General features: G+C 40.6%; 4 protein-coding genes across 5 annotated transcripts; 3 read left to right on the forward strand and 1 right to left on the reverse strand.

The window, feature by feature from the left end:
- Positions 1-18,538: 18,538 nt before the first annotated feature.
- Positions 18,539-80,325, reverse strand: PI4KA (phosphatidylinositol 4-kinase alpha; the record flags this gene model as incomplete). The annotated part of the gene is made up of 55 exons (XM_082007645.1): positions 18,539-18,590; positions 20,500-20,583; positions 21,234-21,323; positions 22,555-22,714; positions 23,383-23,503; positions 23,823-23,948; positions 24,410-24,514; positions 25,126-25,235; positions 25,833-25,903; positions 26,022-26,094; positions 26,929-26,999; positions 29,225-29,354; positions 29,658-29,778; positions 31,017-31,070; positions 31,631-31,798; positions 31,991-32,081; positions 32,865-33,058; positions 33,197-33,276; positions 33,919-34,038; positions 34,119-34,246; positions 34,953-35,060; positions 35,582-35,733; positions 35,998-36,156; positions 37,371-37,498; positions 37,774-37,930; positions 38,250-38,342; positions 39,967-40,086; positions 41,314-41,403; positions 41,768-41,851; positions 42,492-42,573; positions 43,039-43,163; positions 43,281-43,351; positions 43,625-43,707; positions 44,727-44,860; positions 45,789-45,925; positions 46,447-46,555; positions 59,185-59,235; positions 62,918-63,086; positions 64,060-64,163; positions 64,912-65,095; positions 65,840-65,935; positions 66,599-66,731; positions 67,799-67,928; positions 68,692-68,792; positions 69,549-69,740; positions 70,123-70,219; positions 70,659-70,724; positions 71,323-71,471; positions 73,448-73,514; positions 74,204-74,463; positions 74,792-74,864; positions 75,355-75,443; positions 76,040-76,133; positions 77,373-77,489; positions 80,113-80,325. 55 exons carry the CDS (start codon positions 80,323-80,325, stop codon positions 18,539-18,541), a joined length of 6,366 nt encoding a protein of 2,121 aa, XP_081863771.1.
- On the forward strand, positions 48,828-55,982 carry SERPIND1 (serpin family D member 1). The gene is made up of 4 exons (XM_082007923.1): positions 48,828-50,138; positions 53,883-54,156; positions 55,140-55,284; positions 55,705-55,982. Exons 1-4 carry the CDS (start codon positions 49,283-49,285, stop codon positions 55,894-55,896), a joined length of 1,467 nt encoding a protein of 488 aa, XP_081864049.1. The 5' UTR covers positions 48,828-49,282; the 3' UTR covers positions 55,897-55,982.
- A 497-nt stretch (positions 80,326-80,822) lies between the features above and the next one.
- SNAP29 (synaptosome associated protein 29) lies at positions 80,823-86,377 on the forward strand (the record flags this gene model as incomplete). 2 transcript variants are annotated; one of them, XM_082007946.1, is made up of 5 exons in its annotated part: positions 80,823-81,082; positions 82,618-82,814; positions 83,338-83,423; positions 84,389-84,496; positions 86,220-86,377. In XM_082007946.1, the coding sequence occupies exons 1-5, from the start codon at positions 80,864-80,866 to the stop codon at positions 86,375-86,377; spliced, it is 768 nt and encodes a 255-aa protein (XP_081864072.1). In that variant the 5' UTR covers positions 80,823-80,863. The 2 variants fall into 2 exon arrangements, with proteins under 2 accessions (XP_081864072.1, XP_081864071.1); XM_082007945.1 differs by having other exon boundaries at positions 84,392-84,496.
- A 17,790-nt stretch (positions 86,378-104,167) lies between these two features.
- On the forward strand, positions 104,168-140,460 carry CLTCL1 (clathrin heavy chain like 1; the record flags this gene model as incomplete). Its single annotated transcript, XM_082007781.1, has 32 exons — positions 104,168-104,209; positions 112,409-112,616; positions 116,809-117,077; positions 117,350-117,511; positions 118,301-118,414; positions 119,688-119,861; positions 120,127-120,324; positions 120,708-120,908; positions 121,031-121,183; positions 121,822-121,944; positions 122,702-122,839; positions 123,043-123,207; positions 123,603-123,783; positions 124,152-124,315; positions 125,071-125,196; positions 125,509-125,651; positions 126,258-126,492; positions 128,370-128,492; positions 128,911-129,056; positions 129,437-129,620; positions 130,182-130,374; positions 130,869-131,026; positions 131,115-131,279; positions 131,692-131,799; positions 132,153-132,320; positions 132,412-132,561; positions 133,366-133,497; positions 134,497-134,607; positions 135,200-135,370; positions 136,063-136,284; positions 139,262-139,337; positions 140,345-140,460. The coding sequence occupies 32 exons, from the start codon at positions 104,168-104,170 to the stop codon at positions 140,458-140,460; spliced, it is 5,019 nt and encodes a 1,672-aa protein (XP_081863907.1).
- Between the last annotated feature and the right edge of the window lie 3,719 nt (positions 140,461-144,179).

Consider the following 144,179-nt stretch of genomic DNA (forward strand, 5'->3'; position numbering starts at 1 on the left):
GCTAAGCAAATTTTCCTTCTCTGATAGTCTGCTCACAGGGTGCTGCTTTGTGGCAAAGCAGCAGAATAGAAGCTTCTTACTTTCCACTATGGGTTTAGGGGTCTTCCTCTCCCAGCACCTCAGTCAAAATCATCAGGAAAGAGCACATATAGCAGAACGTGAGGAATATTCTTTTGATAAGTGAACTCTAACAATAAGATTTTTTTCTAGACACAGGAGAAAGGAAATGAGGGGAAACTGAAGTATTACTGCAATGCCACCCTGCAATGCCACCCATCCCCTCCAAGAAAAGGTACTGCGTCTCTCAAAAATACTGAATTTTCAGCAGATTTCAGCAAATGCACGTTTTCCAAAAGAACTGGTCAGTAATAGCCTGCTTTCATGACAACTTGCAAAGTAGGGAGCAGAAGGGGTGATTTGTGCCTAGTACAAAAACAAACCACAAAGACATCCCATGTAGCGGATGCACACAAAAGCTGGGCTCTGCACATCAGAATGTTCCCCAGAGGAGGAGTCAAAGAATCAAAGCAAAGGAGCAGTGATACAAATAGCCTGACTTTTCAAACACATCAAAGGCCAGAAAACAAGTCCTTCTCAACCCCAAGGACCAAGACAGAACAGATCTAATAAAGAATTCAAATGCCATAATCACATAATCCAATAAGCTACAGTTAAACCAAAACACCTCTTTAGCAAACACCCATGAGTGGGAGAGGAAACAGCTCCAAAGTGCTAGGCATGGATGGCTCCCTTCACTTCTCCTGTTAACACATCACCTCCTGTCGGTGGGAGGGATCCAAAGGTTTGTTCTTGATATCGAATTCCCACATGGGAAAATGGAAAAGGGAGAAGAGCATCTCAACAAAAAGAAACAGCACAGATCGACCAGTTGCTGAGAGTTGAGCAGTGCAGAACACATGCTGGACTGCCTTGCCATGGGGGAAGCAGATTAAGGTATCTATGCGGGAAAAGGGAGAAAGGGTAGAGGTTGGGAAAGAAAAACAGAAGAGAAGAAAAACATCCTCTTCAGACTGCTGCCAAGGTAAGTCCCCATCCCCTCCCACAGTACTCCACCCCTTATTTTCATTTTATTCTGGATACCTTCCTTCCTCTCTTCCAGTCCCATATGATCTCTTCTCCCTTGTCATCTGAATCTCTCCCTCTTGTACTATCTGGGACTCCCTCAGTCATTCTGCCCAAGTATCTGCTCCCCCAGGTGTATCTCTTCCATCATCTCCCTTCTGCCAAGTCTGCCAAGCAGGGAAATGACCTTTACTTTGCCATTGTACAGCAGTGGCAGCAGCACCAAGTATTACGAGACTGAGGCAGGATGACCCCAATGCTCACGTACAGCTATCTGCTTGGTTATACGTGCCATAGACAGTAGACCTCCCTTTGACATTGGTATTGGTATCAGCCAGGAATGTTGTCTCCTTTGACATGCTAGGTAGGGCTATCCCCTCCTCCTTCCAAGCTCAGACATGTGAACAGGAGCAAACTTAGGGGGAAATTCAGACCTCACCCAAGAAAGACAGATCCAGACTTACAATCCTTCCTTTGAGAGAAAGCCCATCCCTGGCCTAACTTGAGTAATCAGGGAGAACAAGTTTTGCTGATATATGCATCCTTTAGGTATTTGCTTTTATACCAGCTCCGAGTACAGTCGGTGAGCAGAGAGCAGTAAATCTCTCTGAAACACAGCAGGGGATGGTAGCAGCAGAACGGGTCATTTCCTCTTGCAGAGACTAGAGCAGGGAACTACCATTCAATGGATACAAAGGCAAAGGAAGAGGGGCCCTCAGCTCGTCTGATACATTTGAATATACAGATGCTTCTTCAGAATCCTAACATTGTCCAGCAAATCTGTACATAAGTAGTAGAATTAACATTCATAACTACATCAGCCTTGTGCTGGCAGAATTCCACCCTTACAGCTTTCCTTCCTGTGCAGTCTCCCATCGCTAGCTCCTCTTCTACTGAACTATGTGCTAATATCTACTTTCTCTGAGAGTATAATATTCCCACCAGATACCTCATAAAGTGCTTTGCTGCAATCTAGCTATATGGCACCTGCTGATGATCCAAGATAGTTAAGTTTTCTTATTAAAGAAATATATTAAATTAGTTGTAGACATGGGGACAGTACAGAACTGTCTCTGACTCAAATGTTGCTGCAGAGCCTTAGAATGTGACACGTATGCTCATGCCAGCAGCAGTTTCGGACCTGATGCCTCAGTTTTCATGGCAAGCACCAAGTGTAGGCACCTGCACAAAGTGCTGGCAAGGCATGAGGAGGAATGCTGGAGTCCAGTGAAAAGGCACTTTTTCTTTCGTAAGTAATCATTATGGAGGGGAGCACAGCTCAATGCAGCCATTACAATTCTAAGAGTGGGAATTAACTTATTGGAAAAGGTTGGGCAGTAACCCAGACACATGACCCCCATCTGGAATAAAGCCAGAAAGGGTCATCAACTCTTTTAAACTCCTTGCTTTATGCAATATGAAATCACTTAGTGTTGATGCAAAACATGACAGTACTTGCATAGGTTATTCAAGAAAAATCCATTACCTTGATGTGCCACATACACATCTCTGCAAGAGAGCAGTGTGTGTGAGCACATTCACACTGATTGTGCATGAATTTCAGAAAGAGGGATATAGCAGAAATGAGAAGGAAATGGTGAATTGTTGATATGATCTTTTACACTGTGAGTTATCAGTTGATTTACGTAGCAAGAGTCCCACAGAGTTTGTTCATGATAAATTCATGAGGCATGAACTTTTGATCACACAGTACTCTTCTCACGTCTTGCCATTTCCAGCTCCTCTTTATCCACCTACCGGAGACAGTATTCTACCTCACATGGTAAATTGACAGACAATAAGGACTAGTCTGCATCGGTTGCCTCTTCTGACATGCCACATTCTGGACAGGAAGAGATGCCTTAACAAGTCAGAAGTCTGGGAGATAGCAGTGCAAACAGGCTGACTGGAGGGGTTAAGTCTCTCCTAATACACTTGAGCATGTGTAAGCACGTGTATCCATATGTGGAAGAAAGGGCTGACAGGGACCAGTTCTCAATCAGTTGGCCTAATACAAAGATGTTCTGTACTGTACGTGCGCAACTAAAGCACTCCCAGGTTCACAAGTCACTTAGTGGACGGGTGGCTTTTTCTGGTAAACCGGGTGAGATGAAAATTCTTTTGGGGAAAAGACAACAGGAGAGAAACAGTCTATAGATTAAAAAGTGCATCGATTCCTGGTTTAGGCCTCAGATGTCATAAATCCTGCAGTCTGAACTAATCCCCAGTTTTTAGCTATACTGCATGAGCATGGCTACACTTAAGGAGTAACTGGAGATATTGCAACCAGCATGGAGCTCAGCACCCAACCAGCCTTCTGGAAAGGTTGTGCAGCCCACCACACACTGGTGCTATGTTGCTTTGAATAGGCACCTTTCAGATCAGCATTAAGGAGGACTTGGAGCACACTGTGGCATTCCCCAGTTCCCAGGCTCAGTTCTGCTCTCACTGAAGCCAGCAGTAATCTTGGTGAGCATTGCATGGGAGCCCATGGAAGCAGGGAAGATAACCTTTCTCAACCCCCATACTGCTTTATAGTTTGCAACTTGCTCAGTACCCAGAAACAATGTTCCAAAGCTAGTTTTAGGGCACAAAAGCATCCCTGGGTTATCTTTACCGGGAGACCTACATAGTAGGAAGAGCCAGGATGGCATTACTACAGGGGCATGACAATAACAATCACATGACAAAGTGATGCAACCCAGACAGCAGTCCAAACTGGCATATCTACAAATCAGAATCGGTTTCTGCTCCTTGCACGTGCAAATAGTGACCTCTGGAAAGATTGCTGCTTTTCAGCACAGGCAGAGCATGACAGGAAGGAGAACAGAGTCTTTGGAAGATCTTTGGCATAGATTCTATGATTCAACTAACTGCTACACTGAAGAACTGTGATGAGGGCATGTTCCAGAGTCACAAGGCTGTGCCCACCACAGGGTAGGGAACACTGGCTTGGAGAAAGCAAGCATATTGGAGCACACGTGCTTTAAGGAGAGTGTAACCAGACCAGATATATCACAGAATGATCTAGGTCTCATTTTCCCCATCTGTAAGACTTTATAGCCAAGAGATGCACAGACAAGAGAGGACCTGCATGAGCTAAGGACTAACTGCTAAGCTTGGACATTCTTGCTCACAGGGATATGCCAACAAGGAGACACTTCCTTACATGAAACACCCAGAGCACCACCATTTGGTAAAGAGAGGTCCTTTGGTGTCCAGATACTCAGCTCTGACGTAGTGTGTGGTAAAAGAACTCCTGTCCTTTTAAACATCCTCAGTAACTGTGGCACTTTGGGAGACGCAATAATTAGCATAATTATCAATTCAGCCTCTAATAATTTACAATGCACTCATTAACCCAATTAACCCCACACAGCACAACAACCACCACAAACAATGCAACTGATGTGGTGGAGGGGAACGGCCGCTTGACAGCCCTACCACATCCCAGCGTGCTGACATGACACTTGCAAGGGCTGAAGGCAACTCCCAGCGGCAGGACCCCCATTCAGCTTGGAGATGGGGCACGCTGTCACCTGAGCTGGTGTGCTAGACATGTGCTCAGCTTTCTTCAGACCTGTCTCAAGGCAGCAGAGGAGTTTCTCCTTCCACAAGGTTTTGCCTGGAACGGGCTGGTACATTTAATTAAGCATTATGTATCAACACCCCCATACACACACCCCACTTCTCCACCCCCCTCTCCCTGGAAAAGTCTCAGGTGGGATTCACTCGCCTGCTTTTGCTGCTGCTTAATTCAGTCAGGCTGGTAAATAATTCAGCAGGCACTCAGCCAACAAACAAACAGGCAGGCAGCACAAATGGCCAGACAGGGAGATGGAAGAATGAGACACAGAAAGAAAAAACAAATGGGAGAGCGATAGCCTTTGCTGGAGCTCCTCTTCTACAGGCAGGACTTCAAGCAAGAAGCTGTGCCTACTTCTTCACTCCCTGAAGTTACACTCTCATCCCCTAAAGAAGCAGGGAGTCTCTCTTCTGACACTGCCATGACCTACTGACAACTCACTGGTTGGGGCCCCACTGAATGCCCCCACCCTGGCTTTTGCTTCACTTTTAGGGAGAGCTTCAGCACCTTCCTTAAGCTCTTCAGCTTTGAAATCCCTCCGTGATGGGCAGCAGCAGCTCTTGGGCTAAAGCTGGGCACACAGGAGTCTGCATCACTGACTCAAGTCTGTTCAGGCCTCTCATTTCCCAGCTGCAAAAGAGAAATGAAAATCCTTCCCCGCCAGGGTCTCAGCAGGCCCAACAAACAGGAGGAACGCTAGGAGCCCAACAGTTCTTCTGATGAAATGCCAAGCCTTGGCAATTCCAGTCCAGGCGTCAGAGAGCAATTTCAACACAAGGCTCTTCACATCACCCTGTGTTACAGGCAGGCAAACAGACCCAGGGCATTTTGCTGACCTTCCCAACATAATGCAACCCACCAAGTGACACAGCTGAGAAGAACTCCTCATTTTGGCAGCTCTGTGCACCACTCGCACCATTTACGTTATCTGCATGAGCAACCTGTGGGACTCTCACATCCATGCAGGAAGCTAACTTTGCACAAGCTGGTTGGAAAGTGGATATAGTATGGTGTTAGAACAGCACCACTGAAATTTGGCTAGCAAAGAAGACACTAACTCCTGATTTTAGGCAGAGGATCCAGCACAAGACCAAGCTGTTACCAACTTTGTTATCCTGTGTGTAGATGCGGGAACAAACGATCAGGCACAGGCAGCAGAATAGTGGGAAGACCATGTTGATTCTCACAAGTGTCTCCCCTGTTCTCCAAACTACAACAGTTCTCTGACCCTCCAGCAGCTCCCCAGGTTGCTTCTCTATCACATCAGCATGCAGAAAGTGAGCAGGCAGCAAGCACTACCTTGTAGAGTATCAGTTCTCAGGCAAGAGATTCCCTAACCCCAGCCAAACAAAAGCTACAAGTATTATAGGAATCTGCACCAAAGAGGCTTTCTGCAGTGACATTTCATCCTGCTACCGTCCCATTTGGCCTCCCAGGCATTTCTCAGGAAAAATTGGCTTTTCAGAAGGTGTCCAGGCCCATAAGTAAAAGTCAGAATAAATCAGAAATCCACATCTACAAGCACTGATGATGCTTCAGTAACATTGCTGTTTTCTGCAAGGTGTGAGGTTCTTCACAGTTCAAGGTGTACAGTGCTCCCAGCCAGAAGTTTGGAGTTTCCTCAGTCCAATGTCTGTGCTGAAAGCTGTCAATCCACCACTGGGGAAATCTACCGTGAACACTGTAACCGTGGCAGATGAGGGGCAGGGAACAGGCTAAGAGATACAGGAATTATTCTCTTCCCCATCCATACTCTGCACATGGCAGTGGACAAAGAAAGGTTAAGGGTTAGAAGGAACACCTACTGAATGGTCTCAACTTTCACAGAGATCATGGCCCATAAATTCTGGAGCAGACAGAGTGGCGCAGAGCCCTGGATGGTGCTTGTGGCCGCTCCACTCAGCTCCCTCACACATCTGCTCCAGGGATCCTTTGCAGGCAAAAGAGAGAAGTTGTGCCTGTAGTATATTGGCCCTTTGGAACAAGAGATGCTCACACAGGACTTCAGGAAAACATTAAGAGTAGCATAAGTTTAGACAACATAGTGCTCAGTGCTGGATATAGCTGTATCTTACGTCTTTGGCCACAGTAAGAAATCTCTGCAGTATGACACACTGCTTGGAAAGTAGTAGAAAGCAATAAAGGCTTTCAATGCAAAAAAAAAAATTGCAATGAATTTTGGAAAGCATATCAGGGATGAAAGTTACCTGACACTCTGCCAGAAGTATCACATGAGACTGACTGAGCTCCTACTTTCTTCCCCTTGTGATAATTCAGTGAACACACCTGAATACCGCTCCTGCTGTTCCAGATTTGGACAGGAACAACCTGATATAAGACAACACATCTGTACTACAATTGTCATTCTAGGCCAAGAGTACCCATTTGTTTTACTTCTATTACCTACCCACATCTGTTGCCGCCTCTGATTTGTCCTGGTATCAGTTTTACACAACAGTTGTGGCAGAGAATGTTGGGCTGAACTGTCACAGTGTAAAAAGGAAAGAGTTTGCCTCTTATTTCTCCTGCCTAAAGTCCTTCCCCTCCCGCCAAACAATGGCTAAGGATATGAAGGGTCATAAGGATGAAGTGTCTAAACTGTGAAAAAAAATATGCAATCTCTCCTTAAAATCAGCTACAGTGTTGCAGCCTTGCAAGGTAACAAGTGTACCTGTATTTCAAAAAGGCCCTCAGGGTTTTCTGTAGAGCTAGAGATTCAAACGCTATAAATTGGTAAATTCATTTAGATGTTAATTAAACATAGGAGTAGTGATACTGTTGTTCCACGATGGGCTATGAACATAGTTTTTGTAAAAACAATCCTTTAGAATTCTCTGACTGCATCAGAGCAAAAGACATAGTATCATTAAGCACTAGAAATATAAATTCCAGCCTTACATAAAAGCTGACTTCCACAAAAAACATATTCCAACCAGAGCAAAACTTTGGGATGATTCACTGTAAACACTCCACTGTTCTGTCTACAAAATTAAACAATAAACCAAAATATTTGTAGTGGGGTTTTCTCTGATGTTTAACCTTTCAGTAGTAATGAAGCTTTTATGAATGTTATTTTGAAAGAATTTTCTACACACATAAGAAATCAGCATAAGATAAGCATATTAATACAGCTAGTTTGTTTTAGCTGGCCATCTGAGCAGCCTTTGAAAATAGCAATGTGTGATGTTAATAACCTGGGAAACTCCCATGCACGACAAGTTTGCCAAAATAAAATTCAAATCTCCAGGCACTCTTGGGAGTCACAGTGTTACCAAAGAGACCTGTCTCACACTGCTGGGTTCCCTCTAGGCCACGGCTAGCGTAGGACACAAGGACAACAGACATTTGGGGCTAGCTTGCACTCAATGTGCTCACGCTCTGGCTCTGTGCTGACTCCTCGCTACAAGGTATTTCACCAGTTTGCATGTGAGGATTGTCGCTGAGGTGGTAGTGGGAAGACATGAACTTCAAAGGAGATGACAGAGCGTTGTACAAACATTTCTTACATTATCAATTCCCTGAATCTGTCCTTGGAGCCACATAATTACATGATAGTCGCCAAACTTCAGGAGGCAGAAATACCCTTTGCAAGAGTAGAAGACATGCAGGTTCGTTTATTAACATGCTTCATGTGAACATCCTCTGAGTCTCATTGAAAGGGACGAAAAAAGCAATGGAAGGGTGACTTGAGTAGGTGTACATACACAGTAATTACAGGAGAAAGAAGCTTTTTCAGGCTAGGGAATAACTAAGCATTTCCTCTGCCAAAAAAAGAGAAAGTAGTAGCAAGCAACAGCTACTGCTCAATGAACAGTTGCAGAGTTGCACCTGCTAGACCCCGTGCAATTCAAAGAGGGAGAACCCAGAAAGACGCTCCAGGAGAAAGAGATTCCTTTTGCTGGTGGGTAACGAGTCAGTCAGTTGATCAGGAAGCAAAGTGCTCTTGAAGACAAGGCTGCTCCTGTAGCGGCTGAGCCACCATTACACTATGGTGAGCTGTTAAGCTACGTGTGGCAGCAGCGTGGCAAGGTGCGCTCGCTGGCTTCCCTGTCAAGTGTTTAGTTACCTACCACACACAGTGACAAAGGGTTAAAAGGGAAGCAGGGCTACCACTGACCACGTCTGGATACTGCTTTTGGGTTTGTGCCTGGACCCACCTCAGGTGAGCAATGAAGTCACATGAAACCTTCTTACAACAGTTCACAGCAGGGTCGTGCAAACCCCTTCTGGTTTTGGCTCATATTCCCTGAACCTCGGTCTGAGATTTTTTGTTTCAAATACATGCAGGCCCTCCAAGCATAACCACAGCCAAGATCAGCCTGGTTGCAAATCAAACGTTCAGATGGTTTCCACCCCAAATCATAAATCCCACCCTGTCACCTGGAACTGAGCCCATTCTGCTCAAACCTCAGCCTGCATTTGGGGGAAACTTGACCCTGGTTCACCGAAAGGTTTGCAAATCCAGCCCGTGTTCTGGGTTGGTAACAAACCCTCCAAAACAGGCAAAATGCCCTTGGTTTAAGGGCTCATCTGGACCTTGTTGCCAGAGTCATGGTGTCATCTAGTGGTGACAGCTTGTATGGGCATGCACACAGTACCCACCTCCACTGCCCAAACATCCCCTCGGCGTGCAGTGCAATTGCAGGTCCAGCAAATAACTATCTCCCGAACTACATCAACGTTTTGAGTGGCAGAACAGCTCTACCGTTTCAGCAAAAGCCTGCACCTCGAGGAGAGCTTTTTGCAAAGGGTCACAAATAAAGTGAAGGGCAAGCTTTGCTTTTCCTATCACTTCTACACAGTTAGTAGACACAGTCTCCTGGGAAAAGGGAAAACCACAGTAACTTTGAAGGATAGCAATCAGCAGCTGGCTCAGTTGTAAACAAGTTTTAAACGCAAGAGTCATTCTCAGCATAAACGTTGCATGTGCTGAAATGTCACTATTGCCAGCATACTGTTATCAGTAACGCTCAAAAATCTTAGTAATAGATATTAGAGGGAAAAGGACTCCAATTTCAATTTGTACTTTGAAAGCTCCCTTGCATAGGCATACAGATGTGCTCAGTTCTTAAGAAACAGCAGCTGACTTTTTGATTCCCATTTTACATTCTATAGGGTTCAAGTTCCCTAAGCATTAAGCAGCCAAGGCAGCTCGCAAATTCAGAGCACATCTTTTGCAAGAAATCATCTCCCTACATCTCACTTCAAGCATTTCTAAAGGGATTTGGTCCCCCATATATCCTATGTGACAGGGTTATAGCAACATGAATTCCTGCTCCTCAGTGAAGCTGGGAACTAGTGTACCTGCTCTTAAGCATGCTCTGGTTTTAAGGTACCTTCAGTGAGATTAAGTTTAGGAGTTTTACCTTTCAGCTGAGACAAAGCAGGAACACAAACATGACTGGTTTTCTAGGCTCAGCTGATGGGTAAGAACTCAGGTACCATCAGCCCTGTTCCCATAGCCTCAGGCACTGCACTGAGTCACTTGTCCCACAAGCTGATAACAGCTACATGTCAAAGGAAAGAAAACTCTTCAAATTGGAGGAAGGAACACAGTGTCAGCAGAGAGGCAGGGGAAAACCTAATTTCAGCATTGTCCTGGAAACCAACAGGGTTTTCAAGTTCCTGAGGTCTTTCTGAGGTTTCATCACAGGTCCAGCTCAGGTGTTTCCTTGGCAGGTTTGTCTTCTTACCTAGAGCTTAATCCCTCCCTCTGATCTAGTCATCCTGTCTACAAGTTAATGAGCTTGAAATTACTGTACATTTGTTTTCCCCTCCATTAGAGCTCTGATCTGTGACACAACCACAGCTGTAGCTGGACTTGCTCCTTTCTTCATGGTTTGGGGTTGCAGACTAAAGACCATGCTTGATGCTGAAAACGTTGACATTCAAATCCCAGTTTACATGTGGGATAAGAGGGAGAAAGCACTTCTCGGAGCCCACGTTTCTGTTGGGATCCATCCCTAGACAGTACTTTTTAAGCCTGGTAACAGCACAGACCAGGGCTATCTTCATGGCAAAGGATTCCAAACAGACAGCATGGGGAAGACTATTACATACTACTCACCTGGACTCAAAGTGACCATGGAATTATTCATAATCAATGAGCTCTTTATAGCTGTACCAATTTAAAGTATTTTCTTCTCTTGGACCTGTTTTCTTTCCCCGTTCTACCACCTGTGTTCTGCTTATTCTGTGAGGCTTAAAGACTTCACAGTGCCACCTACCCACTATGTCTACTGCGAAGGCAAAGCCCGCGTCAAATTGCTCAAAGGTAAGACACAATGTTAAACTACTGTTATGTGGGGAGGTTATTATTTTTTAGTAATTACTCATGAACCTTAAAATAATGGACAACTTGCATCAGAGCCTGCATATAGAGCACCTTACACCCCAAAGCAGCTTTCCAAAAATGTACATGCACAGAACCACAGGCATGTAGCTACCTCTGGAGCTGAATACAGCTGCTACTCATCCAACACAGTGCAATAATAACAAGGAGAACTACTGCACTGTCCACAGGAAACCTCTGGTTTTTTGCACTGTGGATTTCTGCACACTTGCTATACCAGAGGAGACCCATATATTTAAAGGCTTCACCTGAGACAACAATGCAGAGTCAGCAAAACACATTTCCTTTATGTCCCTTGGAAGGTCAAAACCTCCCCAGCAGAATATGCTGGAACACAAACTGCCAGGCTCTTGAGCAATTTCATATCTGATATTCAGGTACTCGCTAGCTCTACCACTCAGTGCCTGCCGTGACAGATATGTCCCAACTAAAGGTCACGGTAAGGTTTTCCCCGCCAGACTTGCTCGCCTTGCAGGAAAGGCAGATTAGTTTCCCCTCAATGGCTCGTCCGTGTGTCCCAGGCACTACCGCTTGTTTCGGAGTGCCCTCTGCCGCCCAGCCCCCAGAGCTGCGAGGCTGCAGTTAATGAGGCCGAGAAAATTAGCGGGATCTCGGCTCAGGACAGGCAGCGGTCAGCACCATGCAGCCCCACAGGCAGCTCGGAGGCGCCGTGCTACAGCCGAGACCTGAGCTCAGGTCTGGCTCCAGTTACCAGCTCTAAAGGCAGCAGGTTTGGAAAGCGCTGCCACCTACCAGGGCTGCACAAATTGATTTTTGGGTCTGTTTCCTGGGGCAACGGTACCTCAGCTCACCTCCCACACCTCACAAAGCTCTTGCCCAGTTCTTCTCATCTGGGATCCGGGGCAGAAAAGGCAGCAGATGCCCTTTCCACTGGCACTGCTGGGATCCTTCCTTTGCAGCCATGGGAGGCAGCCTTACCCTTCACTTCCACCCGGCCCAAGTCATCTGAGTGAAGAGTAACTCTTGTCTCCAAAGGAAAACAGGAAAGCCAGCTTTCATCATGCCCTAGCCCAAGACATGGCGTCAAGAATCCCTTTGGGGTTCAGGGAGCCTCTGAAAACTGCACAGACACAGTTTCTATCTAGGTGATAAGTGATCAGATATTCTAGAAGGTTCTGCTAACTTCCAATATCTGCCAAAACTGTTTCCTCAGTCAGTTATCCTTGACGGCTCCAAGAATCCTTACCCTACCCTTACCAATATTCTTTCTGTTCAAGCTGGTGCAGGCAACCAGGCCTGACACCAAGATTCAAGTTTCTGACTCTCTGTGACAGAACATAATGTGTTCCTGCAATTTGTTACTTACCATGGTTAATAAAGTTCTTTTAAGCACAACATCCATAAGTAGCTTTATTAGATCACTGCACAAGAAACAGCTTTGCAATACATACAGGATTTTCTGTGCAATGAGGTCGGGTACTGCAAAGCTGCTAGGTCTGCGCTCCAAAGAGTAACATGAAGTTCTCAGCAAGGAAATGGTTGCATGTGCGCATGCGAAGATGCACATGTACTATCTTCATCTGTATGCTAACAGCAAGCATCTTAAAAAAAGCTTAGATGTGGCAGTCAAAATCTAACTCACCAAGTCTTGCACTGGGGAAGATAACTACATGATAGTAATATGATTTTCTCTCTTATCTTTTTGTTATCCAGAGGCATATTCCTCTCTGTGAGGTATCACTCCTATACCTTTAAAAGGATGGAACTCCATGACTCACCCCTTCTTACATCAGGATCAAAGTTACCACCCCACATGTTCACTCCTAATGAATATGTGCAACCGGGACTGTCTCCTAGATTTGCTGCTATTCAGACATTTTTTCCCTCCCACAGCACAGCACAATTTGTTTTGCCAGGCTTGTCACGGCAAAGCTGAGACAACTTGCTTAAGAACAGACCAAGACACATTCCTAGCTCTGTATCTGTCGCCAGCGAGGGGTTTTTAATTGACAAAGGTGGGGGGGAGGTGTCAGGGTGTGTAACATAGTCTTTTTGTGGGCACTTACACCCACACTCCCAACAGTCACTCCCAACTCCATTCCCATTTTGGCTGCCAGGCTTCCCTTGGGAAGAGATACCTGAATGCAGTCAGGAAGGTAACTTCTCCCTTCAGTGCCAGCCATTGTTGTCCACCTGCGTGATTACTGGAATTGCTTATCTATGTCACTGTGTCATCCTCCCTGTTCTGCTCTCCCCAGGCAGGCAGCAGAGCCATGCATAACATTCATAAACCTTAACACAAGTCACAAGCATGTTTGCAGTTTGTTACTGCTACAGTAAGCGCTGAGGCTAACCATGGCAGGGCTGACCCTGGAGAGGGACATGTTAGAGTAACAAGACTCGCAGAAGCCCTACCACTGCTGTTAGGCAACTGATACTGTACCAGAAATAAAGACAAAGGCTTCGCCTAAAACTACAAAGCTGCAGTGACAGGGCTGCTACAGTTGCAAAGGCCCATCAGAACAACAGTCCTTTTGGGGAGGTTGTGCTATTTAATAAGCCAGCTGATGCCAGGACTGCGCATTATCAGAGCTCATCTGCTTTTGCTAGCTAAGTAGCTTATCTAATAAATACACTATGTCACCTTACAAATCTTGCTTCTTCAGGATTATAACTCCTGTGACCTCCCAAATGCAGAATTCTTACAAAAGCAGATAGGGCACAAAGAACCTCAAACAAGCCAACCCACCACTGACATACTGCAGGTAACAACCTGGGGTAGGCCTCCACACCAGGCCTGGAAACTGCAGCAGCACCTCCAAACATTATTTCAAGATGCTTCAGTAATAAGGTTCTGTCAGAAAGCCTTTACCTAGAAATAATCCCTGTGTGTGCCGTCTTTGAGCATGCCACGTGCTGCCCAGCAGATTTTAGTCCTTGGTACATGGAATAAGCAAAAATGCTATGTCTTAACACCAAACAGCACAAACACAATATTTTTCATAAGGTCAAACAATTATTAATCACACTTTTAAGCTGTATCTACATTTGGGATGAATCCTTTTGTCTGCTGCTCTTTTTTGACAGTGTTCATATGAAAGCAAGGGGAACGGATGGGCATATTTACAGTGAAAAGAAAAACCATTCTGTTAGCAACAAACCCTTCCTCCCCTACCCAGCATTTTCCAAAGAGGACTCTAGCTCCTCTTCCCAGGTTTGCTCATGTCATCAGCTCCTCGGCCGAGTTCCCATTCTCTGCCTGTATCAACCCCGATGCTATGCAGCATGTGCTGGGTGTCCACAGGGGGTACCGCAACCCTGCGCACCAGCCAGAACATCACAGTGGCCCATTCGCTAATGGAGGTGGATTGCTGCGCTTCAAGTCTCTCACACACATAATGAGATTAGCATTTGAATAGTGCTGATCAAGTTACCAGTAGGCTGAACCCTGGGTCCATCAGATGCAAATGAATCACTATAAATTTTGCTCCTTTCTTAAGGGGTCTTTATTTTCACGGCCAACACAGAAAGAACTGCAGTGGGTATAGCCAGGGAAGTCTCTCTCTCACATGACCTGGGATTTCTGAGAATGGAGAAACCATGGGACCATCTTTGCTTAGATAAAACTCTTTTTTTTAAAAGAGCATTTTTTCTCCTCTTTTTGATACCTCTTCTCCTAGGGCTGATGCTCCTAGGCATCAAGACACATTCTGGTATAACACTCAGGGACAACAACCTTCAGAAACCCCTTCATGTAGGTCTTAATTCTATCTCTTCTTAATTACCTGAATGACTTCTGAAAGTCCTGCCAACCTCCTTGCATAAAGGGCATATTCTTCCCTGGTGGGAGGATGAAGGTGAAATAAGTCTATGCTGTCTTCAACGGCATTGATTCAGTATCTCCAAAGGGCTTGCAATATTCTGGAGCATCTTAAGTGTTCTCACCTCCTCAGTCTCCCTGGAGGAAGATACAGAACACATCTCATTTAGGAAGAATCAGCTTTAGGGTACTGCCTTGCATGATTAAATGTAAACTACCTAATCCCCTCTGTATGTCAATGGATGCTCAATTATAGAGGAGTTTTCTCCCACCTCTGTGCTGCAAGCCAGAACCCTGAGGGGAGGGGAAGGAGACACAGTCAACTTGTGAAAATGAAATCTGCAGATATCAGCAGGTGAGCTTTGGCACACACCGTCACCAGAAACCACAGCAAGTAGTCACAAGGGCTCGTCTTTCCTACCAACATGGAGTTTTACACATTCACAACATTTCCACAAGCTTCACAGCAGAAGAAATGATTCAACCAGAAATCAAATGCAGTCATCTTACAGTTTTTAAGTGTGTACTGCAAACGAGCTGCTTCTTGTGATAACTCCAGGTGACCTCTCCATGCAATTGGCTCCAGCTGCTTTCATTTCTCTGGACAAACTTGACAGAAGAAACTAAGACCGCATCAGTTCTCCAGACAGCCTGAGTGAAGCACGTAAAATAAGCGAGTGGGGTGAAGAACACTCAAGCTCATTCACTTTCTGATACAAAACCCTGGACAGCTTTAATTACACTCCAGCTAATCCCATGCATCCCATGCTAGAACACACAGAAATTGGTATGTGGGTTGAGATTTACAACTGGGAGTGACTTTCTGAAGCCCAGCATTAGCAGAGCTCCATTAACTATTCCTAATATTATTATTCATCAGCTGATAGTCACTTCTCGCCCCCGATATTTCTAAAATACTACTACAAGATTTTGTTAGGAAGTTTACACCTATTAGCATTCACTTATCCTGTACTCATTCAAGAGAGCAACTTCTCATGCCACCTCCATTTATGCTGGCTCTTAATTGATCTTCTCATTGTAAGGCTGCTTTAGACACTCATTTGGGTTTTCATTTTACACAGTGCATTTATTTTGTGGTGCCAGAAAGGCAAATACCTGCACACAAGCATTAACTTGAATTAGCAAAATATTAGAATTCCTCACCACCGTCCCTAAGGAGAGAAGCCTTCATACCTCATCACTCCACCTGCTCCCCATTACAGGAAAGGTACAAGCATATCACATTTGTAGCGTCAATCAGCTCCTTTTCCTCTGGAGCTTGAATAGGTACCACTAGGCACAGAGCACAAAAATTATGCCCTGTCCCAGTTGCTTGTATAATAAAGCTGAATTAAATCAATAATTAAAGCAGTTCTTGTACACTACTTCTCCCCAGTGAACCTCCAAACATTTTTAGAGAGCCAGTGACACCTCCCCACCTTGCTGATGAAACAAGGGGCCCAGAGCCCTCTTTGCTGTGAGCCACCCACTCCATAAGCAACAGACAGGGGCACAAAACCCATTTTAAGATCTATGGCAAAAGCCTGAGCTGTTTTTGAATTAAACGGGTGGGGTACAGCCCTTGCATACTGGGAAAGGGCCAGGCCCTCCACAGCACATCACACAAAGACCCCACCTCACAAGCAGAGACAAAGCATGTTGTCCCTGCTCCTGCCCTTGCCTCCCTGAGCTGCCAGCATATATCCCTGCCACCCACTCAGCTGCCTTCCCTGGCAGGGATCCCCTTGGCTAGCCTGGCTTTGGGTGGCTGGCCCCCGAGCCACTTCATCTGTCCTGGGCCAAATGGACACAGCAGGAGTTCCCTCAGGAAAGCAGAAACTCACTCAGGGAGATTCAAGCACTAACTCAAAGGCGCCCAAAAGGTCACACTACCAAGGGGAAGAAATGGGTGCACATGCCCACCCGTCCCCTCATACACAGACCACTCTGGAAAGCTCAGCCTGCTGCCGCAGCCCAGCTCCCAGGTAACCCTAGGTGCCTGGGCAACTACAGCCCAAGGCCCTTCCCCTCAGGGCTGCAGCTGCCTCTCAGAAACTGGGGCCTCGTGTGAATGACCACAACCTGCTGCTCACATACACACACACCCTCCTAGGGCTGGGCCCCCTCCCAGCGTGGGCCCGCCTCAGGGCTGAGCCCACATCAGGGCTGAGCCCACATCAGGGCTGAATTCACCTCACAGTGTAGGCCCACCTCAGGGCTGAACCCACCTCACAGCTCAATTCACCTCAGGGCTGAAACCCCGCCTCAGGACTCAATTTGCCTCAGGGCTGAACCCGCCTCATGGCGCAGACCTACCTCAGGGCTCAATTCACCTCAGGGCTGAACCCTGCCTCAGGACTCGATTCGCTTCAGGGCTGAACCCGCCTCATGGCTCAGTTCGCCTCAGGGCTGAACCCCGCCTCAGGACTCAGTTCGCCTCAGGGCTGAACCCACCTCAGAGCTCAATTCACCTCAGGCGCAGGCCCACGGCGCGGCCCCGCCTCAGGGCTGAACCCACCTCACGGCGCGGCCCCCCTCAGGGCTGGGTCCCCCTCACGACACCTCCGTCCCTCAGCGTTGAGCCCTCCTCAGCGTGCGACTTCTCCTCAGAGCTGGACCCTCTGCGGGCAGGTGCTGCCCGTCGCCTGGTCAGCCGCGGCTGCGGGGGGCCCTTCCCCGCCGCTCCCCGCCTGCCCGAGGAAGCCGCTCACGGCCCCGTTCCCCCGCGCGCCGGCCCCGCCCGCCGTCAGGCGCGGGAAGCGGTCCGGCCGCTGGCAGCCCCCCCGCGAGGCGGCAGGGACCGCAGCGCTGGGGAGAAAATCCCCTCACGGTGGGCCTGTCCAGATTTAGCGAGGCTCTAGCCTCGTGTCCCAGCCCAGCGCGGGGCTACTTCGTAAGCAGCGCAGGGGAAGCTTCACCTTGGTCCCACGTTTCAGCTCCTCAGCACAAAACTTTTCTGTTATGAATAAACAATGGACAAGAAGCCGGAGAAGAAATCCGACTTCTCCAGTAGAAAGATCGGTCACAATATAATGAACAGGACACAAAAGTGCAGCATGATGTAGTGTATCAACTAAAACAGCCCCTGGCAAAAGATTTGCAACCAGACACAAAGTCTAAGGTCTTTTATTACATTTTATAGATTAAATATATCTTCAGTAGAGTCTCTCTTTTAAAACACACAAAAGGAAAAAATACATTCTTCATGTGCATATGAAATACTGACCAGGGACCATGTACAGTGCAAAGTATGAACACAGCTACACAGACATCACCACCTTGGATGATTATCAGGCTTTTTCTACAGTAAAACTAGAACAAGTTAACATTTCTGCTTCCAAAGAGAAATCCATACCCTTCCCTTCCATGGCATTTTGTGGGATTGTGCAGGAAAGGGTTTGGTTTTTTTTTACTTTTTAAATGCATTGTAAAATCCTTGCATTGCATGAAAAATTACACAAGCGTTACCTCTCTCACACATTCATAACGGTAGTACAGTTTTTATTGTGATTGCAGCCCAACTCCAAAAATGCAGGGAAAAACAGAAATATAGATAACCTGGTAAAGAGAAAGGAATGAATCAGACTGATTGTTGCAGTGTCCAGGAAACATGTACCCACATGTACACGCACATACACAAAAGATGGAAGATAGCGAGCATCTCCTATTTATTACAAGTTTGGAGTGAGGGCACAGGGTTGCACGTTTCACTTCAGCACTGAATCTCTAGTATCTCTCAGTATGGGATGTCATTCTGGTAGTACTGGATCATGTCGTATGTCCTACTCCTAGAGAAGAAAAGCAAAATCAGAGGTAAGTAAAAGTTTAAAAAAACACTGCACTTGTCACAGAAACAAACATCAAGATCCCACAGAAAAAAAACATGGGTGAAGGAAATTAGCTGCTAATCAAAACTAGCCCTACAGGCTTTGAAGGCATTGTGAAGGCCCAGTTACTGTTATGAACAGCACAAAACATCCTGCTTTTGTTTAAACTAGGTAAAAAAAAGTATTTCCATGCTTCTCAGTGTGGCAACAGCAAGAGCAGCCTGGATCCTGTGCTTGGGTAAGCCAGAGGCACTTCACTTTGCATTGGCAGTTTCTTTTAGGAGAACTACATGCATAATGAACAAAGCAAGATCATCAGGGCTGCATGGAAACAGGATTACATGGAAAAAAAATAATCTTAATTAAGGAGAATGCTAATAATGAAAATAAAAGTGCAAGGGAAATAACAGCATTAATAGCAGCATCTCTCATGAGCGACTGAACAAACACATCTAAGCCTTGTTACAGATAACTCAATTATCCATGGGCAGAGCTTATTCAGGTCACAGACTAACCATGCCACAGGTAGAGAAGCTCAAGCTTGTCTGAACTAAGCTGGCTCTGGGCATTCACACAGAAGTGTGACTGCCTTCGTAACCCCCAATATTAACCCTAAGATTCTGAGCCGAACCAGCAGGCATTAGAAAATCCAATTCAGTTCTAGCAGGGCTATATGCGAGCCAGTGAGCCTTACTGGTCTGAAGCTGACCCCATATGGAACTACACAAGAGACTGTATTAGAGTCTCCAATATATCCGACGAAGTCTGTATTTTCTGGGATGATAATAAAACGTGCTCTTAGGATGTTTATGTATTAAAGTAGTAAACCTAGTAAAATTACATTTTACATGTAATTTCCTTTCAGAAGTTTTGCACAAGATAACAAACTATTTGTATACTTGAAAGGAAAAAACTTACAGTTGATTGGCTAGCTGGTGATTTTTAAATTGCTAATTATCGGACAGAATGGATTATTCCATTCAGTATACTGAACAGTAGATGACAAATAAACATGTCCCAGCTACAAAGACATTGAAAAACCACATTGCCAGTGTTCTCTACTCGAGGCATTCTCCCTAGCCAATATTATACAGTAAGTAACATATGGTCTAAGCAAAATGATTAATATGTTAATGTCATATCAAGTCATGAAGAAAAAAATAGTAGAAAGATTAGAACTCATTTCTAGAGAAGAGTCAAATACACTTTGGCACAGAATAGCAGCTTGGAATTTCAGGAGGATACTCAGGCAACTTAATGCCTACAAGCAATTATAAAAAAAAATTCTGAAAAGTCACTTTATTCCTGTTTCAGCTTCATTCTTACTCAGACCAACGGACCATGCATATTGTTTTTTAAGAAACTTTCTCTTCTTTTTATTACAAAATAAAAGGGAACAAGCTTCAAGATCAATCTCTCTTCAACCTGACCAGAAGACGTGCTATTCCTGTTGCCATTCAGTACCATTCTTTACCATTTATCCCTTTATTCGTAGAGGTGATATCTCCTTTTATATAGGATAGGGTCACAACTAGACATACAACCCTAATAGTACAGATGGCCATGCTCTAAAATAGGAGCCCAAAAGCTTAACTTTTTGGGCCAAAGATTCAATCTGACAGAAGTCAGAGGCAATTCTTTAGACTAGCCAGCCTTGCTATTTGACCAGCCTGGGCTTAAGCCTTCCTTCCCAGTGTAAAAGGGAGGAGATGCAGCACGTTCAGAAGCAAAGCTGCTATCCTGCATTATCTAAATATCAACAACTCAAGAACGTTTGGTATCTGACTGATAAAACTCGATTTTTTAGCTCTGCTCAAAGCTTGGTGAGCTTCCTTTAGCCACAGGGAGAAGACATGCATAGATGCCAAACCTGTTGCTGAGGAAACAATTCTGGATGATCTTGATGATGAAAGTTGCGGCCTCCCGTTCAGTCATGTTGGGGCTGAACCTGTGTCTATATGCAGAAAATCACAAAAAGCAAGAGTGAGGTTTCCTTTGAGCACGATACAAATTTCGCACAAGCTCAGTCAGGTGTTGATTTCACTTGCTGCAAAGTACCTACTTCTTGTGAGACTACCTTGTACAACTATGTAATGTTTTAATAAGCACTTGCCATGAGTCTTACAGCAGAGACAGAGACTATGAAGTTTTCATCAGTCTAGTGGTAACTCTAGGAACAGCAGATCCCTCTTTTTAGGCAGCTGCTGCTTTTAAAATATCTTTTTGTACCTAGTGGTGCCCTTGAGCTCCAGCCCAACGTACTACATGAATCTGTGTTTATCTTTAGGAAACTGTAGGAAGCTATATGCAGGAAATGCTGAGCTAATTCTGGAGGCATAAGCCTGAAGGGCTGTTTCAAGTGTCACGTTAGAATTTGTATTTGCCTAGGCTGTCATTGAACTGCTTGAACTTAATGCTATTAAAGGGCCTCTGGAATTCCTGCTTTCTGAGCAATTCTATAAAGAAAAGTTACCATTTTTACAACCTTAAGACAGTTAAGATATTTGAGTAGCATGACATCTATGCTCACTGCATAAGTTGTGACATTATACATTCTGTGAAGAACATATGTATGTTTTCCAGTTCATACATATGCTGACTTACTTCAGCAGCTTGATTGTCTGCCCTCGGAAACAGGGCAGTCCTGTATCCAACATTAATGTAACCAGTGAGACGACAGCATCCATGTAAGGCCTAGAGAAAAAGAGGACAAAAAGGTTACAGCACTCAAACTTCTGCAGCCTTAGCAGGTAAAGCAGGCAAACTGAGGAGTTCAACGAGCTGGATCACACCTTTTTTCTGTAATTAAATCAACACGTGCAATCCTCTTACATTTGCTGGTGGAGCTACACCATTGCTTGCAATCTGTCACTTCAATTAAATTTAACTTCTTTGTGTCGGGCTACCAGATATTCAGAATGTTGTAATATGAACAGTCTCAGGGAGGATTATACAAAGCAATGCTTCAGTAAACAGCACCTCTTTGGCATCAGAAAGGTGAATCAGTGCATGAAAACAGTACAAAAGGCTGGAACCGGCAATACCACAATAACAGATTATCTTCTAATTCCTAATTACTCTATGTAATTCTTTGCTGCATCAGCCCAGCTTCCCTTCTCCCACTCAGAACATTTATTCACTACCGAACTATTGCTCTACTACTTGGGTGACGTTTTTGCCTTGACACAAAACTTTCTCCAGTCTGCTCCCCCTTCAAGGGACCAAATTAATCTTGACTCCAAAGACAGCCCTTTTGGGGCTACTAGCTGAAGAAACTTTGATTCTGTAAGATAACGTCAATAATACTTTATACTCATGATAGAATGAGCTTTTATCTAGACTCTGTTGTACCGTCCTCCTCCTACCCACATGCAACATTCTTTTCATATAGATTTATTACTGCTCCTGCATGTTAAAGCAAACCCTGTTTGCTTGGTATGGAGCAAAGTAAAGTTGCAAATCTTTACAGTGGCTGGCTGGCAATCACAGCTGAAGAGCTGAGCTACCAAAACCCCTACATATTTTACAACAGAAAATTTTCACATCTCCCTAATTAACTCTATCTGAAATGGTGATTAATATGACTGTCCTATTTGGGAAACAAGAAAGATTTTGATTCTCCTGTAGTTTCTTACTGCAAAGTTGTAACAGCACACTAAATCATGTTAGAAAACATATGTAACATTGCATTTACAGATTGAATATAATACATAAAATTTTCAAATATATCATAATAACAGAAAAATCCCACAAAGGTCAGCTGTAAAATTGCAGGATTATGAAGCTGTTTCAAAGTTTGCAAGATGTACCAGGACAGTCCGACAGCCTCAGACCCCCTACAGACAAACGTTTACTATTATTTATCTTCTCATCTGGTTTTAGGCATGCAAACACTTCCACTTTTGAGCAGTTAAGAACACCTTACCTGACTGCCAGATAGCCTCTGACACACATCTCCATAAACCATTTGAATGGAGTTGCCTCCATTTTTCCTCCCATTATCATCACCATCTCATCAGTCAGCTTAATGTCAGGCTCCCAGCCCAGATTTCCACCAGGTGAGCTTTCAAACATGAATCCAAAATCTGTGCACGAAAGATAAGCTGCCTCATAAACTTTGTTGGTTAATTGTGTGCTGTCAAAGCTGACAGAAGAAAGGAGAAGTGGATTTCACGTATTAATACCTACATTTTCTACCAACATTTCAACTCCAACTGGGAAAAAGCTATGGTGAAGAGTAAGAACACCAACAAAAGAATCATCACCATGACATCAGAATAGATTTAAAAATGATGACATGAAATAAACTCCTTGCTGAACCACCTGTGCAGTTCCAGAAAAACAAAGCTAAAGCAGAGGTTGCAGCCTCACACAATTATATAAATTTACTTGTCAAATTTAATTCATGCCCGTACCGTGATGAAAGGAACCCAAAGATACATTTGTATATTTATACATATATACACACACATACATGTATGTATGCATAAGTACATATACATGCATAATCCATACATATGTGTGTTTCCTGAAGCTGGTAAAACTTTGCAAAGCTGAATTTACACAGAAGCAGCCAACACAAATATACATACAACATTAAACGGGCATGAAAAAATCCAGTGTATATTTACACACTGTGAAATCAGTATATAGATTGATCTCAAAAGGGAAATGGCTTACTGTCTTCTATGAGCAATACTTTACAGCAGAAGAAAAAGGTAACTACTGAAATTCAAATGGGGACATGACTGACCAATATGAATGATGTGTCCCTTTTTGTCCAGCATGATGTTGCCATTATGCCTGTCTTTAATCTGGAGCAGAAACAGGAGAAGACTATATGCAGCCATACTGCGGATGAAATTATAGCGAGCCTGCACAAACAAGAAGTTAAAACAAATCAGAAGAACACACATAATTTAATAATTCCCCATCCCAGGAGCTGATACAGCTGAACAAATTTTTTTTTTTCCCATTCATGATTAGTTTGAAGCAACGTTCAATGATATTCTCCATACATCTACAGCTGCAGTAACTTCTTTAGCTAACTCACTCATAGCTAAAAATGGATTATCAGCATCCAAAACCAGATACAGCACTATGGTAGTCTTTATCCAATTATTTGTCATTATTTCTTATAGCTAGAATGTTTCTCAGTTGCGATTTTGCTGTGCTTGCCAACTGGTATTTTACCTTCTGGAACGCAAGGGTAGACTCATCTCCATATTGCCTTGTAAAGTAATCATACATCCCGAAGTCTGTCTGCCTGCCCAGCTGGTCACGGGATGTGCAGTCAGGAATGCATTCAATAACACCGCACTGAAGGGGAAGAAGAGAAACAGGTCTGTAAAGCACGCTCCCAGCATATATTTTGTTCATGGGTCTTGGCAGTCATACAGGTCCCCTGGGAAATGTGGGGAAGTCTACAGATCACCGAATACAGAATTTCTAGTTTATTCATAAAAAAAAATGTATCTAGTTTTTTACGATTCACATGCAACATAAGCTCTGTGACAGCCCACTGACTTGCAAAACGTAGTCCTAAATATCAAACAACAAACATGAATAGCCACAGGCAGCAAAATTTCAGAGCCAAAAGCTTTAGGAAAGCAGGAAGCAGGAGAGGAAAGACTCTTTTTGTTGCTGGTACTCCAAATATTTGGCATAAGTGATGTGGGCAGTATTTCCTTACAGTATGGAATTTTCATGTGTGCTGGAAGAGAAAGTCTTTTTTAATTAGGAACTATTTTCTACAGCAGTACAGTTAATTGCCCACTTACCCCAGGAGCTGTGGCCACCACTCTGTATGGAAACACAAAAAGATCCAGGCCTACCAGCTGAAATATGTTCTTGAAGAGATCGATGATTTGTAAAGCTAACATGTCCTGTTACACAAGAAAAAAATTGCACAAGCATTACAGGGGTTACAGATCATAAGTTAGATTTCAAAAATGCTCTGAAGAACTCTGAAGTGAACATTAAGTTACCGCAGCAGGTCTGCAGATGTGTGCTTGTGCATGCACTGTGGCTCTGGGGGAAATCAAAAAAGGAAAAGATAAATGCTGTTTAAGTGGGTAGCAAGCAACACTGAAGATTTAAGTGCTGACCTGTGAAGGACAAACTTTTCCATCACTCTTTGATAAAGAGGGCTACTAATAACTCCAGGGATAATAGCTAGCATTCCCTCTTAATCAAAACCAATCTAGCTTCAATGCACAAGAATAACACCTTGGAAACTACTGCTATGTTACTAATAGTTCAACTGAAAAAATAACTCTGAAAAAGAATTTTAAGTCATGGTAAACTGTCTTGCAAAAATGGCCTTTGTTTCCAAACTGAAATTTCTCTAGTGGTACAACTAGTTCTCCCCGCCCAGTCCATAATTAGTGGAGTCTCAAAATTCCAAAAAATATTACTATACTAAAATTATTTTCTTCTTACATATTGTCACCTACAAATCAGTCTTCTACAGCTGCAAAGCCTGACAGCTTTGTACCTGTCTGCAGTCATCGCCCACTTTAAAGATAGCTGCCTGCCAACAGATTTTCTTACTGTCCACGCCTTCTTCTGCACTTTCATCTATGGAATCGGAACGACAACGCAGACCTGCAAGAAGAGTACAAAGCAAAACCCAGACATGGACTTTAGTTAGTAACTTTCTGTCATGACAAGCCCTCTGGGCTCAAAAACGCAACACTTCACTGCACGTGCACTACAGGTATTTCTGCCTTGCAAGGTGAATGCTGTAAGGTAGTTCCCTTTGTCTATTGGAATTGGAACATATACATCAAAGTAGTGTTTATGATTTACCTGATAAATGCCTGAATTGCATTAAGCTAGTCAGCTAGAGTATCCCACAAAATTCACTACAAGAAAAAACTGCCAAAACTTGGGAGTTTGCTACAGTCTAAAAACCACGGAAAGGCAATCCATTTATATGTTAGTCTAAAGTAATTGTTAATGTTTCTTCAAGATACCGATGTGGCTTGTTTCCTGGGATTTAAATCCATTTTTTGCAAGTTTTTAGAATTTTCTTCTCTCTTCCTTTGATCCATTTTCATTTCTGAGACAAACCATTGCAGATTCAATGTTCAACACAGAAATCATTTTACTGCAGCAGTACAGGTCACTAAAAGCAGGCAATTTTAAAGGAATTGCTGACCCTTAATTAGTCGTGTCAATGATTAAGACCCAGTTACTAACCTTCTTTTTCAAGCTCACTAACTCCACACCGTTTCACTTTAAATTTGGCCAGGTAGGGTGCTTTTGCTGCACTAAATTGTAATAAAAACAAAGATGATGATGAGTGCAAGTTAGTCGAACAAGAATTTCCAAAAAAATACCTAAATGACATGATTAACTTAATGGGAGAAAACAACAAGAGCATGTTACCTCTGCATAGGAGTTCCTGATTTGTAATCAATGTCCAGAACAATAGCTTCAGGATTGCTGGGCAAGTAACAGCCTGCAAAATGGAACAGACAGCTGAGAACAAATCCATTGGCTAGTGTGACAATGAAAGTTGCCGAGTAACTGATGTTCGTGTCTATAAATTCAGTACATAGACTGGCGATTACCGTCTGTGAGCCACGAAGGATGCAGTATCTTTTTCCATTAGTGAGGGGTTGCCAGAAACTAACAGAATACAGTTTTAAACTAATACTGCAGAATCTGTACCACAGAAATGTACAGATAGGACTTCTCTTACAATAGTCCCTAATAAGACGTGGCAGCAAGTCCCAGTGCACTAGGGAGGGCCCTTAGCAACAAACACATGGCAGGACAACTGGGATCAGGAAAACCTTTCGCCAAACTCAATTTTAAGAAGAAGATTCAGATTGGGAAAACATATGTTGAAGATTTGAAAGGACCTTCAGACAATGGTGTTTTAAGGGAATGCCTGATGGGAGAAAAACAAGAATGAAAGGAACTGGACATACTTCCTTCTTGAGAAAACATAACATCTCAAAAGTGCCCCATCTTTTTAGAAAAGAAAGTGGTCCAAAGAAAAAGAACTTCTGTTCCTTCTTCAGGCATATGTTTCTACTCTTATCCATGATGTGCACTATCTAACTTGCTCTTGGGCAAGTTTTGATAAACCATATAGCAATTATTGGGTGGGTAAAAATATCTGAATTGTTTCAAAAGAGAAACAACCCAACTGTAACAGAAGAACAGCCACCAGCACCAAAGCTGAGAGCTGCCACTTGCAAAGATTTCAAGATTTGCTTGCAGAAAATACAGTATTCAAGTTGAATGCAAAAAGCCCGCTGTATTATATGACTGAATCACTTCTTACCAGGCTGCACCTTCACCTCAGATAGAGCACTCAAACAGGCTTTTTTTCTTTCATCTCCTTTAGGGAATGGCCTAGAAAGATGAATGATATTTTATTTATCTGCATACTATATATTAGTCTACATACTAGCCTCAAATTTGTTTAAAATTTATAGAAAGTCACTAAAAATGTTTCTTCCTGTAACTACAAAGATCTCGTATTGGACCACTTCTACAGAACTTACAGTCTCAATACCTAACCAGAACATTTTCTATCTTAATAAAGGTTATAGTCTTTGCTTTGTAAACTTAACATTGATCTGACATACAGGTTATTGACAGACCCAAACAGCATAAGAGATGTGAATGAAATATATGAAGGCTCTTCTTATACAGAAATTTGAGCATAATTATACCTCCGTACGCACTGCTATAATGATACCAATATAGTTTTCCCTTGTGGAACTTATTCTAGAATAAGAACATTGCTAACTGGAGAAGGACAAGCCAGCAAAATGCCTATGCAATTACATGCCTAATTTGTTCACATACTTAGCATGACTGCAGGTGTCAACTGGATAATTGGTAACATGGTTAACGATTAGTACATACAATTACCCAATTTGCACAGGCACTTGTGTTAACCATCTATTGAAATCAGTCACACAATTGCATGCTCACCTGGTGCAGCAGCATGCAAATGAAAGGCATTACTTATGCTCTAGTTTTAAGCAGTAGAGCAGATTACTGAAGCAGCAATGTAACACTTAAGATAATGACATCATCACAGATGATACATCTGTTCATTTATGCCATCTACAAAGCAAACAGCATCTCCTCTATGTTGTCTTTACATTGGAGATGCACAAAAACCAGATTCATTTTAAGGCTGGGGTGCAAAATGCAATGGTTGAAAAGCACAATTATTATCAGTTGCTTAATTAGGATTTCATACTAACAAACAGTGGATTGATTTCATTCTAGTATCAACATATTCAGATCCTAGCCATCCCATTTAACTCATCCCACTGTTGAAAACACCTTAACGTGCACATAAAATGATGTCCCTGCTCATTGCACATGGACTAGATGACCTTCAAAGGTCCCTTCCAACTCAAACTATTATGTGATTCTATGATAGAAGGCACCTAATATTTGACTGTTTCTGTGATGAAGTGTCCTTTAGCCTGATGCCCTTATACTGGTGGCTCGCAAAGCTCCATTTTAAAGGAGGTACATTCCAGGAAATACATTTTATATGACTTTCAAATGTTTTCATACACCAGAGAATGTTTTAAAAATATGCAATGAAACCACACTTACAGATTTCGAGCTTGTGTGCTGAGCTGCTGCCATCCACTGGCAAGCTTTATAAAAGTTAAGTTACGTATCTTAACTGCAGTCTTTACAGTCAACAGTGAGAATCTCTCTCTGAGCAGGACTTTCAGTTTTAAGAGATCAACAATCCAATGTTTATGACACCAAATCTTTCTCCATAACCACAATTTATGAATGAAAGAAGATGACTTACACATGCAATAATAACAATCATCTTTGTATTACACTGCACAATGAAATCTCTTTGCAAAGAGGAAAAGACAATTTCATGGAGTTTTAGCGGAAGGCAAACCATCTACCTATGCTTGAGTCTTTCTGGCATGTTTTTGGTTTGTTTATTTTTAAACTTCACACAAAATATTGATAACAAGTTATAACACACAAAAAACCTGGCAGTCGATCTGGTAGACCTAAACAGAGAGGTGCTGTTTTTTCTGCCTGAACCAAGCTCTACTTACTTTTCCGGAGAACATTGGTAGCATATCCAAAAAGTTAAACTAATGATGCAGGTCGCAACTAGACTGATGGGATCTCAACTAGGACAAGAGGACCGATTGCTTCACCGATTCCATTCTTGTATCAGTGCGCTTTTCTATGGAACCTCATGCCACTATTACCAACCACAATGTATTTGATAAAATCATATTAAAACCTAAAGTTCAAGTGCATGATCATCTACTTCCAGAGTAAAGTTATAGCTGCTTCAGACTGCTAGCTCAAAACACTAGAACTGAGATCAGGGCAGTGTACGAATTATCCCTAAAAGTCAAACTAAAATGAGCGTTCGTATCCTACTACAACTCTTAAGTTACATTTAAGAAAAAAAAAATCCATTTCTTATCATATAAGTAATTAATTATTTTTTCCTGAAAACACTATCCCAACATCCCTAAAAGCAACTTAGCCTCTTAATCAAGATGCTGGTAATTAACAGAACAGTGAGCCCCAAAACAGTGCAATTTCTAATGTACGATACTTACTTGATGATGGCCGAAACGTTGGTGATTTTATTAAAGAAATCAAATTCCCGTTGGTAGAACTCCTTGGCTGGGCCAGATAATGAGCCAGTTATCTCCTCTACCAGCTGCTCCAGAAGTTCCCCAATATCAGCTGCATGTGAAAAATGAAGGATTTGTTTGAGAAGCTTATTTCAGAAAGATAAATTATATGGATGATGGAAATAGCCACCTTCAGATAGTATTCAATAAAAGGTACTGATGCAAACATTGCCACATCTCTTCCGATGCATTCTGTCAGGCAGAACCTTTTTACAGAATGTGCCCTACCTCTACAAATGAAAGAGAAGTTCCTAGCTAAAAGGACTCCTCCTGCCAAGAGAGAAGCAGGAAGGAGATTTAGTCTGAACTGAGACAAGGAAAGGAATCCAGCTAGATTACATTTTAAAGCACTCACGATCTTTTTGGTGTCCTTCTTCATCCAGGTAGATATTAGTTTTCATGTTCCAGATGAATTGGTGAGCCAAGAGCTGGGATTTGGCAGCTGCCCACAGGATGTATTCTCTAACGTAACCCATCTGCAACCATATCCAGTCCAGTAAGGATCAAAGATCATTACAACTCCAGCAGACTCGATACTACTGCTTCTAACAGCCATTCTTCAAACTCAAAAATATTAATGGATGTAAAGAAGACCTCTGACTGTCATTCACATTGCTGAAAAGACCTTTGAAGAATGTCAGTGTATTTTAACAGGTAGAGAATTGACCTAAATGGTTTTCAGCTTTATTACTGACCTACTCCATTATTCTAAGCAATCTTCTTCCCACCTCTGTGCAATTTTCTATCTGTTCTATTTGGATTTCAAATCTCTTTGAGTTTAGGGCATCTCCATGTATGTGTACAACGCACAGTGCAAGAGGCACACTGATCTTGCTTGGCATCCCTAAATGCTCCTGTCATACCAGAAATCTAGACAGTGTCAGATGGACTGCGCATTTTAGTGGCAAGAACTGTACGTGCTGGCACAGTTCCACAGAAATTCCAGAAAGTAAGAACAAACTCACAGAAGAAGCTGAAGTGTACAAGACAATCCTACTCATTCCAGAAGTTGCATTCCCTTTCCTCTACTTGCAGCTACTTCTGTAGTCTGTAGAGGTTTATATGTTTGACTGATATTAACAGACAATATGTCTGATGTCCATACTCTGCATTGCAGAGGATACTTATCTATGCAAAGTTCTAAAAGAATGACTAAATACGGTCACCTACGCTACTGGCTGGGGATGTCTTCACCTGAAAATAACACATTGACCAGAGTTCATATATCTTGTGGGCCGGTAACAATGAACTCTGAATTTGGTTGTCAAGCTTTACTTCTGCCTTCTGCAAGATGAAGCTAAGATCCGATTTTACACACATGATGAAGTATAAGACACCCCTAGATGTCTTCTCTGGTTAACTCCACAGCAAAATGATTAAGGATAGTGATCTAATTTCACTACTGCTTGTCTCATGCAGACCCTCAAAAGCTTTATTCATATAGAGTCCTCAACTGGGGTTTCCCATACCAAAATCTCTTTCCTGACAGATCAGCTACAAGCCTCTGGTTTTTCAAGTTTACCTGTTCATAAAAGAGGTGCATCCAAAGCAAGGCAGTCTCTAGAGACACTAATTCTTCTTCTAAGTATTAGATATAGGACAATAATAAGCAGCATTAATTTAAGCTTAAATTTTGTCTGATTTGCAGTTCTAAGTCTAAAAGTTGCTTTAAAAAAATCTGTTTTGTTCATATGCAGCTGTTTCATACCCTCACCTTGTCATACCGAAGTGCCTGCACAATCTGTGGAATGTAGAATAAAATGGCATCCTGAAAAAGAAAAGATGGCAGGGTTGTTATTGTTATTATTTTAGTAGTCAGAAAGAAAGACAGGTGACATGCACAGAGAAAAGCTCCCTTCAGTTAGCTGATGAACAAAACACCACTGCCTCTTTATTTTAAACTCTATATATGCCAGCTCCTCAAATCAAAGTATTTTTCTGTGCAGTTACTCCCTTCAAAAGTATCATTAATAATAATGTATTTTACAGTCCTAATACAAGTCTGACAAATGCTAAAAATCCAGGCTTCTGCTGCTTTAGAAGAAACACCTTTCCACTGAGAGAGGATTCAAAAGGAACAATTTGAGAAGAGCAGTCTGAAGAATTCAGCTTAGTGTGATTTACAACAAAAAAGTTGCAATTACATGAGCCAGTATTATGTGGGACAATCAACTTCAACTTTTCATCCCAATCTATTCACATCCTGCAATGTGATGTGCCCATTTGACATACACGTCCCTCCATGCTATTAAAATGAAGCCTGTGGCCGTAATGATTAAGGCCCTAACTTTACTCAGAGTGTTAAGGCTCTCTTGGAACTCAGCTTACCGGAGGAAAAGATCGCAGGACTTTAACCCCATACTGAGCTGTTAGAGGATGAGGTGGATACATGCTTGAAAAATAGGAAAGGCCAGTTGGTGGATCTGTTGGTGCCCAGCAGAGAACATGGCTGAGCTCAGGTGCATCAGCATCAATTGTATGCCAGGTAACCAGGTACTGAAAAAGCAGGTCAGACACGTTAGGAGTTTATAGCACCCAATAATGTCTGGGTAATACACATCAGACAGTAATGCTATAATCTAGTTCCACTAGAACGTACACTGTGTTAAAACAAGACTGCATCTTCCAATACATCTGAATGAAAGAGGCATATTGGGGCCCTGTGACAGCATAAATATTCACAAGTACCTTTATTGCTTCAGGAACATCACTAACAGCTCCTGGGTCCAACCGAACCAGACGAGTCACTTCTGTTCCAATAGCTTCAGTGTTCTTAAATCTAAGTATAACCAGGAATACAATAACTTCATCAAAAAATTTTGACAGCCTCTTCTATTTATGTGAAGATGAGGGCAGCAAAAGGCAGAAAAGTATATGCTTAATAAACAAATACTCCAACTATGAAATAATGCACACTGAGGAACCAATATGCAAAGAGGATTCAGGAACAACTGGTCCTCATCCAATGCTTTTATATAAACCACTAGTATTTTAGCCCGCTATTGGATTCTTGGCTGAAATATACTGTCTGGGATTCCACAGAAACCAGTGTGCAGAACTCTACTTGGCAAAAACTATCACTGTTGTAAGGGGGAAAGAATTTCCTTTCCCTTCCAGAGCCAACTATGCTAATTCTCCTACAATACTTACTAAAGTGCAAGCCAATAGCTAGAACACTTCATTCAAAGATACTTTGAGCACTGTTTAAATGCTATGCCTGCTAGTGGGTTAAATGCAATTAAAAACCAAACATGATTTCTTCTGAATGAAACACCGTCTAAGTGTTAGCCAAGAATGGGTGGCAGGATAGTGAAGAATGGGTGGCAGGAAAGGAAACTGGACTCCACTAGAGCCTGAGCCAAATGAATATACTAAGTAATCCAGTTGTTCTCATTTCACAGAGAAATGAGAGCTAGTCTCAACCAGCTGTGAAAGTATGCAACGGGGCTGTAAACAGGAGCAAGTGCCATCAGTACAATCATGGAATTCTTACAGTGTAAGTACTCATTCAACTTGTAAGGCAGCAGGAATTACATAATTTCTTTCTTCTGAAATATCTCACCTGGTAGGCAACTGTACAGCAAGATGAGGAGAAATGCTCCAAGCCAGATTTACATTATCCTTCCATTGCTTCTCGCTAAGACTGATATACTTAGACCTCCAGTTTGCTACACTGCTCTCTCCAGTTTGATCCAACTCTAGCTCAGGGGAAGACAGTGGATTGTACCATGTGATTAAGCGTTCAATCTCAGTAGCCTGAGGGAAACAGGAGGAAAAAAAAAGTGTTTCCTGGAAGAAGAAACAACACTCCCAATTTCATACTTCAGTTTACATATCCTGCAACAACAGGGTGTTAGAAATTCATGCAGTTTCCCCATTCTTCTGATGACCCACCAGCAATGACAGCAGTAATGTTCTTCGCTTCATGTAGTACTTGTGTAGCTGTGTACCTCTGTTAGTCTTCTTAGACATTCCTTGAGAAAAGGATAAAAAAGTTTTTAGTGGCTTTTGTTCAGTATGTTAAATGCTGCCTTCAAACTGTCCACACCTGGCAACATTAACACATAAGGGCTGAATAACCACAGGAAGCTTGTAAATTTAGATCGGAGTGACTTCAGAAAGTCAGCACTGCAGCCACTCATCGTGCAATTGTTTTCCAAATATACGGAGTACAACAGGCTACAGGGATATCAATTTAGCCAGTTTTGCATTCACTTTAGAAACATGACAGCCTACTAAAAAGAAAAAGCACATGGTTTACAAGTGTACAAAAACACAGCCCCCAATCTAATGTCACTCTGCTGCCCACAAAAAGCACTAGGGGCATGTTTGCACAAACAACGCCATTTCCTTACAGGATTGCAATATATCCTGACCTCCAGTCTTACTTCTTCTGCACTACAGAACTGAACATTCCATCAAACAAAACAGGTACTGATTGCTACCAGTACGACTTTTTTCCACCCCCTCTCCCAATGTTTGGCCCTGGTAATTAAATACCCTGCCAGAAGAAGAAGAGCCTAATATTAAAGGTAAATACTGACTTTAAGTAACATCTATATATCAAATATGCTGTAAAGTTGGCTGCAATGAGCTGGTTACAATAAAAAAGATACCTGATTTTTTAGATATGGTTGACATGCCACTGGACAAAGGGTAAGTGTTTATCCATCCTTGTGTAGCCTGTTGTCGAGATCCAACGTTGATATCTAGGTTGCTCCTGGTGTCTTGATTATCTAACAACAGTGCACAGATATGATGTAGAATCCAGTCAAAGAAACAACAGACTTTTGAAATGGCACATAAAGGAACTCACCAGGCGGCACGAGTTGGCTGGCTGTCAGATACTTCTTGTCTGAGAACATCGCTGTCCAAAACTTGATCAATATGCTGATATCCTCACGAAGCCTCTTTTCCCCTTGTGTAGGGAACTTTGAGGGACAACTTAAAGAAATCACACCAATAATGTGAAGTTGAATGTATTAGAAAAATACAAAAGCCACAAAATCCTAATCAAGTGATATTCCTTATTCTGACCAGAATCTGCAAGGACGAGACTACACATCACTACATTTTATCTTCATTGCTTTATTCTGTCTGACTGAAGAGTACCAACTTCCTATTATAATTTAAAATTAAGCAGCAGTCTGTCAGCATCTTGGATTCATTTGAAATTTAATGTTATGACTGATTGACCTTCTCACATTCAGACATTCCTATCAATTATATGATGTTCTGTTGTGCCCATCTCAAATGGTGAAATAATCAGATTCATTGTGGGTGTATTTTCAAAACAGTGAAACTGTATTTTAGCCACACACTCTGTAACAGCAATTCTTTACGTCTTATAAATCTAGGTACAGTTTTGAGCATTGAATAAACTCCAAAATAAGGAAAGAAAGAAACAGAAACATTCCTGAAGGTACTGCTTTATAAACCACCCATAAAAACTGGGACTTGTATCTAAGCCTCTTTGAGATGAGCTACACAAAAGCACAAGGAAAAGAAAAGTTTCTGTTAAAATGGGAAAAAAAGGAAAGGAAGACGTTAAATCACTAGAAAAGAAAGACAGCTGATGCTTTGAAGTATCATGGGCGGTTCAGGAAATCACACACACACTTTCAGTGAGAAGTTGCACATAAAACAGTACCTGAAATAATCAAAGGCAGTTGAATAAATCTTTTCTCTCAAAACGTTTCGAATAGTTGCATTTGGAACCACATCAGCATGCAGCAAAGACAGCCCCAGAGTCAGCAACCTAATAAGCAAAATAGTTAGAAAATGAACATTTTGGCATTCCTAAAACGGTGACCAACGCAACACCATACAAACCACAGCTACAGCTGTAACTCTATTCAACTCATTGAAAAGTGTCTGTTTCGGAGCTCTTGTCAAACTGTTTTTATTATCATCAGTCTGTTCCTACAGCTGTGACTACTGAACCTTAGAAAGTTGAAGTCTGCAAGGCACAAAAAGTGAAAACAATTGATGGAGTGAAATTATCCCCAACTGATACATTGACTGGACCCATGATGCAGGCAATTCACTACACGAAATTATCCCATGAAGTTTTCTGAAGCACCAAAAATTATTTTCAAGCTAAAGTGAAGCTATTTCTGCTCTGAAAACAGAGCTTAGACTCTACGTCATTCCAGATTTTTAAAGGAATTTTCACCACTTGAAGCCAAGGACAAGTAACACATTTAGTGTTTAGGTTTTTTCTCCCAACCCTCTATGACATTATTTCTTCCACCAAGGAAAAAAAACAAACCTACTCACTTAAATCGGGGTCCAATTGCTGCCACATGCCGATTCAAACTGCCTTTTGCCCCTCCAATGTTCAACGAAAGGGACCGCTGGAGCAGGCTGGAGAAGATCTCTATTTGGTCAGAACTGCAGTACTTGGCTATTTCAAATCTCTGCACCAAAAACTGAGACAGAGAGAAAGATATGCTGTGCTTTCTTTGACCTTTTTTCATCTCAAAAAACCCCCAGTCTATTCTGCTTCAAACACCTTTCTACTCCTCAATTATTATGCTCATCTAAAAAGACTATGTCTCCTGGCTTTGAGGCAGAGGGACTACCATCATGACTCCACTCCCTTCCCAAATCATGAGAACAAATAGTGCAAAGAAGCTTAATCACAGCATCACTGCAACACCGCCATACATGCGACGTTCAGAAGAAATACACACCTCTATCCAGATGTAGTGTGGGGTCACCTCTGGCGGACAAGGCCTTGGCTGGCTTTCTTCTGAGGCTGCTAATGGATCTGCTTCTTTCTGCTCAGCAGAAAACAGGCCAACTTTCTGCTCCACTGTCATTTGCCAGGCTCCTGCCATTTCCCGCATGAACTGCAAAAAGGAGGATTACAGTTTTTCCTGTTTCAAGAACAACTTCTTATACGGAAAGCACAATCTTTCTCCACAGGGCACACAAGAATCTAATACATCAATTAAAATTCACTGCAACATTAAAGAAAAGGCAGAAACAGGTCTATAAACCCCACCTGCAATAAAATGTTTCTTTCAGATCCTAAATTACAAAGGGAAGAAAGACTTGCACAGAAGTTCAGCTAGTAACAGAAAGACTAAGAGCAACACCAGAAGAGCACTGTATTTTATTGAGGAGACTGAACTTTTAGATCACCTGGTGCTGTCCTTCCTTCCCCTCTTCTAAAGGTTACTGCCTCTAGCACCAGGACAGCAGAGACAAGCATATGCCAGGTTCTCACACAGTCTGGCCCCTGAGCACAGACAGCTGATGAAGCGCACAACATAAAGATGGTACGTAATTCAACTTTCTGAACCTGCTCTAGGGAGCAGCATCCTTTTGTAGAAAGGAGGCCCAGCAACCAAGGATGCTTATCTGATCTCCTCAACAAGATACAAAGAAATTTTCCAGAAGCCTAAGAGAAAAAAATGAAACCTTAAGAAGTTAAACACTGAAATGTGGATGTAAACTGACCTGAATAAATTTAGATTGATGATTATCTCCAGCAAGTGAAACACTTAGTGCTCACTAACTGGAGCAATTACCAGAGGCAGCTTCCCCAGCTGTGTGTGGGCTCTCACTACACCATGCTGAGTTGCTTTATTGCTATTAGATTTATCGCCATCTCACAAAATACAGCTGGTCTAGCCTGTTACAGGATTAGGACACTTGCAAACCCATTTTTTAAGCAAGTGTGCAACGCCAGATAACAGAGGCTCTGGCTGATGAGCAGGGTGATTTCTATTTCTTTTGAAACACCATTCTATAAACTGTTGTAGTTTAGAACCTGATTCATTGGCATCTCAGCAGCAAAGTAAGTTGCACAGTTGAGATCCTAACAGCTTTCCTTTGCTGTATCATTCCTGCTGCTGAGAAAAATCCATTTCCCACAGTCCACTATTGGCGCTCAGACTTCCAATAACACATGAACAGAGATTTCCTGGCAGGCTAAAGTGATTAACAATGCATTTAACATCCTTACTTAATACAGATTCACAGTAGCCGTGAATCTCTCAAAATTTTCTCTTCCCTCGCCTTGCACAGGCAGAGGAAGAGCTGTTAAACAGCTTCGTACCGGCACTTCTATTCCATTCTTGGCAGCAAGCAGCCACTCCCAGCAAGCAATTGCTGTTTCCATGCCGTGTTCATTGAACATTCGCAGGGGTCCCCAACACAGATGATGAAGGAGCTGGGGATCACAGTCTGAAAACAAACATACACTCAGATTTCTCCAACAAAATAAGTAAATGCTTTTCACATCAGCATGAAATTGATGTGCACAGTATGTAAAAATCAATTCCTAATAAATAGCTTCTAGTTTAAGTTAGAAGCGAAGGCTAACTGAAAAAAAACCTCAAATCACAGTTTTGCTTCAAGTTGATGCATACCGGGTTTGTATACAGATAGTTTTTGTAGTTCATTACTCTTGGCACTCACAGCCAGAATGGAAAGCAGAACTCCCATTTGTTTTTCATTACCTTTGCTGCTTATTAGCAGTGCAGTCAACTTAAACATGGCCTGGGTGTAGAATTCAGTGTGGCCTGACTCAAGGGCATCATTCAGCTCTTTGACCATCAGTTTATTCAGGTCAGATGTTCGTCCTGTAGCATTTGAGAACTGAATCATTCCAGAAACCTGTAAAATATAATGGGTTTTTCAATAGGGAACAATATTTTTAGGAATTTAGTTTAGCATTGGTCATGTGCTGATTAAGGAACAGAGACATCTTTTTCTACTACTTTGCTAAATCTTTAGCTTTATGTGCAATCTAAGAACTTTCTGCAAGACCAACAGTAACATGATCTATTTAATAACCTACGAAAATTATACCCTTTATCTGTGCTTAAAATAACATAGAACCATACAATAATCTAGGTTGGAAGGGACATCATCCCCTGAAAAGCCGTGCCAGAGCTCATGGATACTCCACACTCATGAGAAATCCTGTACTTACCTCTCCTGCATAGCGGTTGCGCAAGTTAAGAGAAGCCATGAAGTTGGAGTAGTCCTTCTTCACACAAGTAGGTCTTTCAGTTAGCTGGGTTGCCTATGACCAGACCACATGTAGGTGTTTACACTGTTCATATCCAATCGTTTGTCTTTTTTTCTTTTTATACCTTCACACATGTTTTAAGTTCAGTTTTCCTTATGCTTATGATCAGAATAGTATCAGGACTATTAGGTACAACAGTACCAGGACTGATAAAAAGTTAATACGGAACATGTGCATTTATCCCATGGATACAGTTTGAAATATATATATAGTTGGATATACTTTTTGAAAGACAAAAAACCCAAACCATATAAAGGGTATAATCTCTGGGACTGCTGCTCCCTTTTCATGAACAGGTAAGGGAGAAGAGAGAAGAGGAGATGCGATCTTGGTTCTGCCCTCTCCATGCAACAGTTTGCTGAACTGACAGTAATGCGCTGGAAAGAAGATTTTGTCCCTGTCTTTAATAAGTACGCTAGTAATCCATGTTTCCCTTTGCAGAAGCACTCAGGAATTTGTGACTCAGAGGTGTCTCCTCAAAAACAAACAAACAAACAAAAAGAATGATTCCTCATAGTGTAAAATGAATTTTTTATAATGAGTATTTAATACTAATATACAAGGCCAGCAAAACCACCAAAAATTCAACACTCCTACAATGTTTTGCTTCAGTACTGCTAATGGCTAGCTTGGCTGAGCAACAGATAAACTTTTGAGAATTATTCTTATTACACATCTTGGAAATAAAATTTGTGTACTATCATCTTTGCATTAGCAATGTCCAGTCCACAGGAATAAAGCAAAACAAACTCATAGCAATTTGAAAGCTTTCTGAAAGAGCTTTTGTTACTTGGTTGACATGCAGGAGGGCCTTAATAAAAACAAATACTGTTAATATATTAAGAAAATGAGAAAATTGTTTCTCTTCTTTCCTTTCCAGTTGTAAAGTTTCTAGTTTCTGCCAGCATAGTCTTTTTTCTATCAGTTTTTTCACCTTGCCCCTTTAGGGAACTATGTGACTGCCTTCCTGAGTCCTCAGAGTTCTTTACTCTGTTTACATTTAGTGACTGGCACTGTCTAGAAGGACACTAACAGAACCAAAAGGAAACCCTGCTAAAGCTGGGAGTGGAGGCAGTTTCAGAAAACTGCTAGAAAACAAGCTGGCTGATGATACAACAGATTCTACTGGATGTTTCTTCAGGAGATCAAAAATTAGAACCACAAATGAGAAAAAATGAACTGTAAAAAACTGCATATAACTGCATAAAATGTTCAATGCAAAAGCATGTTTTGAGTGAACCTATGTAAAACTCAGAGCAAATGGGTGTCACCTGACACTCATCTACGTTACTATTCTAGAAAGCAGCTCATTTCAGCCTTACACAAAGATACTACTTTCCAATAATTAAAAATCATCTATAGAAAACTCTTAAACAGCATTAGATAACAGTTTTATTTTCTTGATTGTTACCATCTTACTTTTCAGTATTTTACAGAACAACATGACTGGCAGATACCTTGATTTGATATGAGGTATCACTTTCAAGTGATGTTCAAGTGCTATGACAAAGATAATTTAGAAAATCTGTGTTATGTGGCTATACTGAATTTTGTAAAATTAGCATGATAGCTCTACAGGTACACAAATGAACAAACAAGAATTGTGTCCAATACTCACGCCCAGAGTGGTGTTCTGTCTGTTGTAGCCTGCGAAGTGCAAAACACTTTCTGTAGCCATAGCCAGTCCTGTGTGCTGGGACAAACCCGATACCCAGTTCTGATGTTTGTTTAGGTACTCCTGACAAAAAAAAAAAAAAAAAAAAAAAAAAAAAAGTTTGTTGGAAAACTACTGTGTTTTTCAAAACAAGGAAGCTCATAAGCAAGTGTTGCATCATCATAAACTACCAGAAACTTAATTACACATATACCTGACAACAAACAGATTGTCTCTACTCATTCCTTTTAGGCACTGTTCCCCCAGCAATAACAAACTCTGAACGTCCTCCTAAATACGTAAGAGTAAGACTTATTCCATTTTGTAAAAGGATAAAGTTATCAACATAGATACTTGAAGGCTGAGGTCTTCTTTAAAATGAATCGCTTTTCACAAGAAGAACCTTACAAAAGGAAGTGTTTTGGAGTCCATGGAAGAAGGGAATATAATTAGTTATCCTTTCACATAAGGATAGAATGCCCTGGAGTTCTTTTTTTAGGGAAGGAAATATAAACTTCAGGTAGATTTGCAGTGTCCAAGATCTTGAGCCTCCCCAGAAATTCTGTTATCAGCACTAAGTTAGGCACCTCTAGAAAGATTAACCTGGACTACGTAGTTTCTTCAGCTACTCACCAAGGATTAGAAGAGACCTACATTTTGCTATAATGAGACTTTTTGTTCACATAAAAGGTATTTTATTTATTTTACTAGTACATAATAAATAGCCTTTTGTAATCTTTTCTGGTGGTCTTATGACTGCTTTCTACTGAACTATGCCACATGTGACCATTCACTACACTCATGCTCAAATTAAAGTCTGTAGTTTACAGTGGTCTCATCTACTAGCAGTGTTTCTCTGTATTTAAAAAAAATAAACACACCAAAAACACAAAACAAAAAACCATAAAGGCAGAAAAGAACATCTTCCCAAGAGGGAAACAAGAAACAAGTTTTACATCCTAATCACACGTTTCAGTCCAGCTGATATTTTCAGCTAATGTGGCAGCTCTAAACAAACTTTGCTAAGCAGATGATTCCACTATACCAAATTCTGACTTCTGAAGTAAATCCAGAATGATCAACTGTCTACAAACCTGTTATTTTCAGGATACTTAGGTTTGGACTACATGAAAAGTCACATCAAATAAAAAAATTCTAATTATCCTCTGTCAATATTATGAAGGAAATCTTAGAGCAACAGAAAATTTTACATTATGCTTGAATAGCCAGAAAAATAAAAAACCCCACCTAATTTAATTCTAATTTTGAAGATCTATAAAAATCAAATTTTCACAGAAGCAGGCTCATTACCTGTAGATGAGATTTTGTAACAGAGGGAGCCCATTTCATCGCTTCTTGTAGAATCATCCCACAGCGTGCAGCAAAATCCTTGACTATACTCTAGAATTAGAAAGCATCAATACAATCAGTAAAATACAGGACATTTAACAGGAGGCACTGGCTTTAATGGTGTAATAAGTAACACAGGGAGTAAGACGGTTGCAGCAACACGATACAGTTAAAATTTTCTGTAACAATTAAATGTACCATTGATAAGCACAGAACTGTCACACTTCAAGTCAAGTAAAATATTAAGATTCAGAAAAACATAAATACCAAGTGTCATATTCTGCTTGAAAAAACTTGTCTAGGGAAGTATTTTAAAAAAAGGACCATTCAGAGTAGCTCACTAATTTATCTCCAAGACATAAAAAAAAAATCAGGCATTATTTTGTTCTTTGATAAATCAAGGAGGACCACCTACCTCTCTGGCTTCATGTGTGTCAGGGACAGTTATTCTATATGGAGCATCAGGAATGTCATAGTATGGTTGGTCCTTGTGTATGTCCTAAACAAAAACAATTACCAACTCTCAGCAAGATAAAATTCACTATCACTTAATTTGAACACTACAAGTAGCACTCTCCCCAAACAAGAAGCCTGATTCACCAAAACCTTTTGCTAATATTTGCTCTTAAAGTCAATTTGAACATCTCTAAAAGAAACTTTGTAATCGTTTGGGTTTTAGTATAAATACTTTTAAAAATCCAAAGCCCTCTCCTCAACATTTAGTACAAAAACAAAACTCTCTAAGGCATTTCCATCTTCAAAAATACTAATATGTAATAAATTTAAGGAATATGGATACACTTACACAGACTGCAAAGAATATAATCTGACAACCATAATTCATAAAAAAACCCACAAACCAGACAAACACCACCAAATTCTTATTTCAAATGAGACAGTTCTACAGTTACAACCCAGAATTGGTAATCCTCTGTTTTATTCTTGATGCTAAATTTGACTTTCTGAAACACATTTGACAACAACTTTCTAGCACTTCTTATTTCACAGAATTTAAAATTAAGATTTTATCAATCTTAATTTTGTTTTGCTTTTATCACTAAGAATTCAAATAAGTATCACATAAGTGCAAAACAAAGCAAAAAAAAAATATCAGTTCTATGAAAGAAAAAGGAACTTACTGCACTAAGAGACAGCGACAGTGTCTGCAGAATATCTAGCATAGTCTTCAGCACAGTTCCACTCCACAACAAGTGAGGAAATCTAGAGCAAGACAGGATTCAGAAACGCAATAACCATGGTGAGCTGAGGAAGGAAATTATCTTATCGAGAAATGGAGCTGCTCAAAGAGTTAGCTATATACATCACTAGGTAAGCTCATACTCAACAGAAATCACAAAGCTTGCCATGGCTCACAACAGTCTAGCTCAATACAGTCAAAAGCTCTCCAAGACCGAACGAAGTAGAGCTATTTCATAGGAGTTGAGGTTGCATTTATTCCATGGGCACTCTGCTTTATTCCATCCATGAGAATACTAAGCAGACACACACATTTTAAGCAGCGGTTTCAGAGCCCAGGTTAAAAATACTACTGAATGTTATTTTTCAAGGAGATGTTTCAGTAGAAGTACCAGCCAAGAAATCCACTTGATTGTCGTCATCAACTGCATAAGTAATCACTAAGCAGTCAATGTGAAAAGAGAACAGGAAAATTAAATCTGTACTCACTTGTCTACCAGACCGGATAAGTATTTGTCTGCAACTCTCCTGATCCTCTTGTGAATATGGTTAAAATTCACCAGCAAGAACTGAGCATGTCTCTCCAGCTCTTCTTCATTCTCCTTAGTTTTAGGCTAAATAGCATGCCAAAGAGAAGTATGAAGTTTTTAAGGAAAAAGACAAGCACACCTTCATAAACTGAAATGAGAACATTTATATAAATTCAAAATCTTAGTTTCCATGTAACCTACTTTATCAGCCATCATTGTCAGGAAAGCTTCAAACACCTTATCAGCAACAGCTATCACACACTGCATCATGCCTGAGGAATCGAGAGAAGTGACAGGTTTGATTATCAGAATTACATTTGCTTTATAAACCATGTTTAACAGTTAAAAAGTGTTTATGTTTACTCAGCCAACACTGAACCAAGCTGTTTCAAAACAAAACCAGCATTCTTGGCAAGAATAAAGCAACAAGCTAGTGAATGCAATTAATTTTGTTATATAGTTGCTTGATTTGTTTTAGTTTTGCATGCCTGGAGATAACTTCCTAGTATCTCAAGTTGCAAGATAACCTAGACAGGTAATCTTACCAGATTTGTCTTTTTGAATTGCTTTATCCTCAAAATAGCAAAACATGACTTGGAAGCGATCTTGGTCAGTTGAACGCAACACCCTAGGAAAAGAAGAGTTTTGTGGGTTGTTTTGTTTTTTTGTTTTAGGGTTGATTTTTTTTCCTTTTCTTTTAAACATCTTCATCACAAGTCTATGTACTTTAACGTCACAGTACACACCACACACGTATGGTCATGGCTCATTTCATAATAATTTAAGTCTCCAGTGTTGCTATTTGTTTCCACATTCAACTAACAGGGCTCAGATCATAAAACACCTGTTTGTCACCGAGGGAATAACTTTCACACCTCAGGAGTGGGAAACCTGACGATGAGGTACTTACACAATCACCACAAACATAAACATGGTACAATCTTTGGCATTTCTACAGGCTTTGTATTTGTTATATTTGCATATGATAGCAATATCACTTATTTAAAAAATTGTTCAAGTACAGCCAAGATGTTTCTGGAAATGGTCATCCCTGTTGTCACTTACTGTCAAAGTAAAAACATGACGGAGAAATTTCTTCCTACTTTCCTCACTGCTAGACCTCCACCTCAGCTTTCAGCTATACACTTCTTTGAACAGTATTAATAAGTACACTTAAAAAAACGAAACAGTCTGTGAATTCAGTATGTTTGATTACTACAACCCAATGCACACTACTGAGGGGAAAAAAGTACACTACAAAAAAAATTTCTCAGCTCCTACATTACACTAATCTCACAGAATAGGCAAGCGTCTACACTATCCTTCAGAGGTGCAATGACAAGACTCTATGCAGAGGGTATTTTACACTTGCAAGACATTCCTTTGAAGAAGCCTTTTGTCCATCTTCTATTAGTTGCTATGCAGAGGAGATCCCATTTTTCGGGGCCTACTGTATTATTCCATACCTTCTATCTACACTAAAGGCATTTTTGTGCAAATGAAATCACAGTCCTGAATCTTCAATAGAGCTAATGTGACTCAAAATACTGACTCTCATTTACCTTAGTGTCTGGCAATTCTGACTTGAACATACAATTTTTAAATTATTTTTTTTTAAATTCATCAGTGAAAAAAGTATATATATACCTCATATACTCTAGGCGGTAAACAGAAAGGAGATAGGTAGACATGGCAAAGTCCAACTTATTGATCAACGCTGACACTTCCGGAGGAGGATCCAAGAGATTTATTATGGTACTCCGCAATTCATTTAATTCAGCCTAGAGATGAATACATGAAGTTATCTGAAGCGGGAGTACTATATTAGTTTGTGTTCCGAAAACATTTGCTTTCAGCTATTACTCTGTTTATTTCTTAACCTTCACAAACAATATGCCAGGATGCTTCTGTCTGCAGACCATGACCACCATGCTCTGACTCAGCAAGTCACAATTTTTCCAATACAGAATTAAACACAAATACTGGAGTCAAGCTCCCTGCTGAAATAACTGCTAGTTTCCATGCAGTTATACCAATGAAGAAATACAATTCCTACACCCAATGCATGTAAGTTTGATCAATGTTGTCCAGCTTCTCAAACTTCATGGATCTGTTGTGCCATTCTTTAATGTCACAGAAATAAGTATCTAGGTACAATTTCAGATTTCTGTATTATTTGAGAGCCAGACAAAGACATTTCATAAGCTGCAACTCTTCAATCCACTTTATGCTGCTTCTATAAATAGTCCTCAGGTAAAATCTATCCTGCAAACACTAGGGAGAAAAGTATACCAGTACCAAGCCAGAGGATAAAAAGGCAAAAAGCTCACTTAACACTTCTTTGAAAGACTGAATGTGGTTTTTCCTTCCAAAGTTTGTTGATTTCTTTTTAAATAAGCACAAGTTTTGTCTGTCTGATACAAAAAGAATGAAAAATTATTAAAAGGCTCCCATCTCCACAAAGACTTGGTTTCTACACCTAATCAAAACAGTGTAGCTACCACCCTAAACGCTTCTATTAACACCAGTAAAACTAACCTCAAGCCATTTATGTACACTGCTGCCATAACAGTAGTGTAAAAAAGCTTTTTTTCACTAATAGGAGGCAGGTTCAAGGGGTATTGTGCTATTTCTATATGTCACGATTACCATATCATTTAACACTGACAGATACTATGGAAGGAGATAATAGAAGAAATTAATTCTTACAGAAGTCACAGTATCATTCTTCATGGCAGAATTGTACTGAAGAACAGACCGAAGTGGTTCTTTGCTGGGAAATGTGAGTAATGGAGACTTGGTGGCAATTTCACATACACCTTCATACCATTCTTCTGGCCAGAGACCTGGGGCACAAGGATAAAGGAGACGGTGGGGTGGGAGAGAAAAACAATATTAAGATTCACAAAGTCTTGCGTTAGCAAGCTTTGCACTCTTCCTAGGGCAAATTTTTCATGCACTTAACCACAAACACTCAACACAAGCGTTCCACGTTCCAAACATAATAAACATTTATAGGTAATTCCAAGTGAAGTTTCCCACTGGATAAGAAGCTTCTACTTCATTACCATCATACCCCATGTGTCTGATCTTCCATTTCAGGAACTATCAAAACTCATACTTAACTACGGCTATTAACTTAGAAAAAAACCCAAGTACAAGTTGTACTGTGCCAAATCTCATAGCAAAACATCAAAGATGTAAAAACATCGTTCCAGAGAACTGTCACGTAAGCTGTTTGCTTTGTAGCGTCTTTATGCCTGTAAGTTTTCTTCAGTCTACTGTGAATGGTTTGCATACAGGCACACTTAGCATTCATCAAGAGTTTAAATGTAAGCAGCAATGTTGCACTCAGAATTTACACTACCTGATCCTTCCACAGCAAATCCCATCAGCACCGAATACAACCAGAAGTCACGGAACAGCTTTTGCAACCTGGGCTTGGCCTCCTTGATTGGTGGCAAGCGTCTAGTGAGCTACGAAAGAAATCAAAATTAACATCAGAAAACAGTGGGAGTTACAATAACTTAATTCCATGCTAAGGGATCAGTTCATACACCTTCTTTACTATGATTTACAAAGATGACATATTCTTTGTCATCTATGAAAACTAGTATTACATTGCTATTGTTAGATTGAAGAAAATTAGATCTTGTTAGAATATCTTAAATGCTAACATTTGAGATGCCTCAAGTAACAATTTCCTTTGTTTTACACAGGAGTAATACAGTAACCTCTGAAGAGAATATATAATATTAGTATACTATCAACTGCAGAGAGGAAAAGACCACACGGTCCTTTAAACTGTGTTGAAGACAATGCCATGCAGCTTTGCTTCGCCGCAAAGGAACTCAAAACCAAATAAATATTAGTCAAACATACTTCTGGTTGCTATTGTTTATTGGCTTTGTGGAAATACATTGAGGCACCAATTGGGGAGCTTTCATTGTTTGCACCCACGCACACAATGACATCAGTTCTGGAGAATTTACTATCTAAACAAGCAAGTGAAAGAGCATTATTTTCAAGGCATTTATTAGAATTCTCTGATACTTTTTGCACAAACAGCTGCTACCACTGCAGGAGCACACTTCATACTGCCAGCCAACACGATATGCAATTTTAATGTAACAAAGCTCATAGTGTGTAATCCTAAAAACTGTCAGAAGCACAGGCAGAGTTTAAAAAGTGAAATAAATGGCCCATTAAAGCACAAGTTTTATTCAATATGACTGTATACTATTACTGTAAACTTTATTCAGAAAATGCTAAATTCTAATCTAACTTGAAGAGATTATTTCTAAACGTACAATAATTCCCTCGAGGTATGAAAGCCAACAGTATTTCAGTGAAGCCTTGTATAAAGCCAACTTTGGGTATATTTGTAAATAATGAGGCAGATTGTTTATTTAAAAAAAAAAAACCCACATTAAAAAATCCCTCTATTATAGTAAAACTAATCTGAGTTTAAGCTGGTGAATGGTACTATGGTAAAAAGTTGCTTGTGCAACACAAATGTTTGCACCGCTGTGGCTGACTGAAGAAGCCTGACCATCACAACCACAGCGACTTCAATCATGTTTGCAGTATGATGCCCCCCCATTTCAGCATAAAATAGCAGCGACATGGCTTTTACTAGTCATTAACAGTCAAGTTTATGTGTGTGCTTGACTTTGAAACTTTACATACGCACCAATTCTTGCTCAAAGATCTTCCTCAAAAGTGAACAAGTACCTGCAGAGCCATAAAAGTAGTTCAACAAACAACATACAATTCAGCAGAGATCACTAGGCAAGGGAGGGATTTTGGCTGACGAAGTAAGTTTAGCAGTGTTTGGTTTAGAGAATGTTTACTTTGGGAGACATACAAAAAAATAGCGTCAAAGTTCAGATTTAAACCCTGCCATTCCCCTTACTTGAGCTATTCAACACATCCTTTCTGTACAGTGGCTTAAAGGTAAGCTTCATTTACATCTTCTATTAATTCAGGTAGATCTGACCAAAGACATATATTGCAGAGTGGGGGAATATTCTGCCTGTGTAAGTGCAGCTAAGCAATAATTGCATGTTGCTGAAGACAAGCATGTAAAGTTGGGAACTACAGACAGCAAATTCTTCTATACCAAAAGCAGAAAACATTTATCAACAGTTACTGGACAGAGTATCTCAGCCCTAAGGGCCTGACTTCTGGGGGTGGGGACAAAAAGTAATGAATTTATGAAGAAATAGTAAGAAAAAGACTGATTTGAGTCATTCAGTCACAGTGTAAAAATAATTTTAAAAGCACCTTCTGTAGTTCCTTCCCTGTTGCAAAATCTTTTTTTTTTGTATGGGATAATCACCTTAAATGCTTTTAGGATTTCAGGCTAACTAGTTCAGGGGGAGAGTTTCAAAAATTAAAGTTAGTTCAGTTACTTCAGTCCTGCTACAACATGTCTGAAAATATTTTCCTTCAAGCAGTGGTCTTATTCACAGATGTACTGGTATGTATATTGGACTACTTAATTTAAAAAACATTCCAATCAACAATTTAGTAAGATTTTTGTTTTAACAGTGCAGTCCCACTAACGGTGTTTAGTGCAAATGCACATCTTTCTCCAGGTTTGTTGCTAAATCCCTAGTTCTCCTTTATTCCATCAAATTTCAGCTTTGCTCTTCCAAAAATACTCCCATAAAATTCTCATTTTTTGTTGTAGCTACAGAATGTCTGTTTTTCAAACTCCTCAGTACATCTCAGTCTTCTGGTATGCTCCTTTAGTGGATGCCTAGTCACTCCTCCTACCAAGCTCGAATCTTCAAACTTATGTTCACATCATATTTTTAGCATACACTAGTAATACAGTTAGTAAACATTTTAAGTGTTACGGGTTTATAAATAAAGGGTCCCACATATTTTTAGGTAATGAGTTTGTTATTGCTGAAATATGCCAATAATGACAACTTCCATGAGAGGAGGTCAACCAATTCTTTGGCAGACTGGAGGCATTATGTAAGCAAAACCTATTACCAGTAAAACAGATTTATCCATCTAATTAAGCTCTGTTCCACTAAAAAAAAAAAATGCTGTCAAACAAGGTAACTGTAGATATTCTGCTATGACAGAATTCAGCGTGGACCTAAAATTAGGGAATAGATAACTAAAATTCAATTACCCTACACTCTCTCAACTGTGTTACGCTGTCTTCCAGGTTTTGACCTGTCAGAATGAAGTTCTTATTTCATTTGCTTGCCCTTGCTCTCATCATAACCTCCACATTTTGTGGAGTCAAGGACTTCACTGAGCATTTTGAAAGCCTTAAAGATGCACAGCCACATGAAAATGGGACCTATGATATGCCAAACCTACCACCAGAGTTCCACAGAGAAAACACTATCACTAATGACTTGATTCCTGAAGAGGAGGAGGAAGAAGACTACCTAGATCTTGACAAGATACTGGGTGAAGATGACTACAGTGACATTATTGATGCTGGCCCATACATGGTTTCTGAAATTCAGCAAGGAAATATTCTTGAACTATTCCAAGGCAAAACCAGAATCCAGCGCCTCAATATCCTCAATGCAAACTTTGGCTTCAACCTTTACCGCAGTGTGGCAGACAAAGCCAACTCTTCAGATAATATTCTCATGGCTCCTGTTGGCATTTCCACCGCAATGGCAATGATTTCTCTGGGTCTGAAGGGTCAAACTCAGCAGGAAGTATTATCTGTTCTTGGCTTTCAAGACTTCATTAATGCCAGCACCAAATACGAGCTCATGACTGTTCATAATCTCTTCCGCAAACTCACTCATCGGCTCTTCAGGCGCAATTTTGGTTATACACTGAGGTCTGTCAATGACCTTTATATTCAGAAGGACTTTTCTATTCTGAATGATTTCAGAAACCATATGAAAACTTACTACTTTGCTGATGCCCAACCAGCTGATTTTTCGGATCCTAACTTCATAAGTAAAACCAATGAACGCATCTTGAAGCTGACCAAAGGCTTAATAAAGGACGCTCTTGTGAATGTAAACCCTACAACACTGATGATGATTCTTAATTGTCTTTACTTTAAAGGTAAGAATCTGTTATTTCAATCTTAACAATGGATTTTCTCAGTTTGCAATTCACTACATACTTCATTAGAAATCCCGAAATGAACTTAAACCAGCCTACAGTTCAAAAAAGCCTACCAGCTCCCTCATTAAGAAGAATCTCTATTATTAGCCGATTTTTGCATGTTTCTGTAGCACACTGATGTTCCAGTCATGCCCTGAAGTTAGTGGATATTGTACAAATACAGAAAATGCTTATTACAGCCAAAATCTCATAGTCTAAAAGTGAAACTAAAAAACATATGAATGCAGAATAGCCTCAGAAAGCATAAGCTTTGTAAGGAGTCTCAGATGGTGAGGTATTAATTCATGTGCAAGTTATTAGTCACATTCAGTTCTGCTTCTAATGATTGGCTTTGCTGAAATGGTACAGGCTGACCTTCAGTTAAAACACTGAACATTTCTGAAGTATTCAGGGTTCATAGGAATAACTATAAAAAATTTCAGCTTAAAGTATGTATTTTTCTATGATCAGAGCATGATCCTTGTCAACAAACCTATACAGGGGACTGAAAAGAGTAACCAAAGCAGTATTCTTCTAAACTAAAAACAAATGCATTCACTAGTTGGAATATTTCCATTAATTCAGCAAGAACTGCCTGCTGATATGTGTTTTGCTATAGGCTGAACAGTTAAAGAAGCTTAAAGTAAAGACTACAATATATTCTTATTATAAATCCTTACTTTCAAGTCTGTGGTGAGATTTTCAACATTGGTTATCTGCCTCAGGTTGAAAGGTCAGTAGTTTTTCAACAAACTTTAAAAATTATATTAAATGAGCAAAAGGTGGGAGGTGCCAATGAAAGAGGAACTGAGGAAAAAAGGGAAATCTGTTACTGACTAATTAAGATGAAAATCAGATGAAGGGGACTTAAAACACTGGTAAGGAAAGATACATTAGCACAAAAGGATGGAAAGTTGTACTTCCAAATATTGCTATAACTTATAAAGGAGTTTCTTTTTTCCAATTATGTCCTTGCTTCCAGGAAATAAATACTTAATGGCTCTTCTACACCTGCCTTCTCAGCATTTGATTACAGGAACACCATTCCTGTAAGTTTATGAAAAGTACCTTTTCCCACTCACTTGCAAGGCATTACTTCCTTGAATAATGCCACTTGTGTCTCTAAAAGATTCAAAGCAGTCATTAGCATAATATCCAAATAATCCCCTATTCTGAAGCACCATCCAAAAGGGACTTCCTTGTATCCTTAAGCACACCTCTGATGGTCACATCATATTAAATACATGGCTTTACTGTCCATTGGACCATCCTAAGAAAAGGATTATGCAAAGTGAAACAGATACATTATTTTTTCACAATTTGGTCAAATTTAAAATACCTTTTCGTTTTACTCCGAAATTATTAAACACTTGTGCTAGCTCAAAATAAGAAAAACACCACCAAAAACTAAATAGCTTTAGTATTTGAACTCTTGAGACATCAAGACCAAAAAGACTGTCGGCATTTTCTTCTCCCCACAGAGTCCTGTTAGTCCAAATTGCTTTGGTGATGTCTGCTGAAGGCTGTAATTTCTAACCCTCAAAATCAAAAAGACCAATTCTATATCGCCATCTCCCACTCTTTCGGCTTACAGTGAGAGCCTTCTGGTAATTTTATTTCGAGTGGAACTGAACTTTTTAAAAGCAAGTTCTGCTCCTGGGTATCCTAGTTTCCCCACTAGTCCTTCTAGACATTCTAATTTTTGTCCACATCTTTCCACTTACAGTGTTTACACTGTCTGTATTATTGCAGACAAGCTCTGTTAACCCCTTAGAGCTAAAAAAACTATGAGTATTCTCAGGTACACAGAGGTGCTCAGTACAAGTGATACCAAGTAATGGGATACTTGCCAAACACCATGAAGTCTCAAGCTCCTTTTATATTAAATACCATCAAGAAGCTATTGGAAACTATGCACATTGGCAAGAAGCAAGTTTTATCTTGTATAAGTGTCCAGTCTACCTCCACCTGACATTTACCCTCCATCCTGCAGAGGTCTGAACTATCATTTCTGAGTTTCCTGTCAAGTTGGAGCTGGTTATTTTAGCCATGGTAGATCACAGCAGCTTTTGATAACTGACAAATCTTGACAGGTCCAAAATTACTTTTCTGAGATTCTAGTCATGAATGCAAGAGAGAAGTCAATCAGTGGAGACAACAATCCACCACCGCAGATGGGCCTAAAAGACATCTTGGTGGGAAGATTCAAAACAGGAAGTCACTGAAGTCAAATGCCAACTGGTTTCAGCTGATCCCAGAAGACCACATGCCTCCTGCTGGAGAACAGTATTTTACCCCAAGACAAACACAGCTGCAAAAGTGAACCCAAGAAAAAACATTCCCCAGCTCCTCTCTTTTACTAGGAAGAGCTGATAAATGCTTCCCATTCCTCAGGGGATGACAGTGCTGCTGAAGCTGCCCTGGCCCACAGCAGCTTCATGTCTTTAGCTAGCTAGGGTCCTAACGCCTGTGAAGAACTCCCTGAAGAACAGCCAGATGTTGGTTTTCCCTGAGAAGCAAGACAATTTGTTTGGAAATAGCATAATCCATTTTATATCCCATTCCCTTCAGAATATTAACCACAGTCTGATCACTTCTCAAACTACTCCACATCAGCCCAACACATGAAGAAACAATTAGAATGAAAGTTGGACTTAAGGGGTTTTTTGTTCCTTCGCAGTCAATTTGCCAAAGTCAGATTAAGGATCTCAGAATCACTTGCAACCTTTTAAAAAGGTTACCAATTAAGGTTCAATTTGTAGTCTCTCCACACAGTCACAGCCACACTCCCTGTGTATTTGCTTGCCAATGGTGACCTAAAAATCCAGAGTTTAAACAGGAAATACCTATTTCCACTATAAAATTCTAGCTTTGTCTGCCCATTAAGAAAAAAATAATGTTTTTTCCAGAGCCTCAGTTCTGAAAAGAGATCAACGGGAACATCACTTTTAAAAAGCACCTTCTTTTATGCAGTCAATAAATATTTGGGTTACCAAAGAATCTTCACATAGAAAGATTAAAACACTGATGGCAAAGCTTTCTGGGCTGCAAAATATGTTGAATTGTATTCTTTGGGCATAAACCCGTCAGATGACAGGCTCATGTAGGTGTGCCAAAATCACAAACTGGAACATAGAATGAAGCAGTCAACACCCAAATTCATCACGATGTCTTACTGAAGAAAGCTATCTGGCTTGAATGGACTAAGTCAAGATAATGCCTTCAGCATAATCTCTTTTATGCAAAAAGAAAACAGCCATTAATTAACCTGACATTTCTGACGCCTGAAACAGTCTGGTTTCAAGTATCAGATCTCTCAGAAAATACAGCTGTGTCAGTTGTTTCACTAGGTGCAGACCCTGTCAAATATTTTGCATTTGTTTCAACTTTGTAATTTCTAGGTTCCTTGTAGAAAAAAATAATACATATCAAGCTCTTTCAGATCTCCAGTTTGTGTTTACCTGCTTTTGTAATTCAGAACATTCAAATCAGATAAACATTAAATTAGAAAGCAAGTGAGGAATTTTGAAGTCACTTTAAAACTTGTCTTGCTAGCCAGGCTTAATTGAAATCAACAATCTCCTACAGTAATTTCCAATTCACATGAATTACAGTTTAGTGTAAACTGTTATTCTGTGAATATGTTATTGGGCAAGGATCTTGGGGTTTTTTCTTTATTTGTCTTCTGCATTGTATTAACAGGAACTTGGGAGAATAAGTTTCCAGTGGAAATGACAATGAAGAGAAGTTTCCGACTGAATGAGAAGCAAACAATAAAGGTTCCTATGATGCAGACTAAAGGGAACTTCCTAGCTGCTGCAGACCCTGAGCTAGACTGCGGCGTGATCCAGCTCCCGTTCGTGGGGAACATCAGTATGCTGATTGTACTTCCACACAAACTCTCTGGCATGAAAGCTCTAGAAAAGCAGATAACACCTCAAGTGGTAGAAAAATGGCAGAAGAGCATGACAAACAGGTATCTGCTGAAAAGTACATCTTGTTAAAGTCTTAATGTATTTTCTTGATGAGATTGACAAGGGTAAGTAAAGAGCACAGAAGATAACATATGATATTTTGATTAAAAACATTAAATGTAAACAAAACCCCCAAAAAGATGCATTTATTGAATTAAAAATCAGGACCAGTGATGTCTCAAAATTTAAATGCTGTCAAGAAATCAAGGATGACTGAGGTGGATGATTCTAACAGAGTTTCAAAACTCTTTGTATTCAGTATTTTATGTTGTAGATTTAAAGAAAAAGTCCTTACTGATAAAGTTTACAAAGTTTACAAGGAAAACCAGGAGTATGATAATAACAGGTTATTTGTGCGGAATAATCTCAATCATATGGAAAGCCGCCTATGTTCAGTTCAGCACTATGCATTTCAACATACCTGTTGTGTAAAGGCACATATTCAGCCATCAACAATGGACATCACAATTACTGGAGAGAAAAATTATATAGCCTGTCTTGTGCAAGACGACAGACTAGGTGGTATCTGTCTTCAGACTTGATAAAAAGATAAAAAGACCTGATTTGATGTGCTATCCAGGAAGCCAGCCTATTTCTATTGTACACAATATGTGACAAATGTCCAACTTAGAACTCCAGAAAATCTGGCAGTTCAACATTTATTACAAGTATATCCAACCATGTGCTGAACTGCTCAAAGCCATACATCTTATACACATAAATAATTTTAATCATCATACATGAAATATTTATTTGACAAACTAACAGTTTTGGGAGAGGAATTAATTTTTTTAAAACATGGCCTAAAAGTAATGATGCCCAAGTTTTGTAAGTAAAAGTACAGCAAATAGTCCTGTACATTTCTGTGTCCTGCTTGCTGAAGACAGCAAAAAACTCAAACCACAACAGTTATGTAAAGCAAAGGAGTCATGCAAATATACATATCTCCTCAATGACTTTGCATTCTTATTTTTATTTTTACTAGAACAAGAGAAGTGGTTCTGCCTAAATTTAAGCTGGAGAAGAGTTATAACTTGATTGGTTATCTGAGATCCATGGGAATAGAAGAACTGTTCAATGAAAAAGGCGACTACTCTGGTATATCGGATGAGAAAGTCACCATTGACAGGGTATTTACTCCTCTCCTCTTAATTTCCTTTCTGATTTAACTATATCACCTGAAAATGTGGCAACACAGTAAAAATAATTCACAGTAAGCTAAAATGATTTTTTTTTTCTCATCTTTCCTGGAGGAGGTAGGAGGGATGTGGGTTTCTCTGCATGTCCTTGTCTATTCATATAATGAGGAACATGTTTAATCAGATGTCAAAGGCAGTGAAAGTGTTATGGTCAGTCAGGAACAGGCTTATTCACAAACCAAAAGCAAAGGATTGCTGCTGCATAGGAGTTACCGGGAAGAGTTTCACCAGGGAGCCACGTGCAGGACATGGCGGGGCAGGGGGGGGGAGGCTGTGAGCACATCATTTGAGTATTCTGACAAGATCCTCAATATCTCTTTTTTTTTTGTTTTCCTTTTTTTGTTTAAACAGTTCAATCACCAAGGCACGATAACTGTGAATGAGGAAGGCACAGAGGCTGGAGCAATAACCAATGTCGGGTTCATGCCTCTTTCTACTCAGATTCGCTTTGTTGTCGACCGCCCCTTTTTATTTCTGATCTATGAACATCGTACCAGTTGCCTTCTGTTCATGGGTAGAGTTGTCAACCCAGCCAAGTCTTAAAAGAAGAGACTTCCAACACAGGCTGTATAATTACACGTTAATATACCAGTATCATAAAGGAAATTGTATTGTCATATTAGCTAATACAAAAGCCAGTGGTATCAAAAGAAAATATATTATCTGCAGGTAGTTTCACATGAATGGACTCATAGCAGTAGATAATTTGACTGCAATTTCAAATGGTTAGTGCCATGTATTGATACAAGTGTACTAAAAAAAAATAAATCACAAAGTACCTTACACTTTGTGTTCTACTTCAGTGTATAAAATGTAATCAATAAAATACTTAGACTATCTGGATCCTTGAAGTTTAGCTCTAAATTTGTGCTAGGATGCCTATTTATAATAAATAGAAATAACAAAATCCTGAATACTTGACCAGCCTTAGAAACCTAAGTCTCTCCCGGATATTTTACATCATCTAACTTGAAAAAGGGTAAGTGTCTGCATTCTTTCTTTTGCTTGCATCATTTAGCATTCAGTTGAGTGATACACACAATGACTCTTATGGACCAGTGTACTAAATAAGAGAGAAAAATGTCTTGGAGGAATGAAATACTAAGGCATCCGCTACTTTGCCCAAATGTAACTTGTATCATTTCAATATAGTTCTCTGATCTTCATTGATATAAGCAGTTGCAGAATTAGGCCAACCATATAAAGACCCTCAGGATACACTTTACAGTGAAAGCAGCTAGCAAAATGCTCTTTTCACCGGCTCAGTATAACCTAAACCTCTCTACAAAACACAAGTGATTTACAGCCATCACATTTGTTAAGAATTCAAATACACTCTCCATGCTTGATTCAATGGACAAAGCCTTTCAAGCCTTAAACTAAAACTATAAACCTTCTGAATCATTCTGGTAACAACATGCATGCTGTACAAAGCCTGTTTCACATTTGAAAAAGAGAAAATTTATTTGTGCTCTGTAGCATATTACTACCTACCTGGTACAAAGAACAGAGTTGCACCCCCTTACAGTCAGGTTATTAAAGCTAATGAACATACTCACCTTTACATACCTTCCTTTGCATCATACCTTTTAAAAAAATGTGCCTCACAATCCAGTGAGCTTATTTTTATTATTATTTGCAGTATCAAATATTGTATGCATCTAAATATATTCATATTATAAATTTGTCTTATGTTAGAAAAAATATGCAAATTAAGCTATAAACCAACAGTTATTTTAGAATAATTAAAAGATTAGGAATTATCTTAAAAAGGTGTTTTCCATTATTAAGTTTAACTTACTGATTTCATTTTGCTTTTATATTTGTATAAATTTGTAATTTTGCATCTACTACAATCATTTGCCCCATACAGAAAGCTTTTTAACATGACAGCCAGTAAAATACCGGTATTAGATGGCTAAGGATGATGAAGAGCTGATATCGAATAGGAAGCTCAGATGTTTCTCTCTATTCCTGTTTCACATTGTGCTTACTTATAAGCCCACCAGGTGGGGGCAATTTTCAGTATTGAAAGTTCACAACAGAAACTAACATTCATATACACAACTTATTGTTTTATCTATATTTAAAAAGAAAAGCATATTCAAAAGACTAAATATTCATGCCCTAGATTTAATTAGTTTATCACTGATTAAATGAGCTGGAACATCTGAAATATGGGGTTTTTGAAACCTAAGTAACAGGAATTATTCAAGGGAAAGAGGTCAAGCAGAAAAGCAAATCAGCTACTGCTCAAAACTCATGATCTTCATACATTGTGCAAGAAAGTCAAATATTTGCTTCAACAACCATAATGTAACCATTAACTCTTGCTTCAGATTCTGGCACTACCTGACTCCATTTAAAGGTCACATTGGTTAAGAAAAATGCAGTTATCACCAGCTATTCAGAACAAATATATCATCAATAAAAATTTGAAACCGAAAAGTACTTCTATAATGTTTACATTAAGTCTCTAACAAGGACTAATCTTTTCTCAATATGCAAGAAACAATCCTGCTTTCACTCAAACCAGTGCTGGCATTACTGACAGCTGAAAAATACTACCCACTGGAACACCTCTCTCAACACAGGACTACCTAGTTCATGCAAAAACTGAGCAGCTATTGAATAACAGCCATCCAAGACATTTATAGACACATTTCAGTAAAGCTGGGGTCTGGCCCTTGTGATCACTGGTGAATTCAGGAAGAGCTTATGTCGGAAACTGGTGGAAGAGGCCGGGGGAGGAAAGGAACAGTTCTTTGATCTTTAACCAGTGCTAATTTTAGACTCTCCTCTTTGATATGCTTCAGTAAAGAGGTTTGTGGGGGCAGAGTATGAAATGAATAATTTTTTTCTGCCTGTTAATGGGTGTGCAGTATGAGCAAGTTACAAGTAGGCATGCCTATTGCAAGCGTGTAATATATTTTCCCCTTTTGTCCCACTAGCTGTGCAGGAAAAGTTCCACAGAAGAATTCAACTTCAGGAGGGGAGAAAGTGACACGATGCTTTTTGTGCTTCACTAAGTTTAAGTTTGTCTCTGGATCTTTTAGACATGATGGATTTTTTGTAAAAGCTACAGCAGTTAGGCAACCAGTCCTACCGACCTGCAAACCCAGCTTGGACAGATCAAATTTTCTGTTGGAGATCTAGAATGGTTGCACACCAATTTTTGGCTGAACTGTAGTTATACTTTGTTATAAAAAATGTTTTTTTCCCCCGAAAAAGTTGTAATCCGAGACCAAAACCAGATATACATCAAAATAAATGACTCTGGAGTGGCCATGAGTGTCCTTGCACATCTCCTGAAACACTTTCAGCATGACAGCCAATTCTAGTTTCAGAAGACACAGGACACTTCCTCCCGGTCCTCCCTCCTTTCTCAATGATTTTTTTTTTGTTTTTACCTTTTAAGAAGCAGAATTCACTGTGCTGCCAAACTAAGACTTATTTTTAACTCTGTTTCTATTAATTTTTGTTTTTCACTTTTCTCCTCAGGCCACAGATACGTGCTGTTTACTACACTGCATGCTAAATACTATTCAAAGAAATATTCCCTGTGGTATTATTTAGCTCATGAATCTCTCAAATTCATCACTAGCAACAATCTAACCTGATAATTGTTTTAAGAGATATGTCATTATTAAACAAATGTTTCCCCCCCTCTTAGAGCAAGAAATATTATTTCACAATACTATTATATTTCTCTTGGATGCTTACTTCTGCACTAGTTGTTAATCAAATCATTTGACCATGAAATAGCACTGGTATTTGATGTATGTGACAAAAATTATTCTGTTTGCAACAACCCAACCATTGGATGCTCACCACAGCAATAACAGGGATAAGCACGCCCAGATTCCCCGCACTACTGGAGGCCTGCAAAAGAAGAAGGAAATTACCAAAACATCTACAGAAGCATTTCTAAAACACCTGCTAGAAGACATATTTCAAGCATCAAACTTTCCTAATGTCTATGCAAATGAAAACATACATTGCCAATTACAATTCTGTATCTTGCAAACAGATGTGCATGAGGTGGCCAAGAAAGCAGCCCAGAAATCCACAGGACTGGGCACACCCTGGAGTCTTTCAACAAAGCTTTTCAGGTGGCTCCCCATAGACTAATGAAGGGGGTTTCTTCCCCTTCCAGCACAAGATCATCTATGTTTTGAAGCTAGATATTATGCCTTGAGCTAAAGGCAGGAGGGAATATTCACTGATACCACATCTGCTCTGATATCCAACAACTGCAAGAAAAATATTCACATTAAATGGGTGGCTACAGACAAGTGTCAAATGTTTACGGAAAGTCTAATTTTACTACCAAAATGAAGCCAAAAATAACAAGTCTGTAAAAAGGCCCCATTTTCAAGAATTTATTTAAGCAGGGGGAGCAGCCTTTTTCATTGAAATATAAGAAGCATGAGGAAAATACATATTTCCTTTGACTTATTAGGACCTTTTTAATTTCCCTCTATACAAGAAGTATGTTTGCTCTTGGCCAAATACAGTTTTTAAGAACTGGAAACATTCACCGGACACAGCACGTTGTCTCTCACCTTCTCTGATAAGGCAAACAGTGACTGCACAGACACCATGCTCAGAGACATCTCCTCTCTAGTGTCTTTCCCTACATCCCATTTTGTTCCACATTGGATTTGGGAGGGACAGAACTCTCCTGCTTCCTCCTTACAAGACAGAGACCAGATACAGAGACCACTGGTCCCACAGGGAGAAGGCAGGCATGCTAACAGAATAGAGCTTTGCATGAAGTAGAATAAACCAAAAGGAAGCAATTAAAAAAAAAGAAAGAAGAAAGAAGAAGAAAACAAGAGAGAGAAACAAAGTCTTCAGATGAAACAACAATGATACAACCCAACTAAAACACATTTTAGTTATCTTTCCTGTAGTGTCCCAGATAAAGCAAACCAAAAGATGTACCCTTAAATATTTTTGAAGGGAATAAAAGAACAGCACTCAAGTCACTCTAAGGGGTAGGAACAATTGGAAAAAGTAATTGTATTTTTTTTTGCTAGCATCAGGACAGTCCACTGCACATGACAAACTGCTGCAGAGCCAGAGCAGAGATGCAAGCTAACCGAGAGAGCCAGAACCCAGCACATGACACCAACAGACAGAATGGTAGAAATGGCACTTTTCTACTAGCATTTTTGTTACAATGCCTCTTTATGATAATACATGGCACTGAGGATGACGAAGATACAATGACTTCCATCCCTGGTCATACTCAGGAGACATTCGTGTTAACTACCAGCAATAGCAAAAAATATTTTTCTTTCCCTCACAGATGCCACTTTCGCATGACTGAAAAATATGGTTTAAAACAGAACAAATAAGCCACTGAAGCATTTTAATGGTTAGCGAGCAAATTTAAGTCCGTCAAATGTACGCTGAGAAGCAGAGGACATAGGCAAACTATCAAAGAAAAAAACTGCTTTTGTTTGGGAGTACAGCATGTGCAGTGTTCTACCTACTTTATCTCTTCTTGAGAATGAAGTAACCCTGTCTTCAGAATACCTTTCGTAACTTTTACTCTACATTGAGTAAAAACTGTTCTAGTGAAAACTGCCATCAGTATCTTCATAATAAAGAAACACTGCCTCCTAGCTCAAAACCATGTTAAATCAATCACGTATGTTTCCATTTGCAGGCGGCTTTAATTCAGTGCAGCAGTTTGTCTCGCATAGTGATTCCAAAAATGAAACAGTGGAAAAATATCCCTGCAAAGATGAGTGGAACCTAATTTAGAAGCGTGATTTTAAAGCAACGCTCACAATCTGTTTTTCACCATTTCAGCTCACTTATCTGTGGTTAAAAGATTCTATGAAACCTATGGAGCGAAATTTTCCACTCCAGACTTCATGAAAAGCAGATTCTAGGTATGTCCTAGTTCCCTTTTAAGAGAAGAGTTGGTGTCCCTGATTAAGTGCAGTTATCTACAAAGCAAACATTCACTTCAGAGGGATTTACCAAGAGAGTCACCCGTCCTATAAAAGGATAAAGAAAGAACTTAGTACTATTAAAATGTAGCATGCACAGGACAGGGAAAGAAGAGGTTAAAAGAAAAAAAAAAAAAAAAAGTTGTTCCTCTTAGTACTAGGAAAACATGCCTATTTCAAAAGGAATTGTTACCTATCTGCCCTAAAAAGCAGGGAACAGCTTTCAAACCACATATCCAAGAAAACCTTAACTTTCCAGTGTGAACACATTTGAATTATTAAAACATACAAGTGTAATTTTTGTATATCGAATCACTATCAAACACTAAGTTTTTACAAGTTATCCTAAGGAAGTGCATGAATGCCAAGAGGTTACAGTATTTGAACACTAGGGAGGAACATAACCAGAGGACGGTTCCGATTTTTGATGAGTAGGAAGCAACCACATTCTGCTTTTCAAACGATAATACATATCTCAACAGCAGAAGTGAAGGTTAACAGCTTGTGTATGAGCGTATTTTAGAGCAAAGATGAGGGGAACGTACTGTGGGAAAGGCTGAGATATTTGTTTGCCTCTTCAATAGAATAAGCACATCATGTACTCTGAATCCTTTATTGAAATGGGAAGAAAAGGTAGTACCAAGTGAGGTGTAAAAGTCTTCACATAAGAAAAAAAGCAGAGAATTCTGGGTGAATAAAGTAACTGCATATAAACTGCTCCTGCAGAAATTTAGCTAGCATTTAAAGATGTTCCTCTTCCAGACCTTCTCATAGACTTGTAAAGGTCAGTATGTACTAAATTTCACAAGTCACAACTGAAAACTGCACTTAAAAGGAACTCTATTTTACATCAAAAACACCCAAATTTACTCTTCTGCAAAGTATTCCTACTGCACAAATTAATCCAAGAGGCAAGTCTCCTCTTTCTTAGAGAAGCTTTTTTAATAAACTTTCTCTCCAAATAAAGCACCCCTAAAAATCAGCAGGTATTTTTATTACATCTATAATTTTCACTTCACTGCACTGTATCCATTATAAGCTTAGACAGATAAGCCTGCATCAACTTGGATCTTGGAAAAAATCAAGATGCACCCACTCATAACAGCAATTCAGGATTAATCGTGATGACATAGGCTGACTACTTCAAGCTGGAGGTTGGAATACATGGCCTCCTGAGGTCCCCTCCAACGCGAGTTTTCCTATGATCCTGTGATACTACTGAAATTAGAAGTAGAATTCTGTCACATCTAAAGACACTTTAAGAATTAGTAAGAAGAGTTCAGTAGTCAACATTCCATATTCCTCCTTGCAGCTCTGCCTCTAACAGCTCAACACTCCAGTTTACTGAGCCTCACACAAAATCAGGCTCAGCTGAACAACAGGTATGCCACTGCTTTATCTCAGACACTAGACACAGATTCATTAGGTGTTTGAAAGGCATTACACATCTGCACTCATATTCCATGATCAGAACACATTCTTAGGTTTCAGGAAGCATGATTTTTTTCAGGGTGTGTTAAAGGTGTGTGTTTCATTCAGAAAACATACAGACTATGTTTAGTAGTGCCATCCACATAAAGGCACAGTGAATATCTGACCTTCAGTGCCGGTCCTTTTTCACTTGCTCTCTCACTAGCTCTCTTTCCTTCTAGCCCAAGCTGAACAAACAGTTCCAGCAAGTTCATCAGTAGTTCATCCACAAGGTGTTCTCCTTGAATGTTAGCAGCGATGTTAGCAAGGGCATTGATGACTGCTAAGGAACAGTGTCTGAAAAGAAAGAAGAGTTATGAACAAGAAATTCCTCAAAGTTTTATAACTTCAGTACTTTCTTCATAAGGCTGGTAAGTAACTCTTACAATAAGGTTGCTGACAATTTTTCACTCAGAGAGGTTTTGGGGGAGGGGGTTGGTTTTTGTTTTTATGAATGGGGGACATTACTGGTAATGCAATCAATATTTAAGTGAAAAAAAACACTTGTAAGCTTTGCCTCTGAAAGATGTTTCATTTATGATGCTGTCAGGGCCAAAAGGAAATTACTTTCCTGTAGCAGATATGACTACAGAAAAAAAGCAGCGAACGGCTGTGTTTCTGAATCAGGAAAGCTCTTGAGCAGAAGAATCAGAACTAATATCAATTCTTGTTAAAGCTGAGATTGCATTGAGTCAGAAAGTATGTTAAACATATTGACAGGAATAATTCTCTCAGTTACTCACATATTACATTAAAAGATATCCAGCCTACACCAACTATCAACAAAGTCAGTGACAGTCTTTAATTATAACAGGGATTAGAACGCATACTTACATACTAAGAATGAAATGTTAATGGTTTGCATTTAATCCCTAACAAGTACTGGGACCACATTTAAAAAAAAACCCACAAAACAAAACACAGAAACACACCCCCCAGTAGAACTAGGCTAAGAGATTGATTATTGTAGTTACAGGTAATGTAAGTCATCAATGTCAATTATTATTTACAAATATTAGCTCCTTACAGAGAGGGAAAAAAAAAAAAATCAGTATTACTGTACTGAAAGACATTTTTAGGAATCTCTACATTATGAAGTGCAACTATTTTTAAACTAATACATTACTTTTTAACATCACATTAAAAAAAAACAGTACTATTTATATCCTCATTCTAAAACTTAAACTGGGAAAAAGTGAAAACCCCTGACTCAGCATAAAGGATATCTGATATAGTATTCATATATCTAGGGGACACAGCTAAGTGTTACCTGTATCCATGATCCTTATAATCTTTTGTGGCAGAGTAAACAACTGAGCTTGCTTTAACACTGATTTGCTGAAACAGATTCCACACCTCCTGGTAAATATATTGCTGTAAAAAAACCCCAAAAACCAAATCACTAAGTAGAGCTTATTGAATACAATCTCTCAAAAGCACAACCCTGTAAAATACACCAAGTATTACAAAGTTCTTCAGAGAGGTATCTAGTCATAGTCTGAGCAACAGTTTCAGCTTCCACAAAGCACACAGTGGAAGTGCTTTCATTAGCGTTTTTAATTGCTCAAATTATACAAAATTTATTAAGTCCTTTAACTCCGCCTTCCTGATGGAAAACTTTTTTTCAGGCTTCTGAGTCCTGGCAATTAATTGCTCAGAGGCACAAATTACATTCGGAAAAGGTAACTCAATTAATACTTGTATGACTGAAGAAGGCAATCTATACTTTTAAATGTATGGACATACAAGACTTTGAAAGTTAATTACTGATATGAAAAAAGATAATGTACACCTATTCAGCACATAGGCCAAGTTTATAAACTTCTTAATAACTTTTGAAAACACTGAGATTGGTGGGTTTTTTAGTTTGTATTTTTTTAAAAAAACTTCTATTATTTTCTATGGGGACTAAACTTCTTTACAGGGACAGCATCTTACACATTATTAATTAGCTTTTGCTTTCTCATGCCACAGAGACATGAGGATTGTACAGCACATACCTGTGATGAAGAAAAGAAAAACCTTAAAAAACTTCTGCAAATGCAGTTTCTAAAATACCTTTATTTTTAGCTAAAGGAAAGGGACCATGAACTGGTACTTTCTTGGCCTTTTCTTTCCTTACATTTCCAGTGATGACCAAGCAGCCCAGCTGATCAATGATGAGTACATCAAGATGAGAAGGTGGCTGGCAAAACTTCTGCTGCAAGATCTGTAGGATGGGTTCCATCATTTTTGGGGTGTCCCTCAGTGCCACTGCAATGTGCCCTAGAGCACGAATTGTGTGGTCAGGAATCAAATGAGCTTCCCTGTTACAAAAACAAATAAAAAAACCCCAAAACCATCCAGGTAACTGTTCAGCAGTTATCAAGACTTTCAAGCATGGTTACGTTTCATGTAAGAAAGAGTTCATATACTAAATTTAAACATCACTAACAGCTTTAATATTGCCACTCTATATACCCATCTACTCCCAATATTAACATTAGAAATATACTTGTACAAGTCAGTTTTCAAAATAAAAAACAACAAAAAAACCCACAAACGCACTATCCAAGAAACCCACACTAATCCATGAACAAACTGTTCTAGAAACAACAGTGAAAAGAGGTAAAAGTGATCTGCAAAACATTAAGATATGACAGTCAGAACAGCTATGATAGGACCTCCCCTTAGAGGTTTCTTGGTTGATGAGTCTCTTAAAAATGAAGCAAGTCAAATACCACAAGTGACAAGCTGTGTCAAGCCATAGAAGATAGTTGAAGCCTGAAGGATACAGCAGGGAGAGTATCACTCAATTTAGGACCCAAAATTGGCTAATACTCACCAAAGATTTGCTGATTCAATCAGATAAAAATTAATCCATACCTCTCAGTATGAAAAGAAGGGCTCAGCTCTTCAAAGATTTGCATGGAAAGATCTTGACCCTGCATACCAGCTCACTAATCTCAGAGACATCTAATTCTAAACTAATGCTGCCCGTACATATATCATAGAATAAGCTTCAGGTTCATTAAGTGAAGGAGAAATTGGCTTGAAGACTAACAACTTACTTATCACTTTCTTGAGAGATGTACAGACGGTTAGATAAACTGGCAAGAAAGGCCTCAACAATCACGGAATCTATAGTCAAGCCAGCTTTCAAGCACCTGGAATAAAATGAACAGAAAACTTGCTAGAACAGCCAGAAGAAAAAAAGTAAAATGCATTAAACATTTAACTTTTTAGTACTGTAAATGCACACCAGGAATAAGGGAAAAAAGTTCATACTGAAGTATAAGAACTGATTGCCTAAGAACACTGCAGAAGTATTTTAAAACATGAGCGGAGTTTCTACTGCTCCTTTCTCCAGCAACAATTAAGATGGAGATATGCAATAAGGTAAATTCAGAATCTGCTGCTTTAGAAACTTTAGAAACTTGTCTCTAGTCACCAACTATTTGTCTTCCCTCCAGCTCTCTGTAGCTGTCTAGAAGGGAAGAATAATCATTACACTGCCCACACCTGAGGGCATAACAATCCTTCTGTTATAGGAGGCTTACTCAACATGGTAATCGAAGCAGAAAACAAAAACCCTGTTGAGTATCAAAATGGTGACTAGCATGAATAACATATGTGGGAAGCAAAAGAATGAGACTGGGTTATTATTTTATAATTAGGACATGAACAGAACCAAGAGATGTCTGAAGAAAAATGCAGTCATGATCAAAAAGCCTTAACAGCAGGGGAGAACAGCACCTTCTGAACAGCCACACTACTTTTCCGCTAGGGAAATAGAACGCGTGTTCCAACATGGTGCCAGTCTCTCTCACCTGCAGATGTTGTCTATGGCAATGTCACGCAGCTGCTCGTACATGGATGGTTGACTTTTCTTGCCAGGCATTACATTTAGAGTGGACTCTGAATGCTCGTTGGTTACACTAATCTTGATGTCATTACCACCTACTAAGAACAGAGAGTACGGAAATCAACACCATTCAAAATAGCTTTTTTCCCCAAGATTAGAGCACACAGGCAGAAGCAGCATCTGGCAAGTAAGTGCAAAACAGCTACTTTACAGCTCAGAGAGTTGAGCTGAAGGACTGTGGACGTGCATGTGTTGCCACTAGCTACGCAAGATACTGCTGCATTTAACTATTCTTAAATAATTATTCCTAAATTTAGTCACCTTTGGTTCTCATTTTACCTGTTCTGCTTTAGCATTACAATACTGCTTTTGCATTAGCAAGTGATTTAAATTGATCATTTTCTTTCTGGAAATCATAACTTGATATCGCAATTTAAAAACAACAACAAAAAAGCCTGCCAAATGCCATAAGATAGTCATGGGGCTGGAGCACAGGACCTGTAGGGAGAGGCTGAGGGACACGGCCTTGTTCAGCCTGGAGACGAGTCGGCTTTGGACAGACCTAACGGCTGCCTTCCAAAGCATAAAGCAGGTTACCAAGAAGACAGAAGCAGGCATCGTGGGAGAACAAGATGCAACAGCCATAACTCGAAACAAGGGAGGTTCCAACTGGATATGTGATTTTTTTTTCCCCCATTATGAGGGTAATTATCCATTGGTTCAGGTTGCAGAACCTCTGTTCCTGGAGGTTTCTGAAGGCCCATGTGGACAAAGCCCTAAGCAAACTGCTCTGACTTCAGTGCAGGAGGTTGACACACATAACACAACCTTCAATACCGCAGTATCACACTACAGTTGTTGGTGATCTCACTCAGGACAAAAGTGCTTAACAGAAGGCTATCTCAGTTTCAGCAGAATAGGCAGAGCAATACTGCTGCTAGGATAAAATGTAGTTCTACTTACACTGCTTGCCCTTACATACACTTCTACCAGAATTTTATTTGCTCCTCCACACACACACACACACACAAAAAAAAAATCACCAATGCATCTCCATTTCCCCCTACAGCTACATCACCAAAATATCCAAAAGCATCAAAAAACCCATACAAGTTGGAAAACAATCATGAGCATATGCTTTGGAACATGGCTTTTTTTCCTTTACCTGAGTGATACTGGCTATGATACTTGTAAAGTTTCACAAGCACTGGGGAGGGTATCACAAGAAAGTCTCTCAAGGATGGATTGACAGAATGAACCACAACAGGGAACCTCTCACACAAACGACCTAGACCCTAAAAAAGAAAAAAAGAAAGGAACATAGCTTATATATAACAGCACAATTCTTATTTCAACCGTGAGCTTGCAACTTCAGCTCAATACAAAAAATCCCAAACCAAAACAAACCATACACAGTTCTGAGAGACTCAACTTTTAGCAGAAGATTCAGACATTTCAAGCCTCTAATTCCTTCCCTTAGACACTCATAACCTCTAATTCTAGGCTATCCTAGAGTGCATCATGCCAGTCAAGCATTGTTGCTCTCTTCCTGGGTGATTTCACAGGAGTTGCATGAAATGAACTGCACTCTCTAAAAACAAAGTTACTGGACAAGTTCCAACATTTAAAGAATCCAGATAATTTACTATGTGGTGGAAAACACCACGTTTGTAAAACTATGAATAAGTGCCCAATAAGATGACATAAAAATTAGAATAACCAAGTCTTATTTTTAAAACTCAGCGATCTGCCAGTCCCAGTATTTTAACTGTTTATGTATTGGACTAAGAAGCTAAATATTTCAGAAATTAAACACTGCTTAAAAAAAAAAACAACTCATGACTATTATTATTCACAAAGCAGGTGAGCTAAGAAAATTTTGAAAGCACTACTCTACTGCAGTTCTGGTTTCCAAAGCAGCCCTCTCAAATCCAAACATGGAAGGCATTGATGGAAAGTAATACAAATAGCAGATAAAAAGTGTTCTTCTAGCAACCTGTAAAACTCCCCAAACTCTCACTCACTGATATAGTAATGTCAAACACTACATAAACAGACCTGCAAACAGCAAATTAGCAGTGGCAAGTGAGCAATGATGACTTTGCTTGAGGTTTTTGACTGCAGCTTCTCCGATAACTTGATGCACAGGTTTTCTGCACCTTAAACGAAAAATCCAACAAAAAAAATTAAATTTATCAGATTTGTTACTAGGTCAAACACAACCCAGTGCTTACTGGAATTTCTAAAATAACACAGAAAATTTATCAGCTTCACTCTCCTCACACTACAATTTCTCAAAGAGATTTAGTGCTGCTGCTGCAAAAACAGTTTTGGAAACTTAGTATCAGCACCAAATAGCTCGGTCAAACACTAGGATTGAAAGAATGACAGCACTTAAAGTTGATTTTGAGCACACGTCACATTTGACAGAACTTAAGTATTGCAAGGTCCAAAGGAAAAAATCCTTCACATATTCAGAGGATGCGTAAGAATGATACAACAAGAAAGAAAATTCAGAAAAAGTGAGAAACAGCTTCTCAATCCTATTAGCAATGAAGAAAATAACATTTTCTTTACAGGAATGACTGAGAAACATTTAAGACACTAAGAGCAATAATTAAAAACATAAAATAAACTACAAAACAAGCAGTTGCATGTAATGCAGCCATTATATCATCTCTTGCAGATAAGCCAATAGGATGTTTCTGTTTCCATTTGTATGAAGAGATGTCTACGTAGCCAACTAATTTGACAACTTTTTGATGCAAGTTTTACTCCTGTATTCTAATAGCAAAGAGTATTCCACTGAAATTTATTTTATATTTCTCTGAGCGTCATCTACTCTCAGAGAACTCACAAGTATTTCTACAACTTAAAAAAGACAGACATTCCGGAGACTGAAGAGCATTTTTTACCTTGCTCATCTTTCACAGCCCACACCATGAGATCCACACAGGCAGCATTAGCCTGACAACGCAGTTTTAAAGGACTCAGTTCATTGTGCAGTCGATCCACATCATGAAGGATTTTCTGAAGTTCTGACTGACTGCTGTTGAACTGCTCTAGCACAAAGTCATGGATTTCCTTCACAAATGAGTTGGGAAGGTCTAAAGAAATAAAAGGAAATCACATTATACTAGAAGGACAGGAACCAGTATATCAGAATGACAGCATATGTAAAATTAATTGCTACATTATAGATGAAATTATTTAATAAAGGTTGTCCTGCCTAAAAGATAAATTTCATAGCAAAGTCCACCAGTGAGCAGAAAACTGAATGCCATCTCTTAATACTTTAGCTCAAATTATTTTGTTTCCTGTTCCATAGCACCTTTCTTATATGGAAACATTTCAAAGTACAAATTTTATAGAACACATAGACTTCCCAGGAAATGCAAATCCCAATGTTCAAGCACTCAATACAATGCAGATAAGACTTTGGATCCTAAACATAATGAAGTATAAGTTAAAAAAATACAAATACTATACCTTTCATATAGTATAATGTGTCTCTCAGCATTTTAAACTGAGCAAGATAAAGAGGGTCACTGAATGTTTTATAGTAGAGATCTGTATTAGCACCCGTCTGAAAGAGAAAAGAAGCAACCTGCTAGATTCAAAATTAAGTATTTTCCATCATATGGATAAATAAATCTTCCTATTCTAGTCACATAATTGTTTTCCTCCACAATGTAAGCAAGCATTTAAAACGGGTACCAGAAGTAACCTCACAGCTTTCCCCCCTTACTTTTATCAAAAGGAAAAGTACAGCCATTCAGCGCATTAAATAAGATTCAACTCTTTCAATTTGAAAAGCAAATACATATTCTCTAACAGTGTCGAACAAAAAAAAAAAAAGAAAAAGAGGATGCAAGCCTCTCATTTCGTACCTTACATAGGTAAAAGACTAATTTTCCAAGTATTAATTGGTAAGATGAATTAATATCATTCAATATTCATAATATTATCTATTATTCATCAAAAATAAAGTATTCAAGTCATTAGAAAAGGAATTTAAAACATACCTCTGCAACTTCAGCTACAACTGCATCTAAGGTCTTTAGCAGAGAATCCCCAACAATCTGTTTTACCTATGGAGGAAGGAAAATAAAAAAATTGAAAAAGGAGGCTTCCTGTTGATGAGTTTAGATATGAAGACAACACAATTTTGCCTGTGCACAGAAAACACAAGCCACTTGACTGCAAAGTCTCAAATGAAATTAAGGCCACAAGAATTTCTGGCTGCAACAAGAATAAATATGTTTTAGCCTCTGTGTGCTGTTCCAAAATATCTGGCGCTGGAAGCAGACAGGGCCAGTAGTTTCTGTCACTTGCCTAAACCCTTCTAGAAACGGGATCTCATTCTCACAGCAAAACCAATCTCCTATTTTGGCAACTAGCAATACGTAAGTTACCTCAGATCAAGTGGTCTGCAAGACTCAAACAGGAAGAAGCTGACATAAACTTACTTGATTTTCTAAATTCTTCATGGTTTATAAGAGAGCTTTTTAGGAATGCTATTGAGGCATGATGTTAAATGTCATAAAAATAACATTACACAAAGCTTGAGAGACAAACACTGTCTTTTTATTTGCAAGTCTAAAAGCTTAAACTTAAACTGCATCTATTTCTAGCATGAGTATCTAGAATGCAGTCTAACTGCAGCCTTCATAAGAACCCATCACATACCATGTTCAACAGCTGACGGAGCATTTCCAGTGGGATGTTAAACTCCTTATTGTTAATGCCATTGAAGAGAGGAGAAACTGAAAAGCTGGAGCTGATTGTAGAGAAGTAATAATCAGGATCCAGTGCACTCCCATCAGGAAGATATGAACCTGATCAGAAAAAATAATAGAAATAAAATTTTGGGGAGAGAGAGGATATATAAAGTTTGTTTAATGGTAACATTTAGTCCCTACTAAACAGTTATTTCCAACACAGGCACAGTCTTTAATTTTAATGCGCTATCAAGAGGCACATTTCAGCTATCTACTGGTAAATCAAGACAGAAAACTACAATGAAAAAATACATTTGTTCATTAGACGTTTACAATCACAATGGAAGAATTCAATGACTTGTGTCCATGTCAGAGACACTGCTGACAAGAAGTCTTCCCATACTACCGATGTACATTTACCTGAAAACATCTGTAAATGCCATTTTGTTCAAAAGCAGAGAGGTGCAAATAACAGGTTAAGTCAAAACTACCTCGCAAGGTTTTCCCCTCTATTAGATCAAATGAACACATCGTAGCTTTCATCTTAGAAGAGGCACCAATTCACTACTGCAACTTGAAGGCAGAGAAATCAAATTATTTTTCAGATTCAAGTACTCTATTAAGCAAACAACTTGCTAGGCATACCGCTTTTGGCACTGTTTCCACTTTAGAAATTACACCTCTGCCTTTTTGAAGTACTCAACTGCCTGTGCTAAAGTGATGTTCTTGTGATTAATAGGCTTTCAAGCAAAACTATTGACAACGATGAAAAAAAACATTTTCAGTCCTTTTTTCTAAACTGCCAGCCTTGGCCAGGATAAAAATGAGGTCATTACTCACCTTGTTCAGAAAGTAACACTATCACAAACTATATTACCAGAGATAATACAAGGGCTGCCTGTATCTGAAATACTTGGTAGAAGTTAGTGTTGAAAATAAAACCCTGACTAGAATAATCACGACTCTGCTAGAGACACAATTAAAATTATTCAGAAATTTTTACAAAGTCAGCCACTATCCACCTATAGTTTTAATTAAGATTATTTTTGTTCTACTGCTATAGCCTCTAACCTGCAGCCGCTTATTTTTTTAAAAAATTCAAAACATGAAGACCATAAAATTGCAGAAGTATAGGTTGGTCCAACAGGGTAGACAGAAGACAAACAGGTCTCTTCCAACTTGGCAATTTAAGAATGATACCTGAATTACCCTGCAATCCCACGATACGATTGACGAAGACAGATGCCTCTACAAATAGTAACATGAAGGAAAAAGAAAAGTAATGTGGAAGAAGTTAATTTAAACCAGGGCTCGAGAGAGGAGAATGACCCAGAAACAGGAACGCCCAAACCGTTAAAAACCTCAAAGGGCCAGACAAAAGCCAGAGATGCCAGAACACCTCAGGTGCAGAGCTAGTCCTCCACTTGACTCATGAAATACAGTTTATTTTTAAGCCCCGCTCTGACATAGAACTCACAGCTAGAGCTCTACCAAAACTCAGGGGATAAGAGTTTGTATATTAATTCATGAAAATTTTTCAGGTTTCTGCCTTTTATGATACACATTAGTGAGCACTCGACTTCAGTGTCTCCTTTATTACTTGTCGCTTCAGCAAATTACTAGGTCTTACACAATGACCCATATCACATTTAATTCAAATGGAGCAGTTGTTTCAGATTTATACAATGCACCACAGAAGTCTCAAAATTCCAGGCTCTAGTCCAACAATTTAATTGTCTAGTGAAGCACAATATTAACATTTGTTTCTCCAAGTTACTCAGCCTAATCTCCTGAAATATTTTTGGCCTAGTTGAATTAAGGTCTTCAGTACTAGGCACAACCCAGCAGTAAGGAAATCATGTCTCTCTCAAAAGCCTGACAGCAACAACTGAGCCTGGAAACTACTGGTGTTAATAACAACTTCCTACTCTCTTTATATCCCAAAATTTTTCAGAATCCTAGCAGGCATGAGAGAATTACTATAAGAATTCTAGAGGTCAGAGAAAAGGGTCAAAAGGATTTTGGTTTTCAATTTGCTATAAATAGCAACAAAATCCCCAAATCACACACTGTTCCTTTGCAAAATAATTTACCTTCAAAGTAATGAATTGCAGATCCTCCAGGAGAGCTGGGAGGGGGAATTCCACGTTCAGGACTAACCTGAAACATCACATAAAAGCCATAATTTAAAAACTATTTATAAAACATTGAAAAATCTTCCAGAGAATGGTTCATACACTTTATAATGAAAAACAGCTTCAAGCAAAACAGGAACTGCATATTGCTGGGCCTAACAGCTCAATTCCAACCAAAAATGGGAAGTTAAAAAAACTAGTTCAGTGATTTTGACTAAAGGGAAGAGATCAGAATCATGACTCCTGGACTGTATGAAACTATGCTAATAACAATCTGTGGTTTAAAAACTGGCATCTGAATCCATTCTTCCCCTAAAATAACGAACATCCACAGCTCTTGGAGAAATCAGCAACCGCTCATGTATCCTCAGCACTTCTGAAAACTTTAGCCATTAACTGCCAGCTTCCCAAAATCGCAGATATACATTACAATGCTTTTTCATGAGAATAACACAAGGAATAGGATATGCCAATTGTTACATGTGAAGACTTATTAGTACAGTTATTAGTTTAACTACCACTGATTGTTCTGCAGCTCTGAAACTACAAAATTATTTTGAAACTCAGGTGTGGAATCAAAATAAAGATCTCTGTATCTGGTCAAACAATGAGTTAAGAGACTGTCTGCATATCTGGGCTTAATGCTGTCCTAACTCCACCAAGATCACAAAATCATCTACACACTGACTCCAACACAGAGCAAGTCGTACAAACCTGTGAGATGCTAGATACACTGCTAGCCTTTCTCTTTAGTGTTCCTTCTTGGCAAACAGTGAGTAGAGAACTGGGAAGAATTGATCTGAAATCATTAAAGGATCGTCGGCGAATTCCTTCAAGCTCTTCTGGAACTCTCAGGGAATGTGGGGGAATTTTTGGAAAAAGCTTTGAAAGGAGAGCCTCCTCTGAATTGCTATAGCGACCAAAGGCTCGAGAAATTCCTATCAGGCAGGGCACTGCATACTTGCATAAATATTCTGGAAAAGAAAAACACACATAACAGTATACTAACAGTAACTTAGAACTTCCTCTTCACTGTTTTGCTACCGCTTCACTAAACCGTTTCAGCCTAATGTGCTTTACAAAGACTTATTTGTGCAAGCAGAGGAAAACCATGAAGGTATCTCAAATTAATACACTTCTCCTGCTTCCGTATTTACCAATCAGCAACAAACAGAATAAGTATGTGCTAAGGGAGTCAAAAGAAAAGGCTGCTCACTTTTCAGGAGTGATCCTGATAATTAGAAAACAGAAGAGAAGTTCAGAGGACAGGAGTTACAAATATAGTAACAATTTTAATAGTACCTTTATCATGCATTTGCGGGGTCTGGCACATTCCCAACAGGAACTGCATTACTTGTAGAATTGCATCCAAAATCTAAAGTAATCAAGACAGACACACAAAGCCTTTTGGTAAAGAGGTATCATTATCTTATACTAGATCACTACAACAAACGAAACTTGCAAATATTAATGTAAGCACCTCTGTAAACAAGATTTTCTTAATGCTGTGTGACTAATAAAGTATATTGCGCTCACTCAGCTTACAGAGCTTCTTTTGTAAAGTCTGCAGTTAGCTGACTCAAATTGCAGCAGTCCTAATCTCAGTATCAAAACTTGAATTCTAAAACTCTGGGCTCAGCAACTGACATCCTTTGACACCCAGAAGTAACAGGAGACTTATGAACATCTTCTAGATACTTGACTGTAATTAACACAAGGAAAATAATGCAACAGTACACGTCAAAGCAATCAACCCCTTTGCAAGAAAGGAAGCAGCTGTGGTGTACTCTTACCTAGACATTTGTCAGTATTGCAGCATTGGAGAATTGGGTACTATATCAGCACAAACTTAAAATAAACCCTACCTGCTCTCTGAGAGATGCATCCCTGTAAGCAACATCTGATAACAACGTTACCAAGCAGAAGCTGAAGTTTTCTGCCACTGGAAGCAAGCCTGCAAGGGAATGGACAGAAAATAAGCCACTTAATCACTGCTAGAGATAAAAAAGCAGGAAGACATAAATGATTCCCATGTCATACAGTTCCGAGGTAGACTTTAGAAAAATACAGTATTAGATACAAAAAAGAATAATTTTAATAATTAACAACTTTTCCAGGCTTTCAAGTAATTGAAAAATAAAATTAAATTATATGCTATTATATAAAAGTATTCTTATATTAATGTCAAGAGATATTAAGGGGAGCAAGAAATGGAAGTGGTTTAAATAGAAACTAAGCATCAAAGCTAAAAGCAGAGCATACAAATCTCGGGTTCCACCCTCCTGCTCTAACTGCTACACAATCTTCTCCAATTTAGTAACAAAATACATTGAGCATAGAATTATTTCGAAAGTGCAATTTATCATAAAGCAGTCAAGCAAGAAAGCTGGGAGCTATTCAACTTGCTCTTTGCTTCAAAAGAAAACCAATATTAAAGGCTGTTAATTCAGGAGCTAAGAACCTAGCAGGACCTATCACCTCCCCTTGTACCATTTATTTCTATTTCCTGGCTGGCATTCCATGAGAAAAATCAAAAAATCCAGACATCACCTCTGCCTTTCCGTGCATTGCTTTCTTCTATCCATTGGACTTTGGGAAGACCCTTCAGAAGTCGGAGGAGGTAAGGAACCACATTATCTTTGTGCTAAAGAGGAAAATACTCTATTTTAAAATGGAGAACAAAAGCTGAACCATATAATCGCAAGTTATTTTAGGGATATGGAAAGACTACATTAACCACTCACAGAACATTCTTCTAATGGTTACTCCACACGCTTCTTGAATGTTGCAAAATTGATTTCAACACAGGCAAATGAAAGCAAACCAATTCAGTGCTATAAATCCAATCCTTTCATTCTAGGCAACAGTTCATTCTCCGTAAAAGTTGGAGAAAAAAGTTCTAGAACAGTAACTAACAATCAAACAATTTATTAGTTTACAGCAAAGCCACAAAATAATTTTAAGGCAGGTAGAAATTCAGAGTGCCAGTCCCAATTCAGCACATGTGATCCATCCCATGGCCTTATGCAAGTCACTTAGAACATGTGTGTAACACTTCAGCTTCCTAATTTGCAAATCAAAGGATAGCACTTTCCTTCCTCACAGAGCTGGATTAACTAACTGCTGGCTTTGAAAACATCATAAAAATGCTACAAAACATGAATACAGCTGCCTTATTTAAACTTCATACTACAAAAAACGCAAAAAGGACAATGTTAATAACATGCATGCAAGCTATATCATAGTAAATAGTTACTAAATAGGAGAAAATTCAGGCCTGATGCAAACGCTAGCAACATTAAACAACTTAAAGTGAAGTCTAATGACTTTGGACCTAGGACTCGGTACATCCTTCCTTTCCTCTGCAGGAAACACCACCACGCCCAGAGTTCGAAGGGAAGAGAACCAGCTTGTCAGAAACAGGCTGACAGACACAAAAGGGATGTTCCTATACAATGCAGCCTATGTGCACTGTTTGTCTTTTTACCCTGGGTAGTGCCAGGCATGAACAGGTCTGTTACAAACCCGTCATCCTCGAGTATATTGGAACATACCTGTCATTCAGAAGCATATGGGGAAGAACACACAATGACACATATGGTTTGAGCAAACCCTCCTGAATAGCCTTTCCTGTCTCTCCTTAAGCTATGATGACCAAAAAACACGACAGCAGTGTGTTGGCAGTGCCATCACTACTGTAAATCACACTCGTCAGTACTGTCTTTGTTTCCTTGTGCTCTCCTGCCTGCATGCATCTTATCTCTGATCTTTTTATTTATTCTTATGAAGAGTAAATACCAGCTTTTCATTAATTAGACAACTAAACTTGAATTAATCCAAAATATTTCAAGCTAAGTAGAGTTAGCCTATGAGGGAAAAATACCTGAAGGTCAGATTCAATCAGAAAGATTCCTAAAGCAATAACAGCATCTCTGCGACGTTCATCCAACTGGAAAATCCCATGGAAATCCACTGGACACATACAGAGCAGTTTTTGTACCTGAAAAACAGCGGAGGGAAAGAACAGTGGAACAAGACCGGAAGTGTCAAAACAATCCAAGGGAACAACAGTACACGTCTTAAAACAGTCTTTCAAAAATCCACCAGCTGACCTCAGGAAAGCAATGCAAATAGCTCCCTGCTTCTCTTCTACGGAGCAGAGCTCGCCGTCATGCCCACACCCGAGAACACGCCAAGCAACAGGCCTGGGTAGCGCTAATGCAACTGCAAACATTTTCACAGCAGAGAGACGAGCTGACAGGATGTGGTTTTCAAGACTCATTCAGATCTCCTGTGTTTGAAGTGGACAGTAGTCTTTCCACCTTCTGGAAGACAGATGGCCACATTACCCTCCTTTAGTCATCAATCTTAATGAGAACATGTAAGGGCTACGAAAGAGTGATGAATGACAAACTAGAAAAACACAGAAAAATCTCAAGTAGATGACAAACCACAACATGGGTCAATTTAAAAGTTTTCTTCAACATTTGATCAAGCTCTTTGTTTTCCCATCTCAAGATAATTTATGAAACTTTTCAGACCATTGCATTTACAGAGCTCATTCCCGCATCCCTGATACAACAAAGCCTTCCTTCCACTAATTCACTGGGCATTTTGGATGTGCAAGAAATATGCAGTTGGTACATGTATCATATTTACTCGATTCCTGTAAACAAAACCAGGGTGGATGGAGCTTTGGTTACAGCTGCACCAATGCCTTTTCCACAGACAGCACTGAACAGTAAACTGTTACCGAGCCAAGTATGACTTTTGCTCAGATCCTTTTAACATAACAGATTACATTTCCAGAACTATTCTTTTCTCACTACTTAACCTATTACTTCACTCTAGCAAACATACATCTAAAGAATACATCAAATCTCCCAAATACTTTATTTTCCTATGGAACTGTTAAGAAAGGAAAAATGCAACAAGCATACTGTTTTTTTTAAAATCTCCTTGATATTAATAAGCATTACCTAAAAAGGACTGTCGTAATAAAAACTTATGATTGAATGTCAAGTTACTTCCTATGTAGATAACTCTTTAAACACCCCGCCTTGAAATTTCTAAACCAAGAAACTATTTCCCTAGAGGATTAGAAGAATTTACTGGATGCTTACTGGAATTTAAGATTCTGGTCCTTAAACTGCCAGACCCCGTAATTACAAGACCTGTAACACAACACAAACAATCCTCTTGCTCAACATAAAATACAGCAGAGGAAATACGAACTTTGGAAAACAACTTCTGATGCATGTGTCCTACATCAGGTTAATATTTGCAATAACATTAGTGAATAACTGTAGCTATATATGAACTGTTAATATCATTTAACTCCTACTGTAGCCTCTCAAGCTAAAAAAAAAAAAAAAAAAAATCCCTGGATATCAGTGAACCAACAGCAAAGCTTGAAAAAACTATTCACAGTTGGCTGTCATACCAATGGTAGATTTCCAGAACAAGAACTAAGAAGCCTACAACAGCTGGCCAAGAAAAAGCACTAGAGTTTTCATCAGCACAGAGCTGTGCTTTTCAACAATTTAGTCATCTTTTGTTATTGCCCGAGGCAATTTAGAAGTTCAATCACTTCGTGCTCGGGGAGGCCAGCTCCCAAAACACTAGGCCGTCCTTCCCTCCTCCCCGCAGCAGCACAAGGCTGGACCAGGCCAGCTGCTCCGCGCCAGCAGTGGGGACCCACGAGGGGAACTGCCCAGACGAAGGTCCCTTGTCTGGTCTGACGTTCAGCAGGGGTTTATCTCAACCAGGCAGACGTGGAGAAAAGCAGCCAGCCCTAATTAGGCTGCAAGTAATTACGCCTTTGAGGCCATGTTCCACAAACTTCAGGGGCGCGCAGCTGCTGTCAGGACCCACGTTCCTCACAAGGACGCGGGAGGCTGCTCCGAGGGTGCCGGCCGCGGCTGCTGTGCCAACACGCCCCACCACAATGGTATTTAGGGGTCAAGATGGGCCACGCAAGTGTCCCGCAGGCCCAGCAGCCCCCCGGCCACAGCTGGTGTGCCAGGGCTCACTCCCACGGCCAGGAGTGGAGTGTGTCCTCAGGACAGCCCCACCTGAGGAGGGCTGCATGCTCCCACGCACAGGTGGACACGCTGGGCCCGGCCTCAGCCCCCACGGGCATAAACCCACCCGTGGGCAGGGCGCTGGCTCTGACCCACTTCCCACGCACATCGCTGGTCCTCCATACACGACAGGGACAGGCGAGGCAGCCCAGACACCCCACCTCACGCACGGCCATGACCCACCACTCTCCCCACCCACGCGGCACAAGTATTCTCCACAGGAAGGGCCGCACTCCCCCCCGCCACGGCACCCATGATGCCGACCCTTCCACGCAGACTCCACTCGCATGACGTACACACGAGTACACGTACGTACACGCAACCCCCACTCGCATGACGTCCCTCCGCCCCACACACACGCGTCCCCCACGCGTGACAACCCCAGACTCCCCACAGACGCAGCCCCCCAGCGAGACGACCCCTCCCACCGCCTCCATAGACGCAGCCCCCACGCGTGACGCTCCCACAGTCCCCATAGACATAGCCTCCCACGCGTGACGGCCCCTCCACATATGCGAAGCCACGCGGAACGCCCCTCACCTTTTCCAGCGGCGCCGGGCTCTGCACCGCCAGCGACCGCGACAGCGACAGCACCGTGTTGAAGTAGAAGCCGCGCGCGGCGCCTGCGCTGCTCCCCCGCCCCGCGCCCGCGGAGGGAGCCGCGGCCGCTGCCGCCGCAGTGGTGGTCGCCGCGGCCGCGGCCGCCGCCGTCGCAGCAGCTGCTGCGGCTGCCGCAACCGCCGCGGCCGCCATGTTGCGGGGGAACGCCAGGAGCCGCTCAGACCGCCCGCTAGCCCGCCCCGCCCCCTCTCGCGAGACCACTGCCTCCCGCGGGATGAGGGAACACCAATCACACCACAAAGATGGCAACGCCCAAAGCGGCTTCACTGTCTGCAGGTTCCCCGCCCCTCACCGCCCCTCGCCGGTGCCCCTCCCTCCCTGCTGCCCCGCCCACCCCCAGGCCCCGCTCTACAAATGGGAGCGCCCAGCCCGCCTACCACCCCCCCGCTCTGTGGTCTCTCCTAGCAACCGCCTATGCCTCAGCGGCACTCCGGCGCGCTTACCCCGCCCCGGGAAGGGGCGCGCGCGCGGTGGTTCCGCCCGGCGCGCGGTGGCGGCCTGTGGGCGGAAGGAGCGGAGCGGGCCGCGGCCTGCGGCGGGGGCTCGGCGGCGAGCGGCGGGACAGGCCCGGCCCGGTTTGGCTCGGCCTCTGTGAGGAGAGAGGGCTGAGGGCACCTCCCCGAGGCGCTCACCGCGGACGCTTCCGTCGCGGCCCGCTGTCGGCGGCACCATGTCGGCCCTCCCGAGGAGCTACAACCCCTTCGCGGAGGAGGAGGAGGAGGCGGCGGCGGTGTGGCCGGCGAGGGGCAGCGGGGAGGCGGCCGGCGCCGAGCGGCAGCGGTACCTGCAGCAGGAGGTGCTGCGCCGCTCCGCTGCCGCCGCCGACAGCAGCGCCCGCTCCCTCTCGCTCCTCTACGAGTCCGAGCGGATCGGCGTGGCCGCCTCCGAGGTGGGTTGCGGTCTCGAGGGGCAGCGCAGCGCGGGGGGGCGGGGGGCGAACGGAGAACGGCGCCTGCTCCCGCCGGGCGGTTGCGATGTACCGGCCGCCGGCGCCGAGGGGCTGCCCGGCGCCTGCCGCGAGTGTGTCCGGCCTCAGCCGCCTGCCGCGGGGCCCTGTCTTGCCTTCCTCCCCCGAAAATGTACCGAAACCCCTCTTCAAGAGTTTCGGAGACAACCGATTCCTCTGCGTTATTGCAGGCTGATATTCTTAGTGGAGGCGGTTTGTTTTTGAGGAAAAAATCCCAGTTAGAGCCTCTCTATCTGTATAATATTGCGACTAGGACTCGGCTATCTCTTCAGATGCTTGTAACAGCTGTTACTAATTCTTATTAATGGCATTTATGCCGATTTTTATCAGACTAAAACCCTTTCAGCAGTTCTCTTGATTCAATGAAGCGCCTGCCCTGTTAGTTGTTTGTGATGTGCTTGCTTCACCCCGATTAATCATTTCCTTCTGGCCCTGTTTCAAAACAGTTTACACTCAGACGTGGCTCATGAATGTCTTGTCCCTTGTGTCACCTGCTAATGGGACGTTTCCTTGAGCGTTGGTAATGTGGGTGCCTAAATTAACCCGAGAGCATCCACAAGCTGCAGTAGGTGCTTATACTGAAGAGGGTTCTCGGCACTTTGGCAAACTTGCAGACTTGTGACTTGTTTGTCCAGAAAAGCACAAATGAGGAATTAAGAATTTAGGCTTAACGTAGGGTTTGTGGTAAAACTTTAATTGTATGAGTCTGCTGCTCTACTGGAGGGGGAAGAGGGGCAAGAAGAATATTCAACAAAGTTTAAAGAGAACATGAACACAAGTGCTTTGTTTTGCACTAGTGTTAGCTGCAGGCAACTTTCCTGCCAGAATTAATCTTTGAATTCCTTTGGAATAGTGCCTCTGCTGCTGAATAAGAAAATAACGTAATTGTGTGTATTGAAATTTCTACATCCTGCACTGTTAGTATTAGCTAAAAGATTGTTCTTGCAGTATGAAGAAATTCTATTTGCATTTACTTCTTTTGTTACTCTATTTCTAAATGATCGGGAACATCCCAGTAATGTGAAAATAGAAGCCCTTCCCAATGAAGGTGTCATTCATAACTAGAAATAGTTCTGCTTTCTCACTTCCCTGCTATAGACCTTTTCATTTTCACTATGTCACCCGTCTGGTGCCATGCTTGTTCCATCAAGAAGAGCTACAAATGTCAACCTGACAAAAAGCCCATACAGAAAATTCATGGATGCTGTTTGTAGCTGGTGTCAGAAACGTGGCATTGCATAGTGATGAGGATTTTATAGCTGATTAATGTTATGGCTGACTAGCAACTCTTGAGTGAAATGCTCTGGAGGAAGAGGAGCAAGTGAAAAAGCTGTATGCCTTTAGAAATAATCTACATGGATGAAGGAACCCTGTTATTTAAGTGTCTGTTAAATATGTTTGATGCTTCAGTTTATTTTGGCTTTACTAACTTCTCTTTTTCTGTCAATATCTGTTAGGAGCTTGTACGTCAAGGAGAGGCACTGAAGCGCACGGAACAGATGGTAGATAAAATGGACCAGGACTTGAAGACTAGTCAAAGGCACATAAGTAGCATTAAGAGTGTTTGGGGGGGCTTGGTAAACTACTTCAAAGCCAAACCTCCGGAGGGCAAGCCGGAGCAGAACGGAACCCCTGAATATTATGCTAACAGTCGGTAAGTAAAACAAATGTTTTACTTGGGGCTTGCTGCCCACAGCATTTCTGAAATGTCACCAGAAAATCAGAACTTAAAAGATCAGTTGATTCTGTCAAGTAGGCTCCTGAGATGGTGTCTAGTCTCCTTTTTCCCTTTAACGCTGAGAAAAATATTTTTACCTGTATTTATGTTTGAAGTGGTAAGAATAACTTTGTATTTGCAGGTAATACTGCATGGATTGATTTCCTCCTTCCCTGTCCCTCCATTCTCCACCAGAGGAAAGGAATATCTTGCTTCCAAGACAGAAAATACAGTTTTGGTTTTGATATCAAATTTTCCATATGCTATTTTCAGCACTGAAGCAACCGGTTCTGTTTTCACCAAAGACAAATGCTAACAGTTCATTTTAAAGGATTATTTTGGATCAGGTCCAACAAATTTGCTGCTCTTGTATGAATCTGATACCTGTTGTCATTTAACAGGTTCAGAATGTGGCCTGCGGTCCATAGTAATGTTTTCTTTTTATTCTCTTCATTACTAGATTAAAAGAAGCAATAATGTCTAGTAAAGAACAAGAGTCAAAATACCAGGAAAGTCATCCAAATTTAAGGAAGCTAGATAATTCAGGTTTGTTAACTTTATTTTACACTGAATGTCTGTTCAACATGGGGCAAACTTGCACAGTGGTGAAGGCAGAGGCCCTTCAGCCTGCCCAGCTGCTGCCTTACGTTGCTGCCTAGTATCTGGAGATTTGTATCTCAGCCTTGGTGGCTTTGAATTCTAGGGTATTGTTTCCTCTAGAATTCTTTATACTCATACTGAAGATGTGAAATTTTTCTACTTGGATACAGGTTTTATTTAGCCTGTCCTGTGGGGGATTTATGTTGTATCCACTAAAGGCTTTAAAAGCATCCAGTGCTTGTAATTGCACAGAGGAGACTGCAGCCAAGAACCCACACAATGTGCAGGCGGCCTCGTCCTACGTTTGCCAAAATGTTAATGTATAGGTTCAGAGGTCCTCCTTTTAACCATCATTTGTCACAGCGTTTAGATAGGTTTTCCTTGTTTCAAACATGGACTATAACCCTTCATACTGAAGTCATTACTTGATTCACAGGAGGAAGCAGTGTTTGGTCTTGTTCCCCATTCTCCCAATGCGTTAACTTTTGTGATGACTTATGTACAAAGTAACTGTTCCCTTTTAAAGTGAGGTTCAGTTATTTAGTTTACTAAGAGTGAGAAAACAGGAGGGTATCTTTAGTTGTAGTTCTGTACTTAAAGAACATTAAAAGTCTGTCCAATAGAGGGCAGAAATAACTCTCTGGTGGCTTGACCTGAGGGAAGGCTAACTGCCAGTAGGAGTGACCAACCTACCTGCTTTGTTGGTTGGGTGGCTGGTGTTTGCCTTTTTTTCTCTCAGCTACCTAGCAGAACAACAAAAGGGAGCCCCAAAAGGAATAACTGTATTTTAATAACTGTTCATCTTGAGGGGTGCCCTATAGATAGTGGTCAGACCAGTTTTTAATAGCCCGTCTAAAATTTTAAAGCTTCTTCTTGCTAGCTTTGTTATATTCTGTATTTTATACTCTTAGCAGACAATGATTTCAGCAAAGCAGATTTAGTTTCTCCAGTGCAAAAGGATTCCTATCCAAAGAACCAACACCTGCGAGCTTACCACCAGAAAATTGATAACAACTTAGGTGAGTGAGAAAATGGAAGCTATTTGACGTAATACAATTTTCAATTTTTGGCTCTTAAGACAGAGAAAATGACTAGTAATATATTGCCACCAAACACTTTTTTCATTTCATGTGAAATTGGGCAATTAAAAAAATCATCTGCTTGTATTCTGCATTTCAAAACTATCTATATGGCAAAATCCAAAGCTTGATTGAAACCTACATTATTTGAATGGTAGAATGCTGTGGGATGTCTGTGGGTCAACCACTTGCAAATATTAATAACAAATCTGAGTTAGAAATGCATTTCATGTGAAACCAGCTAGAAACAAACTGGCTAGGATGCCTGGCATAGTATAAATCCACTGTGGAAACTGATGTACTATTGGCATTGATCCTTCAACTCTCTGCGGCATGCTTGTGCTTTAGAAATAGTTAGATTTTTAACTGTCCCTGAGCAAAGGGAGGACTGGGGGGGGGCGGGCGGGAACCCACACCAAAAGTATGAATCCTCTTAGGTCATATATTGGCAAGAACAAAAACACTCTTACCAAATGTGAATATGCTAGCAAATATCTGTTATTTGAATGAGGAAATGGTGCTGAAGTATCCCATAATACTTGCATTCAGGATATGAAAATGTTTCTTTGAATCCTCCTATAAGTTGACTGGAATATTACTGGGACAAGCAGGCTTATCCATCCATTCTGAAAAAATCTTATTAAGCAGGTACTATTAATATTACTTAGGAAATACTGAGTCAAATTGACATCCAGATTATACCAGTATGGATAATTACTACCTCTCTTTCTAAAGCTTACCATTTATACTGAAAGATGCATTCAACTTGCCTAAGTGACAGTTAAACTCAGATATTAAATTGTACATCAGTCAAGGAATTTACAACTCTCTGCAGTTTTTGAAATAAACATGTTTTCCAGAAAATAGAAGAATCAGAAGGCACTAAATACTTAATTTGTGAGTTTGCTGCATTTCTTTTATTGCTTCCCCAAACCTTTCAGCTGACTTTCTCTTCCTTTGTTCTTTATCATATATGCAAAGTGCCTCTTTGCTTACATGTGTCACTGTTTAGCTGACCTAGAAAGAAGAGATTGGAAAGAAATCACAAAGGAATAGATCAAAGAGAAATAGTCAAGCATAAGAGTTAGTGGGAGCACATTTGTTCTATGCTCAAGCCATGCAAAACTTATTAGCCCTCAGAAGCATTTATACCAATCAATCGTGCAATAAAATAGTTTCCTTGTAGCCAAACCAGAAAATCTGGAAATGGGATTTTTCCATCTATGTTAAATCTTAAAACTGTTAAACTGCTTAAATTTTCAGTGAATTGACAACATCTGCGTGAAGTTTAAAGAAAAACAATTGAGGTAGTGAGCATATTGTGTATACTGAGTTGAGAAAAGATGTACCGAATTTTTCAAAAAATACATTTTTAAAAAAATAAAAACTACAGCGTATGTCATTTCATAAAGATCCAATTTGGTGTTAAGCTTTTGTAGTTAAGGTGTGATGGAAAAAAGGAAGTGATTATTTCTGGTAGTAATGCAGTAGAAGTGTTAAAATATTGGTGCTTCCACTACTGGAGAAGAACACTCAGGCTTGAGCAGTTGCAACTAACGCTTTCTAACCAGGGTTTTGGAGGAGAGGGAATCCTGATAGTGTCCATTAAAAGCAGTATAAGGCATGCTGTTTAATTCTGTATGGTCCCTCTCTTCGTTGACAGATGAGATGTCTTCTGGGTTGAGTCGTCTGAAAAACCTAGCTCTTGGTCTGCAGACAGAAATAGATGAGCAAGATGATATGCTGGATCGGCTAACAAAAAAAGTAGAGACACTGGACGTGAATATTAAAAGCACTGATAAAAAAGTCCGACAACTTTGAAGGATTTTTAGAAAATTTTTTGTTCAGCATCAGTTCTTCTTGGATGTCCTATCTCAACTGATCTCTTAAAATCTTGGACAGTATCTGGTTTGCTTTTTTCTGATATGTTATTGATTTTGTTGTCATTAAAATTGCATAATCTTAAGTGCAGCATATACCTTAAATTTCTTCTTACTGTACCTGGGAAAAGTGTGTGTTGAGTAAAATCTCTCAGCACTTGGTAAATGCTTTTGTGCTGGATACCCTGGTCAATTGTATAACTGTGAGTCATGCGCGTGGAGGAATTTGCAGTCTACAAAGGTTCAGTGTCCTTGGCCTGGGAGCTGTGATGAGAAAAGTAACTGCATTTTTGTCTCTGTTTTGGGGAGGGGGCAGGGGGAACAGAATGTGCTGCTTTGTTCAGAACAAATGTTGCTAATTCTGTTTACCTACAGCTATTTTAAATTCTGAAAAAAATGCTGATTTCCAGCTGTAAAAATAATTTGAAGTGACTGTTCTCTGGCATTTCTGGGGCTTAAGGAATGAACTGTTCTGTGGAAGTTGTAAAATATCAAGGGTGTCATGCAGTAATGATAATATCCTGTGCATGTTCCCTTTCCAAAGATGACTTTTACCAAATGTTGGATCCATAAGCTGTGGTTTTTGTTTGGGTTACTAAAAGCTATCACCTTTACAATATTTTCAGTAAAGATCTTTAAGGTTATCTTATGGTCTGCAAGAAATGTTGATTGACAGTGACCCAAAAAGCTTGGGTAACAAAATCAGGACTTAAATGTATGTGCTCTACAAAAGAATCTTTAAGAAATGGTCACCATCTGCTTTTATTTTCTGCTCTTTCTCAGCTTATTCTGTTACGTGGTTACTTGAAAAATAGCTTCCATTTTAGAAGTGGAGAGTTGGTCTCATTGCACAAACAGGTCATAGGAGATTGTTCTTTAACATTTATTTCAAATGTGATTAGGGATTGAGCAGATGCTGTGTTTTCCTAGATAAATTGGCTGTTTTTAAGAAACTCTGCTATGACTCACATGCTTCTGCATTGGCTTAGCAGATATGAAAAGTTCCTGCAAATGAAGAAAAGCTCAAAAGTTTTTGATCTTCCAGATACAAGTTGGGCCTTCCAATTTGTTTTAGTCTTATGTAAGTATCACTGTAGAACAAAATGAGAATCCTGCTCCAGCCTGAAGACATGACAATGAGAACTTGCTGTCTGTCTTGAAAACAAGTAAGTTATTTTGGCTCAGAGGCGCCAAGGAACCAGTGACAGTATTGCAACACCTGCTATCACAAATGACAATGAGCGGCTAAGCAGAGAGAGTTACTTTTTTGAGCTGCTGCCACATGATCTTATGCATTAAGTTAAGACCTTGGTGTTTAGGGCTATCAAGCTTGTATCCTTCAGGAACATTACATTCAGGCCCTCCCCTTTCCTTTTTTCCAAGGGATTTGTTACCTTGAGCTCTCTTGCTACAAAGTGCACCCAGTTGTTAAGGAGATAAAAGAGAACTTGAGCCTTTCTTGTTTTATTGTGTCTCCTGAAAGTTCACTTGTAGAAAAATAAGTCACTAAAAAAGTTATGCTTCTTGGACAGTGTTATGAAAAAAAAATATTCCTGCGTTTACTAGCAAAGTAGAGTTGTGAATTAGATTTAATGTTTCCCCTTATGTTACTGATGTCATTGATTTCGGTCCCTAAAAAAAGTGTTTTGTAGGGTTATAAAATTTCAAGAGCTATTGGGCGCCTTTAATTGTGTTTCAAGGTTCACTTTGTCTTTTATGCTCATTTGGAAGCCTAAAAAAAACTATTAACATGTTATTAATATCAACATGTCATCTAACTTTTTGATTGTATACCATGATTAATTCTCTCTAACTCTGTTAGAATATTTATGAATTACACGATTTGATGTCTCAAGATGGTTGATGCATTTAGTAAATGATACAATCATTAGTTTTCAAAATGTTAGGTACCTTACTGAAGGAAGATTGACATTTTGATTATACCTGTTTTAGTTTCTTATTTGACTTTCTGCTTTTAATAAAAAGGGTGACAAGACTTGTATTTTTTCTTATCCCAATACTGTTTAACAGAAACATTTGCATCTTAGGAAGGATGTATAAATTCTCTCCAGAACAGAGAATATAAAAAAATTGCGTAGTAATTAGTAACATTTCTTTTAGTGTGAAATCTGCCTTCACCTGTATGCAACCATTTCACAACTAATTTTTTTCCAAAGTAAGACTTCGGTAACTAGGAGATATGCTGAGACTTTCTCCACTAAGTTATGGCTAATGGAGGGAAAAAATGTATCTGGAGGATCTAGTTTTGTTATGTGTAATAAGAAATGAAAATATTGAATCCAAGCAAAAAATGTTGTTGATTTAAGAGTGAAGTGTGTTGCCTTTCTGATGTAAGCTATTCCCTTTTTTTAGTCTAAATTATTTCACAAAATGAACTCAAGGTTTTGGGCAACTGTTTAGTTGTATTGGCCTTATGAAATGTTTACTGCATCCTGGATATCTTTGCCTTTAAAAACACGGGCAGGGCAATATAGCAAATAAATCCCTACTTCTGCTTTGAAAACCTCATGATCCAAGCAGACTAGAAAACCAGGATCTCAGCCATGTGGCAGTTTTACAGAGGACTAACTTCTCATCTCTTCTAACAATCCCATTCACTGTCTCAGTAATGTATGTCTTTGCTTAGGCTTTCCTATTCTATTTATTATTTTTGTTTTGTTTTTTAATGGCCATGTTTTAAAGGATTATTTCCCACACTGGTTTTCTTTTGTGGAGGAAAAAAAAGATTGTGCATGGGTATAAATTAATTTCTGCTACAAACTGAATTCCCTTTCTCAGCTTTCATACAGAGGCTTTGTGCTGATCAAGAACTTAAGTCTAACTGACATGAGCAGACAATACTATTTTTGTAATAGTGATGAAATTTTTTGCTCATTAGAATAACTTTCCATCCTGCAGAAAGGGGAAATTTAAAGGGAAGGAAAAAAAACCCCACATTATTTTTGCCTTTCCAGGAAATGTCATTTTGCATGTGTTATGAAGGACTTATTTCAGAAGCTCTTCTTACTATTTCCTAAGATAGTTTTATTTTCTTCTTGGATACTGTTGAAAAAAACTTACCTTGTGTAGAGTATAGGGTTTTCAGAATAAATTTAATTTACAGTCAAGCACCAACTTCATAAGTTATTAACTTCATAAGATTTTGCGTAAGTACTCATGTTGGAATAGAAATTTGTATCCTTGCCGCAAAATAGCTCTGGTTAAATTTATTCTTATTGCGTGAGTAGAAGTTTAATATTAAGGTCAAGAAGGTAGCAAAAAAAAAAAATTTGTTGTTTTTATAAAGGCAACTTGCTTGCTTCTCAAAATTAGATAGTAAATTTTGAAGAGGTTTTAAACACAGTTAAGTAGCATACCGTTCATAACCTAGATATAAGACAACATATGCTAAAAACAGCAAGGAAAAAAAAGTGGAAATAACCAGTATCCGAGTACTAGATTCCTAGGTGTATTTGATTTTCAAATTTCCTGAGCATTGAATTCAATATTGTAACAAATGATACATAGATGAATTTTAGTCTGTACTACAAAGATTTGTTGCTGTGCTGAAGTCTGTTGGCCTACTGAAGTCATTGGAACACTATATGGTGTTGGGGTTTTTTTAACATGTGAAATTTATCTGAAATATTTTGCTGCCCAGTATTTTTTGTGATGTCATTTGTTAAATGGTGGAATAGAAAATACTTTCCAACCACTCTGCCTTCTGAACAAACGGATTTTTGTAGGCATTTTTACAAGCATAATACCATGTGGAAGATATGTGTTAATTTTGACTTTGAAAGATATGGGTCTTAATTTTCAAAATCACAGGTAGTGATTATTTGTGTCTATGACTTTTTAAATAGTACCTTAATTCTATGTCACAAAGGTATAACGCTTTTTATACAAGTCAAACTAAAATATCTTTTTCTTTTATTTAAATGCTAAACTGGACTGTAATTCAGCAATTTAGGAGATTGAATGAAATGAGTGTTGAATGGTAAGATGGTCAATAAAGGTGCTTATTGTTAATGGAGAGTTTTTGCATTTATTTCACAAAATTCTTTGTTTACCACTTCATTGACGCTTCTTTCCCATAATAAGATCTGTTAAAATGCTGGATGTACTCTGTCAAGTTTTTGCGAGAATGGAAATAAGTTTGCAGCTGGTGGGTTTTCTTCTCGAAGAATAAAACGAGGATATTGCATTTCTACTTGACTCTTGAGTAGATGCTTTTAGATCCTGAAAGAGGAATGCAAACAGGCATTTATTTTTGCAGATTGTGCATTTGTGATGATAAAATAATTCAAGATGTTGCTTGAAAAGTAATCTTACCATAGTGCTTGGTATTATCCGGAATATAATAGACTGGATGTGTGCATGAACAAGGCAGGCAGAACAGGAGTAAGGCAAAAAAATATGTACCATCTTGAAAAATTAAAACCAACAGGTATGTAATGTCCCAAATTTGGTGATGGCAGAAAACTTCACAATGTCCTGGCCTTCAGTTAGGTTCTTATCTGCATATAAAGGGAGGAACTTGGCTTCTGAAAACTTTTTTGTAGTAGTTTTTGATACCATAAAGCAGAGATTCAGAAGTGCTATTACAAAAGCTCTGAAAACGGAAAGTCAATATGCTGGAGAGAGATTGACAGGGTTTTTTAATTCGCATAACTTTGGTTTGCTGCCTTTGTGCTAAGAGTTCTTCAGCAAATGGGAATTGAGAGCTTTTCCACCTCTGCACTTTATTGTTGTGTACAGAAAAATCAAAACATTGCAAAGAGCACAGTGGAAGATGGTAGAGAACAGGGCAGTGCAGTGGATTCTGGATCTCTGCTAGGAGTATTATTAGCTTGCTCTGCTTGCATGGAGAATCAGTTTCTGAGTCTTAGAAGAGAGTATTGCACACAGATCTGTTTAAGGCTGGTCAGGCATTTCAACCCTTTTGTGTTTTCTGAAGGACTTCCTTGCTTACAACGCACTCCTTTGCCTTTCTGGGGAAGGGGAGGAAAAAGATGCTCATGCAAGTATGTAAAGCCAGGCAGAGCCAGTGCTGTTGGAATGAAGGACCCCCATGCTTCTGCCTGCCTCTTTCCCTTTTCGTTGCTTCTGAAAAGAGGTTTGATTTTAGGAGGGTGTTCCACAATTTTCATTTCATTGTGGTTGGTTGGCTTGTTTGCTTCCAAATAAATATATTGCATTTTCCCAAAATGGGGAAAATATGAAGAACTGCATTGGGGCCAGAACTGAGGGCTTGGTAACACTCACTTGAAAGAGAGCAGGGAGGTGCCCCCAGAATAAACAGACTGCCAAATTGGGAAGATCCCTGAATGCCAGGCAGGGTTTTCTAAATACAGTGACTTTGGAGCCCTGCCTCGGCTATAAAAAGTCTAGATGGATTGTAACTTTGCTGTTGGCGACGCAGAACCTTCTAGAAAATGGGCTTCCAGCTCTAGCTGTGGATATTTTGGGGGAAAACAATGGACCTCCTTGGCATCTTCATTCTAGATGATCCTTCTTTTTCCCCCAACATTAATTTGTAAATCTGTTCTTTCTGTTAATGGATAGCAGTTGTTTGCCAACGATGAGCTCTGCCTGCAGATCAGCACTCTGAAAAGCCGCTAGAATTTCTATCGCTTGGAAGAAGAAACCTTTGCCCAGCTCCAGTGTGTCTCGCAGCCTTCCAGGGTCAGCTAGGGCACCAAGGCCACATATGTATTAACCCTTCAGCGTAGAAACAAGATGATACAGTTTGGAATGTGTATGTTGGGTGCTGACAGCCCTAGGGAATAGGAGGCACTGCCCAAAAAAGTTTATAATTGAAAAACAGGCATGTTAGAGCTGCTGGGAAAATTTATACAGTTTAATTATTTTCCTTTGGTTTTACTCAACAAAATTTTTTACTGACATTATGTATTTTGTGAAATAGGTAAAATCTGGGTGCTTTATTCCTGACTTTTAGTCTCTCCCTACATTCAATCAAGTTATTCATTAAAGTTTGCTTTGTCTCACTGAATATTTCCTGTGTCTTTCCCAATTTCTTCCTTGCTTTTTCATCCTTTAAATACACCCACTCTCCATCATATGGGAAAGAAATAGCTAACAGAAGAGCTTTTCTTCAATACGCTCTAAGTGCATTAATTTTGCCAGTCCTAATTGAGTTCAAATTATGCAGGTACTAAAATCTGACTTGCCCTAAGATTTGAGCCCCAAATTTCTCTCAGAATTTCTGTGCAACCCCAGTGGTTTTTTGCATTTGATGTTTGTCTAGATGGTGTTTAATGGCTAGCATGTTTGGGTGCCTTTGAAGAAAAATCCCTGCAGGAATTCCCTTGTGTGAAGCAACTGAAAAGGGTGGTGATGCAGTCTGCTCTTGGCTTCCAGTAAGATCCACAGTAATGTAAGTACTAAGTTACTACATACCAGCACTCATAATGTCAGGTCTTGATAGTCTTAACTTTTATTGCCCTGTTTGCACCATTGCCTTCTGTCTGTATTGGCCAATCTGTTTACATCTCTGCCCACTGGTCCTCCTGGATGATGATGACAGGATGTTCCTTCCCTCTTTGAGTGAAGCCTAGGCAGAGAAGCAGCCAAGAAATTCAGCAGTACGATATAAATAGTAAGGTTACAAAATTGTCATGTAAGAAAGCAAAGGTTAAAACCCGATGGCATCCACCTGCCATGGAGAAACCTTTGTGAGGGAGGGACAGCATCAGCCTGTATTTTTCCTCCTGGATTAATGCATGCAGGGTGACCAGGACTGAATGTCTGAGGGCTTATTCCATGTAATTTGACTTTTGTGGAAAGCCAAGAACTCTTAAAAGGCAAGAATTTGATGGAGGCTAAGACAATTCCAGGTTCAAAGTTCTACATCTTACTGGTCTGAAAATACTTAGGCTGCTACAACACTGCAGAGGAGACCTGTGAGTAATTTTATCTGCTTCATCGTACATTGTTGTGTTACAGGCTGTTGACATTTCTGGCATTTCTTTTTATTCCCAAAGCTGCACACAATACTACAGTATAGATAGGAACTAGCAGCATTTGTGAGTGCTAATCCTTGGTTCTTGCCTTTGGGATTCTCCCCATCTCACCACATCTGTGCAGAACAGCAACATGAGCACAGTCAGTGACAATGCAGCAGCTATGTATTTGCTTTGCTATGGCCAGCCTGCTGGCTGCTGCTTCCTGCCTCTCCTCCACGTGCTCTGTGCTCAGTTGTGACTGAGCCAGGTAGAAAATATTAATTAGAACATACTGTATTGCGATATGGAGAGAAGGATGTTCTTTCCTAAACTACATAGTTGCAATAATTCAGTATAGATAGGTTAATTTTTGTTGGTACATGTTTAGCAAGTTCTAATGAACTAAAACTGAACTGCAACATTAAGGAAAGTCCAGGTGAGAAAACTAGCTTGTCAGGGTCCTGTTATCAATGCACCAACCTTATTAAGCCATGGAACAACTCTACCGTGCTACAAACTGTCATTTGTGGCATGGCAAAAGTAGGCTTGTTCTCAAAAGATGTAAAAATGGCCTTCTAGACACAGAAGGGCTTTAGTGGGTCTGCTTTCTGTAATTAAGTGGCAGAGTCTTCCCAGTTGAGCAAAAATATCATGGGGAACCTCTGTGCTGAATTACAGCAGAAAACATTAAACAGAGATTCCTCTGCTTTTTATGCACATGCTGCTTCTTAATGCTCACTTGTATCAATTAGGGGACTATCCCCCCATACCAGTACTGTTTTCATAAGTCCAGATAAGTTGTAGTCTAGCTCCTTTATCTGATCTTTCATCACTACTGACTTTGGAAAGTTTTTATTTTCCTTAGCCATATTCCTCAGCAATTTCATGTGCCATCCAAGCAATGCATTCATTTATTGAAATTTGTGTGATTTAATAATTTCCTGGCACAATGATTCCAAAACATGTAGGAGGAAAAATGGAGAAGGATTTTTTCCATTTCCAGGTGTTTATTTTACTGCCTGAATCCTTGCTCTTGACCCTTCTGAATGGCTTTTTGTTGAGCTGCATTTCAACTGCTTGTCCAGCGCACTGGCTGAGAAAGACAGTGCGGTGAGACTGTCATCATTGCAGATGAAGGTGGTAGGAAGGAAGCTCATTCTTAGGAATCTGATGTACCTGACTGCTCTAGCATTTCTAGCTTTGAATTTCTGGAGCTGTTTTCCATTCTGCAATCTCCGTAAGTTAAATAAACACTTTTTTCAATTGCCTGCTTTACTAATCAGTGTTTGAAACGCAATATTGAGGCCTTACTCTCCACTCAAGCTAACATGTACTGTGTTGGCTTTACAATGGCAGCCTGCCAGGAGCCTGAGGGTTTCACCGGTGCCCAAGTGAGGTAAGACGAACAGCACAACCAAAGCAGCTCTTCACCATGGGCTGCAGCAGCACATTGATGGTTTCCATGTATCACTGGACACCAGCAGCTAATGGCCATGACAGAGCAGTGGGGTTTGGGTGCAAGAAGCTAGAGCCTTAATTAATGAATGTACTTACCTAAGAAATAGGTGCGTATCTATGTTGAGTGTCACATTAAAACCACCAAGCTTCCTTACATCTTTCCAGTTCGGCACATGTAGATGTACTGCTGAGTCAGTCTGGCTGTGTTAACGATCGCCGTGAATCTCCGGGGAACATCTCTGCTTCCTCAGGTGTCTCAAGTGTCAGGGTTGTGAAGCCAATTCCTATAAGAACAATTTTCATTTGGTATTTGAGATGATCATTAATTCTGACTTACTCTTCCTTGGAGTAGTGATAAATAATGGAATTAAATAACATTTGAAGAGGTGTTTGTTAAGCCTCTACAACCTTGTTACATACCTGCCCAAAATTACTTAATGAACACTTAAGAAAAGGAAGAGAACTTCTGAAGAGAGTCTCGGGTGCTCTGTTTAATTGTTCAGTCATCTGTAGGCCATGTAGTATAACATAATGTAGTTTTATTTTGACTCTCATCAGTTGCTCTGCTGTTTTAGTACCTCTGTAGTATGGAGTGACTGGAAGATTGCCAAGTAAAGGAAAGTCTGTGTGTGAACAGCCGGGAGGGATAATATGTAAATCTGGTAGAAATAGGCAATTAAAGGCAGTGTTGAGATATAATGGAAAACAGACAATATTGAGCCTCATCAGAAATATCAACATAAACAGCAGCTACTGTACAATGTCTCTGAAGTGAACTTTGTTGCTTTAAATAACTGCATTCTACAGAAAACAGATGGATTATGAAATCTGTGAGCAGACTTCCAAAAACAGGTCTTCAGGAACATGTCCATGTTGATGTTCAGTATATCCTCCTGGCACAGGGGGACAAAAGGCTTCCTCTCCCTGCTGTTTCATTTACATAATACAGAAAGGAGCTGGAAAGCTGGATTACATGCAAGCCAAATATAGCTGAAAATAATACTGCATGTTGCATGTAACTATGACTGGAGATGAGCAGAAAGGAAGTGATATCTGAGATGAGATAGGCAGTATAATAAATGCTGCCTTGTTGCTCTGTAACCCAACAGCTGAGGAGGTAACATGCCAGTGAAACAAATCAGGAAGCCCTGACTAACCAGAGGGACCATGCCGAGAGCTTACCAGAATCTTGGTATCACCAGCAAATCCAGCTGCATCATTTTTTGACAAGACTGGGTGGACTAGGAAGGGACAGACTGTTCCAAAATATTTAACTTTATATTACAAATGAGGATGGATTCAGGCTGTGTTTTAATCCTATGGCCTATATTTGATGATTCTTTGTTTGGAATAATTGTTCAAAAAGCTCAATGCGGGTTCCTGTATTCTACCAGACATTTATACAGCCATTTGTTCGCTCACTTTGTGAATGAGTACAATCAGTCACAGCCCAGACGTAGCAAATCAAGCTCCTGTTTGCAGACACAAAGTTGGCAGTATGCATTAACTGAACATAGTTCTTGTATCAGGCAACACATCATGTGCTGTCTCAGTCACATTCTGAGCTAGAGAAAAATGCAGATATTTAAGGATCTTTGGGAGGGCCCATGAAAGTGGTTATTTCTTACCACTAAACTTGTTTTTTTGAATTCTTTAGTTCTCCTCTTCCAGCATAGCCAAAGAAACAAAAGAAAAGCTGCTTATTTTCTTAAGTTATGTCTCAGTCTTCATGAAATGGAAATGGATAGAAACCGGTAAAGACGACTCACTTCTGGTGTGCTCTGGCTACATAGCCTTACTCGATACAGAATTTTAAATGTGTTCACACTAGACTCTGGTTGAGTCAGAGCAATTGACTTGTGCAGAGCTAGGATGGAAGAGTGAAAACTCTGACACCGGGACTAGAAATCATTCCTTTGCTTCCTGGATGCAGTATTGCGTGGTGCAGAAAGAGGGAGGCAACTAAAAGCTACTGCATACCTGGACCTCCACACATTCTTTTTGAAATAATTACTTTATTAGATCACATTTTTCCATGATAAGGACCAAAAATCTGCAAAGAAATGTGACCACAAAATGCTAAATAAATGGTATAACTAGCACTTTGTATGCTTTGTATGCTTCCCCTTTCATTTTTGTGTTTGCTAAACATACTCTACATATATGGAACAGCACAGTTTGCTAAAAATTAATGTCACTTTTTTATGTTGCAAGGGCACCTCTCGAGCCTTTAGAAAAGCAGGAAGTCCAAATACTCTTTAAATTCAGGAAGGTCTTTCTAAAAAGATTAACTATACTCTAAAAATCTAGGATTGTAAATTCCCTCTGGTGTATGTTAAGGCTTCCTCTGCACGAGAGGTTTTTCTCCCTTTATTTAACATCCCTCATACAAGTAGTATCAGTTACACTTAAAGCACTGGCATATAGGGGCACAGCTGTCTTAATCTTGTCTTCTAAATTCATTCTAGTGACAGAGCAGGAAAAGTGCTTATATATTGCTTCTGCTAGCACTGGTAAGAATTCTTTTTAAAGGTAATTTAGGCATTTCATTATGAGGACTTTCGGCATGTACGTCTGTGCTTACCTACATTTTATTCTAGCTCAGCCGTCTTGCTCGTTATTTTCTCAAAAATCTAAAAGGTAGCAAACATGAATTGTTGTTGAACCTCTCTGGGAAACATCTTTGTGTCGGGTTTGTGTCTTGAAAATTCTAGTTAAGACTGAAGTTCCAGAAAAGCCGGTCTGTTACGTTCGGGTTATATATGTCATTAAGAACTATGAAATGCAGAGAACTTCCATTAAAACCTGTCCCACAAACAATTCAAGACAGAGAAAGCCAAGAGTGAGTAAGAAAATAAGGGTGACTTTTATCTTCAGCTTCCTGAAATCCTACAAGCTTATAGAAAAACCCCAGGGCCTTTGTGTTACATAAAATAGCATTACATGGTCTATACAAACCTGTTTTTGAAGTGGAGAGCATAGTTCAGGAAATAATGTTGTTTTCAGGAGGGGATTTCTGAACGTATATTTAACGTTAATGCAGACAAAGGTACAGATTCATACAAAAGCAGGAATCTGGGCATAAAGAAAGGGAACAACAATATTTCATAAACAATAAAACTAATTCAGGAAGGTGCAGACCTTAGTCAAAGATTATTTTTTTTCCATTATTTGGGTTGACTGCTTCATAGATTTGCCAGTAAGGCTGAACTCCCACTTCAAACATTTCTTCTAGATGAAAGTCTCTCTCCACTCTCTGGCTGCCTATTTTCACGAAACTTGCAGAAATCTAGTATCTTTGAGTTTATTCCTCTCCATCACATATGGCTGAATTTGGCCAATGATCTCAAAACTTACTATGGTGGGGAAAAGGAAACAGGCAAACATAGGGAAAGCATAGTCATAGAAGACTTGTTTCCTTCTGGGAATGAGGGGAATTCATAGCTTATGAATTTAGAGAGTGCTTCTCTCCAGGATTAGGAGAAGGGGAAATATATTGTAAAGGCTCTATAGAAAATTAAAAAGTCTGTTTATACCATCTGCATAGTTTACTACTGTACTTTAAAATGGAACAGGGTTTCTGCTTTTCTTGGCTTTATTCTATTTCCTGGATAATATAATAATGTTAAGAAAATGAACACTGAGGTTTCCCTGTCAAGGGTCTATTTCAAAGGAAAAAGCTAAAAGGCCGTAACAGTCAATATATTCAGCATTTCCCAAATCACCCTATTAATCTGCAACTAGAAAACATTGGCTCGTTCAGTCTTGCTGTAGGACAGAGGTAATAACCAGAAGACCTTTCGAGGTCCTTTCCAGCCTTTTTATTCTCGTATCCTATTTATGCACACTTAATAGTTATGCTCCTAAATGGTATTTAACCACTCAGGCCATTCAGGCTAAGATTTTACTTGGTCTATTGACAAGTGTAGCTTGGTTTCTGTCATTCCAGAACTAGTGAAATTAGCAATAGATGCACATTTGATTTATATTAGCTATCTCATTTCTTTCCATTAGTTGTATTTTCAAAGAACACGTTCACTCTCTATCTACTTGATGGATGAGCTGCCAGAGAAAACACTCTGGAGGAATTCAGCTTCTAAAAAATGTGACGTAGCAAGCAGCCCTGACCCATCTGTCATGATTTTGAAGGCAGACTTTGACTCCCATGCCCTTTATTTGGCTTTGCGTCACTGACCAGTAGACCTCTGTTTTTACAAGGCTGGGCTGGAGGAGTTGCAATTTCAGCTAATATACTGCTGTGCAAGTAATTCAGCATCTGTTCTGCAAACCCTGGAGAACACAAGTGTCCAGAGAAGAAGCAAACGACTATATGAATGCACAGAGAGCATGAATGTCAGCGCAGTGCACAAAGACAGACAGAAATGGCTTCTTTAAAAGGAAATGCTTCTGGGAGGAAAGACAGGCATATTGTTTGCAAGTTACAAATAAATTATGTATCATCATGGCATTAGCTCCGTAGGGAATCTAAAGACTTCCAGCCCGCGCTGCTACTGCCTCTAGACACTTCTGTTCATTTTGACATTAAATGCCATCAGAATCTACCACCTCCAGCAGAGCTTTCCATGCACAGCGAATACAGGATGGGGCTTCACATACCAAACTGAATTCATAAAGTGACCTTTATCAAGAGCATGTCAGGAGTTAAATCCACCATAATAGAGGATTTCCTTTAAATGCTAAGTGTGTACAATGACACTCTTGCCAGAGAATGAAGTAGAGGGAATTTAAACACTAAACAGTTACATATTAAGCAACTCTGCAACAGAATCTTTAAATTTCAAATAATTTCTTCAAAAACATTACATCTACAATTTTAACAAGTCTGCTCTCAGGAGCTTGTGCAATGACTTACAAAAACCACAGAAGAAAAATCCATCCAGAGCCTCCAAGTGCTTTGTATGACCCAGAGTTATGTGTTCAATAAGAAGAACAGATGGGAAAAGGAGAATTGAATTCCAGGGGAAAAGAACATTATTTGAATGGAATTTTGCAGTAAAATGGAGAATGACTGCCGGACATCTACAAGGAGTCAGTTCTGGATGGGAGACGATAAGAGGAGACAGTTCTTGACTCAGCAGTGAGGAGCCTGTTGGACAGAGAGGGAAGGGACAGGCGGGAGGAAAGGGGAAGGCTCCACTGTTTCTGGGAGACAAACTGGAAAGAAGTCCAAGGAGTGAGGGTGTGGTTTGAAAAACAAGCAGTACAATTTCAAACTGGATCCTGAAGCAAACAGGGCAGTCAGTGAGGGCCCTTAGATCCACAAAATGTCAATTTTCCCCGTGAGAGACCAAATCAGAACTTCTGGAGGTGTTGTGACCCTCTGTCTTTGCTGCACCACGTCTTTGTGCTGTGACTGCTGTTGCAGCACTCTTAAGGTTTGCATTTATCTGTTAGGCAAAACATTGACACTCAGACAGTGCCACTCAGCACCCATCTGGGAACAGATGTGGATCAAACATTCTGCGTTCAATGCCATGCCATGCACATCAGCTCTCCAGCAGTTTGTTGTAGTCAGCTGCAAGGACGTGCAAGTCCAACCTGCAGATTCCCTGTCACTTGGAGCTTTACTTGTTCACACTCAGGCAGGTCTTCCGCTGTCAGCAAGTGGATGCTCTCTCATACAGGTCAGAATATGTGCTAGTGCTTTTTTTTTTTTTTTAAATCAAAACAGTAAAGTGCCCAAACATTTGCAAATTTAACACTTTTGTAGTTAAACAGTGATTTGACCTGATGTTGTGTGGAGTAAGACACTGAGAGGAACAGTTAAGAGAAATGCACATTGCTTTTCCAGTGTGACTTCGTTGCCTGATTCTGTGGGAAGAAGACTAGGAACAAGTACAATACTCAGAACAGTTTTTCCATGTAAATAACAGTCCCTCCAAGGCAAAAATGCAGCTCTTCTCAGGGCTGTTCTCAAATGCTGAAAAAGAGCATCAGGCTGCCATCCATAGGAGGAGCCAGAAAACCAAACATCTGGAGGAGAGCAACTTCTGAAAAAATAGAGAAACATTTACCAGGCGCTTTCCCATTTGCGTTGTTAAAGGATTGCTAGGGATTACACCCTTCTGAGCTGCTAAATGCTGTGGCTCTGCCTTTTAAAAAGGAGCAAGAGAGCAGCAGTTAGCTAATCACAGGGGCACTAGCACAGCAAACATTTAGAGACTTGAGACCCTTTACGTTTCCGTTTAATAAACTATAGACTTTAACAGAAATACCTTATATAAGGCCAGCTGTGCCCTTCCATTGAGAGATCCCAAACTAAATATAGAAAACAAGGTTAAAAGACTCAGTTAAAACATCCGTGCGCACAGCTGACTGTACAGAGGTCGGTTTCTTTAGCTATAGAAGCTCAGCTAGTTGCAAAGTGGAGAAAAGATGGCAAAATACTTTTCCCATTTTTTTTATTTTTGTCAAAATTTCAAACACTATCAGCTAGCTCTTCAGAGCCGATGACACTTGCAAAGAATCTAACCTTTGTGATCAGCAAAGCCAGGCATTAGAAAGAGCAGGCATTTAAGCACAGAACAACATGAAGAAGGTATAAATGAGAAAGACATCAGCGGACAGTAGCGTGGCAAAGCACTTCTACATAAAGTGAGATACTTTTGTACTACCGAAATTATGGGATGTTGTAATTAGGATTTGGCCAGCTGGGAGTGGGCATGAAGCATTATATTATTAAAACTAGATTGAAGAAATGTAACAGACCTTTAATTTTAATTATACTTTAAAAGAGCCTTGATATCCTTAGCCAGCGATCTTTCTAGTTCATGTCAGCAGTTTAGTGCCAGACTACTAAGAGTGATTGCACACAGTACACAGTGATTTTTCTGCATTTGTAATTTTTGCCAATAAAAATAAGTCTCAGAGACAAACCTGTTGTTTCTTTCCTTTTTCACAATTTTCTTTAAAATATAAACTATATAAAAATATATATCCCATAACTATGCACATTACTTAAGAAGTCCTACTTCATTTGAGAAGTGATAAAAGTCTCTGGCTCGGGTTTTTTTTTCAACAGAGCTAGTTAGCTATAAATTAGAAAGCAAAAGCTAGCAATTGGAGCTCTGGATATAAAAAATTAGCATCCATAAAGTGATTGTGAAGGAGGGCAGCTGACAGAGGCAAACATAGAACAAGTTCATTGTACCAAAATGGGCTGGTGACAGATAGTGTCCTGACGTCCCACTGACGGTCTTGTCTCTGCTGCACTGTTGACTTGCCGTCATTTAGAAATTGATATTGCTAACCCACTGTAAATAAACTGCTACTAACAAGCCTATGGACTAGACGTTACTCAAACCCCTTTTGAGACCATGTTAAGAAAAGTTGTCTCCACCTCAGTTCCATTTTTGCTTGCTTTTGAGAGAACAGACCTTGGTGCCCCTCCCAGGAGAGCTACAGACCCCAGATTTCCTGAGGGATGGGGCTTCAGTGGCACCTCAGTCCCAGCACCTTCTGCCGCCCATTCAATGAGCTGTTCAGGGTTTCCTCAGTCCAGCTGTGGAACTTCAGACCTCCCATACATGGCAAATGGGTCCCCATGGCTGCAGCCTGTGATTGTGTACGCTGGTAGGAACTGAGGCATCTCAGCAGAGCCATGCCTATGATTCCTTTGGAAACCTAACCCAGTTTTGGTAATTCCCAGCTTCATGTATTAAAAATGAATGAGGTTAAGTAAAAATAATGAGGTTTTAAATTGTAATATATTTGGTATTGTTTTAATCTGCCTTCTGGTTTTGAGTCTTCAGGGGTCCCTTGTTCAGCTTTTCTTTGCAACCCACAGCATAAGAAACTAATTTATAAAAAATTAAATCAGAGAGTCTCCTGTAATCTTGTGTTTCCCAGAGCTGGGCTCTCTGGGAAAATGTGAACAACATGATGCTCAGGCTAAAACTGCTGGAGCGAGCAACACCACAGCAATCAGTTTCCATCTCAAAGGATTACTGTAATTTAGGAGAAACATAATAGCACTAACGTTACCTTCACCTCCCCTATCTGATGCTAATGGCCTGACTAGGAGTGAGGGTAAAAAAAAAAAAAAGGTGTTGGTATACCTCTTGCATGTTGGACCCTTCACTTCTTGATTATTCAATAGCTTTCCAATTTACGATGTCAACTCTCCAGAGAAGGAACCCTATTTCCATTTAGAAATTCAATAGGGCAGAACAGCAGAATGGCTTTTCAAACACACCTGATAAATGGTCATAAAACTCCTCTCCTACCTTCAGGCACGGCAGTAGGTAGCAAAGCCCATGTGGTGCTACAATGTCAGCGGGCTGAGGGCAGTGGGCAGCCATGCTCTCTGACCCAGCCAGACCCAAGCGCCAGCTTGAGCCCCTTGGGGCTTTAAGGGGCTGCTGAGAAGCGGTGACCGCCCTGACCCTCATGCCCTGAGTGGGGGCCATGACTGTCAAAGGCCACACGTGCCTCTGCTCCCCTGTGGCATGGATGAGCAGGTGTCCACCCCGACGAGGAGAGCCACTCTTTGCCACAACCAGCGACGACGGCAGGTGCTGGGGCGGGCCGCGGGGCCCGCAGGCACAAGGAGCGGGCCTGCTCCCGGCCTTCAGTGCCCACCGAGGGCCACAGCCAGGCGGCAGAGCAGCACCTGGGAACCCCTTGCCTTTGTCCTCACCCTCGGCGGCAGCTCCGGAGCCCCGCGGGGAGCATCACCTCCGCCCCTGCTATGGGGAAGGGCGGGAGCAGACCCGCGGGGTTGGGGAGGAGCTCTCGGGGGTCCGTGTGAGGCGCACGACGGGGCAGAGCCGGGAGGGGCCGCAACGCCCACAGCCGCCGTGGGGAATAGGGGAGGGGGTCGGGTCACGTGTGTGCGTGTGGCAGCAGCGGAAGGATACCTGGGATCTGGTAGCACTGCCGCCCCTCTCCGCTGGCCGCAGGCGGGGCGGGGGCAGCCTCCCTCGGAGCCCCCTCCCCAGCCCTGCCACCCAGCTGGCGTGGGGGGCGGTGGGGGAGAGGAAAGCGGCAGGGCGTGAGGGCGGGCGAGAGGCGGGGGCGATGGCACGAGGGGAAGAAGCGCCGCGGGGAGGGACTATTTGAGGAGACCCTAGCAGACTGGTGAGGTGCGGAGTGATCCCGCCGCCGGAGTGAGCGGCCGCGGGCTGAAGCTGAAAAGGGAGGCGAGCCCGCCGGGGCGCCATCCCAGTGAGGGCACTGCGCCTGCGCCGCCTCCCCCTCCCCTCCTCCCCGCCGCCGTGTGGGGTGCAGCGGTGCCTGTCCCGCTGCCACTGCCGGCCCCTGCCCCGGGGAGCTCGCCCCCAGCCATGGCCCAGATACTGCCCATTCGCTTCCAGGAGCATTTCCAGGTGAGCACAGCGGGGCGGTGGAGGCGCGGACGGGGCTCCCCATCTTCTGCCTCACGCCGTCCCTCAGAGAGGGGGGCTGCGGCCTAGCCGGGGCTAAGGGGCGCGCTGTGGTGGGGGCAGGCCGCGGGGCACCTCCCGTGGCCGCTGTGGTGGGGGGACCCTTTCCCTCCTTCCCTCCCTTTGGTGCGGGGCCGCCGTCCCGCTGGGCGCCGCGGGAAGGCGCGCGGGGCCCAGCCCGCCCCCGGTGCGGGCTCCCGGGCTGCCGCCTCCCTCCGTCCGTCCATCCCCGGGCTGCCTCTCCGTGGCGTGCGGGGCGGCCGCGATTTGTGCAGAGTCACTCGCCGCCTGAGGGACCTCCCGCTCCGGGGAGGGGGAGGCGCCGGGCCGGGGCCGGGCTGCTCGCCCCGGGCACCGCGGGGGCTCCCCCGCCTCGGCTTAGGTGGGCGCCCTTATCTTCCAGAGGGATTGTGGTTTTTCTTTTTTACCTAAAGGACCATCAGCCTCCGGATCGCGGAGGTTCCAGGGAACCTCTTTCTGTGTAGCTGCGAACTGGGAGGAAATTGGTGAGATGAGGTGTAAGAAACCATTTGGACTTGGAAGCTGCACAGCCTCGGTCCCTCCTTCCAAACATAACAATGTTAAAAAAAAAAAAACAAACCCTCCCTAAAAATGACATAGTTCTTTACTGTGAAAACCATAATGCCAGCGTTGGAAAAGATCCATGACTAATGGATGCAGCACAGACAAACCGGTTTATCTGTTTCCTTGTGAACTGGTGGTGAGGGAGGGTTGTAAATGGAGTGAGAGAACAGCAGTCTCTGAACGTGCAGTTTGAGGCAGGAATTAAAGGAATTCGCTAAATGAATGAGAGAACAGGAAGTGGACTTGGCAAGTCATCCTTCTGTCTCTGTACCGCCCCTTTCTGTCAAATCAGGCATCCATTTCAAAATACGAACTGGGTATTGTCCATCAGTGTGGACTTGATGCCACTTTCAGCACTTGAGCTTGGGAGATTGTTATTGCCACTTCCAGCTCCCTTTGGGAAGCGTATTTCTGCTTGACTGGAAGAACTGTCTTGGTCACTCCAGAAGGAGCTGTAGCCTGAAAAACAGTAATAGGGCTAGTGAACTCCAGAAATATCTAACCTCCGTGCCCAAGGGAGCAAGACACCTGTCTCCTCAGAGTTGTCATGGGTTAAGAGCGTTTAACATAGTGAAGAATTACAGTGTCGCTTCCCTGCCTCTGCACCAATGTCCAGTATAGCAGTGATTATAGTAACCTCAAATGAATTCCCAAGAGCCACAGTGCAGCTGTCTAAGAAGCTTGGGATCAAAGTGTTTTTGATGTCAGACTGTCCTTAGAAAGAAGCATATGGTTCTTACATTTTAAAACTAGCAAACTTAACAAATCCTGCTGATTGTGTTTGGTCTATGCAATGTGATGAAAGAACATCACATTTAATATGTCTTGGGTGTAATATGCTGCTTTGCATATTAAATGACTTTCTGTGATGGCTAGTGTTGTGTGTATTGCAACACTGCCAATATTAGCATTATAGTACTTCGGGGTTGGGGGCGTGGGGGACCTAGCAACATCTCAAGGGGTTTGTACTGAAGCCATATTCTATTTTTTGCTACCACCTGCTTTTGCGCTTAAATAATTTGGCTTTATTGAAAGGAACAAAACTGTGCTTGAGGGACTTTTCCCCAGAGTGGAGGCTGCACAGAGGAGCAGGGGAAACCTTGGGATACCTTCCATTAACATATAGGACCAAACTCTTTTTCAGGATTCACTCTTTCTTGCTTCTCCCCCTGATTTGAGTGCAGTAGCTCCAAAGCAGGACTCTACTAAAGAGAAATTGAGATTAGTAGTAGCTGTGAGTAGGAATGTAGTTAGCCTCCCTCAGTGCTGCTTCTGCAGTTGTCTCTACATGGTGGGATAAACAGGGAGGGAAATCGGAAGGAATGTGGGAACTGGTAGTGTTTGCTCTGGCTGGATATCTGCAGTACAGTTTTATCAGCTCTAACTCTAGATGTTTACAACACATAATATTGAGTTATGAATAAATGATACATGGTGCTTATTGTTGACTGGTAGGGAATTCATGAACAGATTAGGCCTTCACTCCTTTTCATAATGCTTTGCTGTCACCCATATTTGGCTTTCTCAGCTCACTCTTCCCCCCTCTCCCCTCCCCCCATTTTCAAGAAATTGGCTTGGCTACATTTAAATAGTCATAGTTAAAATTAGTGTAACAGATCTGCTGCTCTGCTTTATGATGTTAAATCCAAAAAAGTTACAATTCCTTATAATTGCGCTGTGTTTCAGTGATCCTACATTAAATCTTTCTGCACCTTAAGTCAATCTCTGTACTATAACCATTTTAAATAATATGGCTTTAAGTAGTTAGAATAGCTATTAGCTCTATAATGACTCAGTTCCGAATTCAGATTGTTGCTGATGAAACATTATTTCACTCAAGTTCAGAATCTTCCCGAGATAGTTGTATGTACCTTACTAAAAGAAGAACCAAAGTGTACAGAAAGTGCTCTCCAGAGAAACTAAACATAAGTTGCAGTGCTAAATACTGAACTCTTCTCTCCCACTCTCTCTAGCTGGAAGTGGATAAATGATAGTGTGAAGCAAAACAGCAATGTTGGTCCACATAAAATTGGAGGAGTACTAGAGCTCAGCAGACTGTTTGCATTCCTTGTGAAGCTCATTTTGCTTTATGTTGCTCATCCTTCTGACTGAACTGTAGCTCCAAGCCTGTGCAGGAGGAGTGACTGCCAGTCACGGTGTACATGAAATTTGAAGTTGTTATAGCTTGTACGTTCAGGTCCTGTATGAGCATGTGAGCTGAAAGATGGAGAATAGCTGCAGCAAAAGAAAGATATCCAGGTCTTACTATGGTAGTAGTAAAGCTGAAAATGTGTTCAAATCTTCCTGTTTAGCTACATTTAATGCAATCAAACAGTTGTTTCTTAGATGTGGACTCTGTAGCTATGAGCCTTCATAAATTCATAAAGAATCTTGCTCATTCTTCCCACAGAGGATATCATAGTTAAGTCCCATAGCAAGGGAGGGGAATAAGATAAGGACTTGTTTTGGTCTGATGGCTGCCCAGCTGCAGCTGTACAAACTATACCAGCTCTGCTATCCTGAAGTACTAGTACATACAGCTTAAGCTACTGTGATTTAATCAGGTTCTTAACTCCAGTGCTTCTGTTGGAGCAGTGAATTATAAATTATTTACCAGATTGAACTCTTTGAAGGGGATTGTAGTTTACAATGGAAGTGCTGTGAAAGACTGGTACATAGACTGGAAGCAATACTATTGGAATTCAGTGTACAAAGTGTCCTTGATCTAAAATTAAACGTTTCCTTTACTTAGTCATTGGTTTGCTCTTAAAAGTTTGTCTTTGTCCCCTTTTGAGCTTTTTCAGTTTTCACTAGCAAAAATCTCTGCTTGCCTGTAGAGGAAACTGTTGCTTAGACAAAGTCTCAGGTTCCTGGGTTGGGGGCTTTGTCCCTTAAATGGATACACATGGATCTGTAGGCAGGGTTCTGATTTCTGGTGAATAACTAATATAGGCTCTTGAGCACAGCCAACTAATGTGAAAAAATGTGTGTGCATGGCATGCTCTTGATGTGTAAGTTCTGTGCATCTTGGTGCAGCACTGAATCTAAGGTATCTTGGTTTTAAATATAAAGGATGTGGATTTATGTCTGTCATTTTCTGGACAAAACCACTTTCTGTGTGGATAGTCTGAGATGCCTTGTTAAGAATTACTATCTGTTGTGCAATAGGCATGACTAAGCTGAAGTGTAATGGCTTTCATGAGTTTGCTTTGGCTAGACGTGGACTTAAAAGTGCTCAGGATATTTGCAAGTTGTAAATGACTTTTTCGACTTGTATTCAAAGGTAGGGCTAAATATCATGACTTGATTCAGCTGTTTAGTGTTGAAGAGACCATATTTGCTCACTGGATTGGAAAGGGTAGTGGTAGGGAGACTCAATAGATGATCTAATCCTCGTCATTGACATACAAGAACAAATTTTTGTGTAGGGGGTAACTATCACTTAAGATTAAAGCATAATTGCAACTGCAGCTAAAACCTGTGAGCCTTGCATGTTTTAGCTCTTGTAGATGTCTTTCATGTCCCTCATCTGTCAAGATGGGAGCTATAGCAGGAGATGAGCTGAGGGTGGGCAATTGAGAGGGGATGTCCAACAACTATATGCAGGTCCTTATTAAGCATGATTATAACTTTATATAGTCACATGAGTAAGAGTTCTGAGAATCTATTACTGTGGTTTTGGTTTGTATTATGCTTAAAGTAGTATGTGCTTACAGAGCTTTTAGTAGGCAGTTTTTAACATTTGGATACCTATAGCCTCTGTCCAAGCCTTACTTTTCTATAATGGGCTTAAAAAACAATCTCAAAATCATTTACACTAGAACTGTGTGGCATAAAGTTGAAATGGGCTATTTACTGACCCCTGGAGGACCTTAAATTCAGAGTTGTTCTGACTTCAGCGCTTAGCTGATGGTAGGTCGCAAGTATTAGAGTGTCTGTATTGAACAGACAGTAAGTTAGGCCTAAGTATTTCCCATTAGAGAAATGGACTTAGTTTGAAGACTGGTAGTATCAATGTCTGAGTTGGTCTGTGCTGGCTGAGCCTGGATCACTGTACCCCACAGAAAGGGAAATGCGTTAAAGCCCAATATTTAGTAGTACACTTGGGTAAAAACATCCTAACTCCATTTCTTGGCAGATGGTACCATCTTGGTAAAGTAGAATGGGGAAAGACTAAGTCTCAGACTAATAGCTGTATTTCATCCTAAGTGTAGGATTTGTCTCTTCATTCAGGGTGGGAATCAAATAATATCTCGGGTTAATCTTTACCATGTCATAAGTTCTCAGTATCTATAAGATGCTTAAAAGTAAGTTTGGTAGGCAATGATCTAATCCAGCCTGCAGTAATACTGGATTTCATTTTTGCTTCATAGATACCAGGTTCATTCAGCCTGATAGTGATGATAGTTCTACACTGTACATAATGGTCATTAGGGCATGAAAGGGTAGGGGAGGCATTAGGCTGTTACTTGTAGAACACAGTGTTATCCTTTCCTCTACAGTGAGGCTTGCAGTAACCTACATGGGGGTGCTTGAGGTCCCTTGGTAGGGTTTAACTGAATTACTCTAAAGTATGGGGTAAAATCATGGGAGGCTATCCCCATAGAGAATGTCTCTGGAATGACTTTGTAATATCGAATCCTTCTTTCAGAAGAAGGCAACCTTAGTTTGAGTGTACTGCCTGCCAAAGCAGCATAATAAAAAATGAAAATTTAGTAGCAATTGAGAGGCCTGATGTTCACTCATTTATGAAAATAAACTGCAGAAACCCTGGTTAATATATACAAACTTCAGTAATGACCTGTAGAACCTTTACCTGGGCCTTTTAAGATACATAGCTAAATGCTTGCTACCTCCTGTAATGATTTTCTTAATTCTGTGCTTGAGGAACAAGGGGGAAGGTGTCTGGATTGTAGTCTGGATCGTCTTGGCAGGTTTGTCCCATCCAGGATAGAAGTGATATTGGCTAATGTCCCTTTGGTGGTAAAGGGATTCTGCTTGTGTTCTTATGTGTAGTCTTAAGAAGTATGCCTCTTCAGACTGCTAAATGTGAAGTGTTGTGATCATTCATTGAGGCTTGCGGTATTCACATGACCATCCTTTAGGAAGTACTGACATTTTGTCTCTAAAAGATGTGACTGACTTCCCTAATAATAAGGATGGCAGTGAGACTCATGCATAATTTAGCCTTATGTCTTTTGAAAGCTTTGCTAGATTTTTAGGATGTTAAAATGGGAAATATTAATATCAGAACTTGATGCAAAATCTTGCTTATCTTGGTGAAGATACCCAAAGTGTTACTCTTCAACATGGACCAGATTTTGGAGTGAATAACCTTGAAGCTGAACTTCAAGTAGCCTAATGCCTCAAGATTCTCACCACACAGAATGAGTGTCCAGGGGCTGTCTCTTGAAGAGTAGGTCAAGCTGAAGCACAGTAATTGAAGAGACCTTGAAGAGGCTGTGTTTCTACTTCAGTACTCTGGAAATACATCTGAGTTTGGATTGATTAAATCAAGTTAGGAACTTCACTATGCTGTAGTTAAATCTCTTGACCACTCTTGTGACAATTAATTTAGTTAGTCTCTTAGAATGGACTGTACTCTATTGGTAGATGGACCCAGATCATGCTCAGCACTAAGTGCTGAAGTGTCTACTACATGAACATGTAATCTGTCACAATAAGTACATGTTGTCTGGTCTAGAGCATGTGACCAAGAACAGTAGAATTAAGGGCCTATCATTTATTCCTCTGTCACACAAGGTCACAGAAGTTGATGGAGCTACAACTTGCATGTTTATTGGGTACTAAAATTTTGTGCATTACATATGAAAAGTAAATGAGTTGTCTTGATATGGAATCTTCTTTACTGACACAGAGGCCTGTGATAGCTGCATGCCTAGTGGACTTGGTTTCAAAACTGTAGTTGCAAGCAGCTTCTGATGTTCTTGTGCCTAAATTTTTTTTAATTGCCTTTTGTAATGAATGACATGTACTGAAGTTTACTAGCATCTATTGAAGTGTTTACCTGTAAAGGGAGGTGTTAGCTGAATGGGTCTCAATTTTGCTGAGAGACACTTCTGGGAGGGAGTAAATGTCTTTACACATGCGTACATTTGGCTTGTATTGCATTACTGAAACTTGAGTATGTCAAGATTAGCAGTTACTGAGCTGAATAGCTCTTCATTAGTAAGGAAGAACTGGACAGAAATCAAACAGTTCCTGAAGCATTCTTGGGCACAATCCTGACACACCACACTTCTAGGTATCTTGGTTACATACCCAATTTATGATTTAGTGAGTAGCTTTACAGAAGCTGAAACAAGCAGTGATCAGCCAGATCAAAACATACTAAAACGGTGTTTGTGACACCATCATGGGACTTGTTGCCCAAGGGGTTTAGTCTATTGTATAAAGGTCCTGGTGGTATGTTATGAAAGGAGTCTAACGACTTGGTCATGCTGGTGGTAGGTTCTATACCATCTCTTTGAGGGCAGTAATTTTTCACTTGCAGTGCACTGAAAAGCAGTGTAGGTTAATCCCTTAAGAAGCTTCAGTGAAGTGGTTACAGTTCCTCTGCTTGAAAAGTGTTGCTCTGGAGCATGAAGCAGGTGCTTGGGCTTGTCACAGTTGCTGTTATATAAATGCAGCTTGCATACATACCAAGCTGGGGTGTGCTGCATAAGTACATCTGATTTAGTGCAGACCAATTGAAACAGTGATACTCCTTCACTGCCACCTCCTCCTGTTAACCTTGAGGTTGGAAGTGAATGGAAACGAAGTGTTAACAAAAAGATGAAAATAGGAAATAGTCATCTTCTGGGCCAGTCGTGGCAAAAAAAACTGCTTTGTATCCTACTATCATATGATTGAGCACAAGTTATGTTTTGAGAGTGGGGCATAAGGGATGGAGAGGCCCTGCATTGCAATCCCTGCCTTTGTTAAGCCGAATGGCATGATGTCTTGGGCAAGGAGAGATGGAATAACTGATTATTTTAAGACATTTTTCTTAACTTTTACTGGCAAGAATTAGATTGTAAGAAGCAAGATGAATGAGTCTGCTTGTAAAAATAGGCCGTTTGAGCCCTGGTATGTAGACTTCATTCCATAATGTGGCCAGGAGTGGGTTGCATATGTGTAATCATCCCTTTCCATAAGGCCACTGATTCTGTACGTTGTAGTTCTGCCACTTAAGTTTTTAGTATCAAATTTACCAGCATTGCTAAATCTCAAGTAAATCTGGAGTAGTGATGCTGATAGTATACAGCCTATCACATTACTAGAACCAGCTTAAACAATAAATGCTTAAGTTAAAAATCCTTTTAGTTTACATCAATAACATGACTTTGGAATGTCTTTAGGACTTGAATACTGACAATTGTGTAGCTCTATGGAACAAAGAGAAACAGAAGATAAATGGTAGTTCCATAATATACACTTTTACCAGAGAAATATGCCAATCTTGCATTTCCTGCTGGAGGAGACTTTAAACATAGAAGCTTGAGTTAGACCTTCAACATGAGAAGGTTAATAAAGCACTCTCTTCCCTCTTTCTAGCTCCAAAATTTGGGCATTAACCCAGCAAACATTGGATTCAGTACCCTAACAATGGAATCTGACAAGTTCATCTGCATCAGGGAGAAAGTGGGAGAGCAGGCCCAAGTAGTGATAATTGACATGAGTGATCCAACGACACCCATCAGACGTCCAATTTCTGCCGAAAGTGCCATCATGAATCCAGCCTCTAAAGTAATTGCACTAAAAGGTGAGTAACCTTTTATTATAGCAGTATGAAACCTACTCTTTAGCTATATTACTGCTTACATATACTCTTAAGCATTAGATTTCTGTGAACTTTCTAAGCAGAATGTATATTAGGATAAGAATTCTTGCCTGAACTTGCATGCTGTATTTCTGGCAGTGGATTTTTCAGTTATCTTTGGATGATTTGCCTCCAAGTAGGTGTGAGATGCTTGGGCTTGGCACTGCAACATCCTAGTCTCACTGAGGACCAGGTCAACATATGGTATACTTTCCTTTTAAGCGGGGGTTGTAAGCATAATGGACATCTAACCAGATGAATAGAGGTGTAAAGACACTCTTACTCTCTGCTCTGTCCTGGCCCTTTCTTGTAGCTCTGAAGAGCTTACTAGATACTAACAAATGGGGATTGGACTAGATGACCTTTAAATGTCCCTTCCAACCCAAACTATTCTATGATTGTATGAAATTGTCATAAGGATGGCCAGCAACTGTTACAGTCTGAATGTACAAACATGTTAAGTTTGTCAGTCATGAGATCTTGCAGATAGAAGACCTCTGCTTATAAGTACCTGTGGTGTTGATACTGGCTTTAAGTAGCACTCTGAGCTCAAGGAAATAATTTTTAATACACCTCTGGCTGTCCTCATAAATGAGTGGCTTCTGGGATTTAAATCTCAATAACTGTTACTGACTATGTACTTTTCTTCCTGCATCTTATCTAAACAGATGGTGAGTGAACTTTGTTGTGACATTTCATGTTCAGTAGTACAGAATGGTCTAATCTCATAAAAAGTACTGAACTTAAAGGTAGCCATTTGACAGTTTACTTCATAGCCAGGTGGGGGATCTTACAATCCTCAACTGGTATTACAGTGAAAATGTTCTCCATTGGCTTGTTGCTAACCATTTGGCTGCTTTGACTATTGACTGTACCAAGTGAAGAAGAGTGTGCTCTTAATGTTTGTGTGTGTGTATATAATGGAAGTACAGTTGATAGACAAAACCAAGGTGTGGTACTTTTATGAGAGACCTCTGCTAGCATGTCCTGTGTGCTATTCATTTCTGCCTAAGTGTTTTATTGTGAAAAACCATGGTGAAACTACTTAGGGGTCCAAGAAATAACTGTCCTCAGAACTGGTCTGAAACCTGTAACTTCTTGTCTTTGAACTCAGGCTTATACTGACATTAAGGGAAAACTAATGTGTTCATGTTTGACTTCACCTGAATCTGTGATTCAGCTAAGATCCTTATACGTTTTGCAAAGGACTGCCTTACCTGTGGTGTGGGTAAAGGTAACAATATAAAAATAACTTCAGATCTGTTGAGTTCACTGTCCTTAATCTTGGACCCCTTTAAACAAACCATATTGGCAAGGAAAGTGCCTTCCCTATACTAGCAGAGCTTAATCTAGCTCCTAAAAAGAAACTATGTATCATCTGGTTTTAAGACTAACCTACTAACTAAATGTACTGTCAGCTTTGAAGAATATAGCTTTATTCTTGCCAGTGTTAAGACTTGCTCGAAAGGAGTATTGTTCTGTCCATGCAGCATGAATAAGCTTGTCCTCTGAACAGATAAGTTTGAGTGAATTATGTCACACTGACATGTGGAGTTGTTGTCAGGTATTGCAAACTTAATGATCTCTTCTTCTATCTGTAATCTAATTACCAAAGGTCTGGGAGAAAAGAGGATGAATAGAGCTACCTAACCAATATGTTGTTACCCACAATAACCAGCAGAACAGTGAACTGCGCTGAAGACATGGTTTGAGTTGGTCTGTCACTCCAGACTTTCCCTGCTGATTGACTGAGGCTTCAGTAGTCAAAACTGTTGCATATTGTGACTCAGTGTGCCATGACTGGGAGTTGCTCATAATCTGAGGATTACTGAGCAATAAACATACAAATCCACCCTTAGAAAAAGAAATGAAATGGTTCTTAATTTAAACTGAAATACAGTATGCACAATTTCATTTCTGGATTGCATGTGGCATTCTCCTAGTGTACCAAGATTTGTGCTTTGTCCTTGTATTCATGATTCTCTTGCTTTGCTCTGTACTGAGAGTACTCCCCAGTCGGTGTAAGTGGAGATTGCAGCACTTGGGGGTGCTTCCATTCTTTGTGGAATGGAGAAACTTCATACCCGGTGAACTGAAATGTAAATTCTTGTGCCAGTGTTCAAAAATTGCATCTGCTTACTTGACTACACCTGTAGAGAATAGTCTAGACTGATCAGTTTGGTAGCTTTATCAGAAAAACTTACATAAGAGTCTGGCTTTTTGTCTCAGATCTTGGCCTAAGAATATATTCAAGTAGACATAAGACTCAAACTCACACATGCTCTCACTGCAACTTCATAGCAGGTTCTGCTCTCTCAATCCAAATAACGGGATTTTTTGGTAGTTTAATTACGGTGTAGAGTTCTGAAGTTTGAATTTGTGTTGCCACACTTAAGAAGTAGTATCACTGTGGCTCCTGTTGCCCTCAACATTCAGAGCTAGCTGCTTGATGAAGCTTCTAAAGCTATTTCCAACTGTAACAGCAGTCAAATTTAATCTAGAAAATAGATGGGCATGAGCTTTTAGCTCGTTTTAGTAGCTTATTGGTTTCTTCTGTGCTCTGAAAACTAAGAAGGACATCCTGCTTCCTTTTCAGGAAGACTAAGAGCAGTTTCTGCATGCATGTGCTGGTATTCCTGTTTAGTTCTGGAAGGGCTCTAGTCACCAATTACTTGTCTACTTTCAGCATTCAAGGCTGCACACTGTGGAAGTGCCAAAATCAATCCTTTGATAACACCAGTCTACTGCTGCATGGATTATTGTCCAATACAGTAAACATTCTGTTTCCAACTATCAGCTTACAGCTGGTGTTAGGCCTGGGCTTATTGAGTTTGTATAATACAGCAACTGCATGTGTGGAGCAAGATGGTCAGAAATAGGTTGCTTTTGGTCCCAGGAAAGCTAGCAAGCTGTCCTAGGAACTAGTTGATCAGGTTAACGGTTTGTTATGCAGTTAATCCAGGAAGCATAAGTGCTGCATGTTGTATCTTTGAAGTCTTCCATTGTCTCTTGGCACTACATTAAACTAATATGATCAATTTACTGTATAAATTATGCTAAAATGCTTTAGAGCAGTCAGATGCCTATTAACTTGGTGTTAGTATCTCTTGAAAACGATTCCTCAGTGGCCAGTGGCCTTCATTTATCAAGACTTCCTAGTAGAAGGAGCATCTACCAGTTTGACAGTCAGAAGTGTTACTAGCAGGGAAGACACTTCTGAAATATGACTGGAAATAATGGCGTTACAAGCCAATACTCTAGCAGCCTGAGTGGGTGTCTTGTGAACAGAAAACAATATTCCTGGAGCGGAGTAGTCTCATCTGCAGTGAAGTAAAATGCCACTTTGACTTCATGAAAGGAATAGAGTGTTCTTATTTATAGGCTGGTTCAATTAACATTAGTTTTAATAGTCTACCTTTACTACCTGCTTCTGGTAGTTAAAAGGAATACTAAAGTCAAGCTTAAACCTACAATATAGTTACACAAATTATGAAGCAGCAACCTTAACTGGAACTAAAGCTCCAAACCTTTGTGTAATCTTTCTGACCTTTTAACTGTTCTCTTTAGTAGGCACTTGTATTACTGTTGTACAGAGCACATCCATCCCTAGCTAGAGACCATAGCTTCCATTCTATTTTTCTGTTGAACGAACTGCACTCAACTGTCTCGAGCTGTTGCAAGTTTTGTGCTGTTGGACTCAGTCCAGGTCATCTACAGCAGCTACTAAATTGATACAAACTGGAGCCATTCTTCCTGTTAATTATACTGAATGACATCTACTAGACACCTATAACTTTGTATACCTGTGCTGCTACCTAAACCCGAGTTTACACAAGCTTTGTGGCTTAGACTGTCTTTTAACTACAGTTTCTAGTCAATCAAAATGTCTATGCTTGTCAGTTGTTGGTTGGAATGTCTGTGTGAGTGTCCATAAGAAATAGTATTTTCTTTACGGATGATAGAGGTTGGGGGTGGAGAGAGGACTCTGGTAAGAGTCAAGCATCAAATTGTGACAGGACACTAACCCTTTCTGTAACACCACTGGATTAGTGAGGTAAACTGGGAGCTTGTGAATAGGCTAACTGCAAGATGGCCGTTGTGTTAATCTGATGTTTCTTGGGTTTTGTTGTACTAGCTGGGAAAACACTTCAGATCTTCAACATCGAGATGAAAAGTAAAATGAAAGCCCACACGATGGCAGAGGAAGTGATCTTCTGGAAATGGATATCTGTGAATACAGTTGCCTTGGTGACAGAGACAGCAGTCTACCACTGGAGCATGGAGGGAGAATCACAACCTCAAAAGATGTTTGACAGGCATGCTAGTCTTGCGGGCTGCCAAATCATCAATTACAGAACAGACGAACACCAAAAATGGCTGCTGCTGATAGGAATTTCAGCACAGGTAAGTTACCTGGAAATAGTGTGCTATAAAAACACTCAGGAGGGCCCTGGCCTGCTTCACTTTATAGCTGCTATGGTTTCTTAACTTTGATTTCTACAGATCAAAAATTCAGAAATATCTTTTGTGTAGGAATAACTTGACCTCTAAAACAATTAAAACATTGGAGGAGGGGATGGGAGGCATTTGCTGCTTTTTGGTTTACTGTCCCAAAAGTCTCGCTATAAACATTTGAAATCTTATCTCCAAAAGCTGACCTTTCTTCTTTTTTCTAGCAAAATCGTGTGGTTGGTGCAATGCAGCTGTACTCAGTTGATAGAAAAGTCTCCCAACCTATAGAGGGCCACGCAGCAGCTTTTGCAGAATTCAAAATAGAGGGAAATGCCAAACCTTCTACCCTCTTCTGTTTTGCTGTGAGGAGTCCTGCAGGTGGCAAGGTAAAGTCTGCAACTGTTTTTCTGTTCTGCTGTAGCATAACTTGGTACTAACAGAACTTCAGTGATCACACAGTTTAGTGTATGCTGTCTGAAGAGCAGCTTGGGAACTGTGTGCACAGCATATTTGGTCAGCATCAAAATGCTTTGTTTCAGTGGGATAGAAACTGCAAAAAGTCTCAGGCTTAGACATAAGAACAAATGTAGATGCAATAAGAACTGAGCTCAGGGTATTAAAGCATCAATTTATGCTTACGTGGTGTTTTGTGTGTATGAAGTTGTCATTGAGCAGCCTCTTACGACTTGATTCCAGTACAGAAAGAGACTAGATGAGCCTTAGTGCTGTAGGTAGGTTATTAGCATCAAACTGATAATAGAATTCAGTAGCAGTTGTATGCCACAATTGCTGAGCGGTCTGTAAAGAACTGAGGTAACACTAAAATGTTTAACTTCTTAGTCCTGTCCTGCACAAATTGTTGATGAATTGACAAGTCTCACTCAAAACATCTTAAAGAAGTTGCCTTGAATAGAAATACAGTCTGCTTTCGCAGAAAGTATGTCTTTTTCTTTTTTAAATTTCTCTGGTTTTTACTTTATCAAAGTTCTGGAAAACTTGTTCCTTTAATAAATATGTGGGGCACAACTCCCCAGACTGTATTGGTTCAGGATTGGGCAGATTAATTAATCATCCAAGTGTGGCATGTGACTTCAGTAGCATATCTGAAGAGAGGAACTTCTTTCATGTGGCTATACTTGCAGGCAGTCTTGTGACATGTACTCTTTTCTTCCTAGCTACACATAATTGAAGTAGGTCAGCCAGCTACTGGAAATCAGCCATTTGTTAAGAAAGCTGTTGATGTGTTTTTCCCACCTGAGGCACAGACAGACTTTCCTGTGGCAATGCAGGTAAATGTTTGACCCCCAAAAAATCAACTTTATAGCCTGGCAAGTAGCTGCCATCTCATAAGGAATGCTTTCTACCAGTGCTTTTCTGTCATTCCTCCTAGTTCTGGGAAGAGTATTAATAGATTTGTGGGAGGTATCCTGGACATTAAAACAGTAACTCAAACACAAATATATAGGATGTTCCAGTATTTGTCCAGATGTGTCAACTTAGGGTTGTAGTTAAAAGCAAGCAAGCAAAGTCGTCGTCGTCCCCCCAGCCCACAACAAAAAAAATGCAACCACCACCAAACCCAAAAACCCTCAGTAGTGTCTTGTGGTAGAATGTCTTTAACATCGCTTGGGCTATTGAACTCCGTACTAGTGCTTGGAGTTCTAGATAAGAATGTCATGGTGCATGATGTAGCTTCACATGAAAGTGGCATTTCATCTACAGTAAGTAGATGTCACTCTAAGACAAATGGAGAGGGGAGTCCTGTATGAGCCTACTTCCTGTAGCAGTAGTACAGAAAAGGCAATTTGGGATGCTAATTTAGGAAAGAACTTAGCTGGTTGTCTTGACAGCTTGTCATATATTCACTTAGCATGTCTGTAGGACTAGAAACTGCATGTTAAAAGCAAACTGTCCCAGGACGTGCAACTGCTGACCAATCTAACAGACCAGCTTCATAAATGAGCCAAGAGATGCCTTAATAAACTGAGCTAAACAAAGCAAGTTGTCTATGTGGCAGGATTCATGTGGCTGTATACTTGAGCTTGAGGCTTAATTAACAAAACTTCTGAAGACTTGGTCCAAAGTGGAAGTATTTTGAAGACCATTGTGGCTTGAAAGCCTCCCCAGTTTAAGTGACTTGTCAGTTAAACTGGAGTTACTCAATAGCTGAGCTTGGTTTAAGTTCTGCTGGTGCTTTGGGTAGGCCTTGTTGGAAGAGTGGGATTACCCAATATTTCTGAACGTAAACTTGTACTGACATACCTAGACTAGAATGCTAACCATGCCCAAACTTTCTCCCTCAGCCTGGCTTATTAAAGTGGGGAGTATGTCTGTTGCTGCAGATGCATCTTCATTTCCTTTCAACCTCTCTGTTCAGTGAAACTACGGCTCCAGATGGCCAGGAAGGCTGTTCATTGCTTTGAGTCTGTAAGGAAGAAGCCCAAAGCTATATTTGTTGTTAATGTCAGTGCAAAGGCATGTCACTGCAGTACTGTCCTGTGACTAGGCTAAAGGCAGCTGTCTTAACTGTTACAATCTTAGTCTTGACTTATCTCTTGGCAGATTGGAATTAAGCATGGTGTTATCTACCTGATCACAAAGTATGGATATATCCACATGTATGACTTGGAGTCTGGAGTGTGCATCTACATGAACCGTATTAGTGCTGATACTATCTTTGTCACAGCTCCTCATGAACCTACCTCAGGCATTATTGGTGTGAACAAAAAAGGACAGGTAACAAATCCAGTGTTCTGTTTCTGAGCCTTCTAAAGCTCAAATGGAATGTAACAAACCTAATGAGTGACTTGATGCAACAAACATCAAGGGAGCAAATAACTATTTGATTGGTCAGTTTTTAACCTTTCCTAGTACAGAACTGCTTGGGGAGGCACTTGTGTTTTTAATCTACTTCACTGATGGGCTGTGTAGCTATTTGGTTGCTATATGATAGTTGTGGAAGGGACAGTATTCCTCACATAGGCCTTTTGTCCTTTCCCAGGTGCTTTCCGTATGTGTGGAGGAAGACAACATAGTGAACTATGCTACGAGTGTTCTCCAGAATCCTGACTTGGGACTGCGTATGGCTATACGTAGTAATCTGGCTGGGGCAGAAGAATTGTTTGCCAGAAAGTTCAACACACTGTTTGCTCAAGGAAGCTATGCAGATGCTGCTAAAGTAGCTGCATCTGCACCAAAGGTAAAAAAAACTCCAAAGCTAAAGCTTAGAAGTCTTAGAGTTGCCTTGGCTTAGTGGACTTGCTTAGCTCACTTGCATTTCAGTACTTGACATTAAAAAACTAGACTGCTGCAATACTAGCCTTAGTTCTCTGTAGTTCGGTTGCTGCTTCTGACAAATACATTCTCCTGTATCCTATTGAAGGAGCATCTGCTATACTTTTCCAACCATAGACTGGATTTGCTGTGGCCACTGACTTCTTGCTAAAATGTCATTGGTTTGATAAAGATCTCCACCTTGAAGGCTTAAGAGTAGATGCCTCAGTGTATAGCTCAATGCCTGTTTTTTGACTAATACTATTTAGCTGTCACTAAGTATTGCTCCTCTATCTTGTGCCTCTTCAGGGAATTCTACGTACCAGTGATACAATCAGGAAGTTCCAGAGTGTACCAGCTCAGCCTGGGCAGGCCTCTCCCCTGCTCCAGTACTTTGGTATATTGCTTGACCAGGGACAGCTGAACAAGTTTGAATCTCTGGAGCTCTGTCGCCCTGTCTTACAGCAGGGCCGCAAACAGCTTCTAGAGAAGTGGCTGAAGGAAGACAAGGTAGGCTCAGCAGGACACTAGCTTAATTCTGTTGTCTTGTAATGGTTGTGTGTGAACAATACTTTTGTTGATACTACATCTATGAATTCTTCTATTTAATAAAATATTGCTTCTGACTTCAGCTGGAGTGCTCGGAGGAGCTGGGAGACTTGGTGAAGACCGCTGACCCAACCCTTGCACTCAGTGTTTATCTTCGTGCTAATGTGCCAAACAAAGTGATTCAGTGCTTTGCTGAAACTGGTCAATTCCAGAAAATAGTGCTATATGCTAAAAAGGTAAAGTTGTTTATCACAAACTGCTAGACTATCTTATGTTTAATGTGCACATTCTCAAGTTATCTTCCATGAGATAAGTTTGACTTCTGTCACTTAAAACTGATAAGTAGGTAAGATTGAGAAACAGTGTTTTCTTCGTTGTCATAGTGCAAATCAGTGTATGACTAAGGTCTGAGCAGTCTGCAAAAAAATAAAATTCAGAACATCTAGAATTTTTTGCATTATCAGATTAATGGACTGGCTTAAGCTTATTCTAGAGAATAAAGATAAGATTCTTCCTAAATTCATAAGACAGTTTTTTCTTTTTTGGATGGATTACAAAACAATTTCCCTGATGTCCACTTGTAAGTTTAGGAGCTTACCTGATAGATAATGCCTTAAGACTGTTGAAAGTCTTGTTTCTAGCCATTGTCTGTCTTAACTTGCACCAGGACGTTTTTCATGCTCAGTTACTAAGTAGGTGAATACTGCATTTCTATGTGAACAGACAAGCGGTGCTTTTTTCTAAGAATTCCTGGAAAGTGAGATACGGGCATGGCAACCTCAGAGCAACTCATAGTGCCTATGCTAAAGAACCTGAAAGCTTAAAAGGTGTGTAAACCTTTCCAGACATGCATGACTCTTTCTGAAATCTCTAGGTTGGCTATACCCCAGACTGGATCTTCTTACTGAGAAGTGTGATGAGAGTCAGTCCAGAGCAAGGCTTGCAGTTCTCTCAGATGCTGGTACAGGATGAGGAGCCACTGGCTAACATTAACCAGGTGATGCCTACAACAAGAGTACTGGTCTCTTTCTAGGCAGAGGTAATAGCACAGTACCACTTTAGGGACTGGTAAGACCAGTTCAGGTATTTAGTGGGCTTGGTTAGAAAGATGGCTAAGCTATTCAAGTTTGATTACTGTTAAGTCTGAGGCAAGTGTCCTCAAGTTCCCACGGAACCTTTCTGGCTTATTACTGTAATATTGATAGTGAATCTGCCACAGTCTTAGCCTAAGCAATAATGAGTGTTACTGTCCATTTAGAAAATTCCTACTGTTGGCTTTAGTGGAGCATACATTAATTCTTCCCATGCAGAGAATTTACAGGAAGATGAACAAGTAAAACTAAGTTGAGTGCTGGCTACCAGTGGCCCCTTCTGCTTAAATGGACAGAGAAATAAGGCAATGTTTTTCATTATTTAATAACTGAAGCTACTGAGAAAAATCTTAGCTTTTCTTGTAGCAACTGTCTCGAGAGGGAGGGAATGGTTGTTACATGCTCTGTTAAAACTAGATAGAGTGGGTGGCAAAATCTGATATAACAGCTCAAAGTAGTGTGCTTCTTACATAGTAGAGAAAAAGAAAACCAAGTGTGAAACTTGTTTCTCTATTACCATGGTAGTAATCCTATGAAAACAAAGGGAATATAGCATGCTAGGTGCTGCCATGAGCTGCCTTTCTTGTCAGGCCATTAGTATATATGGATAAATGTGTATGTGTCTATATAGACACATGTCTCTAACTTGATCAATTTCAACAGATTGTGGATGTCTTCATGGAGAACAGTCTTATCCAGCAGTGCACGTCCTTTCTGTTGGATGCCCTGAAAAATAACCGTCCTGCGGAAGGCCACCTTCAGACTCGTCTCCTGGAAATGAATTTGATTCATGCCCCACAAGTAAGGCCTCTTAACCTATTCCTCAAAAAGGTGAAGGGGAGACAGTAGTAGGCTTGCACAAGGATATGATGTCTGATACTGATACCTACAAATAGTCTAGCAACGTCAGACTACTAATGAGTCAGTGCTGTGACTTTTCAACAACTTTTAGGCTGAGCTGCTGTGATTCTCTGACAGTCTGAATATGACATGTAATCTCCTAGGTTGCAGATGCCATTCTTGGAAACCAAATGTTTACACACTATGATCGTGCTCATATTGCCCAGTTGTGTGAAAAAGCAGGCTTGCTTCAGCGAGCTTTGGAACACTACACGGATCTCTATGATATTAAGCGTGCTGTTGTTCATACTCACCTCCTGAACCCTGAGGTAAGTCTGTTGTACAGAGCAAGCAAGTGGAAGTCTAAGTGAAGTGACCACTCCTGTAGCTCCTAAAATCCCTGCAGCCACTATAAGATGGTTTGTAGGTACTGAAGTAGCACATGTAGCTGTGATTCAAGAACACTTGTTCAGTTAATGATTAAACTGTAATCTATACTTTCAATGGCTTAAATCTGCCCTCAATTTCCTAGGTGGGCATTTCAAATCTTACTTCCAAACTGTATTTTTGTTGTAGTTGTAAAGATGGTGACTATGGTCTTTGGTCTTAGTGCCTGGAAGGCTTCTCTCTAGTAGCTGGGGTAAAAACTCTGGCTAGTTGCCACATTTTAGAAGTCAGTCAAATCCTGTATAAGTTATGGAGTAACATTTCTTTCTCTTTACAGTGGCTTGTGAACTTCTTTGGCTCTCTCTCAGTTGAAGACTCTGTGGAGTGTTTGCGTGCCATGTTGTCAGCAAACATTAGGCAAAACCTACAGCTCTGTGTGCAAGTTGCTTCTAAATACCATGAGCAGCTTGGTACCCAGTCACTTGTGGAGCTTTTTGAATCTTTCAAAAGCTATGAAGGTACAGTATTAGAGGGAAGCAACTTTAGAAGCAGTACTTGATTGAAGCAGGTAGTAAGGATTGTAGCTTTTTGTGGGAGAGGTACTTGTCGCATGGCTGGACCTTTGGATGCATTTATCAGAGTGAGCTCATCACAGTGAGTTCTAGGGATAGCTTTGTTCCAGAAAGTTTCTTAACCCTTTTGAATAAAGATCAGAAAGAAAGATGAAACCTGAAAGAGGGGAGAAAATCCTTCTGATTTTTTTCCTGTAATCAAATGAAAGCTACTCTTGGAAGTGTTGAACTAAGTCACAAGCTGAAGCCTGTAACAATCTGTACTTGCTTCACTTACCCTTCTAACTATGTTAAAAACATGTGACTCTTTCTAGGACTGTTCTATTTTTTGGGTTCCATTGTAAACTTCAGCCAGGATCCAGACGTTCACTTCAAATACATTCAGGCAGCTTGCAAAACTGGTCAGATAAAGGAAGTTGAAAGAATCTGCCGTGAAAGTAACTGCTATAACCCAGAACGAGTGAAGAACTTCCTGAAGGTAAATATTCTGTCCAATGGATTGAGCAGTCCTCTGTAAGTTTTGCTTAGCTGCAGAGCTACAGCCTTCTAATAGAGGGAAATACCAACTCAAGGTTTAGCTGGCATGGCTGTGAGTAGTCTACTGTGTAGCTGGAATAGGAATCTCGTCCTATTCCAGGCATATAATAAGTCCTTCTAGGCTATCTCTGGAAAAACAAGCCCAAATTCACAATTCATTTAAAACTAGCTTGTGTGATGTAACTTTTACAGAACTCATGAATGTGTTGTCACTTGACAATAGGTGAATCCAGGTTGGCAGAAAGCAAGACTATGCTGAAGTATTCAGCAGGAGCTTTATCAGGGATATTGGCTAGACAAAGCTTATTAAAACTGGAGTCAACCTGTACTACAACAGTTTGCATGCTTTGTGGCTGGTAAAGTGGGATTTGATATGCCACTTCATTTTGCGTTACTAAGTTCTTGGTCCAGCAACTGTCTTCTGAGTTGATATGTGAATTGATTGTCATTTTTGAAGCCAGAGATGAAGGCATAATGTGGCACTTCGTGAAGCCTAAACTTAAATCTCAACTGGTAGACTGGCCACCTGGTATTTATAGTGGATAACTTGCTTTTGAAGTCAATTGTCTGCTTGGCAGTCTTAAATTTGAATATATTGGCCCTTCTAGTGCTAAGGGGACCTGGTCAGACTTTCCTGCTTTGAAAACACTTCAACAAATGGTGGTTGCTTCTTTTTTTTTTTTGCACAAAATATAGGAGGCAAAGCTCACAGACCAGCTTCCTCTGATCATTGTCTGTGATCGATTTGACTTTGTTCATGACCTGGTGCTCTACTTATACCGCAATAACTTGCAGAAGTATATAGAGATCTATGTACAGAAGGTAAGGAGAATCCAGTTTTAAGCTCTTGCCCTTTCTTTCCGTAGAAGGAACTTAACTTTTTGGTAGATTAAAGCAGAATCTGTTATGTCTTTTGTGCTCACACTTCTAGTGCAGAGGCTGTTCAATAAGCTTTTGTCTTACAAACCTAGAAGTAGTTTTTCCTGGAATGTATATACTAATGTGTTAGTACCTTAAAATTCACTGCTCTAAAGCATAGTTTAAATTGTTGACTAGAATTTCCCCATGTGGAAGACTGGGGGTGGGTTATTAGTAAAGCTAATAACTAATTTCAATGATGGTGGCATATTCTAGGTGAATCCTAGCCGTATACCAGCAGTGGTTGGAGGGCTTCTTGATGTGGATTGTTCTGAAGATGTCATCAAGAACTTGATCATGGTGGTTAGAGGCCAGTTCTCAACAGATGAGCTGGTGGCTGAAGTGGAAAAAAGAAATCGGTAATGAAAATGCATTTGTAGACACCAGTGTTGGGCTTTCCTGACCCTGGTATATGCCCAAAATGAATGAGGCAATTTTGACTGATACAATACTAATACTGCTTTCTGCTGCTTTATAGAAAAGCAGCTTAGATTTGCTAGTCAGTCTCTTGATTATTTGGGCCATATAGGAGTGTTGTGACAGCACTGCATGGTGAAAAACGTGGCTTTTGAATGCTTAAGTTCCTGTACAGCTAATCATGGGATGTGCCTTTGGAGTAAATCTGGATAAAATGTCTTGACAGTCTTGTAGGCACACAGCAGCTTGTATAATTAGTTTGTAGTTACCTGTAAAATGAACAAATGGCTTTAAGTGTGAAAAGCCAGCTAATACAACAGGACTTGAAAGGAAAGATTGCAAAACCAGTGGCATCTGCAACCTCCCTGATGTTAAGCTGCAGATCTGTCCTCCAATCATTTAAGACTCATTAAAAATAACTGGCTGATCTGAGTCTGCTTTTAAGTCTGACCAGCAGACTTGCTTGAAGGGAAGGCCAGGTATTAATGGATAGCTGTCAAGCATACCTCAGTCTGACTTATGAACCTAAAATGTTTGCTTCTTCAAAGGCTTAAGTTGCTGTTGCCGTGGCTTGAATCAAGGATTCATGAAGGCTGTGAAGAACCTGCGACTCATAATGCCTTGGCCAAAATCTACATTGACAGTAATAATAATCCAGAGCGGTTCCTTCGTGAGAATCCTTACTATGACAGCCGTGTAGTTGGCAAATATTGTGAAAAGAGAGACCCTCATCTGGCCTGTGTTGCTTATGAGAGGGGGCAATGTGATCTGGAACTCATAAAGGTTAGCAAAACTGCATTTATAAACATATTAAAGAACTCCTTTTTGCCTGAAGCGGAAGCCTGGTTGGCTAGTTGTCTAACACTTGCAGAATCCTGTCTTGTAGTCTCACTCAGGAGTTGAGTTAGGCAGGATTCTCCTGTATGGAGATAGTAACTTTATGCTGATGAGAAGAATTCTTATGCTATATATCTGAATTAAAGTTATATAACTCTGCAGCTTCAAGGTGCTGTTCATGTCTTTCATCCACTGATTCTGCTCAAAATTAAATTGCTTACTGGGCCCAGCTAATGAATATGCAGACTGTTAAACCAGGACAGTTACTTGATTTTTTTTTTTGAGCCTTGAGCACTTGATCAGCAGAAGGGGCAAGCTGTCATCTAGTCTGTCTCTACAGCAGGAGGAAAAGCTTCCCTGAAACTACAAGGGAGTTTGTAATTTTTCCTTGTTGTGGTTGACACTTAGAGTTGCTCCGATAATTAACTAGAAGTGAGGAATATAAATGTTGACAATCAAACTGCAAGGACTTATTCAGATAGCATTCCTCTCCTGTCTTAAGCTTGTTGATTCCTAGAACCTCCCTTGGAAGTTCAAGGGCAAGTGAAATTCACAGGGTTCTCCAAACATGTCCTTGTCTCAAACTGAACACCAAAGCTTAATGCCAGATTGTAGTGTTTGGTGGCTGAGAAGGAAAACACACTCCTCCTACCTGCACCTCCAAACTACTATATGCGAAGAATGTCAGCTGTGTAGGGCTAAGAACTAGCTTGTTTTGCCCTGTTTCAAAAGAAGTAAATGTTGTTCCCTGGCAGGGCCTACCCTTTGAGTGTTAGAATGGTGTTATAATCTAGGCTTGCTGCTGAAAGTAGATGACTTTCCAGCCTGAAGCAGTGATTTTTGGAGTAATACCTCCTCTGTAGTGGTAATAAAAAAAAAAAAAGCTGGCTACATTTGGCTTTTCTATTTCAGAATATGAAGGTGGCTCTGAGTTGGTTTGCTAGGAAACTTTAGCTAGGATAAGCTTTAACATTCTGATTTTAACCATAAAAACCTGTCAGTACCAGTTTCTTCCTTGAACTGATGTTCTAAGCAGGTGTTTCTGGTTATGGAGAAGAGATCTTCCTCTGTAAGAACTATTCTTGAGACATTGTTCCCTCCCAGAAGAGGACTCAACTACTGCAACTAATAGATGTACAATGTAAAGTAAAATTGTGCTCCTACTAATTTGCTCACAGCAAAGTATTTGAGATTCCAAGAGCTAATTTGGATACTAACAAGACACAACCTGTTGGTAGAAGATGGAATAGGCCCTTCAGGTTTCTAGTCTTCTAATTGGAAAATTAAGCTAGTGGTACTAAAAGGATCATAACTCTTGCTGCACTTCTATAGGAGATCTCACATTTACTCTATACCCATCACATTTTAACTGGGGAGTCCAAGCCACTTCCTACTTTTGAACACTTCTAGTGTAAAGCTAATGACACCAAATACATAACCTATTTCTAGCTTTAAACACCAGTGCCCTTCCTCAGTTCACTACTTAACACTGCCCAGGCAAGTGGCTCCCTTTCTAGATTTAAAACTTAAGTTCTTCAGGCTTCTGCAGGTCTTCACTTCAGATGCAAATAGTTACTGTGAAGCCACTGTCACAGTATTTGTGTGTCGGGCAAAAACCAAGAGAAGCTATAGAAATTCTGCTGGAGACCTTCTCCATGAGCCTTCCAGATCAGAGGTTGGGTAAGAACTTGTCTGTGGCATTAGCATTGGTCAGCAATTAGTTCTAGTCAGTCTTCTAGACTGTCTGCTTCATAGTTAGCTAAACTAACTATGTATCATACTAACCCTTAACATAATGCCAATATCTGTAAATTCTCCTTCAGGTCTGCAATGAGAACTCACTGTTTAAGAGTGAGGCTCGCTATCTGGTACGCAGGAAGGACCCTGAACTCTGGGCAAATGTTCTGGAAGAAAACAACCCATTCAGGCGGCAGCTTATTGACCAGGTACAGCACAAAGGCTAAGCTTTCAGTATGAGGACACCTCAGGATGTTTTGGAAACATTATGGAGCGTTAAAGTAGCTGTCATGCCCCACAAGGTCCCTTGAGGCCCCATCTCAACCATACAGAAATTTGTAGGTGTCTGAGTGGCAGATATTAACTCTGACCTTCGCGGTCAAAAAATTTAGTCTCCACTAAGATATTATGTCTGTCTTGTGGAGTGATCTACCTCTAGTGAATTTGCTCCCTGTGCAGACCCAAGGTGTGACTTTAATAGCTATATCCAGTATAGAAGTAGCTCTTTCTTGCTGTCTGTGACAAAATACTCTTAAAGTTCTGAAGCCTTAATTTGCCAATCTATTCCAGTAAACTACAAATCTCATTTGGGGAGAAGACTTAATACTCTCCTGCCTTCAAATCCAGGTTGTCCAAACAGCTTTATCAGAGACACAGGATCCAGAGGAGGTTTCTGTAACTGTGAAAGCTTTCATGACTGCTGACCTGCCTAATGAACTGATTGAGTTATTGGAAAAAATTGTCTTGGATAACTCTGTATTCAGTGAACACAGGTAAGAGGACAGCTTTGTCCACGAGTTTAGCCTATTCAGTGCCTTGTGAAGTGACCCAAGTTATTGGTGGGCCTCTTGGTTGCGGGACCTAATCACTTTAAATTCTGCTTTTTCACCCAATTATACACATTTAAGAATGCCCTGCGCTTTAAGAACAGAGCTAGTTCACACTATGCAGTTTGCAGTAATGTGTTGAGAAAAGAACACTGATATTGGTAAGCAATTTCTTTTTGAAGGCAAATACCAGTGTTTCTCAATCTGGGAATGAAAGTTTGTTGCTAGTGACAGCAAGTGGGTGTGGGTTTTGCATGTACAATGCATGTCACATAAGCAGTGCACGGTAACACTTGCTTAAAGCCTCTGCCTTCTGTTAACCAAAGGAATCTCCAGAATCTGCTGATCCTGACTGCCATTAAGGCCGACCGCACTCGTGTGATGGAATACATCAATCGGCTGGATAACTATGATGCCCCAGATATTGCGAATATTGCCATCAGTAATGAGCTATATGAAGAAGCCTTTGCTATATTCAGAAAATTTGATGTTAATACTTCAGCAGTTCAGGTGAGGTGTGGTTCCTGCATGGAGGTATAGAATGCTAGTAATGGAGAGGATGGGAAGTGTACTGTTGTGTGGATTCTCAAGGAGTAATTGTCACTTAAATCACTGAGACTTAAGACTACAGCGCTCATACCAAGTTGCAGGGGGAAGTGAGATTATGTGCAAAGAATAGCAAAGCAAAGTCAGAATAATAACTTTGGAGACTGATCTGCTCAAAGTAATCAAAAATGTTGGGGTGTTGCACTATACACTGGGGGGTGTGTGCTGCCTTTGTTTCAGTGTGGCTCCCTTGGTTGTTCATACCTGAAAGGTGCGGAAGAGGTTAATGTTACTAGGTGTTGTCTTTAGGCAATGTTACTAGGCATTACTGATTTCTGTAAGGCGTAGGAGAAACAATAGCAACATGAGTCTTGCTCTCACTGCCTGTACTTCACTGGACAGAAAAGGCTGTTTCAAAAGCAGTTAATTTACACAGAACAGCATATGCACTTGAAGGAGGAGTTCCCTTAAAAAGGATAATGTTCTAAAGCTTTGCTTTTTAACTTGCAACTTAATTTCAAACAGGTGCTGATTGAGCACATTGGCAACTTAGATCGTGCTTATGAATTCGCAGAGAGATGTAATGAACCAGCAGTATGGAGCCAGCTAGCCAGAGCACAGCTCCAGAAGGACTTGGTGAAAGAAGCTATTGACTCTTATATAAAGGCAGATGATCCATCTGCCTACATGGAAGTTGTTCAAGCAGCAAATAGAAATGGTAAGGCAAAGCATCCTCAAACTTAAGATTGCTTGGGTATGAGCTGGGTTATTGCATTGACATCAAGTAGCAGGGATTCTTGAGACTTAAGAATTCTGTTTGAGAGGAAATGGGAGCAGTCAGTACATGGAATGCATGAGTCGATGTTTAGTGAGATTCTTGTCAACAAGCTTGTGTTGCTACACTGAAGGTAGACCTTCCTGTGGAGATAATTTGGACTGTTATGTAAAATACAGCCAAGTATAATATATTTATTTAGCTGTATGTGGCAGAATTGCTTGCAGACTGGGTTGTAGAATAGTTGCAAGAAGTTCAACCTTCCGTGAAGGTGACTCGATGTTTAGCAGGGAATTCCTTAACTCTGATGCAAATGGCTTAATATTGTGGTGGAGAAGGTCCTTGAGACTACTAGTGAAAACTGTTCCAAAGGTGGGCAAGGTGAGTGATACAGAATGACTAAATAGAGGATCTTAAATATCTGTTCTCTTTTCAAGATAATTGGGAGGACCTAGTCAAGTTCTTACAGATGGCCAGGAAGAAGGCTAGAGAGTCTTATGTAGAGACGGAACTTATTTTTGCTTTAGCAAAAACTAATCGTCTGTCAGAACTGGAGGAGTTTATTAGTGGCCCTAATAATGCCCATATACAGCAGGTATGTCTTGATCCACAGTTCCCATGTATGACTTGCTGCTTAGCTGACTCCTGATTCTTGCTGTTACCTTGTTGGACTCTTAATCCAGGTTGGTGATCGCTGTTATGAAGAGGGGATGTATGAAGCGGCAAAACTACTCTATAACAACGTATCTAACTTTGCTCGCCTGGCATCTACTTTGGTGCACCTTGGAGAGTATCAGGCAGCAGTGGACAGTGGTCGCAAAGCCAACAGCACAAGGACTTGGAAGGAGGTAACTTAAACTCATGTTTTTTAATAATCTGCAGAATGTACTCTATTGTTGCTTCTGAGTATGTCGCTTTAGAGCGTAATTGGACTCCTCTGCTCTCGCTCTAATGTGGGAGTTAAAGAGGAGTTAACTCCTAACTATCTACAGTTCTGATGGTGGCTTGCTAACTGTTTCTGGCTACAGAGTACGTTTGTAGCTTTATAAGCTGTTGTCTTGCCCAAGATAATAAAGCTTAATTTCAAAACAGTGTAAAATGAATGGCAAACATGTTAATTCTAGAGCAAACGTTATGGAAATACCTATTTGGAACTGTACCTAACCCTCAAATTTGGTAAAGTTTTGCTAATTTCCCTTTAAGGACAATAAATAAGCATTGCTGTATTCCGTTAACTGACTATTTATTAACTCGTTACAGGTATGCTTTGCCTGTGTAGATGGAAAAGAATTCCGCTTGGCACAGATCTGTGGCTTACACATAGTCATCCATGCTGATGAACTTGAAGAGCTGATCAGTTACTACCAGGTTAGATCACTGCTAGTATCCTAGAAGACTTTAGATAGCATACTTGTATCTGCTAGTAAAGTGGTTACAGATAAACCCTGATACCCTGTGGGGATGATCTTTAAATTCATTCTTTCTCCGTTTCCCAATAGCTGCATGCTTTTTTTTCCCTGTAGTAAATGGAAAGGTGATAGTTTTCACTGCCCTTTTACAATTCTATTGCTTCATTTGAATCCTGTCTTACAAATCTAAGCACACTCAGTTTGGAGAGGAAAGCAAAGCATGCTGAATTTAAGTAAATAATGCATTTTAGCAAGCTTTATGTGCCAGTTGGTCATGAATTTGCAACTAATCCTTATTTTCCTACCATCTAGGATCGTGGCTACTTTGAAGAACTGATTGCCCTTTTGGAAGCTGCTTTGGGCTTAGAGCGTGCTCACATGGGAATGTTTACTGAACTTGCCATCTTATACTCCAAATTCAAGCCTCAGAAAATGAGGGAACATCTGGAGCTCTTCTGGTCTAGAGTTAATATTCCAAAGGTATGCAGTAAGGTAGCTGCGCTGCAAGTGAAGGTGGGAAGTTGTCAGTGAATCAAACTGACTGATTTTTTTGTTGTTGTTGTTTTATCAGGTGCTCAGAGCTGCAGAACAGGCTCATTTGTGGGCAGAACTTGTATTCCTCTATGACAAGTATGAGGAGTATGACAATGCAATAATTACTATGATGAATCATCCCACTGATGCCTGGAAAGAAGGGCAGTTTAAAGACATAATCGCCAAGGTAAGTAACTAGTTAACTGCATCAAAGTCCTGAAAGTCTTTCAGAACAGAGGCAAAAAGGGATAACAGAATTGCTGTTTAGAAAATGAGTTTACTTAAGCTACTGCTCAGTTTTCCTGCTATACTTAAAAGAGCTTCCAATCAGTTTAGCACAAGAATTAATCTCATCTTATACCTTTTGTTTTCTGCTGTGCAGCACATTCTCTTGAGTGGCAGCAGCTAGGACAGAATGTTTTCAGAGACTGCTTGGATCATAAGTCACAAGCAAGAGGCCTAACCTCCTTAATACCTTTGAGCTGACTGCTGTCTTAGTCTGAGGCTGTAACAGCTCTTGAAAGAGCTCTGCAAATGTTTCCAGCTGTCTCGTGTGAGAATTGGGGTGGGCAGTCCCATGAATGCAGCAATAGTGTGAATTGATTAATAGTTTAGACAGGATTTGAGACTGGACACATTCTTATTGGTCTTACGGGTTTCAAGGCAACAACTTAGACTGGTTAAAGCTACAGCCTTTACTGGCTTTAGGAGTTCAACAAATGGTCACATTAACTCTAGTGGGCTGCTTGTGCCAGGATCTAACTGTCGATGGGTTAGAATTAGTTTGTACTACCCCTGGTAGCTTGTGACTTCACTATCTGGAAGCAGGTGGCACAAGAAGTAGTCATAAGATTGAACACTTCTGGCCTCTAGAAAGAAACTTGAGCTTTTATTTAAGAGTCAAATAAACTTTGTGCTAAGTTAAGTGATCCAAACTAAGCAGCATAGGCTTACTTGTGTTTGGAGTACTAACTAGTGTCTAACCATGCAGGTGGCCAATGTAGAGCTGTACTACAAAGCCTTGCAGTTCTACTTAGACTACAAACCTCTGCTGATCAATGACCTCCTGCTTGTATTATCTCCACGATTGGATCATACCAGGACAGTAAATTTTTTCTCAAAGGTGAGTTTGGGAGATGGTAGATGAATAAGAAATTCTTGTGTTGAAGTTAAGGCATGCTAGTCTCTGGCTGGAAAAAGGGTTGACATCTAGCAGGTGGCTTTGCCTCCAGTATAAAGGCCTGAGAAGCAGCCCAATCCTGTCTTGATCTGAGAAACACTGGAGGAGTTAGCATAATTGGCCTAGGAGGCCGTTTTTATTTTACTTCTAGCAATACCAGATGTTTTGTTTGAAGGGCCCTGACAGTAAGCACAAACTCTTTTAATAACAAGTGGGAACCTGCTTCAGGAGTATTCTTACAGAAAAAGTCGGCAAGAAAACCCTCTAACACTTACTTTGAAGTTTTAGAAGGCAGGCATTCTTTATTGTGGCGCTGGGTGCATGGGGGATTGCTCCACCTAATGTGCATACCCTGAAACAAAAGTTCATCCTTTATGTATCTTAAAAGACATGAATGTTCATGCATTTTCCAAGAAATCTCCACCTCCCTACCGATCTACTACACTTACATAATGCTGGCATTGCAAAACTACACTACGCATGTGCAGGGGTCTTGGATGGTCGTTTAGGGAGTTAGCCCCCTACTCCTTTTTCCCTTATGGTCACAGGTCTCCTGAGGATAGCTTCTTCTCCTTGGATGTTTGCCCTTTCTGTTGTACAGCCAACCGATTCTTTATCATCCTTGTTTGAGCACTCCTGCTAGGATGTTTCTGTTCCAAAGGTTAAGATATCTTCTCTACTCATTAATTTCTCGGTCCTTGCTCTTAACTCCTCTTTGTTTTGACTTCATGAGGCCTCTTGGTTAGCATTGAGGCAAGTATAGCCTAAGAACTATGACAGTAGGCTGTTAAACATAATCACACAGTTATTAGGCTAATGAAATCTGTACAAAAGTTAAACTAATCATGTAATCAATAACCCTTCAGAAAGTACATGAATGTATCGGTATGAAGTGTCAGAATTGGTATACTTAATCTCGTATTGGAAACTTCTTAATTCCAGGTTAATCAGCTACTTCTAGTAAAGCCTTATTTGCGTTCAGTCCAGAACCACAACAACAAAGGAGTTAATGAAGCTCTAAACAACCTTTTAACAGAGGAGGAAGATTACCAGGTGAGCTACACAAAATAGACTGCTAGGCCTGAGGGGTGCTCCTCTTTCTCTGACAAAAAAGAGGCCATAGTTTGGTTGTTCCCCAGCTGACACAGAGTAATTCCCCTGAGTGGAAGAGAACTTCTGCAGTGCAGTGGTAACAGGGGTGGAATCATCAGACCCTTTGTGGGCAGGAGTCTTGGGACACTGGTGATTTGTGAATGAAGCAGATGCCAGTTATTTCTCTTGGAACAACAGATTTCTCAAAGGTCAGTATCAGGTGTGTACTCTACTGGACAATACTTCTGTAAACAGATTTGCTTCCAGCCTCATTGGCTGCTATTTGGAAGACATTGCTTTGTCTTCTAAAGGTAATTAGCTTTTCTCTTCTGTCAAGTGAAGTTAGTATGACCAAGTCAGCATCTTGCTTTGTTAAATATCATCTTTTTGGAGAGACACTTAAAATATTCAGGGTAAAGAAGCTATAGCCATAGCATCAATGTCCAGTGGGCAGAATCTAAACACTTGTGTGCCATGCTTAGATAACTTGCTACTGTAGTCTTCACCTACACCCATCTGGAAGCTTGTATAACAACAGTTCTCTCTCAAACAGGGTTTGAGAGCTTCCATTGATGCCTATGACAACTTTGATAACATAACGTTGGCTCAGCGTCTGGAGAAGCATGAACTAATTGAATTTAGGCGTATTGCAGCATATTTGTATAAGGGTAATAACCGCTGGAAACAGAGTGTGGAGCTATGCAAGAAAGACCGTCTGTATAAGGTGAGTTAATGCAGCCTTTCTCTCTATCAAAAAGAAGCCTGAGCTATGAAGCACAGATCTCCTGGATACTGAATGTCTTTAGTTTCAGATCTGAAGTTCTAATTAGTCTTAGCCCTTTACTTGAAGTTTAAGGAAAGACTCTTGGAGCAGAAGTGTTTGCAATTTCAAATGCATATCTTAAATCTAATTTCATAATGTTATCCTGTACTCTGAAATCTGTCTGAATCAATGGCTTCTGTACAGTTTTCTGTATTGGTATGGAACATCCCCCATAGAACTGAAGACTTATGCTCTTGTAAGGGTACAGGTGAAACATGATTACAATGGTATAGTCCTCCAAGCCTATACTGAGTTCACGTGGGCCAGTTTTTGACTACTCTGTAGAAGAGCTAGCAAATAGTCTTCTTTTTTGCTGCATAGCAAGCAGTTTATGCAATAATCTCTTCTGCTCTGGGTGATCATTGATATCTAGCAGCAGAAAGATGTTTCTCTTCTCCACTACAAAACTAAGCGAAATCTCATCAGGCTACTTCAAGTACTTAAGGAAAGCCTGTTGGATAATAATACAAATATCTGGGTTGCCTCAAAATAAGAGCACTTATCTGTGTTTATGTACTGTAGCTTGGCACATAAGGTGTAGAGCAAGATGCTGACAGGCAAGGGTCAAACCTAACTGTTGTTCTTTTCTGTAGGATGCTATGCAGTATGCTGCAGAGTCCAAAGATGCAGAACTAGCAGAGAAGCTGCTTCAGTGGTTTCTGGAAGAAGGCAAGCAGGAGTGCTTTGCAGCCTGCCTTTTCACATGTTATGACTTGCTGCACCCAGATGTAGTCCTTGAGTTGGCATGGAGGCATAACATCATGGACTTTGCAATGCCTTATTTCATCCAAGTGATGAGAGAGTACCTTACCAAAGTGAGTATTGCGTAGGCTAAAGAGTTAAGACTTCTAGTTTGCTGGATAATTAGCATTTATGCAAACCAAAGCTCTTTGCATGTATTTGGAATATTGTTGTTCCTCATAGATTAAGTCTTCTATGAAGTTCTGTGGGTGTAATAGCTTCAGGCTAGATAGCAAAACTTACAGATGCATTGGGACTTGAAAGAGGTCTAGTTAAACTCTTGCTTTTAACAGTGGACGTAAGCGACTGTTCTTTTTAAAGCAGCTCTATAGTTGATGAAGCTGAAAACCTGGTGAGGACAACCTGTATCACTCTTTACTTTGTGTAACTATGAAAGTACTCTGTTTTCTTGTTACGGAGCAAATAGCTTTTGAGTCAATAATAGTACATGCTATTCCTGCATCAGCCATAGGAGTAGGCTGCTGAAGAATTGTTTTAAAAGGAAAACAGAATTTTAGATGTGTAGTCTGGCTGTACAGTACTGATACCAATAGCTAGTCCTCAATTGAGAGAAGGGACATTCTGATCCTGTGTGGTCCTGAAATGCTTGTCTCAAACAGCTCTAAGATGATAAGCTAAGATTCTTCCTTAAAAGGCTCTAGGGTTGCATAGGACATCACAGTAAAGCGCTTCATTAAAGTGAGTAATCTAAAAGTGACTGCTTCAGGTTGCCTCTAATCAGTCATGTTAAGTATTCATTAAACTCTGAATTTTCTTGCAGGTTGATGGGCTGTTCTATAAGGTGACACTCTGATTTCAAACTCTTTGTGTTCATTTGTGTCCCTCAATATCCTAGGATTCTTTTACAGGAATCTAGCTGTAGCTTCTGCCAGAAGAGCAGTGTAATTTAGCTCTAACTCATTTCCTGTTCACTTTCTAATGCTAAAAGGATAACTATTCACAAGCAACTTGAAAATCCAACCAGACTCTGATCCTCTTCATGGGAAACAGAAGCATGTGATTGAGGAGGATTTGAGTGTTTGGGCTTCTGTTCACTACATTACAGATCTTGTGGCAGGGAGGATGTTGTTCATAAGTAAACAAAAGCAGTTGCTGCCTAACAGGCTGTATTCTAAGTCCAAATTGCTTGTTATGCTGTAAATTTACTGAAATGTGCAATATTTTGGGCATGGTGAGTCTGAAGAGTAGCATAAAGCTTCTTGCCTGTTAGTGTAATGAAAGTACTTGCACATATCTTAAACTCTTCCTCCTCCTCATATTCCACTGAGGAGAAACTTGCCACACAAGTTCACCTGAGGTTTAGGTCTAAGATCATGGTTTTTAAACTGCTGGTTGGATTTACAAGTAATCACATGTACTAAATACGGGATAACTTGCCAGAAAGAAAATCTGCATGGTGAAAGTGGTTTACAGTGGAACTAATTTAGTTTGAATTAACTGCAAAACATGGAATTAGAGAATGGGCTTTATAAATGTGCTATGTCTAAAATTGTCATGTAACTAACTACAGAAGTACAAAAGAAAAGACCAGTTTATCAATGAGGTGTGTATGTCTTCTAGAACTTACCTTTCGTCTATGCATAAAAAGGTGTTAAAGTACAGAATAGCCTATGTCCCAGAAAGGGCCAGGCACAAATTAAGGTAACACTCATTTGGAAACCTTTTGAACAACTTCACTTCTAGGCAGTAAATCAAACAGATGTTTAGGCTTTCCTGGAGAGCTGCTCTTGTCCCTTCTTCAGGGTATCTGCTCAGCATGCTTGCTGTTTCTCCAACAGAGGGAGTAACTGCACTTCTGTTCAAAGTTCCTTAATGCTTCATGGGGGACTAAAGAGGAAAGTCTAATCCAAGAGTGGGATTCCCAGGTCCTAAGTAGAGTGGTATAACTAGTTTGCAACTGGTAGCTCTCAATTGCCTCGATCCATAGTAATATGGATAGTGTTTATAACGTCAATATTTAGTGTTATCCTGAAGAGCGGTTAGGCTGACAACTGTAAATGAACTAGTGAAAGACCTACTGCCACTCAAGTTATTAGAGTTGCAAACTTCACAGAGTCCAGGAAACTGTTAAACACCAGATCTAGATAACATATCTAAAGTATAATAGACTGCTGTTGCAGCAGTTTTCACACCAGATATGATTCTTGGAGTGGGAAAGGAGGATGAGGAGCAGCTGAAAATTAAAGCATTGGGCTAAATGTAGGTTTGCCCAGGGTGTTAGTACTGCCTGTATCTGGATGTGAAGCTGTATGATTTTTATGCCATGCAGTCTTCAGTCTAAGTCTCAATGGTTCTCTTATGGAAGATAGAGCTTGCTAAACCTAAAAGAAGGAAGGTACTGTTGCTTTCTCAGATTACACCCTCCCCCATTCAAAGCTGTGTTCAGGGCTCCTGCATTACTAAGGTACTCCCACAAATGAGTTTTGCAGGAACAGAGCTTTATTTGGCACAATACTGGGATCTGTATAAAGCTGATCCTACTAGACCACTTTCCATGATGGTTCTAGAGCTGCTTCTGAAAGGAGTCTCTATGTGACTACTAATACAGTTAAACCAGTACCGTGCAGCCTAGGTTAGGCTGTAGTCCTAGATCAAATCCATAAAGTTTGATCTTGAATATTTGCAAATATCTGGGTGCTCTCATTGAATAGAAGAGGGCTTGCAGGTTAATAGATAACAATGTAGATCAGGCCCATTTGATATGATCCTTGGAACTGCAATCTGATGGCTTGCTTTCTGGGTCATAGTTAACAGTGACTACAATAGACCCCCCAAAAGTGTTTCGCTTGAAGGTAATGGTGATCTTTCTCAGCTGCATTTGACAGCTATTGTTCATTGCAATAAACCTAATGTGGTTGGGAGGGCAGGTTTACAACATAGCTGCCTGGGAACACACAGACTTTTGTAGTCTCCAACTTGGACTAACAAGAGGAACACTTGATAGCTAAGGTACCAGGCATGGAAAGCCTCACATGATGGTGCAGTTCCTAGACAAGACCTTCATGCATCTCCCTATTCGCTTCAATGTAGGTGGATAAACTTGATGCTTCTGAAAGCCTAAGAAAAGAAGAGGAACAAGTAACTGAACCCACTCCAATAGTATTTGGTAGGTGAAAGACTTGATTTTTTAATTGATTACTTATTGTCATTCTGGTTTCTGTTTGTGGAGGTAATGTAAATGACTACCTCCAGTCCAAGTAAACTGGTTTCAACTAGATAGTAAAATTGTCTCTGCTACATGAATTGCGTAAGTTGTTGGAAGTGACATCTCACTCTTACAGTACTTCTACTCTTCAACTAAAGTATTGCTCCTCTTATATGGCCAGAACTCTAGCTTAGGAACTTCAGTATGGTAACAGGACAGAGGACACCAAGGTGTGCACAACCCCAGGAATAACTTACCATGCTAATCCCTCTTGTTATTCCTGTCTGAGAAATGTCTGCTTTCTGCTCTTCCAAGTAGAAAGGCAGACTGGCTTTCTAGCTCACCCACTTTAAGACAAGTGCAGCCAAAAAAACATGGCTGTGTCAAATTGTGCTGCTATTTTAGAAGCCCTTCTGAAGAGGCATTCTGTTAACAAGCACCTAGAAGTGGCTGGTAAGGGAAGGATGTGACTAGTTCACTCTGATGTGAATGTTAACCTGAGTTTAACATATGCATGAGGCATGTGTGCTTCTAGTGATAAAGACAAATCTGTCAAGATGCATTCACACCTTTTGCAGCACTCTCCAGACTGTGGGACCTAACAGACCTAACTATTTCTTGAATTGCTTTACTTTTCAGTTTGGACCATGCATGGTGTAAATAGTATCAGTTTGTTTGGCTTTCAGTGTGTTCTCTTCAAAACAAGCCATGTTTATCATGCCCTCAAGATCAGTTGATACTCGTCTTCCATCTGAGTCCTGCCTTGCTTTTGTAGCTTTCTAGTAGCAAGAGCAGGTGGCCTAGTGCCCAGTCTGTGGTGCATGTTGAATAATAGTGTGGCTTGCTAGCATATGCTTGCACAGTGGCTGATTTTTAGATAAAGCCTCATAATCTTGTCCCATAGTACAGGTAGCATTAGGGAAGCTTGGGTTCTTAAACTAACTTTGTTTTTTCTCATGCTGTTCTAGGCCAGCAGTTGATGCTAACAGCAGGCCCCAGTGCAGTACCTCCCCAGGCAAACTTCCCATATGGATACACAGCACCAGGATTCACCCAGCCGCCTGTTTATGGTTTCAATATGTAACTAGCTCTCTGACAGACCACTGTCTCTGTTCTCTTCCTTCCCATCCCTTTTTAACTTCTCCAAGAAGTGTACAATGGTCCTAAAGGCAGAGATGACCTTCTGTTGGTGGAACACACTTGCTGCCTGGCTCAAGTGAGGAGACTTCAACAGGATGCCTGTTACTGTTATTTATTGATTATTGTCCGGTTACATTTCAACCTCTGAAAGGCAGCTTTTGTTAATGACATTGTGAGGCTCTTGTCTGAAGTTAAGGCACTATTTCACTAACTCATATAGCAATAACTGCTTGAGGCCAGGGGGAAGAGAGCATATTTTTCTTCAAAGCCCATGGAAGGCAGCTGGGAAATTGCCTGGCACCAAGTTGTTAAAGCTTTAGCTGAAGCTACTGAAGTAGCAGGGTTGTTAACAACTCAGTGAAGCATCTCGTTAATAATGAATTGTTGAAAGCTCATGTACATCTGACTACCCCATTCTATTTGCAGTCTTATGTGCAAAAGAAAATGGGCTTTCTAATATTTGTGCTCTGAATATTTAGAGACATATTGGGAAAGTTTCCTTTTCTGGACAATAATGCTGTTGGGGTTCAATGCTATTGGAGTCTGTTCTATATTTTCTGGAGTAGATCTGAGACTTGGAGAAAATAAATCTTCTCATGCCAGAGAGCAAACATTTCCCAGATCCTTTTTGTTTAACAAGAGAGCATGTTACTTGTTGACATTAAATGGTACTAAAGGAAACCTCAGCTATGTGTGGCAAGTGAATGTAGGAGTGTGCATGGGCTGCCAAAGTACTAGAGATGCAAGAGCACAGTGTCAGGGTTGGGGAGGGGGACACACTGCTAAAATATTGAGGCAGTAGGGAGGGCCATACTCCTGACTTTTTATTTGCACCTTTAACTGATTCTGGCATTGGCTTCCTGCCACACCATGTTCTGACTCTGTCTGGTGGGCAGAGTCAGCACCACCTGAATTTGACAGGGTGTGGTGGCTCAGTTCTGCTATGCTGCAGTAGTATCAACAGCGTGTCCATCACCCACCTCTTTCTTTGAGAATGCCAACAGGGATGTATTATTACTTTGTGCCACTCTTCAAATACATGTATCATTAACGTTTTATGTACTTAGATAACAATGTATAATTTATGGTTATGAATCTTGTGCTAATCTTGAATATTATAAAAGTCCAACTATAAATGTAAAACTGCAGTATCCACTGTGTGGTTCTAGTCTTAATATCTTGGGGGTGGGGACTGGTTAGTAGTAATACACTACCACTAATAGCATCAGGTTTCTTAATCTGACAACTAAGGATGCCAGGCAGGAAAAGGGAAACCTTTGTGCCAAAGCACCTAATGTGGATGGCCTAGCAATTAACTTAAAGGGAGTTGCAGTCTCTTCACTGGACACATCAGCACACTGTCACGTGTGGAGGTTGTGCTGCAGAAGGCAGTCACATGCTTATGTGACTTCATTCACAGGACTGGAAAAGCCTTGGTCCTGTGCTTGGGGAGATGCTGCAGTTAGTGTCTTCTCCAATAAAATACATAGCAGTAGTAGTAAGCTACACCTTCTCATACTGAATTCTACTTGAACAGGGCAAAACATCTTTAAATGCCAACCAGTAGAGACTGCCACTGCTATCACAGTGCAGTGACCAAGGGAGATATACTATTTAGAATTGTGCCAAAGCATAGTCAAAGAGATGTAGTGTCCACCTTCCTGATACAGGCCGGTGTGCTCCAAGTGTTGGTGTAACATACTAACCTCAGTTTTGTACTGATCAGCACTCAAGGGCTCAGCTTGAAATACTGAGCAGCTAATGGGTTCAAGCAAATCTGCACTCTGTCCAGACTTATTCCTAGCAGGAATTAGCCAGGTAGCATGCTGGTACTTACGGTGCATGGTACTTGGTACTTACATGCATGATACTTATATTTTGTAACTAGTTCCTTGTGAGTCAAAAGGAATTTGGGTGAGGCAGCTAGAACTAAAAACTTGCTCTAGGAACTGAAGACCAGCTCTAGTATTAGTATGATTATGGGAGTTTCCTTCCTCTCAACTTGAAAATTTACTGTGACTTCATAGCAACAAAGTGCAAGCTGATGGTGAAATACAGTAAACTAGACTAAATACTGGAACAGCTCATGACCTGTAGAGAATTGAGCTAGCCTGAGTATCCTTAATAGCTTCAGTCTAGGGTTCTAATGTCAGGAATGACAGTTCTCAAGGAAAGCAAGACTATTCATCAGAGCCAACAGCTTTGCTTTAGTTGCTCTCCTGGTATCTTAAGCTCTTGTTAAGTGTAATGGCTTTTATAAATGTTGCGATCTTGCATTCTAAAATGCATCCAGAAACATATACTCCCTGCCATTACAGTGTGGCTGTACCTCAAATGTGGAACAAGTTCTTGCATACCAGGGTACTTCACTGTTTCTTTAACAGTTAAATCCTCAGCAGGAAATAACCTCTCTTTTAGGGGGCTAAGTGGAGGACTTAATCCAGTTTATGAAGTTGTAATGTTCATCAAGTTTTTAAAAACCTGGATAAGATTGTTTTGCAGGAAGCCTCCTTTAAAACTAAGATTCTTGCCAATTCCCACTACTTCAGTGAGATGAGACTAGTGCATTGTGTGGAATGATTTGTTCATGTGGAACACAGTGCAGTGTGTCACATCTAGACATTAACTTCTGGGCTTATGATACTGTCAACTAGTAACTTGCTTGAACCTATATGCAGGCTTTTACTGACTCATGCTTTGCCTCTGAGGAATGGTATAGATTTCCTTCTGTAATAGCTTTTGCTATTTGTCAGACCTTAGGGGATTTTTCCCCAATCTGGCAAGCTTTTGGCAACTACAGATCTGGTGTCAGAGACAACAAGCATTGTTGTCCAGCTGCTTTAATGTCTTGTGAGCTCGGTGGAAACTGATCTCTCCACAAATGACTGCAAGGACATGTGCTCTTGGCATAAAATTCCAACCTGCATTCAGCTGCTCTGTGCTAGCACTTGAGCACCTTACACTATCCTTTGCTCCCTTGCATCTCTAAAGGTTTCTGGCTGCTTTTGGTACAAACAACAAGTGAAAGAGTAGGGAAGGGAGAATGTCTAACAAAGCTGCTGCTAGAAGCAGAATGCCTGGTCGAGTCTGCTGCTGTCTGCTCTGCGCCAGATAAGCCAGACCCATAAACTTGTGAGGAATTAAACTCAGGGGGAATGCATCACTGGGGTAAGTTCTGTTTCTTATGGGCTACATAATGTGGTGGTACTTTAAAAGACTTCTGTTCCCCTTACCCCCTTTTTAGGGCTCTATAGTTAAACAGTAGCATAGCAGAAGAAAATGTTCCTAAGTAACTTTTCTCTTTAAAGAACAAAATTATAGGCAGATGAAGCCTATTCAAGTTAGTACAAATTATGGGAATGATACAGTAAAGACTAGTAGTAGCTGTAAGGTCCAAAACTTAATTTTGATTGAATAGCTTTTTTTTTAGCAACTGCAATGCTGAGAGGTGGCACTTAGAGCATAACATGGATCCCTTAATAAGGCTGCATGAAATAAGTAATGACTTTTTTTCCCTAGCAAAACCAGCAACACTTCCTCAGAAACATAAAAGATGTCTTCTGTTTTTTGAACTCTCAAGTCGACAAACAAATCCTTTGTTGTCTGATGTCCACTTAGATGAGCATGGATAACTTTTGTACTTGGGCACATATGATATACTTG

This window comes from Phaethon aethereus, assembly GCF_964289735.1.
Source record: "Phaethon aethereus genome assembly, chromosome: 17".
Classification (NCBI taxonomy): domain Eukaryota; kingdom Metazoa; phylum Chordata; class Aves; order Phaethontiformes; family Phaethontidae; genus Phaethon; species Phaethon aethereus.

What these genes read in the sequence shown, in the direction of transcription:
- SERPIND1 (XM_082007923.1), top strand. Translation starts at nt 49,283, where the DNA reads ATGAAGTTCTTATTTCATTTGCTTGCCCTTGCTCTCATCATAACCTCC. An exon ending in TAATTGTCTTTACTTTAAAG is followed by an intron (nt 50,139 to 53,882) that starts GTAAGAATCTGT and finishes TTGTATTAACAG; the next exon opens with GAACTTGGGAGAATAAGTTT. An exon ending in CAGAAGAGCATGACAAACAG is followed by an intron (nt 54,157 to 55,139) that starts GTATCTGCTGAA and finishes TATTTTTACTAG; the next exon opens with AACAAGAGAAGTGGTTCTGC.